This window comes from Ambystoma mexicanum, chromosome 1q, assembly GCF_040938575.1.
Source record: "Ambystoma mexicanum isolate Mex_15411 chromosome 1q, UKY_AmexF1_1, whole genome shotgun sequence".
Classification (NCBI taxonomy): Eukaryota; Metazoa; Chordata; class Amphibia; order Caudata; family Ambystomatidae; genus Ambystoma; species Ambystoma mexicanum.
The window spans coordinates 1,164,364,440-1,164,508,618 of record NC_090922.1 but is presented as its reverse complement, the minus strand read 5'-3'; positions in this window follow the sequence as shown (position 1 = coordinate 1,164,508,618).

The window sequence follows — 144,179 nt, the reverse complement described above, 5'->3', positions numbered from 1 at the left end:
CACTGCAAGGGATCTTAGGTAAGAGGGTAGTAGGAAAGGGCAATAAGTAGGGCTGCAGAAAAAAGTTCACATTAGAGATGCCAAAGGTTGTTGGTGAGGCGAATGAGACTGTGGATGAAGAAATGACTGAAGACAATAGAAGAAGGGGACAAAGGAGCCAAGCAAATGAAGAAAACCAAGACAAATGTGGAAGACTTGCAAAGGGAGACAAAAGGTGACAAGAGGGTGAGCTGAGGAAAGGGTCCACAACAATGGGAATGCAAAGAGAAAAATTAGGAATGGATGTAAGACAAACAGGTGGAACATTCCAGGTTCCAAACTTAACAAGAGTAAAGGCAGACAACGAGATTGGGAGATCATACTGAAAAATGCAAGGAGGAGGCAGACATACATGGTCAGAGAAGAGAAAGAAAACAAAACCACAGTCAAAGGCAAGAAGAGAAACAATGAGGTGGCTGGAAGAAAGTACAGAGACACGGGCTTAGGAGAAGATGGGAGAAAGAGGCAACTGAGGAAGAAGTGTGAAAAATCAAATGGGGGTTGGAAAAAGTGAGGAGAAGAGAGAGAACCTTACTGAAAACAAGGGGGGTGAGTTTGGGGAAGGGCTAGCAGGAATGCTGTGGTGCTAGTAGTAAAGAATGAAGAGAAGATCAAGGAAGGTATATTAATAGGAACAGAGTGACTAAAAACAAGGGGAGAACATTCCAGACAGAACAGGGACTGGACTGGAAAATAAATTGGGGTCACACACAGGGGGGCTGGAGACATAGGTAGAAAGAGAGAAGGGAAATACCTCAGTTTGAAAAAGAGAATAGTAGGAAAAAAGGAAAACCGGTGACGGAAACAACATATAGTTCTATTAGACAGATACTTCTACTAAACTAACACCCAGAGAGGAGAAAAGAAGGATACTATTACCAGAGGACAATCTCCAAAAGGGCAATAGGTAGAACAAGTGAGAGGTGTGAAGGCATCATGAAGCAAGACACAGACAACAGATTCACAATTCAAAATCAATTACTCTATTAACTTAAATGTCAGGTTGTAAAAAGGCCTAACTTGCCTTATGCTAAGGCGCGATTTCCCTACCTAAATGAAACTAAGGAAAATCTGAGTTCAATTAAAGAATCTCTCTGTGTCAAAAACCTTTTCCCTGCTCTCAGAACTAATCTATACAATGTGTATGGATGTCAGCAACCAAAAGAAACTGTTTATAATGTAAAGTTCTGAGCCTCTTCCAGCTCCCAAAAACAAATAAAAGTTCAGGATAATACAGTTTTAAACAATACTCAGGGTTCCCTTCCCCTAGTTCCAAGTAACATAGTTCCAAACACAAAAGAAACTTGAGCGTCCGTCTTCAAGTCAGTAAATGTTCTAAGCCTACGGGTTCCCTTCCCCAAGACTTGGTTTCAGTATCACCAAAAAATATCCTTTGTCTTTTTAGGGTTCTTTAACAAACTAGCACCCGCTTTTGCATGTACACATCTTGACTGTGTTGGATTAAACCTCATGGTTCCAGTTAATTCGACTTTCAATATATATTTCTGCTGTATGTAGTTTTCACACAATTTGGTATTCAATATGCCTCTTTTTCGTTCAATATTAAAGTTCCATTTACTTTAGAATTCAGCATACAATGGTTGTAAATGTTTCATTCACTTTAGAATTCAGCATACAGTCATTTTACTTGAGTTTACTTTCGTTCAATTTACAATGCAATATGTAACAGTTCTGCTTATTTGTAAAGTTTTCATTCTGTTCGGTATTCAATAAACATGGATTGCACTCATAATTCACTTTCAATTCAACCCGTTGTTTAATGTTCCTTTAGTTTGCTTTAAATGGAATTCCCATCTCTGAGACTTTCAAAAATGTGTTTCTTTAAACACGCCACCACTCTGATACAAAATATTCTTCTAAAATGAGAAAGTTCAAACACTCGCAAACAGTGTTGCTCAATTGTTAGAAACTCACTGGTCGCATTCTGTCATCAACTGTGGTCCCAGATGAACCTCTACCTTCTTCCCCAAGTACGAGCCAGAGAAAGGCAACCTCAGACCAGAAATTGAGACAAAAAGTGAGACAGGATATAGCACAGCCAGGCACTCAGCAGCTAGAATAAAACAGGGGGTTAGTTATACAGAGGGCTAACTATAAAACCATGTATTCCCCACTCCCCTATACATAACATACCTGGTTCAGGAACAGTCAAGCCTTGACAAAATGATCCTGCTAGATGTCATCAGAAATCCAGATGAGGCAGGACTAACCTGAACGGCATGAGGGTGAAAGTTAAGAAGGTAACAATGTTCAATGTATAGGTCTCACCAAAATTCCAGGAAAAAGAAGTTTCACAAGGTCCTAACTCCCAAAGTACCAAATCCAAGGGAAATCCAGAAGAGTTTCAAAGCCAAAATCCAGGTTCACAATCCAGGTTATACAAAAGCCAGTAAATATCCAGTTCACCGAATCCAGCAGGGAAAAAAAACAGAAGAAAGGAAGTCCTGGAGCACAGCTTTAATTAGAGCAGGAATAACCTCCTGCTAAACCACGAGACACATCATGTGACATGGCCTTGCCATTTGTCTGCTTGGTTTTGTGGCTTTGTTGCTGCACACATTTCCCTGCGTCCCTGAGGTGCCATGGAAACTTCCAGCATCGCCATCACAGAGGACCGGTGAAATAAGAGTATGGACGTGGTCAGCGCAAGCACCCCAGCAGCCTAGAAGAGGACCACCGCGATTGGTGCACAGTGGTTGAGTGCATGACAGGGCAACTCCCTAATGCCCGTGGTCATGCTAGGGGTGTTCAGGATGGGTGCGATGGAACTGAGCCACCAACTGGGGTCATGGAAATTACAAACGGGTTCACAGGTCCTCTCCTCAGGAACGTAGCCCTTCCAGTTGACCACATTTTGCAAACAACCCCTGGAAAGACGAGAATCAAGGATGGTATTGACTTCAAACTCATCAGCACAACCCAAGTCAAGAGGAGGGGTGGCTGGGAAAAGCGAGTGGAGGCAGGACAAGTCATAAGGAGAGAAACATGAAAAAACGGGTGGATACACCAATAGATCGGCAATGCGAGATGGCAGGAAACCGGAATGGTGATTTTTGAGATCTTGTAGGGACCACCAAATGAGGAAGTAGCTTCTGGCAGCTGGGTCTACGAAGATAATGTGTGGTTAGCAGCCAGACCTTATTTCCTGGTACATATACCGGTGTAGGGCAGCAATGATGGTTCGCCGTACGGGCACATGGACAACTGAGCATTCTGTTGGTGTGAGTGGATCCATTCATGAATAGACTTAAGATTTCTGTAGCAGTCATTGACAGCAGGGATGAAAGTTGCAGGGGCCTCAAGTAGGGGTAAAGTATGTGGATGTTGACCATAAGGGGAAAAAAAGGAGAAGCACCTGTGGCACAATGAGGGGCATGGTTATATTCAAATTCTGCTGTACATAAGTACTTGAACCATGTGTCTTAGTGTTTTAGACACAGACAGCAAAGGTAATGTTCAAGAGTCTGGTGGAGCCAGTCTGTCTGACTGTCAGTTTCTGGGTGATAGGCAGAGCAGATTCAGGCATCGATACCAAGGAGGGAAGTGAGAGCAGTCCAGAAATGTGACGTGAATTACGCCCCGCAGTCAGAAACAATAAGAGATGATAAGCAAAATAAACAAAACACGTTACGAAAAAATAGAACTGCTAGGACAGGAGCAGTGGGGGTACCCTTACAGGGATTAAAACTAGACATTTTGTGAAAAATCAACAATCACCCAAACGGTATCATGATTCTATGTCAAGACTGGAGGCTCACATTATGCTACTCTTTCTTTATTCATTTCATATAGAAAGAGCTCAGAAGCAAAGTTTTGATGCACCCAATACTAATGATATAATTGTCACGCTCACCTGATTCCCACGGAGGCGCAGGTCAGGCTTCGAGTGATGATGCTTCTTCAATGGTGAAGCGCAGGACTCTGATGATGGACAGGAAGGGCCCCTCTACTCTGGCTTTTCTGGCTCGCAGGAATATTCCCCTGTGCATGAAAAGGGAGTATTACCTACTGACGGAATAATGCTCATGCCTCCCACTCCCTTCCAACCCTCCACGATTCCCTTCCACGATTCCCCGTGAAGTCTCACCTTAGGGTCTGGAAGGATGAGTTCTCCATCCTGCTTCTGATGCAGGGGCGCGTTGAAACCCAGTTACTTCACTGGATTGAGGTTTGATGGGAGCTCAAAATAAGCTTGACTATTCAGGTGAGGCGCTGTAAGAGTTCTGTTGCAAGTTCAAAAGTTCAAGCTTAATAATAATGTTCATTGTCTTATTGCAGCAAGCGCTAATGCTTATGTCTTTTTCCCCTTAGGGGCCGGGGTTCGGAATGCCGGAGATATGGCGCCGACCCGAAGTGTAAGTTCTGGATGAGCGTTCAGGTAATGTCTTTGCATTCGCTCATTCAATGTCTTTGTCTTTTTTCCCCATAGTGGCCGGGGTCCGGAATGCCAGGAAGCGGCAGGACCCGAAATGAAATGGGAATGACCCAACAGGTAAGTCTTAGAAGGAAACTGAGCTTTTCCTATTTCCCTTCCTTCTCTCACCTTGTTTTCTTGTCTTTTCTCTCTAGGCTCTGGGAAGTGGGTGCGGATCCGGATGATCGCTGCTGAAGATGGAGGCGCCCAGGAAAGGTGAGTGAAATGCAGCGCTGCAGCGATCGAAGCGAAATGCTTTTAAAATGATGTCTTCCCTTTCAGGATCGTCGGTGTGATGTCTCCGTGATGCAGTTTTAGCAGGTAAGGTCTTCTTTCTCACCAATTCTCTCTTATCTCCCTTTGCAGGCGACCCAGGATGCTGACAGGCGTGGCTGATCTGTTCTCTGAGCTGAGAAGTCCAGATGCAGGAGCTGACACGGTAAGCGTCCAGCTGCGAGGAGCAGAACAACGCGAAGCATGAGTTGCTGATCGGGCGTGGTTTAAATAGCTTTGGAAGAAGTTCCAGGCATGTATCCTTCCACCGATCAGGTATGTATCCTTCCCCGACCACACCCAGGTGGAAAGTAGTCCCACAGGTAAAGTAGTTCCATTCAGGCCTCAAGAGGGCCTGGATGTAGCAGCATGGTCTGCATCAGGTAAGTGCACATTAAAACACGTGAACACATGTCTAGCTTTGTGAGCCTGGCGCATAAGGCGCCAGGACTGTGTCCAAAGGGCCCCAGCTTGGGCCCGCTGGCACTTCCTTGGGGGGAATGATGCCTGCCTCTGGGGTTGCTGGGTCGGATCTGGCTCCTTGGAGGTAGGCATCATGACAATAATTTATACATAACCAGGGTGCAGGAAAAAACATAAAAACATTCATGAAACAACGTTAAATCTGAAGGAAATAAGATAACTTCCTGTCCATATTAAACAGTCACTGTAAACAGTGAACTCCATTTCCCAGAGGGCTTAGCCCAAGTTCATGCCAGGTCACAGAACATGTGACGCCAGTCATCCAATAACAGTAGTCAAACCCTTCCAAATAGGGACCAATAGTGCATCACTCCTCTTTCTTTGCTGCTCACAGCAAGAGATAAGTACATTTCATTCTATGCTATCTTGTTTACTTAATATTGATTCTGTCATTTATATTATTTAGTTTCTATGCTATCTTGTTTACTTAATATTGATTCTACTGTCATTTATGTTATTCAGTGCTACCTCGCACTCATTTGCAAACTTGCATTTATGACACTAGCTTTGTTCCTTACTGTTTACATTGAGGCACACCGCTCGCGTAGCCCGCGTTCATTTGCATTATCATTTTGGTCACTCTCCAACGCCAGCTGCTCCTTACTGGTGTCGGAGAAAGTGAAGTTATACCGCAGCTTCGCTTCCGTGACCAGCTGTATCAGCTGTTTTTCTTAGCTTTTCCATTTGCTCAGAACGATCGCGTGCGCCTCCCAGTTCTCTCCGCAACGTTCCGTGAAGCTTTGGAGGCCACGCAGCATGTATTACTTTAGCCGTGGTGGAGCCTGAGGCCACAAGGAGGAGCCTTTGCCTCTTCTTGGTGCTTTTCTCTACTCTGGCGCTCGCGCTATGTGTTTCTGTTTCATTTCAACGGATTTTACGAGCGCCGGAGTGAGCATTCTACAGCCTATTTAGTCTACTTTTGTCATATATCTTAAAAACAAACAAAAAGAAGGAAGGAATTATCTTTTAAAACTCTCCGTGGGTTAGAGAGAAGGTAGTCTGATTACCCACTATATAAACAAAAAAAAAGGTGTGTACTAAGAGACTTTTATCTATTATCATGGCAGCTAAATACTCCCCTCAGAATGGTCAGAGGATGAGGAGGAAGCATATGAAATCGATGAGGTGGCTATGGCAGACAGTTTTAAGATGGGGTTGGGATCCTCTGTGAAAACCACCATAAAAAAGCTGTCGGTGAAATGCTTCTGCCCATTCAACACCGTCTGGACAGTATGGAGGAACACTTGAATGCATAGCCTCCATTGGGGAGAAAAAGAACCCAAAAAAGGAAACACCTATCTGAAGGGGGATGTACTCCTGTTCGTAAGAGTAAGGACTCTTTAACTCCCCTGAGCCAGCCAGAACAAGCCACATCTGCCATTTCAGATGCCTTCTCCAGGCTTAAGAAAGCCTTTCTGATTAGGAAGGAGAACCCTTCAGATAACAGACCCTCGCACACCGAGGAAGACAATGCGGGTGGCAGACCCTCGAGCCCGGAGGAAGACCAGCAGGCTACAGATGACGACTATGATCAAGGGGGACACCAGAATGACGACCAGACCCCCATATCCTCAGAGGAGGATGAACGAACCGTAGGGTAGAGACCAGAACAGGCAGGGGTGTATAGAGACAGACAAAATGGCTTTGTTGTAAAAAATACAGGTAAATTCAGATAAAGTCAAAAGAAGAAAGATGACTATTCATGCATTTCATGGAAGCCAAGTCTTGAATGTTGTGATGGTCTGTATACATGGCCAATGGCCATTTAGCACCTAACGGGTGAAGTCTCCAAGCCGAAAGGCATCTTTAATCGCAAGGAGTTCTTTCTCTGTAACCATGTAATGCATTTCAGCAACAGAGAACTTCCTAGAATGCAATGCAACTGGATGTAGTAAACCAGTGGTAGAACAGACTTGAGACAAGATAGCCCCCAGGGCAAAAGCGGATGCGTCAGCTTCTATCACAAACGGAGAGTCTGAGTCAGGATTTTGCAAGACATGGGCTGTGGTAAAAGCGTTTTTTAAAATATCGAATGCATCCTGTTGGATAGATGTCCAATGAAAAGGAACTGCAGGACTTCCAAGTTTGGTCAAAGGAGCAGCAATGGTAGAGAATCCCTGAATAAAGTGACCATAAAGGTTAGCGAACCAAGACAGGTCTGCAAGGCCTTGACTGATGTTGGTACTGGCCAGTCAACTATGGTTTTCACCTTGGATGTATTCATAGAACGACCATCTCCGGTTAAAGACAGTCTCCTGGACATGAAAAACGCACTTCTCTGCGTTGGCGAAAAGTGCGTTCTGACATAGTCGAAGTAGTCGAAGTAGTACTTCAGACACATGGGTTACATGAGATACATGACAGCATAAGAATGGAGTTCTTGAAAGATGTTGTTCATGAAGTGCTGAAACAGTGTGGGCACATTGCATAGAGCGAAGGGCATGACGGTGTATTCAAACAGGCCAAAGCGTGTGCAGAAAGCCATTTTCCACTCATCACCCTTTCGGATATGGATCAGGCGCATGCTCCACTAAAGTCCAGCATTGTAAATATATCAGCTCAATGGAGCTGATCGAATAGGACCGAGGGATAGGCTACCTGTTTTTGATTGTGATTTGATTAATCCACCTGTAATCTGCACAAGGTCAGAAGTTACTTTCCTTTGAGGGAACGAAGAATATAGGACTTGCAGTGGGGGACTGGGATGGTCTGATATGCCCATTGCGCAAGGCCAAGTCAATGTAATCTTTCAATGCTTTGTCTTCTGTTGGGGTTAATGAATAAATACAACCACAAGGAATTTTGGCACCTAAACAAGAGTGATGGGGCAATGGTATGAACGATGAAGTGGTAAAGCCTGGCATTGTTGTCAAAGACATCCAAGAAGGAAGTGTTTTCCTTCGGTACACTTGAGGTTATGCTACCAAGTAGGTATCCAACTCTAACCAAGGCTTGACAAGGGAATTAGGATGCAGTGGTAATGGTCTGACAGTGTTCATGGCAATAGGTAGAATGAAAGACTAAGGTGCTGTGCACCCAATCAATGCCAGGATTATGCTTTTTCAGCCAGAGAATCCCTAAGATCATGCCAAATTGGGGTGAGATCGAATATACTTAGTTCAGAGTGTTTCTCTTGTATGAGAAGAAGCAAAGGCAGGGTCTGTTGCCGAATCGGACCGCAGACAAGATTAATAACGTCAACTGCTTGTACAGTTTCAGGTGTTACTTTATCTTGCAGTGGCAATTTTAGGGAAGCAGCCAGAGAGATGTCTACTTAGTTAGCTGTGGCACCCGAGTTGTCCTGGAACGGTGAGACAGGCCTCAATGATCATGTGAGCGGTTGGACTGGAAACAGGCGTGTCGAGGGGTATAGTGTACTCTTGGCCCATCTGAAACCCTTAATTTAAGGATGGGCCTTCCGAAAAAACAATGTAAGTTTTGGTCTTTTAGGACATTCCTTAACAAAATATCCAGCTTGACTACAATAGAAGCAGGCATTAGACACACGCCAATGTTCTCTTTCGACAGGTGTCAAAGGACCTCAAACACTGCCGATCTGCATGGGTTCCGCAGCCTTTTCTACAGAATTTGAGGGTCATGGGGAGTGACCGGGTGTAAAACTGGGTGTTTTAAACAGCTTGACTTTGTGTTCTGCTCTTCTTGCATCTACTTAATTTGATTTGATTTTGATTTGTAAGGTGCCGCAGCCCACAGGCATCAGGGTGCCGAGAACCCATAAGAATGGGAAAAGCCAGCAGCGAGTAGGCTTAGAGCAACACCTGGGCTACTTAAAAAGAATAGTCTTTAGCCTCTTCCTAAATCTCAAGAGGTCTCTCTCGGAACTTAGCTCCTTAGGAAACTGATTCCACAGAGTGGTGGCACAGACAGTAAATGATCTGCCCGTGTCACAAGTTATTTTACTTATTGGGACAAATATGTGCACTGACTCACTTGCTCTAGTGGATCTAAGGTGATGCTGAATTGTAACGCAATCTCTCAAATACTTGGGGGCCTTGCCGTACATGTCTTTAAAACGGACTTGTGCTTCCACTGGAAGCCAGTGCAGACTCTCCCTATGTAAATTGATGGGCTGATGTCTAGGAATCCCCTTGACTATGCACACTGTGTAATTTTGGAGAACTTGGAGACGCCTCATGCAGTTTTTACTATCTCCAATCATCAGAACATTACAATAATCGATCCTCAGCATGATTGATGCATGCATGAGGGTCTTGCAATTAGCCTCTGTTACATAAGGTTTCACTCTCTTAAGTAACCTGAGAAGATATTGTGCTATATTACAAACACTGGTCAATATGCAGATTAGAGTTCAAAGAGGAGTCCAAAATGACACCCAATGTTTTGACTCGATCTACCGTTTTGATAGTATGTTTATCAATAGCGAAGCTCTCATACTCGCCATCCAATTTAGAACTGACCTGGGGGGATCCAAAGAGCATGAGCCCCATTTTAGTAGAGTTCAAGCTCATCCCATTTTTGGCCATCCATTATTGGATTTGCCGAGTAAACTTTATTTATGTGTTCCACATCCTCTGTATACGTGCCGCTCAACTCAAAGACAAGCTGGGTGTCATCCGTATAATTTGTAAAATGCATACCAGCCTGTCTAAGAGTTCACAAAGGGAGCAGCAAAAGATATTAAATAAAGAGGGGGATAAACACGCACCCTGTGGGACTCGCGAATTTACAGCGATTTGCCAATTTCTCCACGTGTAAAAATCTGCTGCTGCTTGCCTTCCGTTGCAAAAATTCGTTTGCAACCTGACAACCATTATATGAGATTTACGGCCAGACATGAAAGACTTTAACCAGGTCATACCCTGAATAGAATAGGAGCCCTCTTGGGCCAAACCAGCCAAAAGTTTCCCATGGTCGACAAGGTTGAAGGCTGCTGGTAAGTCCAACAACATCAGCAGCCCCGCCTTGCCCCTGTCCATAATCTGAAGCATTTCATTCTTCATATTCAAAAGTGCACTCTCGGTACCATAGCCGGTACTAAACGCAGATTGATTTCAGCGCAAATTTCCCGGACAATTCCAGATATTCTTGTAGCTGGAAGGTAGCCACCTTATCCAATAGTTTTTTAAAAAAACAGTGCTTTAGAAATGGGTCTTAAAGTAGCCGGCACATTCTGGTTGAGGCCTGGCTTTTTTAGTGTTGTAGGCACACAGGATTCCCTAAAGCTAGCGTTAATCAGGCGAACTAAGAAAGGTAGAAATAGCTATTTATTGTTTAAAATAATCTTAGAAGGGAGGAGTTCACCTTCACATGTTGACGGTTTCATATTTTCCATAATACGTAAGAGCACTTCCTCTGATGTGCCTCTGAAGGAGAAAGTTGAAGGCATATTTTTAGCCGACTCTACGCCAGGATCCTGTTTCTGTGTAGAGGATATATTGCCTAAATTGATAGAGATTTGCGATAAAGCGATGATATTTTCAAAGCAAAGGCTTTCTGTATAGCCTGAGTGATCTTTCTGTTGAGACATAACCATAGGTTTCTCCAGCTCTCTAAGAGTCTGGAAGAGTTTGCTCATATTGTTTTTATCTTGGGCAAATACATCCCTTTAGCTAGAACAATCTCCTTTTTATAAAACTTCTCCAGAGATTTCCATTTATCCCTGTCCCCTCTGATTGATCTTTCAACCAAGCTCTTTCTGCCCTTCTCTTTTCTCTTTTTCAATCCAACAATGCAGGAGTGTACCATTTCTGGTTATTACACTTCTCCCTGACTGATTTTAATGTAACTGGCGCAACTCGGTTAAGGAGTGTGGTAAAATGGTTATCAAATTCTGATACCAAGTGATCAGTATGGTGCGTGTGGGCCATGAGAGTATTGAGACATAGCTTTAAATCTGATTGTTGTATTTCTTCAAAATTACGGCAAGAGACCTGATGATAAGGATTATTTTTCTTGGTTTTAGAAAACGGTATACGGAAGACAAAGGAAACAGAAAAGTGGTCCGACCAGACACACGGCTGGGAATCCACTAGCCCTAAAGGGACGTTTTTACTGGCCACCCAGGCCAGCACGTTCCCTTGTCTGTGCGTGGGGTTGCTCCCATTCCCCACAGTAAACTGATTAAGTGTAAATAACTGGGTCAAGAGGATTCCCAAACCATCTGTTGAAATCCCCTGATATAATTGTAGAAGTATTGGGTTTATGAGTAGATGCCACAATATCTGCTAGGTCATCATAAAAGGTGTCTATCTCTTGAGGTGGCCTATATAGCACAATTATGTGTAACAAGTTATTGGGAGTGGGAGTAATCTTAATAGATACAATCTCACAACCCCTGCAAGCAACAGGGGTCTGGAATAACTTAAGATGAGTGCAATAATCGCTAATAATCGCTACAACTCCCCCTCTACCCTCCTCTCCATTATGTGAGAAAAATGTACATCCAGGAGGGACAGTTAGATCAATGTTTGGGCCACTTAACTCTAACAACTAGGTCTCAGTGATGGCCATGACATTGATAGCTTGGTTCACTATATATGATGATATGATGTGGCATTTATAATGTGCCTATACACAAGTGGTTCAAGGAGCGACGAGGCAAGGGAGGGGAACAAAGGGAGGACGGACAACGATCCTACTAGACCAGGTGTCATTCAGATCGCGCAAGTGCGTGGGAAGGGGGCAGGGAAAGTGCAGTACATGGCAAGATAACAATAAGTAAGTAGCTGCCGGCAAGTGCATGGGTAAGTGCAGACATCCGGTGTCAAGGCTGGGAGGGGGGCTGTTGGGATACAGAGACAGTCCCCAAGTGCGGGGGTTGCCATGTGGGCAGTGCAGGTGTGAAATGCCGGCGGGGGAGGACCTGGTCCTGAGATCAGAGGGTGTCCAGGTAGCCAGTGCAGTTTCCAGTTACACTAGGAGGTCAGCAGAGGAGGAGAGGAGAAAAAGCAGAAGCAAAGAGAAAGGTTTTGAGGAGCTTCCGGAACGGATATGGTTCTCCTCAACTTTAAGGGAGGCAGGGAGGCTGTTCCAGAGGGAGGCACCAGCAGAGGAAAGAGATCTACCACCAACTCGTTGCTTGAAGAAGCGACTGACCCTGAGGGGGTTGGAGGCAGATGAGCAAAGAGCTCGAGAAGGGAGATATTTAGTAAGAGAGAGTTGAAGGTATTGAGGCCCCAGGCCCCAGAAGGCCCTGTAGATGATGCAGAGGGTTTTGAACTTAATCCTCACAGCCACTCGGAGCCAGTGCAGAGATTTCAGTCCTGGAGAGAAACGATCCCTGGGCTTGAGGACAAGGACAAGTCTTGCAGTCCTGTTCTGGATAAGTTGCAGTGGTCGGAGAGTAGAAGCAGGCAGATTTAGAAAGAGGCTGTTGCAATCGTCCACCCTAGAGAGAACCAGAGCTCTGGAGAGAGTTAGCTTCTGGGGGAAGGAGAGGAAAGGACGAATAGCTCTAAGGAGGTGCAGCTGGTAGTGTGACTTCTTAGAGACGTCAGAGATGTGAGGAGAGAAGGAGAGTGTGGAGTCGAAGTTGACCCCAAGGTTCTTAGCCTTGAAGGTGGGAGCAGGAAGAGGGCCAAGAGAGGCCGGCCAGAGAGCAGCAGGGAAGGAGGGGGTGGGTGTGCCAATGAGGATAATCTCAGTCTTACTGGCATTAAGGCAGAGGTCATTGGCAGCACACCACTCCTGGATAGCATACAGTCAGAGATGAGAGAGGGAGAGGAGGAGGCCGAGGGTAGCCTGAAAATGAGCTGGGTGTCATCCGCATAGCACTGAAAGTTGGGACAGAGAGCGACGATGAGGTAGGCGAGGAGTGCCATGTATTGGCTGAACAGCCAGGGAGAGAGGTTAGGCCCCTGGGGAACACCACAGGTAGAGAAAAAGATAGCAGAGAGGAAGGACCCAAGTTGGACCTGGGAGGGTCGGTCAGAGAGGAAAGAAGTCAGCCAAGCCAGAGCCTGACCAGTGATACCCAGGTTATCACGGAGACGGTTGAGCAGGATGCATGGTTGACAGTGTCAAAGGCAGAAGAGAGATCAAGCATAGTCTCTTACATCTAGGCAGTGCTTATCAAGAAATCTGATATTTCAGTGTCTCAAAATCCGAGCCACAAGTGATAGTTTGCCCAGAACAATCATTTGTCCCATTCCTAGAAAGTCCTATGTTGGTGCACCCCCCAGGTAAGGCCATATTAACCTAAGTTATGGTCAGCACACCAAGTGTGCAACACCTACCTCTCTGTTCATGTCTCCAATGATAAGAAGTCAACAGAAAGGTGCCGGCGCATCAGCACGGACTCGCCTGCCTGAACGTAGATATAAAAGGAAATGGACTACAACCCCATTGGGAGTTGTAGTACACAAACAGAGAAAGTGCTGAAACAGGGAGCGATCCCAAGAGCAGCAACCGGGAGGAAATATGTTGCCTTGAATCAGCATTAAAAATGTAAAGTGCATTGTGCTAATAAATTGAAGCAACAGTAATTTCAAATCTAGGCAATTTTGTGCAGTTAATACACACAATGGTAAAGTAAGAATTCTATGACAGCAACTTCTAGGTGGGGCTACAATTTGAAAAGGTGTGGATATGTGGTGTGCTTAGAACAAAGGTGTGGGAGGGTGGAATATGTGAGTAATACAACTCATCTCAATTGAAGGAGCAAGATGTTACGCATCTGGCCTCCCTTCCACCTCCCTTACACAAACTGGCACTAACCAGCCCGTCAGCGTCAGGCGCATTCGCGCCTGCGTTGCATATGTATGCTCCAGGAAGTCTGGGAATTGTAGTTCCCAGGACTTCCACCATGCGTGCAGAATGCTTTTAATCACATGGCAACAGTTCAGTAAAATAAATTAGACACACAAGGCACAGTTAAATAATGAACAATAAAATCAGATGCTGAAACAAGATATAAGATTAAAATAACATACTGAATGTAAAAGCTACAACTAGTTGTACAAGCACTTATTAAGTGCCCAGACTCCAATGAATCCCACTTTCACATGGAAAGGAGTAAAAACTAAGTGGAGCAGCTACTTGGATGGTCAAATCAACAAGCCCCGTTTACTGAGTAGGCAAAGAGTAGACTACAGCTAGGTCATCTTTCATGGTATCACTAAGAACTCTGTAGAAAACAACAGATTGTGTATTCTCAAGCGAAGAAGTCTCTGCAGCTAATTGATTGAAAAGAGTGACATAATCCAAGAGTCCAGTCTTTCCTTGTGTTAACTCAAGAGTTCTTGGTCTCGTGTCGGAGTCTGGAAATGAGTGTCGAAGACTTAAGTCATTTCTGCTATTAAGTGGTTGAAATCATACAGAACGGGACTATTGCCTTCCAATAAGGTATTCACTGTTGTGGCTGCAATCCCACTCAGATGTGACAACGTGAAGGCAGCCTTAGTAGCAGAATCAGGAAAGGCCTATGGCCTGCACACGAATTGTAACTTGCACTGGTTAATAAATGTGTCGAATTTACATGGCTCTCTGGTAAAACACTCTGAAGGAGCCAAAGGGAAAGGAGTAGGTACATAAACCGAAGCCTAAGGGATTGGCACTGGAGCAACCACGGAGTTTGGGGGTGTTCCGTTCCCAAATTCATTTTCTGGAGGTAATGGGTGCCGGCCACTCTGAATTGGATATAACCGTTGATGTAATACCATATTGGCAGCAGTCATGTCTGACCTAAGTGCAGTAATTACCTGAATCAAAGCTGCTACCGGGTCCTAAGCGGTAATGGATAAATACGGCTTCTCAGTCTGTCGTGAACTGACGTCTCAGATGCACTTATATCATCTTAAGTTCCAGCCAGAGAAAGCCGAAGAGAATCTCTGGCCAGAAATTGAGACAAAAGGTGAGACAGGATACAGTGGGGTTAGTTATACAGTGGGCTAGCTATAGAATGATGTAAAGTCCCCCCATAAATAACATACCTGGTCCGGGAATAGTTGAGCCTTGATGAAATGACCCTGCTAGATGTCGTCAGCAATCCAGATGAGGCAGGCCTAACCCGAACGGCACAAGGAGAATGTAACAATGTCCAAGGTATAGGTCTCACCAAAGTTCCAGGAAAAATTTGTTACACAAGGTCTAATGTCCAACGTACCAAATCCAGAGGAAATCCGCAAGAGTTCCAAAGCCAAAAGTCCAGGTTTACAATCCAAGTAATGCAAAAAAGTCAGTAAATATCCAGTTCACCAAATCCAGCAGGAAAAAACAGCAGCAATCCAGGGAAACGCCAAAGCCAAAAGTTCCCAAAAAAATTGGAAAAGACAAGGGGACACCTGCAACAGAGCTGCGAAGCAAGGCAATCCTGGAGCACAGCATTTAAGTAGAGCAGGAATAACTTCCTGCTAAATCACGAGACACATAACGTGACATGGCATTGCCAGGTGACTGCTTCGTTTTGTGTTGTTGCTGTACGTGTTGCCCTGCATCCCTGAGGTGCCATGGAAACCTCCATCAGCACCATCGTGGAGGACCGGCGAAAGAAAAAGAGATTGGCTGCGGTCAGTGCGGGACTACTGTCGGCCTAGAGGAGGCCCAGCACGATCTGCGACAATGGGTGAGTGCATGACACGTTCACAGCTTGCCAGAAGCACGAGTCACCCAGCCTTCTGTTTTTCACATCAGGGGTCCACCTCCTGTCCCTCAGGCACTCCTGTAGCAACCTCCTAACATAGGGGAACAAGCACCTCGAACATAGATCTGCAGCCCCTTGGCAGGCTGCTGGTGTGAATGTTCAATTAGTCCTGCCTGACCACAATCAAAGGGACATGCCTGACCTTCACAGCTCTCAGCAGGCATCTTCCTTGTCCCAGTACCAGAGTGGTAAAAGAATGTAGTCTTCATTGCTCATAGCTGCCCCTTCTTCGTCCCAGTACTGTCATGGGTAAATGTGGGGAAACAAGGGGAGCTGACTTATAATACCCTATAAAGGTCGGGGAAGTGTTGGGTTGGTCGTCAATAGGGAATCCCTACTCCCAGTCCCCAGGACCCTCCACCCAGGTGATCCTTCCTTTCTTCTCCGCCCCCAGGGTCGAGATCCATGAACAATGACCTTTCCCTGTCCACCTTTGCAGAGGATCGAATAGGTTTAGTTGTGAGAATTACCCTCAGGTTTCTCCCAGAGGACAAAAATGACAGAAAGGGGACAGTGAGATGAGTCCTGAAGGTGACGCTGGCAGAAAGGCAGGAGAGGGAAAAGTGTTCCTCAAGCGTGTTAAAGAGGGCCAACAGGGGTGGAAGATGTAAAAGAAAATCCAGAGAAGGTGAAAGATAATAGAGAATGGCTGGCCACAAAATCTTTGGGAAAAGGAAACTGAAAACGGGATGAATTGGAAAGAAAATTGGAGAGACGGGAACCCATCCCTTGGAAGAGGACCAGCTTGGGAAATTGAAGTCAGGGAACAGATACCCTGAGAAGAACACCCGTTGCATGAAAACACAACTCTAGATGGAAGGCAATGTCAGTGGAAAAACGTAGTTAGCCAGTCCTCAGAAGTATTGGTGTCCAGATGCCTGAACAGAAGATGTACACTAGAGGTGCTTAGAGCTAATGTCATAAAGCATCAGGCCGGGCTAGTAAGCAGTATATTTTGGCACAGCAAGGTGTGTAAGCATGTAAAGTGTCGCAACAGAAAGGGCTGGAACCCAAGGACCTTCTTGAACCTAGTCAAACATTTATGGATTCATGGAGCATCTTAAAGACTATGGGCCTCATTACGAGTGTGCCGGTCTGGAAATAAGGGTGCTGGTAGCAACATACCTGCACCCTTTCCGGACCTGCAGGCTACAACTGTGCCTGCCAGTGCCATTGCATGCAGCAGGTCTGACCTGCCGAGCGCAAGGGCCCCGGTAGGCACAGTTGTCACGCAAGCACCGGCACCGTTACTGGTGCTTCTGAGTCCCCATTCCCCTGGAGTCCTATTGGACTCCAGGGGAATGGGGACTAACATTTTCCGCTGCCTGATATCCCGGCCCACTGGGACTTGTAATGTCACAGTGGCACCGGGATATCAGGCACCAGAAATGGTGTTACAGTCCGGCGATAACCCGCCGGTTGCACTGGCCGGTTATCGCCAGAACTGTAATGACGCTCTATGGCTGAAATGCAAAACAGTTCAGGGGGACACCCAGATAGAAAAGTAGGAATGTGAAAAACCCAAGACTTAGAGACAGAAATGGATAAATGGAATGTAAAAAACAACTAGTCGAGGGCCTGAAGATTGTCCTAAGTGTTGTCAATCTTAGACTATTTAACACTTGTGACGCTGAAAATAATAGCACAGTAATGCCATCTCAGTGGCTGTACAAAGTGATTGTCAAAAGAGGCTATTAGAGACAATACCCATTCCACAAATCCAGAGAACAACCAGGATCACAAGGAGAAGCCACAGGGACATTGGGCCACATTACGACCCTGGTGGACAGCCATGCCTGTAATGCAGGCACGGCTGCCGCCGGAGTCGTTTTTATTCCAGCACCCTGGAGTGGGCAATTACCGGGGTATTACAACCCTGGCGGACCCAGTAATTGCCCATTCCAGGGCATTGGAAAAAATTCTTCCCCATTCCCATTTGAGCCCTATAGGGCATGCTGTGCTTGCAGGTGCCGCTCTGCCCACCAGGTCCGACCTGACGGGCAGAAAGGCACCCGCGAGTACAACTCATAGTTTGCCAGTCCGGGAACTATGGTACCGGCAAGCTTACTGGGACAGTAGTTCTCGGTTCGGCAAACTTGCAATGAGGCCCATTGTCAGACAACTGCATGGCATGCATAGACTGGGGAGGTGGATAAGACAGGTAGACTCCAATGTGAAATAAGCACTGCTTGGCTTGCAGGTGAGTGCAGACAAGGTATGCCAGGCTGTAGTGAGTGTAGCAGATGCAGTGGGAAGATATGGAGACAGGAAAACAACTGGTGCAGTTAGGCATGGGAAACACTGTATTGCATGCACATACAATAAGTCACTGTTGAGATTGGCTGCTTCCACTTCAATAATCAGCAGAAACGCAGTCAACCTACAAGTTGACTTGATTTGTACAGGTGAAGTAATTGGCCATGGTCTGGTGCAGGTGGCAACAGCACTTGGCCAATTAACAGCTTCTCATGGTTGAATGTGGGGTGGATAACAATGATAGCGACACCTCCAGTCAGACGAGTACAACCCCTTAGGCAAAGGCAATAAAATAGGGAGGCGCTCGCAAAGCATGACCAGTAAGGTTGTTGGCCAAAGTGTTTTTGGCAAACCCCATGAAATAAAGTAGTTCATTTTTGGCACAGTCAGTTGTATTTACAGACTCAAGTGGACCGCAGATGATTTGCCCAAGGTCCATTTGACCCAATTTAGGGAGTTTTTATTTACTGCAAATATACTTTGGGGGTGGGTTTGGGTTAATAAATAATATAGGGGTGTTTGGGGGGAGGTTGTGGGGGATCTCCCCCTGCATATATGTGCGGTCAAAACGAACCAAAAAATTAAAAGGTGGACATTCATCAATGAATGCAGGCCCTGTTAGACTAATTACCTTTGATCTTGCTGCCAAGTCAACAGAATGCATATGTTATTTTTTTCACATTTTGCAACATTTTCTGCTTGACATGACGACCATAATCGGTGCCATTAAGTAGCCGTTAACAGGATATTCCTGTGTGGTGATATTGTGCAACAGGGTTTATGGTATTATGATTCTGCCGGACATTACCAGTATATATAGCAATGTCCCTTCACTCTTGCGATGACATTGGAAACAGGCTTGATATTTCTAAACAACTGCTTCTCTAAACAGCATGTCTTATGATGTGCTGTGCTGTGGCTGCAGTATTTGGCAATTTAAGGGTTGCAGGTACAGAGTAAGGATTGAATAACGTGTGGCATATGCAATACCATATGCTCATATGCAAAAAGAGTTGTGGACTAGATAGGTGTGTGTGTGTTTTTTTATTATAGTGTGATAGAGTAATGGTGGTAAAACAGAGCTCATGCTAGTTGGATCTAGTCAGTGCTTGTCTAGAGAAGACTCCAGGTACTGCAGACAGTGTTATTAAAATAAGTCCCTGGGTGAAAATGCTTGGTGTTATTTAAGACGCTAACATCAACATGAAAAAGCACATTACACATATTAAATCGTCTTTGGTCTATACTACCAAGCTTATTAGACAGATTAGGCCTGATCTATCAGATGCCAATGTTGCTACGCACGCTACTGCACTCGTGAATTCAAGAATTGATTACTGCAACAGCCTTCTTTCTGGCTCCTCCAAAAACAATGTGAAGGTGCTAGAGGTTGCCCAAAATGGCCCAACTAGAGGTCTGTGGAGTTGCGAGAGAGCACCATGTCGCTCAAGCTCGCTGTACCCTGGGTTGGCTCCCGGTCAAACATTGCATTTCCTATGAATTACTATCTTTGTCCTATGAATGTCTGACTAATCAGTCTCCTGTATCTGACTAGGAGAATTCAGAAGGGTCCAGCAATTCGATCAATTCGATCTAATGGCCTTAAAAACCTATTTCAGCCTCGATTTAAGCTACAGAATTTCGGGGGAACCAGTTTTTGCAAGTCTGCCACTTTTCTCTGGAACTCCAGGGACCCGCTAGCAGACCAAGATGCTAACAAAGGGCCCGTTGTTAGCATCCTCCCCATTCCAATTGAGCTCTATGGGGGCTCAAATGGGAATGGGGATGTACCGGGTCCGGGTCCTGCGAAAGGGAATTACCGGACCCTCCAAGGTCAGAATTGCCTGGTAAGTCCCCTTTTGTGGGACCTGGACCTGAGTTTGGAGGTGGTCAATGCCGCCAAAATCGGCATGGCCACCTCCAAACTCGTAATGCGGCCCATAGTTTATACGTTCGCTGGTGGTATTGCACTTTTGTTCTGAACACAACGATTTCATACTTTGGGTGCAGATTCATTGTCATTCTCACATAATTTGACCGTGTACATTTTGAATGGCATTTAATACTATATGGTGGAATTATGTTATGTTTCTTTTCTTCCAGGTGTAGGTTTCTAAACAATGTGTAAGATCATATTTTACTACACGTTGAGCACCCATCCATATCCCATAATGCTTTCCTTACCCTCAAAGGGTGCCTTATATGCCAATCTCTGGCCATATTCACATCCATAAGAGTACTTTCACGAGGCAGCACCCAGTTTGAAAGAATCTGAGTATCCCCTTGAATTCTTAGGATAATCCCCTATTTTCATGTAAGGTATTACATTTAGCCATTTAATCCTAAATACAAATGATGTGCGACCCAATTCAAATCGTATAACCACCATAGGGGTGGAATTTGGAAGAACTAAGACATTCATCCAAATTAGACCCTCAATACAATCCCAGAGACAGGAGGAATTCAGCACCATAAATCAAGGCTGGTGACACCTTCAATTAATGGCTGGCAGAATTGTAAAATGTCAATATTTGCGATCAAGCCTTATCATTTGAGCTGAGAAAACCATTGCTTTTTGTTGCAAAATTTTTGTATAATTTAGTCAGGTTTGGTTTACTGTAAACGCAAAACCCAATTCCTTGAAAATGTTTGCCAAAACGAACTCCTTTCGTAAGTGAAAGTCAAATGTTTTCTGGCCATAGTTATCTTGAGGATTTGTTTTTTTAGTAAAAAGATTGCTTCTACCGCAATAATCCTCAAGTATGTTGATGGTTCTTTGAAGGCATATAGGAGTTTTGTCAAGGATTATGAGGTCATCTGTGTATGCAAAAAAACAATGTGTTGAAATAGAACCAATTTTAGGTGGCAATGAGTTACTCCTAGCCAGAAAAGAATTGAGGTCAGATATAAACAGCTTCAATAATACAGGTGCCAACACACATCAAATGTGAGTATTACTATGGTTGTTGTCCATAATTTCTCCAATCGTATCGTAAGAGAGGAATAGGAGTGCAACTGTATTAAAATATCTTACAACGAATTGGCCATGCTCCAAGATTTGAGTTTCCCCCAAGGTTTTGCTCTATTAACTTTGTCAAAGGCACTTGACAGATCTACAAAAGCCATATACAAAAGCGTAGGCTTCTTCAAAGCTTGTTGTATCAGTCGAGTTAGAAGTAAACCATTAAGCCCTGTCTCCACCCTTTTTCTAAACTCTGATTTATGGATATCCAAATAATTGCTATTAGTAGCCCACACAAGGATATGTTCAACTAAAATAAATGAAAACATTTTACAGTTGACATCTGCTTATTGGCAAGGTCAATGCACTCCCCTTTTTTGAAATATAGGGACCACAAAGGCCTGCCATGAAGTCAGGGTCTTCTTCCATGTAATGATAAGGGTAAAAATCAAGAAAAGGATGTTGATCCAAAGTACCAGATTATTACATTAGGTAGGACGCCTGGATCAGCGGCACAATAATTTCTTCACTAAAATATCCTCCACAGTAAAAGACAATTTTCATTCACTATCAAGTAACCTCTGAGATTCACAACAAGAAACTTCCATTTTTGAGGCATACAAATGAGAAAAGTAGACCACCCACATAGATCCAGGAATTGGATTGAGCTGCAGGACCTGTTTGGTCATGGGTGAACAGTTCACTAGGTTCCAGAAGGAATGGGTCTGGTTCTTAGCCAGGATAAAAAAGTGTATGTTTGCTTTCCCTCTGAATCATGGACAATTTGTGCGCCCTTTGGCAATTCCTGTAATTCTATTTAATTTGTGTTACCCATCGAGCATAGTCAACATTCGTCATATTTTATTCCTTTTTACTTACATTTTTTTTTTACTAGTCTGAATGAATGAAAATCAAAAGTTCATGGAACTTAGTGTTCAAAACCAATTTCAATATTTATTAGTATATAATGTATCCTTTTCTTTTTCTCAATCTTCTTTTATTTTATTTCATTTCTTTTTCTCATACACATACCCTTGCTGATAGTTGAATTATTTTGAGAATTATTCAGCATTACAATTATATATTCTTGAAAACAGAACAAACAGGGGTTCAATACTAATCGTCCTACAACACATCTACTTAAACATTATAGACAATGCATTCCTCATCTGTGTCCCAGGTGTTTGTGTGTCTTCTAAACACCTAAGTGCTTCTATACAAAAAAAATCCACTGTGCAGCCATTCTATAAAACAGGGTCTACATCTCAGAAAGTAAGTTACATTTCTCCTATGATAGAACAAGGCTAGTTGGGGAGACCCCCCTGTACTAGCCTGAAGTTTCGGCAGGGTAGCAAGTCACCCACCCACTTCAGGACCTCATATTGTTAACACCTGACAGTGAAAGCATAAATATAAATGGTGTATGAGCACCTCCTTTTCCATTTATAATTACTATATACATTACTTATATCAAGTTCCAAACTGCATTTCCTTATAGGCCCAATTGGCTATTTGTCTTGCATACTGCTTGGCATTTCCTTGTTTCCCCTTGTTCCCCCGGGGATACTCTGTGTGTCCTCGTTGGTCAGGTATTCCAATTTCCTTGGCAGAACATTGTACAGAAAGCCAGAAAAAACATAGTCATATTGCTTACAATTAAATTATATTGCTGCAAGTCTAAGTGTATCGATGTATTCTGAGGTTGAAAGTTAAAACATACGTGCTAATCCCATGCTGTTGATGTATATCTGCGCCTGTAGCCACATCTTGAAATATCCTATTTCCTCCAAATTGCTTCTTTTGGTATGTAAGGTATATGAAAAGATATGTTTGTTTAGCGTGTATATTCCCAGGTGTTTATCTATGGCTTCCATTCACCCACTGAATGATGTTCCACATGGAGTCACACCCATTGTGAGATGGATGATCTTACATTTGAAAAACTTGTAATTTGGTTTAGTACTTGAGGTCCATTGACATTTCTACTCTTGCTCCTTTTTGGGATAGGGGTCGTTTTACAGCCATGTCCACAGTCGGTCATGAAAAACCCATTTTGTTCAAACCCCCCAAAGCAATATTGCACAATTGCGCATGTTAAAACCCACAAGTTTCCTACTTGTTGTCTCTCAAATTTTGGGTCGTGTGGCCTAGACCCAAACTGGCATTTAGTTCCATTTGCCTCTTTTCAATAAGTTCCCAGTTGGTGTATCTAGGATTCAGGTACATTTTAAAAATAAGCAAAGTGTTCAACCAATCCAATTCATCACTGTATTATGCCATTAGAATTAACCCATGAATGTCATTATTTATAGCTTCTGAATGGTAAGAATGCCTATTGCAAATGGCTATCAGCATTCCACCATAGGACATCTAATGAACTTTTCTTCCTTCTGAAAATAGGTGGTGCAGCCATCTATAAAACAACGTTCACTAAGCTAGAGTTATTGCAGCATGATAATGTGAAACTCCTCCGGATTAAAAGATAAGTATCTATTCTCTGAAGGTGTGAGAAACCCCAAGTATTCCAAGCACCAACTTTCAATTCATTATTATTAAAAACTAAACACTGATTTGGATAAATGCTTTCACTTCCAATTAGTGCACTAGGTAGCCAAAACCAATCCTCCGTCAATATGTGCTTATTAGCCAAAGTTGTAGTTAAATGTTTAGAGTACCTATCAGAAGCCCCTCCATTTTGATCTGAAACCAATGTGCTGTTTCTTTCGGGGACATTGTCCCCTCGTTCGAGCCTAGGATTTGCATTGGCTGTTTCTTGTAAGTTTGAGTGTAAAAAGAGCTCATAACCCATTTTCAGAAAGACCTTTAATTCCCTCCAAATCATATCGTACACCTGTTTCGATTTTAGAAATAGCAATACTGAATCTCCTCTTATTAGCCTGGTGAAAATACACAAAGTCAATATAGCCAGTGTTGATAGTACACAAGCATGGGTTGGTATATAACAAACTCAAAATATTGCCTATATTAAGAATTATCAGGTGATCGATTTTTAAATTTGAATTGATTCAAAACCAGCATTTAGGGGAAAATATGAGGATCTCAAATGTTCATGGCAGACTATTTTCGTAGACTGTTTATCAGTTATGAGGGTTGAGTAGATCTTACTGGCATTGTGCATATTGTCTTAGCTGAGGAATCGAGATCTATGTCCTCCATTACATTTTATTAAGTACATATGAATGGTAATATACAGGGGTTGGGTCATCTCCTCACCAATGGAAATTATTAATGTTATTAGAGTCTGAAGGATAGACAGACATGTTCATAAAATCAACCGTGAGGGGGTTCAATTCCTCAGCACAATTTACCATTGAAACACCTCTGTCCATCTATTTGGAAGTCTAGAAAGGCACAATTTTACCCTGTGGGGTTTTGGAAGATTGAATTTCCTCTATATTCACTTTTACCGCTCTACTTCTTGTTATTTCTTGTAGAGGATTTGTCACTAGACGTAGGATTAGCATCAGCATTCTCGTTAGTTGACGCCACAGGAAAAGGGACCACACAGCCCCGTTCTGTAAGGAACGCCTTACTCAGTATTCTTAGAAATGTCCTTCACCGATGACTGTTATTTATAGACTTACATTTTACATTCTATTGATTTTTCTACCACTTTCTTTACATTTTTATTACCTGATGGTACTGTTACCTCATCAATTTGCAACTTTAAATCAGCAGCAGAGTCCACTATAGAATGTTGATAAAGCAGGGAACCCTTCCATTACTGAAGAGTTCGTGAAATATGATTGCCAACTCAATGAAAACCAAGACCAGGATCTTTCATTTTCATTTTAGGCTCTCATTGCAGGATATATCACCAATAGAAGAAAGTCAATAGTTAATATCCTTCAATGACTCTTTTTGTGATTTGATATCGTCCTTGACATTATCAGAGATTCCAACCAGGGAGACAGAAGACAGAATTAAGGGCTATTACAGACCCTGCACTCAATGTAGAGGTGAAAGTGAGGAATGGCGCAACTGTGCCAATGAAATTGGCCCTGGAGCCCCTAAGGCCAAACGAAAATCATTAGACATAGTAAGAAAGGACGGATTTTGAATTTTGTCATCCTTTGCAACTACAGAGCTACCAAATTCATCACATCCGTCATGTCACCATTAGCATAATGGGCCTCTGAATTAGAACTGACATGATTCTTGGATTCAATAGTGCAAAAGGGAGACGGTGTAGCCGTTAGAGAATTGTCCAAATCCCAGTACTAAATCACGCTGGATTTATACCCACTGGATGCATACCCACTGAGTGAGACCCAGACAGACGCTGAACTAAGGAGCCCTCAATTGTTTGGACATTTATTTTTTTATTTGAAATAACACTTGTAAAAGGTACTTACTGCACTGCACCACAACGCCCACAGACTGTCAAAGGCTGCCCTTTGCAGTGCCCTTGACGCAGACCAGCCTTCTTCAAGGGTTCCTCCTCATCCTCCCACTGCTGGTACCATGGCTGGCAACAGAATAGAAAGAAGTTCTCACGTCAGCTAGGACACAGCACAATATAGTGCAGAAAGAGAAGCACAAAAAAGCAATTTGGTCCTCACAGTGGGTCAGAGTTCTGCCAACTTGCTGCCAAAGACTACACTTAGCAGTTGTTTGTATGTGTGTAGCAGCCAACAATCTCCAAGTTCTCTTCATGGAAGTCGCCCATGGATGATACTGTGTCTAAAGCTGAAGGAATCGCGTGAGGGAATGGCTAACAGCACTCTGTATCAAGTACTAGCAAGCAATAATTCCAGAATCAGGTCATAAATGATCTGTTAACTCACCTGTATCCTCCATACACTTCCTCTTCATGCTTCTCAAATGTGTTAGTCTTTTCCAGTGTTTGCTCCTTTTTATATTTTTCCTATGTCTGTTCTGAGGGTGTTTTGGAAGTCCTTATATACTTTGCACCTGATTACCGCAAGGTGTGAGGAGGTGGTAACGTTTGCATGTTGTTTCCTGTTTTTGTGGGTTATCGCAAGGACAAGTATTTTGGAGAATAATGTATGTGATCCCTTATTTGCGTATCACTAATTGTTCACTATTACTTCCTCACTATTTTGCAGAATGGTGCAAAGTTTGTGAAAATTACATTCATTTGCTTTCCTACATTGCGAATTTTGTGTCAAACATGAAATCCACTTTGCACCCAATTGTGCATTTGCAGACACTTCTTACATCTGGCCCACATTCATTGTGTGGGTTTGGGAACACTGTGAAGTCCTAAAGCTCACTTCTAGAGAGAGGCCACTGTATTTTCGAATGTGTCCTCCCTGGTTAAACTTAACTTGCTTCTTAATAAATCCTCATCATGAACCCAAATCCTGTATGTGTTTCTTATTTTATTGTTTTAAAACGTACACAATTAAAACATGACAACATCCAAGTACTGGTATAGTTCTTAGTTCATAATGGCAATTACATATTGCTTATCTGTTCATGTTTTGGCCATATTGTCTCTTTTCATTTTAAAATCATTGAGCCTCATTACGAGTCCGGCAGTAGATGTGCCGGTAAAACCTTCAGGCTGCCGCCGGACTTGTGGGGAATTACCCGTGCCGGACATGCTGGAATTACCGGGGTCATTACAGCCCCGGTGGTATGGTAATTCCGGCGCCGGCATTCCGTTACTCCCCATTCCCATGGAGTCCTACATGGGAATAGGGGCTGCAGAAACACTGGCACCATGCAGTAATGGTTCCGGTGTTTCCGCGTCCGTCTGCGGCCAGTGGCGTTATGCCGGCCAGGTAGACATACCGGGTGTAACACCACAGGCCACAGAACTCGTAGTCAGCCTGTCCAGAAAATGGTGGCAGTACATTTTTACCGGCACTGATAAATCCGAACCGGCTAACATGTATTGAGGCCCAATGTCTTTGACTTTTTCAATCATGCATAAACTTGTCATTTCGTAAGCTTGTGTCTCAAGAGATTCAAAACTACATTTATTGGGTGTTGTTACCTCTATCCCAGATGCACCATGTAAGTTATTTAGCCAGTAGTTCCTTCATTGCTCTATTTCTTTGAATTTGATGCAAATGCTGCCTAATGGTCTTTGGGCCGAGGATCAAGTACTATCAGTTCACTGCACAGATCATCCTGTTTGCTACACTGTGTGAGATCTCTACCAATCCTGCCCATTTCGAGCATTATCACTCATCCAATTACAGGTAATTTTTGAACTTCTTAGGTATTGCTGGCATGCACCCCAGTACACATTTGAATGGATCATTTGGGATCTACACCTCTGTTACGTCATGTTTTTTATTTACTACTTCCTCCCAATAACACTATTTTGGACATGTCTATCCTGAATGGACAAAGTCGGCTAGATCCATTTTGCATCTGGGATTGAAGTGCTTGACTTTTACATATGTATGATGCAAAGATTTAAAAGGAATGAACTTGTCTGCTATTAGAGCAGGTCAAACAAAGAAGTATATTACAAAATATACAAATTCATTTGGGAGGCAGATACATGCCTCTATGAGGACAACATGTGCCTTTTAGAAAAGCCGTAAAAGTTACCTCTACAGTGTGTATAATTAGTCTAGAGATAGGGCAAGTCCTCTCTGCACTATCCCCTCACCCTAGATAAGTGGAGCAACCAGCGCAAACTAGGGATAACCCACAAGGGCTTAGTTCACAGTGATTGAAGGGCAAGGAAGACTAGGGCTACATTTAGAGCAAATGTAAAACTTATTAGTAATTGAACCTGAGACTTTATTGTGTGAAAATTTGACTGGGGAAGTCTCGAGGTATGAGACCCTGAACAGTCCAAGTTGTGTGTTGTGTTTTAGTACTATATTGTCCACATATTTTGCTAAAGGTTTCAATAAGCTTTCAGTGACTGCTATCATCAGTCGTCTAGGAAGTTTAAATTTTTGGTAATGCATAAAAACAGCAATTCATGGATGTTTTTGGGTTAGGTATTGTTGAGTTTTTGGTGTTATCCATCAATTTTCTACTGCCTGTTCTAAAGTCACTTTAATTCATTCTTGGATCATGCATGTAGGGTCATGGTCCACTTTCATTAATGTATATGTGCCACTAAGCTGAAAAAGGATTTAATCCAAATAATCTTGGGTATTCAAAATGACAAAGGCTCCTCCCTTGTCTGTGGGTTAAATACAAATATCTTTATTGTTTCTTACATTGAAAAGTAATATTTGTTCACTTTTAGTTAAATTGTCTCTAATGTTATGAATTTGTTTCCTGAAACAGGTCTCTTACTCTAATGACTCACACATTTAGATCATTATTTATGCATACCACCATTGAAGAAGCAGTCAAGCCTCTAAGTCATGTCTATATATGTGTTCTTAATGATCTTGTGTTGCTGATTACATTCGTAAATAAATGTCAGAGAGCACTGACTGCTATTTGTAATCTGTTAATGGACTTTGAGATCAAATGTGGTTTCCGGTTAATAGCCACTGTTAGTTTTATTGGCCTCATAATCACTCTTTCTATTGCCACATGTTGTGTGTAGTAGGCTCTGCTATACTATAAGATAATAAGACTTATCTGGGCTATGCAATATTATTTATTTATTAATTAGGCGCTGATAGCCCACAGGCATCGGGCGCCATAACAAACACAGAAGTACAACCATCAAGAAAACAGGACACAAGGGCAATTAGATTAGGCTGGAAGAATGCATTTGAACAGATGAGTTTTCATTTGCTGAATGTAGCAAGGACAGCTTCAGACCGCAGGGCAATAGGAATTGAGTTCCAAAAAGTCACTGCCTTAACAGGGAAAGATCTTCCCTGTCCATTCGCATGTTTATACTTCGGGCAAATAATCTGCCTTTTGTTAGAGGAGTGAAGGGTTCTAGTAGGACAGTACTGTGGAATACAGGTATTCAAGTAGGTGGGGGCCTAACCAAAATAGCATTTGTGCACCAAGGTTCCCGTCTTGAACAGAATGTTCTCCTTCATGTGGAGCCAGTGAAGATTCTGACAGTGTTTAGAGATATGGGTACGCCTGGAAACATTTGTAACAATTCATACTAAGCTTTTTTCCATAATTTGGCATTTTTTGATACTGGCGCTAGACAAACCAATCAGCAGGGCATTACAATAGTCGAGCCGAGCAATGATGGTAGCTCGAGCTGTGGTGGCACTATTCTCTTTAGAGATGTAAGGGCAAACATTTCTCAGGAGATGAAGATGGTAATTACAACAGAGTGACATAGGCCTCAGAGTTCAAGCTGGCCTCCAACTGGACGCACAGAGTCTTTACCTTGGTTCTAACAGGAATGATGTTATCACAGATTGAAAACACTTAAAGGACAGACTTAACTTTGTTCGGGCCTGTCCAGAGCCAAAGATAAGAATCTCAGTGTTGTTGCCGTTCAAAAATAGCTAGTTGGACGACATCCAGAGCAAATATTAACAAAGAAAGTGTTGTCAATTAAATGATCCCACGAAGACTCGAAAGTGAGCTGGGTGTCATCAGCGTAGTTAATAGAAAACACACCTAAGACATCCAAAAGAGAACACAATGACCTTATGTAAAGATTGAACAACATGGGGGAGAGGCTGGCCACCTGGGGAACACCACACCACATAGGGATTGATGGAGAAGCACAGGTTCCCACTGGATTTTATATTCACGTCCGGATAAGAAGGAGTGGACCCAACCAATCACCCCATCTGAAAATAAACCCAGATGACTTAGATAGTGCAGGAGGCATTGGTGGTCCACCAAGTCGAACGTGACAGATAAGTCCAAAAAAGACCAATAGACCTACTTTACCGCTTTCCATCGAACCCAACATATATGACTACAGATCTAGCAAGGCTGCCTCAGTACTATACCGAGATTGAACGCCTAATTGTCTATCATGTAGAATGTTCTGTTTTTCCACAAATGCATGAAACTGCACACAGGCCAGTTTTTTCAAGGATCTTAAGGAGAAACTGGCAGTTTGCCAGGGCCCCGAGGATCTAAGTCAGGTTTTTGTAACAGAAGTGTAAACACCACAGATTTAAGTGACCTAGGGATCATGCCATCTATAAAGGAGGCATTGACAAATCTGGGCAGGAAAGGGGCAAAAAGATCTCTATGTTCTAGAATCAGCTTCCGAGGAGGATATTTTCAGAACATGAAGTAGGGTGCATAGAGGGCAGTAGTTTCTCCGTATCTGTAATAGTTATGGTGGTGAAATCGAAAGAAACAGGGCTCTCTCCAGCATGTTCCATGCCATTTTTCTCTCTTGGGGCGCTGCTATCAGGCAAGGACTCCTATCCTCAAAGGCTAGTTGAACAGCAGTAGCGTCCTGGAGTGTCGGCACAAACAATGTTAGAAGGGCTTTAGGCTTCTCAGAATCTCAAAGGGTTTTCTAGGACAGTTGAAGGCCTGGTTAATTTCAAGGTTATAGTACTGCCTTTTCAATGGAACAGTTTTATTTTTATAGGTTCTGTCTAGTTCCTTCCATGTTGCTTTATTTCCTTTGGTTGGATGTTTTAACCACTGGAGTTCCAATTTACGTTTCTCTTTTTTCATGGTTGTAAGTTAATGGTATTGGATATGGAGGAGACTAGTTGTTCAACAGAGTCCCCACTGTTAGTTTCATTCATAAACGTTAAGCATGCAGAGAGGCCCTGAGCCTTAAATCTATTGAAATTACAGTTCATGTCTTTAGGGGGATTAGGGAGTTTGGTTACAGCCTCAGGCAGGTGAAAATCAAAGCTCACAAAATGATGGTCTGACCAAATACAGTTGCAATAATGGGGGGTGAAATATTTTTGGTAATACATGATCCTTGTATGTAGTGGGGTTAATATTATTAGCATGGATATTCAGGTTGTTTAGAGTTCTTTCCAGCCCTATAGCTGTTTTGTCAATTTCTTCCCCTTTCCAATAGTTGAAATCCCCTAAAAGCACAAAAGCTCAATTTGGGCTCTGTAAGGGGCCCAATATCTGGGAGATCTCCTCAATGAAGAAGTCCTGCAACGCTGGAGGCGGGCGGTAGAGGTGAATAAAATTCACGCAAATGCTTTGGTGGGGGATCATTTTACATGAAGGATTTTGCAGACCTGAGCAGAGATGGGAGAGGCAAAGAGGGCTATTTCAGATTTTGCTATAATTGTCACTTCTCCTCAATAGCTTATTTCTCTGTTTTTGCAGAATATAGAGTAGCCAGAAGGAACATCCAAATTAATAGCTGGTCCATCGGCGTCTCGAATCCAGGTTTCGGTTAGAAATAAAATATTCAGTTGGCTGTCCTGGATCAGATCATGTATATCCTGTGCATGACTAATTAGGGATCTGGTGTTCAGCAAGGCCGCTTTAAATGTAGTCCCATTACACCCTGTGATAGCTGGAATATAATGTTGCGCATTTGCTTGTGGTAAAATCATAGGGTCCTCATTACAAGTAGCACCAGAGTCTTGCTCGGAGTCTATGATGCTGCATTCCTTCTGACTAAATTGGATAGTTTGACACTGACCTAATGGGGCCGACTCCCAGGCGTAGTCTGATGGCAGGACAACTGAGACATTATTGATATCTAAGGGGGAGGTGGAGCCCTCATTTGACTCCTTAGTCGGAAGGGAAGCCAACCTAAGTTTGGGGCTAGTACAAGACGCAGGCTTACGGTAGTTCGTCTCATCAAATTTGGAATACTTAAGCGTATTAATTAGCGCTAGGCGTTTTGAGCACCGGAGAGCAAGAGAGAGGGATTCCTTGGCCAGAAAACCCATAGTTTGCAGTCACAATAGAGTCTGTAGAAATACATTTCTAAGTCTGGGTCTCTCAGACCTCCCTTGCCTAATGGTGGAGTTAAAACTCCAAAATATTCTTGGAGCATTAGCAGCCCAAATGAGTCATGGCACAGCCAACCTATATATACTATTGCACTTTCGATAAAATGATAATTTTTCTTAGGAATATCCTCTCTATCATTGACATTGGTAATCTTAGCCAGCTATTTATTTTGATTTCAATCTCTTCTATACTGCCAGGTACTTCCTTTCATTTAATGTTACTTCCTTTGATATTCTTATTCCCAAATATCATATGTATATGCTTCTGAGAGACTATTGACCTCCCATCGTTCAGGGGCCCCAAATGTTCTCTAGTCCCAGAACAAGTCTACTCTCACAATCGGTTATGTGCACTCCACTTGTTGGTGGCAGACTAACATGTGTAATACTAATGGGGTAGAACATGGGATTCCCCCGTGGTGGCTGTGCATACCACAAACCACTGTTTAAAATCCTGTCTGGGGCACACAGCGCAATGCTGTTTTCTGGGTGACTGAATGGGACACAGATGTTGGTCATGACTTTTACCTGCTTTGGAAGAGAGTTGCCGGGCTAAGACCAAATCTGGTTCAATACCTGAATGATGTCTTAATTCCTTGATATATTCTTTATCTGAGTGAAAGCCCAGTAAGTTCACCTAGACATGTTTAATGTGGTGAAATCCTTGTGATTGGGTGCCTGCCAAGGTTTTTAACAGATGCAACCCTGTTATTGAGAAATCTTATTTCAAAAGAATCCCATATAAACTGATCTGATCCCATACCTTGTTGAACAATGAAAGCTGAACCATAGAAGATTCCTAAAAGGAGAGATGCTAAGTTTAATCATGTGGAATATATGCCTGATTCCAAATCTTCCAAGATTCCATTTTGTGGCAAGGCTTTGTCAGTGTGTGAGTGTGCAGTGTCTTCATCCCGGCAGTTACAGACAAGTTGCAAGCACAACAGAACCTTTGCCCCGAGGTGCTTCAGTGTGATCTTGCAATATCCAGACAATCAACAATGTCTGAGACATTGCCAAGCATCTTGTGGCTAACGCCCAAGACTATCCGTGCCCTGTAGAGTGCAGTTTGTACTTCTTAAGATTTTCCTGTGGCTGTATTGACTGGAAACTGAAGATATTGTAAACTGATGCCTCAGTCACAGGAATGGAAGCAAATACTTCAAGGGCTTTGTAGTGAAACTCTGTTACTGCAGCATAGCATTGGGCGGATTTTGGAGAATCGGGTTACTTGCTGAAGCGTAGCAGCCGGAATTGTCAGAACGTTGCTGTTAACTATGGACTGAATTGAAAGGTGCAGATTGAAACAGAAGGGTACATTTGTTACTGCAGGGTCCGTCTGAATAGCCAACATGTCAAATTGCACAAAGGTCTGCCATTACATTTGCACTTTCTTGGATCATGCGGTCCTCACATCAAGAGGACCCTGACCACATGATCTTGTTTTGAAGAATTATGGAAGTACTGCAAAGAATTATTCATACAAAAGTATCACAAGAGGATACAGGGGCTTTACATTACCACAACATCTACCTCTAACTTTTAGTTAGTTGTGTTAGAAAGACATCATCTTTTCACCTACAGTCTGTGCCTGTGACTATGGTTTTCTTTGGAGTTCACAGAAACCTGTATTTGCGGTTAACAATTCTTTCTCAGTACTTGCCTGATACAATGCACTCTTTTCAAAGAACTTGCAACTTAAGATACAAATTATTTTGTTCAAGCTATCTGTTATCATTTGTTATTCAAGGTTTTGCTATTCTTTTTCGTGTTGATGCCCATAACCTTGTAAGAGTTGTGTAATGGCTGCTCGACCACAGCTATCATGGTTGAGAAGAGGATGCTTGAGGGAGAGTAAAGCTTGCATAGCTCTGTGATGGACCAAACTGGCATATGAATACAGACCCTGATGACATTTGTTCCAACAACAGTTACATTTTTTTTTATGGTTTCCAAGAGTTCATTTATCAGGCAGAATTTGCAACAATTAGGTTTAAGGATTTTACTTAAAATGCCAAGGTGTGTGCCATTTCATTTTAATTATGGTGAATTATACCATTTTTATAAGATATTTTTTATTATACAAGGTGGTAAGCAAGATATGTGGACTAAAACACCCACTGAAGTTGTTGGTTAAAAAATAGATCACCATTAATCAACATTTTTCTGCGCTTCTTCAGTCAAACTCTTCTTCTCTTAAGTAAGCTAAGGATAGTCACTTCCAGACACAGTCCTATGTTAACTCCCCTAAACTTTTTTCTATTCTTAATACAATTCTTCTTCTGATCTTTCTACTATTTCTATACTCACTTCTGATGACTTTGCTAAGTTCTTTTTGTCTAAAACTGAAATTATTCGACTTTTGTTAAATCACAACACCCCTTCTGTCTATGCAACAAAAGATCTGGTCATTCTTAGTTCTCCTTCTTACAATTTCTCTGCTGCCTTATTTGTTTGTATTGTTAGAGGGTTTGCTTTACTGTCAACTTACTTCTTATCTTATTAGGCACCATTTTCTCCTTCCTCATCAATTTAGCTTTTGTCAAGCTTCTTAACAGTAACTGCACTTCTTTCCACTTCAAATTCAATGCCTCATGCTTGACATCTTATACTCTTTTGTATATTGGTTTCGCTTGATCTTTTTGTGTTGTTTGATACATTCGATCACCCAACTTTGCAATCCATTCTTTCGTCTATGTGTCTCTTGCGCACTGTTGTTCAATGGTTTTCTTCTTATCTTTCTAACCTGTCTTCTACTGTTTCCTGGAAGGGCAGGAACTCTCGTTCTTCTCTTCTTTCTTACAGTGTTCCTTAGGGCTCAGTCTTAGGCCCAGTTTATGTACACTTAATACATCATCTTTGGCTTCTTTAATTTTACAACAAATGACTAAGAGAGACCAACGGAGTTATTTATAGATGTCTGTTCCAAACTCCTTTCAAAGCCTTGTAGACAATACTAGACAAAAAAGGAACAAACCGTCTCTCTCTTCTTCTTATTCTTCAAACTCTACCCCTGTTCCCACTCTCGGTCCGTGGACCAAATAAGGACAGAGTATAAGGTTTTAGGAAACAAATGTAACACAATACAATTTTATTAAAGAAAAAACACAATACGTAGTAATCTTAATAATCAACACGTCTAAAAAAGATGTAAAACATAGTGCACTATTGTTAAAAAAATACACAAAATCACAGTGTAAGTTCTAGATCAGTTTAAATTAAAAAACTGAAAAAAACTTACACAAACCTGCCTAGGTGTCACCTAAACACCCAAAACAAAGCTCCTGCCTATACAAATCTAAACAGTGCAACACATAAAAAATGTAACCCTGGTGTATAGTAACGCTTTTGGTGGGTAGCACCTTCAAACAACCCCTGTTTTTAGTTTATTGAAGGTATGTTATTAATCACCTATCTGTTAATTGTCTGCCCCTTACAACTGCTACTGGGGTGACTGTAACCACTGAATTGGTTGATGTACAGCACCTTACAATTTAAGGTGCTCATATGCCCGACATGTTTCATTCAAAAACATTTGGAACAAATTACTTGAACTTCATCAGGGGATCCAAAACAAAATCCACTATACACAAATTCCAAGACATGTAGTATGAACTGTCTGAGAGGGTGAGGTATGTCTCCACGTTAGGGTGCTTCCAAGTGACTGAAGGCTTTTAATAAAAGACAACCTGCAATATCAGTTTTGCCAATGCAAATACTGCTAGGTTATGGTGAAGAGGGGAACGTCTCCACTGTGAACGTTAGTACACATTCCTCGGTGGAAGGAGAGTGTCGAAGCAGTTTACTCGACTGCTATGTCTTGTCTTTGTTTTAACCTTGACTCGTGATGAAAATATTTCAAAGTTGATCCCTCCAATTCACATATACCACGGCTCTGAACCGGATGTTAACAGATCGCCAGTGTTATGAGTTCTCGCTCGCGTCCGTCTGTCCGCACAATTCCCTCTGTGTTTAATTTTACACAACAGTTTACAGATTTATCTCTATGTGGTGACGTACAGATTTTGCTTACTTTTCCTAATTGTAATTATTCTATCCACCAGCATCGTTCTTTCACTCTCTCTGCTGTCAAATCCTGGATGTCTTCTCGCTTTTTCTGTCTTAATCCTCCGAAAACTGAAATTTATTATTTCCTGCTTCTCGCTTTATTTCTTTTCCTCTCCAGGTTCCTACTTCTCTGCATGCAGACACGTAATCTCGTTTTTTTCTTTGATTCATCCTATTTAATTCTGGCTCAAATTGATGGTGTATTTAAATCTTGCCACTTTCACCTTTTCAATATTATGAAAATCTGTAATTTGCTTGCCTTTCTAATTAACCTCTCTATCCTCTACATTTGATTTTAAATTCTGTGGTAAGGATTCTTTTTTACTTACCTTTTTCTTCTAATGTTACTACTTATTTGGCTCACCTTCATCATTGGCTGCCGCTTAAACAGCGTTTTGAGTATCAGGTTCTTTGTCTAGATTTGAAAAGTATTCCCGCCATTTGACAATGACTGGCGAAGATTCTCTTTGTGAAGAGTTATATACACCCAGCTCCATAAGAATGTAAACATGCTGTTGTGTCAGCAATGTGTCCGGGGCAGTCCAGCTGTATATTGTGACTGGATTTCTTATTCAAGAAGTGAATTGCATAATATATATATATATATATATATATATTTTTTTTTTTTTTGTACACATTAAACACACTGGTGGTATCCACTATACCATATTTTCATAACTATTTATTTGCTTTTTCATAACTATTTAATGGTTAGAGCGAATTAAAATAACTTTCATAACGCTAACATTGATATTAATACCGGATTTCAAATTTAATAAGGGCTGACATAAGATATTCTTACATTTTAAGAACTAAATAAGAAGCTTCATGTACTTTTGGGCTTCTGCAACGTGTTGATGATGACTGAACCGTGAATGTGCTAAGCTACAAACAAGAACGTGCTTTGATTTAAAATGCTGTTCTTAAGAATATATGTTTTGCTCACTCATCCTGATACAAATGCCAAAGGAGACGGTAACTACATTCTCATCTTCTGCTGGTGCTGTGCCAGCCGTGCATTATTTATAGATGACAAGATAGCAGCACAGGATCTGAAGTGTAAAAGTTTTAAAGCAGTTGTGCCAGTGTCGAAAAATGTATCCTTCACTGGAGAGAAAGGTCATAGGAATTACTTTTTTCCTGATTGCCAAAGTTATCGCAAAGAAAATGGCTACGGAAAAAAGTTGCTAATATATGTTCATATGCAGTGAAACCAGTACACGTTTGGATTTAAAGGACTTCTATATAATCTCCTAAAGTATGCACTTATGTGACAACGAGCTGGCTCAGAAGCACGCGTTATATATAGGAGGGAAGTCCTTTTCTTGGAGTTAAAGCAGCCCAAAATAATATGTACTATTTCGCACAAGATTTTGGCTGGTGTTAACGCTTCATTTTGAAACATTTCTCCCATGGAAAAAAAAACTTGTCGGGCGTATAAAGGACACCGTCACATTGTGCATTAAAACTGCATGTCATTGCTTCAATGCGTCACTTCTACTTCCGGGCATGCACAGTGAGTAAAGAAAAACTAGGGCGGCAGGCACCCTTTGACTAATCCAGTGAGTGGAATCCACCATGTTCTGTGCTGTCCAGAACCAAACAGCCCGCAGTACAGTATAACGTTTTTATTTTTATCAGTACCCACTAGCACCAGCCCTCATTGACAGCTCTGCCTCATTTCTGACTTCCCTGCTCCTACTCTGACTGCTCTGCTTCCTCCCTTACTGCTTTGTGGCCAGCTCTGACTACTGTGTCCCCTTTGTGGCTGGTCTGCTCCCTTCCCATCACTCTTTCTAACCCTCATTCCAGTACCACCTCGTCACTACTGGCAGCAACATCTGTGCCCCCAAACTGCCTGTCGTGATTCTGTGGTAACTCCGATACATCCTCATCCGCCACTCCTGAAACACCACTATGTTAGCCAATTCCCTGCTCCTGCAGTCAGATCCTGGCCTGGGCCCTCTCCCCGACTGATCAAATTACTTTCTTCTTTGCCTCACAGCAACGGGAACTCACTAGGACAATGTGAAAAGGTAGATACTCAAAGTTCTGTAAAGAAAAGCTGAAGATCCAGTGGATAGAATTGTGAAGGAGGCGCAGCCGAGAGGTTTGTAGAACCAGAAAACACCATTTGGCCAGAACAGCAAACCATGGCAGGTCATCCGGGCCAATGTCAATGGCATGAGCCAACCGCATATGGGGCGAGTCAGATCCAGCAGTGCTGTCAATATTGAAACAGACTTGGACAGACGCTTGTTTCCAAGTACAAGAGGGAAAGCTTAGACACAGGATGTGACTCACCACCGCCATTCCCTAACCTGCACATGTTGTAGGACCATACATTGATCATCATCAACATCCGCAGTCTAGAGAGAACTGTAAGAGTGTACTATGGTGTGAAAGGTGAGTTCACCGAAAGCATGAATAACACAAATCAATGATATGAATGTCCATGTATATCAGTGGGCAGGATCATTTGTCAGTGTGACAAAGGCGTACCTGTACTGAAGTCACCACTGTCTGGAAGTCCTCTGCCTTTGTCTAGGTGTAATGGAAGTGGTGAATGTTTCTGCCTGCTCTGTGACGCTGTGCCCAGAGGAGTTACATGTGGATCCCCTGGACCTCCCCACTTTAGCCCAGGGCTACGTCAGAGGAATGTTAAAAGTATCAGAACTTTACTGCAGATGGTCCTTTAAGCAGGCATTAGGAGTTTAAGATACGGCAATAAGCAACTGGCCCTTTGTCTTGGGATTCCCCACTTGGTCGTGTTGGGATGCAGGTACAGCAACCATACAGAGGCAAGGCGTTCAGACTGGGCAAACTCTGAGCACAGAGGTTTTCTTATGTAGTGTCTGTATTTTCATTGTTTGCCTTGGTAGTTTTTCACGCAACACACGTGTCATTTTATGGTTAGCATTAGCACAATCTAGAGAGCATTATGGGATTAAAGGAGGAGCAGCAACAATGCTGAAATGAAGTGGCTGAAGCGAAGTCGTGTTGAGAGCATCCATCCAGTGGCATCGAGTTATGCTGCATTCTATTAGTATGAGAAAGAACAAAGAACATATTGTATCATTTTGCATTTAGGGAACTCCTAGTAGTATATGAATGAGAGGCCAAAGTACCTGTTACAACACACATATAAAGTACAGGGAAGCTGCCTTTCAGTGTTGGGGCCGTATGCCAGGGTAGCAAGAGTTTTGTCGTTTTTGTATTTGGTCTGTTAGGAATACATTCTGCTGGAAAGGTTTGTGCAAGAGAGAGTATTAGATCAAGTTTTTAGAAGCCTGCAGTTTGGTCAGCTAATTGGAAGTTATTTCCCTTCCTCTGCAAGTGTTTGGATAGTCAAGGCTGAGAATAATAGAGCGATGCACCGTGTAAGATAAGTGGCTGATTTAAGGAGGTCGGTATTAGGAGTGCACAACACTCAATAATATCAAAATGATAACAGTGCACAGCATGAATATAATGTAAATAATGTTTCTATACCCACACCATCACATGGTACTGTAATAAAGATGCAAGTCCAACGCGGTATAAAGGAACACAATTATTGAATGCAATGTATGCTTTTCTATAAGGTTCTAAAGTGCAAGAACTAATCCGCTTTGTGTGGGGAGATTTTCTCATGTTGCACGATCACAAATGCTATTTACTTGCATTGTATTCAAGTTCTCAATGTAGGGCGTTTCTTTGACAGCTACTTTTCATGCAGTTCTGTTCCGCACTTATCTCCTGCGAGAGTAGCACTGTAAAAGGGGAGGGGGCTCTTTCTTATATTTGTGAAATAATATGCTTAATAAGACTAATTCATAAATGCACGGGAACAGGTAAGTATAATCAAACGTAGTGGTAGAACGTAGTGCAGTAAATAGGCTTTAAAAGGTTGCTTTTGCATAAAACTTGTACTAGCATTTTGTGTGCGGCAAAGACTGATGGGGCTGGTGATTTAGGGCAGAGTCTGCGATTCCAAGTTATCGCTGAGAGAAGGACAATGTGATTGTTATTTTTTGAGGTCACAGATCAGAGCTCACAGGTTCCACCAACAAATTATGAATACATGACCATTTTTTAATTCAAAATCATTTCTGAAATACGATTTTCTAAATTAGCCGAGAAGAACCACAGCGGTTTCAAATTTCCCGGTAGAACATTTTCCCTTGGAAAGGGTTAGAGTATCCCCGATATGCAACGTTTGTGTTGCAGTATGTCCGTGGTTCAAGGCCCTGGCGGTGACATGGTGGTAAACACTTCTCATGTGAATGGAGATGAGGCGACCAGGGAAGATGATTAAAGTTCTGCTGGTCATCTCAAATGCTTCAATGAAATAACCCTGTGCTATGGGAATTGGGGGTGGATTGTGATGACATAGGGTGTAATCGAGCGCGGTGTGGGAAGGTTTGTGGACCCATTTATTGAACGCAATGTATGCTTTTCTATAGTGGTGGATGAGGATGTACCGCGATCTGTTTGAATTTGCTGTCCCAGCTGTGCCTGGGGCCCTGAATAAAACCTCTTTACTTCTTGCACTAGCGTACACTCCTTTTTGACTACTTAAGTAATTTTTTGGTGAGTTTTTTGAGACGACCTGCTACACAGTACAATGCGTAAGACACTACCACACTGAGACCCCTCGCATGGAACCTGGAACCTCTGGGTGGTCTGGAATGAGAGACAGGGTCTGTGTTCCACAAGTGGTCAGTTGGCTGCTGGGAGAGTTGGGAGGTCGCTGCTGAGAACCCTTCTTCCTCTTAATGAATAAAGCAGAGAATAGCTACAGTGTTTCCAGAGTCTTTATTTGAACCAGATAACAGAGGATGGGGGAGTCCATTGAAGAATTTGTAACAGTGCTACAGGGTTCAGCAGTCAAGTGTCAGTTGACCCACTGCCAGGAAGAACACATCAGGGATCAACTAATGATTAAGTGTACCAGTGACAAAATATGAGAAGAAAGGAGCGTAATCCTGCCCTAGCACGAGCCATTGAAATTGCGAAATCCATAGAGTATACTGAACTTTGCATCAAGGCACTCCATTCAGAGATAAATAGTGAAAATCACAAAATGGCACTGGAGGAGGGGTCAGTGAACAAAGCCTCGAAAGTGTCTCAGAAACAATGGTCAGCACCTGGAAAGAAATGTGACAAGAAAGGAAGGGAAACCCAGTGTGCAACAACAAAAATCCAGCACGTGCATGGGGTCCGCCTAAAGAATCTAGATTCACGCAACAGGAGATTTTACAGATGTGGTAATGGCTCCCATCTGGCTAATGATAAAGAATGCATAGCAATCCACATAATGTGCCAAGAGTCTGCATGTAATGGACATCTGGCTCGGTGCTCCATTTTGTCAAGTGAGAGAGGTTTATGATGACGATGAAGGAGACGAATACGAGAACATGGGAAAAGAAGTGATCAATTCTATGCAGGCGGTTTCAGGAAAAAGTGAAAAGAAACAAACCCTATGCCATGGTCACTATAAATGGAGAAAAAATATCCATGTTTTTTTGGTGTCCGCAGCACAATTATGGAACGACCTCTCATTGACCTTAAAAAACCTGTCTAATCATTTAGCATTTAGAAAGGCTCTAAAGACTTATTTGTTTAAGATATCTGAGTTAGCTGTTCTTATTCTTCCGATCTCCTTCTCTAGCGCAATGATACTCTCAGGTGACTGCGCGCTTTACAAGTTTCAATAACATAACATAAAATAACATGTTGACAGACAGTGGGGCAGACTAAACCCTGATGAGTACATTTGATTGCTGTACACTACAAGAACCAGAGACAAAGCGAATGTGTATGCTGATATTCCCATTGACATTGTGGGTCAGTTCAGTGCAGAATTGAACTTTAAAGGGAGGAGAGCTTTGAGCATAGTGTATGGGGCAAGAAGAGGAGAATTATTGTCATGGGATGATCCGGTAGAATTGGCCATCCGATTAGATGCACGCCATCCTGAACAATAACTTTCAGTCCAAGGAACTGAAGGGTGCAACAAAGTGATGGAGGTTAAATAATGGTACCTAGAGGTGTTTGAAAAAAGGCTACGATGTCTCAAGGGCTTTGTGCATTGCATTAGGCGCAAACAAGGGGCTGTTTGAATATCGTCCAAGTTGCGGATGCTACCTTTAGCCTTACATAGGGAAGTTCAAGAAGAGATTACAAGGATGGAAAGCAAGCAATGGAATTGTGGAGAAAGTCAAAACTTCTAAGTAAAGAAATCCAATGGGTCAGTGAGACAGTGTATTGACTTAAGAAATCTAAACAGCAATGTGGTGGCAGAAAGGTTTCCATTTCCAAGGATCGATGACCATCTGGCAGGTATTGCTGGCGCTCAAGTATTTTCAATTCTGGATCTGAGAGCCGCATACCACCAGGTCGAACTTCTTGAGGACTCAATGGACCTAATGGTCTTTATAACCCCCATTGGATTGTTTAGATGCCGTAGAATGCCATTTGGATTAGTCTCGGTGGCGAGTGTGTTCGAGAATGTAATGCAGAGATTGTTAGGAATTGAGAAAGGGGTATTGTTCTATCAGGACGGTGTGTTGGTCTGTGGTGGGAATTTGGAAGAGCATGATGAGCATTTGCGAAGAGTGCTAGAGATTCTGAAAGAGGAAGGCTTAACAATTGCCAGAGAGAAGTGTACATTCAGGGTGAACAAATTGACCTATTTGGGTCATGAAACATCAGGGCAGGTGGTAAGACCCAAGCATGATACGGTAGAGGCGATCAGAAGAATGGCACGTCCAAAGAATAAGAACTCTGTCAGACTTCCTGTCCCAATCTTGACTGGCACAGAGGCAGCACAAACATCTACCTCCCTGTTAGGTCTTGTCACCTGGGAGTACTATAACCACAGGCCACCGCAACCCGCCGGGGAAAGAGGGTTGGGGTCCATTGGTTGGATAGGTAGAGGGATTCAGGAAAACCAGTAAGAGGGTTAGGGAGTGGTAATGCATGGGAAGGGGGATTTAGGGTAACATGCTCCTCGACTACTATTTCGGTTCCAGCTTGAGTTTACTCTGCCCTTGCTCTCATGTGCATCACGTTCATACCATGTGCCAGAAGAGTGTGGAGCCTTTCTACTGGAGCTCCTAAACCAGAACACGGTGGACCATAGGCCCGTTGATGCGTTACTGCCTGTATCTACCAGCAGCTTCAGAATACTGTAGTCGCCGTACCTTTATACTATAGCAATGCCCAACTGAGCTACAGCACTCTCTGCATTTACTCATGCAGAATCCTCTCCCCACATCAACCCCGAAGCAGAATTGACCTCCCCTGCATTTACATCATGCAAGGGTTACACAAGACTTCTCAACAAGAAGAACAAATAAAGCAAAACACTTAACTTCAGTGTCTTTCTTGTGTCCCACGTTCTCCTGGCCTGTTTGTGTTGCTTGGCCAATGCTGCTGTGGCAACGCTTTAATTTACTGCTGAAAGATACCAAAGCAAATATAAGTATGTGTGGTTGTTGCGTTCAGCTTCTCTCAATGCACCTAGTTCACCTGATCACACGAGTCAGTGCAGTAATCGTTCCTCATGGTTACTGTCACCTCGTGCATAAGCAAAAGCACCTAAAGTTACATATGAGGGCTAATTAAACATGCAAGTCATGCGGGGATCATGCATAGCGTTTTTGTGCAATCTGCCCCCAGTTCGGAAGTCTCTGCTTCGCCGGCGGACCCAGCCACGTGTTCAGCTGGTGGAGGACCTTACGTTTCCCAAGTGCGCTCCCTTGCAGGTATATTAACTATGACCTATCTCAGTGATGTACGCAGGGCCTGGGGTGTTCAGGCAGGAGCTTGTGCCCCGCGTAAGCGTGCCTGCCAGAGCTCCGTGGAACACGTCCTCTCCCTCCAGTGTCTGGATTTGCGAGCGCTGTCCCCAGGGTGCGGCTTGCACATGCGCGGTGGTGCAGGCGTGGCATTCTCTCTACCGGCATGCCCGTGTACAACACGGACTGCTAGGTAGTGTAGTCTTTGGGCTGTTCTCCATCCCTGAGCCTTCTTCCTGCAAAAGGGATGGAGAACACACCCAGAGTACCAAGTAGGATGCCCCAAGACTGCTTTAACCCCTCCTGCAGCTCCCATAATGGCAGCTACCTGCCCAACTGCCCTGGGAACAGGCCCAGATCTGACAAACGATGTGGCATAATTCTTGAGTATAGCAGAGTTTTATAGCAAGTTTATAAAGGCAGATAATCTGGCAGATAAAACAGATAACATGAGGAGACTTATGAAAAAAGTGGTGGCATTATGCTGGGATGAGGAGTGTTCCAAAGAATTTGAGAGTCAAACAGTGTATAACTAATGCCCATGTGTTATCTGGTTACGTAGAGGATCCGAAAACGGTGATTTATGAAGATGCAAGTGATATTGGCTTAGGGGCCATATTGATGCAAGAGAGTGGAGAGGAATTGTTGACCATAGCATTCACCTCATGGACACTGAAGGAGGCAAAAGTTAGGTATTCAGTGGTGGAGAGAGAGAGAGCCCGGCATGCATGTGGGCGGTCAACAAGTTCAAGATGTATGTGTGGGGCCGTGAGCTCATAATAAAAACAGATCACAAACCCCTCATTATCATCTTCAATAAAGGTGTCCTGGAAGGGGTGTCCAGAAGGATAATGAAATGGGTCAGCAGTTTACAAGGTTTACAATATCGATTGGAGCATGTTCAAGGGAAGAATAATGTCATGGAAGCACTCTCCAGGCCTGTGCTAGGTCCATAATCAGCAGATGAATGTGCTGACAATGGCGACGATGAGGTAGCCGAGATATTTCAGGTACAGGAGTGTATTAAACAAAAGGATAGGAATGCAGCATGCATCAACAATGACGATTACCGGTTGGTTTTAGACTTGGTACGGAAGAACTCCCTTAACAGTGGTAATGGGAAAATAAAAAAAATACAGGAGGGTGAGAGACAAACTATGTGTGATAAATGCATACTTTTGTTAGGGGGCACACATTAGTGGTTCCTGTAAACATGCGGAAGGCAGTAATGGAGTTGGGCCATAGAGGCCATTTAGGTTTGGCAAGAAACAAGGCTCTGATAAGAGCAGATTTTTGGTGATCGGGTGTGGATAAAGAGGTGGAGGAAATGGTTAAGGATTGTTTCCAATTGTGTGGATGGTGACAAAGGTCTCAGGTTATACAAACCGCCCATGAAGGTGAGAGATAGTCCCAAAGTATGATGGGAGGAGATTTCCTTAGATGTACTAGGTCCATTCAATATTAAGGGGTCCAAGGACACATACTTACTGGTTGTTATGGATTTACTATTAACATGGCAAGAAGTCTGTGTATTAAATGAGGTTACATCCAGCAGTATTCAGATTCCTAGAACCACTGTCTTGGCGGCAGGGTTTTCCCTGCCAATGTTTGTCAGACAACGGAACTCAGTTGGTATAAAAAAATGTAGGTTGCTTTTGGAGGAGAATGGCATTGAACAGGTGATGACAACTCTGTACCACCCCCAGGGCAATGGTTGTGTGCAGAGAGGTAATCAAACTTTGATGGACATCATTAGGATTGCTGTTGCCATGGGTGGGGACTGGATGAGAGCTGTCATGGAGAGAATGTTTCAATACAGGTTGGCCCCACATGCAGTGACGGGAGTTGCACCTTTTGAATTATTGCAGGGTAGAAAACCCAAAACCCATTTGTGCACAGGTTGGATGAGCAGGTCAAGGTGTGGGGAGGTGGATGTAAAGAGTGTAAGGGAGATAATGGTGGTAAGCGGGTATAGAGCAAAGAAAAGATTTGATGACAAGAACTGTTGGTATAAGGCTACCGGTCAAGGTGAGAAAGAGTAATTCTAGATTCTCAGAACGCATGGAAGTGGTCAAAGATTTAGGAGTGTAAGTTCTCATCAAAGGTGGAGGAGTTTGGAATAAGTAGAGAGTGGCTGCCACGCAAAAAAGGACTGTTGATGTTGGTTAATGGAAGGAAGGGAGGTGTTAGGAGTGCACAACACTCAATAATACTACAATGGGAGCTCTGCACAGCATGTATATAATGTAAATAATGTTTTTGTTCCCACACAAGCACATGGTACATTGGGTAAGACACTACTACACTGAGACCCCTCACATGGAACCTGGAACCTCTGGGTGGTATGTAATGAGAGACAGGTTACGTGGTCCACGATTGGTCATTTGGCTGCTGGGAGAGCTGGGAGGTTGCTGCTGATAATCCTACTTCCTCTTAATGAAAAAATCAGGAAATAGCTATAGTGTTTACAGGCCCAGCTGCAGGATATGCAAAAGGGATGTGGAGTAAGTCTATATTGCAACCAGAAAGACAAATCTTGTGGGAACAAAGCATGCATGTCAGACATGGCACCAGTTAAAAGAGGCACATAAACACAAGAGTGGTTATGGTTGTATTTTTGTAAGCACATCTGCGTTCCCAGAGTGATAAGGAGGAAACATGTATTAGGCAGGGGGTGTCTTTCAAGATGTGAGTAGTAAGATGCAAGCCAAGTGCATAAATTGCAGGGTTGACCGAGCTATCTGGGATTGCCAAGGTGATTGATCATATGACAAGACCGTTGTATCTTAGAAGGGGTGTTCCAGTGGTATACACATCTCAAGTTGATCAAAGTTCTCAACTTACAAAGACGATCCATCAGTGTAACAGAATATCTGATTAGTAGCAATCAATTATGTTGTACCTTTCTATGAGGACTGTACAATTAGATCATATTTGGGGGGGGTTTAGATGATGTGTATCCAATGGGGGTAGAAACATATATGTGAATGCTTAGGGTTGTATAGGGTTTTGTCCAATGGGGAACGTGGGAATGTTTTTATCTGACATGTTAATTCTATGGGGTTACTGCTATAAAAACTTGTACAATGTATATACAAGTAGAGCCAGTGATAGTTTTCAGTTCCAAGGAGCTGACTACTGTGAGGGGTCAGAACTTTGAGGCTGACAACTTTGTGAAGGATTTTCAAAATATTCCATTTTATTATATCAAAAGGTTGGATATCCACCTCATTATACCTACCCTGATGATGAGGATTTCCCTGCCTATCAAAATACACTAAAGGAACCACTCTAAGAAACGATTTCTGTCCCTCACACTTGTACATACAACAACTTAACAAGGTATGTGACAGTTCAAATATAACAGAAATAACAGTTTTGTTAAAAACCTGTTAACTGTTTCTCCTTATAACCTGGGTGAGTTCCACTTCACCAGATTCAAACAGGATCTCAATCAACAGTTCCAAAAGGATAAGGAAATCCTGTCTTGCCACACAGTTCCAATAACATTCTTTTTGTTCCAACTTGAACTCAACCAACAGTTCAAAATGTTCAACAAGTTTTCACCTTTCCACTTGTGATAAAGAGTTCAAAGCAACTTCTTCTCATAAACCCAGAATACTTCCATAGATCCTTAGGATCAACAAAAATGTCTTTGCCACAATGATTCTACAACAGTTCCCAAAATACTTTCAGAAATATCAATTTTTCAGGATGATTCTGCAACAGTTCCCAAAATACATTAGTGGTTCTGCCACTTTTTCTTTAATACTTTAAACCACACTACTGTACTTCCATGATTTCCACTTGGTCCACTCACCTGCCAGGTCTACTCCTACAAGGTCTCTTTTCCTGGTGTACTCTCCTGCCAGGACGAATGAAACTACTAACTGCTACAAGTATGTTTGTGGTAAAGGTTGGCTTCCCACAAATTAGCAAAGTCTTTTGCTTTTCCACAACATCAAGTTTAACTACTTCTTTTGTGAAGACAAGAAACACATTAGTGCTGTTTGTTTCACACTTGTGATTGCCACACGCAATGCAGGTTATGCTCCTCTCCCCTGAATATCCTGTCAGAGGGGCAGCTCTTCTGCCACTCTTGTTTCCCCACTCCTGTCTTATCCAAATGCTGATAATGGTTTCCTCTCACTCTTTGGCAATGTGGGTTTAGGCCAGTTCCTCTTTTTGCTTCATTTACACTCTGGCAATAGAATTTACAAAAATCAATGGGGGTGCTGAGAGTCCCTCTGCCGGACATTAGTCCCAGGTTATGAGAGCCTTACCCAGATTCATTAGCTCACTATCTTTCACAGAGGATAAATATGCAAAATACATCAGTCTTTTCTCTGCCCTGGGGCAATCCAGCACCGAAATGCTAGGCAATTCTCCTCTGAGCAAGGGTACCAACAACAACCCCAGACAAGTGTTTCGATCTGGTTAGACCTATTCAGTTGGGTTGAGCTATGCCTATCTAAGAATAGTGAGAAACGGGTCCACGTCTGGATTCCCCTAGTAACTTAGGGTGAGACCTAAAGTTACTTAAATTATGCAAAAAACAAAGGGGGTCCTGGGAATCCCTCTGCCGGACATTAGTCCCGGGTTACGAGAGCCTTTCCCAGATTCTTTAGCTCACTATCTTTCGCAGAGGATAAATATTCAAAACACATAATAATAATTTTGCAGTTATATAGCGCTACGAACCTTCAGGTATCTGAGCACTGCTTATTATTATTATGTACGGGGTGTGGTGTTCATTTATTGACCTTGGAGGGATGAAAGGCTGAGTTTGGCCATGCCGGGATGCGAACCTGCGTCCGCAGGCTCTGCACAGATGTCAAAGTGAGCGCTCTACTCGCTGTGCCACTTGATCCCAGCCCTGGGGCAGTCCAGCACTGAAATGCTAGGCAATTCTCATCTGAACAAGAGTACCAACAGAAAACCCAAACACATGTTTCGGAATGGTTGTACCTCATCAGTAGGGTGGAGCTGTGCCTCTCTAAGAATATTGAGCAAGGGGTCCACATAGAATATACAAACGCCTTGATTCCTAAGGAGAGAGAGAGAGATAAAATATTTTTTCGTAAATGTAAATTCCCATCAAAGAACACACTTGGCGATACAGTACAGCAATAACAATCATTAAAATACAGTATAAATACAGTATAAATCCTGCAATCCACAAAAGTAAAATGTGAAATAGAGGCATTAACCAGAACATAAAAACTGTTTACGCAGGATAAGAGCCTGTTAAATGGTTAAATATATAAATATACATTATTAGCTGTCAGTGGGACAGAACTGTCAGTAAAAACCTTAATGCTGGTTGGGTGTATCAAATGCAGCAAAACATTCCTATCACTTTCACAACAAGGGCAGCTCCTCTTCTCAGTACAATTTACTAATGAAGAAAATGCCATTCCCCAAGCAAACAGAAGATTTGCTCTAAAAAAAAAAAATAATAACTGCACTTTTCCTTGGGGTGACAAACCATTGGACATAACCTGGCCTGTTGGTTTTGGGAGCAAGGTTACAATGGTAGAATTGCACACTTTGCTTCTGCAATTCACTCTCACTCCAGATTCTTGGTCTGTGAGAAGAAAAGACATCTATTAACTCCCCCCTGACGTCGTTACCTGCCAAAGCTCACCACTGAACAAATGCCCGAAGCCAAACCCGTGAAGAGATAATTTGATATATTTTAACCAAGGGGAAGCAGCACACAATGTCAAGGTCATTAGGTCCTTCACCAAGGCCCTAGTTACTGACAATTGGGGCCTCTCCCATAGGCGTAAACAATAAATTAAAGGTTGCATGGCTATGAGATCCTCCACAAAAGTCAATTTTAGTTCTCTATGTAACAAATACCCTGGGAAGGCCTGCAGCAAAGCCATCATTATTTTCAGAAACTCATTTTTGTCTATTTGTTTTTTTTGTTTGACAAAGACCTTAGGCAGCCGCGCCATAACTCAGCAAAAGTACTGATTTTGACACATAAATTCAAAGGGTATGATCTTTGAGCAAACCACCCAATTTGACCCCTAATCTCAAGATTGAGTCGTTTATTTCAGATACCTTCACAACTTGCTGCTTTACATGGGAAGACCAGCCCAGACCAGATCACTAGAAAGTCTCACCCCAATGTAACAAAATGATTTAACCCATTCAAGATTTTTCTCCACTACTGATATGGCATTCCCTCTCGGTTTGCTATTACCAAGACAAATTACCTTTGATTTTCCCGGAATTAATTGCCAGGCTTATCTCTTTCATATACACCTAGGGGGAGAAGAGAAAATGAAACACACTAAGCCACCACAGCTGCATCAAGTGCTCAAGGTGGGGCTACTCAATACTCGTTCTATGAGTAAACATGCGACAAATATAAATGAGCTGATCAGGGAGAAACAAGTAGATATATTATGTGTTACTGAAACCTGGCTGAAAGACCCTATTGGACCCACATGTGATTTAGCGGGCCCTGAGGGTTACGCAGTATATAACATGAATAGAGAAAGTGGGCGGGGGTCAGGGGGAGTAGCCATTATATTATTATAGCTAGAGATTCCATGAAATTGTTCAAAGTCAATTTCAGCTGTAGTGGATGTGAATCCTTACAGCTGAAACTTGTATTTACCCCAAACAACTGCCTAAATATTGTAGTGATTTACAGACCGCCATCATTGGCATAGGATTTCGCAAACGTGTTGTGTTCCCAATTAATAAATCTGAAATCACCAAACGCATTTACATTAGTAGTTGGTGATTTCAACTATTGGAGAGGGAATGGGAAGGATAAAGGAGCCATAGCATTGGAAAATATATTAAAAACCTTAGATTTCTGTGTAATCAACAACGAGCCCACAACACCTGAAGGAAACCAACTGGAATGGGTTCTAACACAAAACCTTCAAACTCAATTGATTTCCACAGAACCTTGTATCTGGAGCGACCATTTCTTAGTTTCTTTTGAATTAACGTTGGAAACTCCGAAAACAATAACATAATCCTCACATTAAAGTAGTGAGTAGAAATGTCAAATATCTGAATGCTGAACAATTTCAACCCTGCTTAGATAAAATTCTACGGCCATTGCAGGATCATAATAGCTGTGAAACAATGCTAAGTAAATATTTAACACAAATCCAAGATTTGGTGGAACAAGTAGCAACTCTGAAAACTAAAATAGCCTGGAATGATAGTAAGCACCAAAAATGGTTCAGCACAGAGCTGGACAAACTTAAAATGGAAAAAAGAGCACTTGAAAGAAAGTGGCATCACTACCAATCTAAGGAAAACAAAGATAACTGGAAGCTAGAAAATAAAAAGTATAGAGACAACATAAGAATAGCTAAAGCTAATTTTTACAACAAGGAAATTGAAGCAGCATCTAATACTACAAGCAAGATATTTGAAATTTTAAAAAGTGTTGAGAAGCCCAACTCTTACACTGCAATTTTTACCGACCAAAGAAGACTGTGATATAGTGCAGAATGCCTTTGCAGCCAAAATATTGAAAGCTTGACAAAATATAATTAATGCCAGAGAACTTTCAGGTAAAGCAATACCGAGGAAGGACAGTGATAAACAGGGTGGGATAGACACTTTTAATTTCACTTCTATCTCTGAAGCAGAAATGCTTGATGTTTTAAATCACATGAAACCCACGTGTTGCCATCTAAAATCATACTGCAAAATAAAGAATTGTTTGCCCCAGTTTTGGTGAAAATAGTCAATGCTTCTTTTAAAGAGGGATTAGTGCCGAAATAAATAAAAAAGGTAACTATCACGCCCCTGGTTAAAATGGCAGGTTTGGATCCGAAGGATCCTGGCAATCTTCGCCCAATTACGAACTCTAATTTTATCCTCAAAATATTAGATACAATCGCAACCATCCAACTACAGAAACACATAGAAAAACAGACATCTCTACACCAGCAACAATCAGGTTTCAGAGCTGTTCATAGCACAGAAACAGCTATGTTAGACCTTCAAAGTCATACGTTGGAATTAGTTGATAAAGGGAAAGCAGGGATGCTAATATTACTGGATCTCAGAGCAGCTTTTGACCTGGTAGATCACCAACTACTTGTAAATGCGCTGACATGCACAGTGGGATGTTCCAGGCCAGCGTTGGATTGGCTAGTATCATTTCTGACCGAGCACCACGCCAGAGTACACTGGGGGGATACATTCACGGAGGCTATCTCAATAATAGTCGGAGTCCCTCAGGGAGCCAGTCTCTCAACAATGCTATTTAATATGTATATGAGGAGCTTGTGTGATGTATTAGACGAAGTTGCCATGTTTTTTACTAATTACGCCAACGATACGCAGTTTATCATTGAAATAGAGGGAAAGTATACTAAGGATAGTGATAAGATAGCAAATGTGCACAGTAAAATTGAAGCATGGATGCAGCAAAATTGGATGTGTCTTAATGACACGAAAATAGAGCTCATGATATTTGGATCTAGTTGGACAATAGCCAAGCTAGGAGAAGAGTATGAGACGTTCTCTATAAATAAAGCGAAAATTCAAGTTTCGAATCAGGTTAATACGCTGGGGATGATGGTTAATGCCTCAGTCAATAGTGCAGGTGAACTATTTGCACAAAAATACAGCATATTACCTGCACCTTATGAGGGCTATTAGACCTTACTTAAATGAAGCGAACACAGCAACAATTGCAAGGGCAATTGTACTGTCCAGATTAGATTATGGTAATCCACTTTTAATAGGAGCAACAAAAAAAGACTTGTAGAGATGCCAAGTCATAGAGAATGATGCAGTGAGGATTGTGAAGAAATTAAAGAGCAGAGGCCACATAACAATGGCAATAAGATCTCTGCATTGGCTTAGAGGGGAGGAGAGGGTGAACTTGACTATAAGTGTCATAAAGCTATGACACTTATTCATAAGTGCCTGTTTGGAGATGCTCCCCTATATCTCAAGAATCAATTTGTGGCTCACATCCCACAGAGACAGCCACGCTCCGCAGGAAAAGTGTTGGCTGCGCAGCAGTGGAATAACCTCCCGCTTGAGCTGAGATTGGGAGACAATCATCTTCTTTTTAGGAAGAGTCTGAAGACACACCTCTTTAGGTGAATGGTGTAATGTCTTCTAGCCGTAATATTCGGGACAACAAACGTGTCCGCACTCTTTTGGCATAGTATGCGTTGTCTGCCATAAGCGCCCTGATGCCCGTGGGCTGCTGGCGCTATACAAGCTGACATACATACATACTTATGCAAACCATTTACCAATCTTGGGAGGGCATGTTTTGTCCTAGCCATCAAGACGGCATCATCCGCATACAAAAATGCATGTGCCTTTTGGTTAACTATCCTCGGGGCATCACTCACCAAATCAGCTAAGACGTTTGGCAAGAAATGTATATGGAGTTTAAAGAGCAGTGGGGCCAAAACACATGCCTCTTCTCACTTTCCCCCAGAGGCTCACTGTCTCCGGAGCCCTGGTTCTCTCAAGACTGAATTAATGCAACAGCCTCTTCCTCAACCTCCCTTCTTCTGTCCTACACAATCGGCAAATCATCCAGAACATAACCGCAAGACTTATCCTTGGCCTCAAGCCCAGGGACCTTATCTCTCTGGCGCTGAAATCCCTTCACTGGCTTCCTGTGGATGCAAGGATCAAATTCAAGTCTCTTTGCATTGTTCACAAGGCTTTTGGGGCCTGGGACCTCCCTACCTGCAACGCTGCCTACCCAAATAATGTCTCTCTTGAGCCCTCCGCTCATCTACCTCCAACTTCATGTGAGTGAGCCTGTTCTTCAAGAAGAGATTTGGAGGAAGATCCTTATACTCAGCAGCTGCCTCCCTCTGAAATAGCCTCCCTGCCACCCTCTGTCTTGAGTCAGATCTCCTTAAATTCTGGAAACTCCTCAAGTCCTTCCTCTTCTCCTCTTCCTTCTCTCTCTCTGTACCCTGATAGTTCTCTGTTCTTCCCTCTCTCCCTCCTCTTCCCTACAGCATACTGACTGGCCGCCTGGTGTACCTCAGAGTCTCACTGGTCCCCGGCACCCCCACCAGTCCTCTTTCGCACTTGCCTCAGGGCCCTACACCCCACACACATTGCACTTGAGAAATTAACTCAAGAGAGTGGCTCTCTCTGCACTTAACCCAGTCTCAACCGACTGGGTGCACATGGTCCTCCCCCTACCTGTGACCCTCTGTGCACCCGCTCGATCCATACGCACTGCTCCTAAAATCATCTGGTCTGTGCTCCCTTGTCTTTTCCCCTTAATTGCACTGTTGAAACTGCAGAATCGCTGTCAGGCCTATTTGCTGTATCACCAACTATTAAATGTATTTCGTACGCACTTTCCCTGCCTGTGCACACTATTATCGTCTCAGAAATTCAAGGGCTCTGAGCGACTCTTGTTTTTTCCCCATGTTCCCACCCCCTTGAGCGCTTTGAAACACTTGCCTGTGCATAGGCGCTATATAAATAAACAATACCATACCATACAGTACAATAAAATACAATACCATAACATAACATGCCATGCCATGCTTTGTGTAGTCATTGGCACCCCTCCCACCATATGTCCAGGTGCTTTGTTGCAAATGCGTGCAGGGAATTATACTCGCCCACTATCCACGTCTGTTGTCCTCTGTGCCTCTCCATGTATCCGGACAGTGTGCTGTTCCGTAGGACCATGGAATCGTGAATGGAACCAGGGTAGTGGGCACAGCAGTGGGTGATGTACAGGTTGGGGTTGCAGGTCACCTGCACATTCATGGAGTGGTAGTGCTTTCCGTTATGGTACACTGCTTTGTGGAGGCCACCAACGCAACATGGATACAGTCCAGGGATATCACATTTGGCATTTGGGCAACGGCAGACCTGGGCTGGGGTGGTAGGCAGTGAGATGTGGTGCTTTACTTGCCACAGGAGGACTTGATTCACCTGGGCCAACACTGCACAGAATGTGGGCTGTGCCATGCTGTGCATCATGGCCATGGAGTGCTGGTAGGCGCTAGTTCCAAGGAATTGTAGGACAGACATGAGCTTCAGCAGTTTATTGATCCTGCACCCTATGTCATCCTGTATTGTGGTGACCAGCTCGGTTATGTTGAGGTGGTACAGGGTAACCATCTGGCTGTCAGTGAGGCACCAGGGTGAGGGCCTGAACCTGGGGATCTTGCCCCCTCGTCCCCCTCCTGTCGTCCTTGTGCCCTGACCCGGTTGTCCTGGCTCTTTACTTCCGGGGTAGCGTGGCAGCTGTCTGTCCCAGCTCACAGTGGCTAGTGGCAGAATGGTGGTGGAAACAGTGTTTGGGGTAGGTGTGTGCCTTATGTAGCCCTCTGGAGTGGATTGGGATCACCTGTGGCTTCATTTCTGAAACCTTGCGCCATGTTTCTGGTGGTATTTGCACTGGTTTTCAGCGCTAATAACACCGTACTTGTGATCTGGCTGTATTGCGCTTTGTGTTGCCGGCGCAAATACCACCGGTTGTAATAGCCCCGGCTGTAATAGCGCTGGCTGATTTTACAGTTGGTGGTATTTGCACCAGTTTGTGAGCAGTATTGGCGGTTCTAATTCCGTTACTGCCACTTTTAGGGCTTACCGTCCAATTTGTGATGGGGCCCAATGTCCTTTTCCACCCCTAAATGTGCACATTTACTTCCATATCTCATCCCCCTTACAACTCCACAGCCTCAAATGTTGTATCTCCACTGTCACCACCTGGATGGCCACCCACCTCCTCAAACTCAACCCCTCTGAAACAGAAAATCTTCTCATCTGCCTCCTAAGTACACATTTGAACTCACACCTGATATCCCTATCCAAACCTTTCAAATCCCTAGGCTTTACCACCGACCCCACTTAACCTTCGCACACCGCCTAGCTGCCATCAACAAAACATGCAGCCTTCAACTGCACCTCTTATGCAAGATTAAACACTTTGTTCTCCCTCACAACTTCATCACTGCAGTCCAAGCACTGGTTCTAGCCAAGCAGTACTATGGGGATGCTCTCCTCACTGGACCAGCCAACAGCACCCTCTGCCCCCTGCAAGCCCTACAGAATTGACGGGACTAATCCTGCACCTAACCAAACAATCACACATGCCACAGCTCTTTCCCAACTCCCCATACCCTAGAAAATATCCTTCAGAGTATTGTGCATTGTGTATGTATAGAAAGCCATCCACCTCAAAACCCCATCTTACCTCTCCATCATACTGATACCCTTCACCGGCACAAACACCAGACAAGGTAAATAGCATCACCTACTCATTACGCTCTACAAACCAACATGCACACAATAGCAAGCTTTACAACAGTGAGCACCAAGACCCTGGAGCACCCTACCACTCCACATCTGCACCACACCCACCATCACCACTTTCTGAAAAAGCCTCAAAACATACCTCGCTTCTGCAACCTAATCCAACCCACCCCCTGCTATCGCCTGTCTAGCCTTTCTTCCTCTCCTATCTTGCTAAATGTTGTAACATCTGTCCCAGCTTCTGAACATTTGAACCTTGTAAGGCGATCTGAGACCCTCTGGGTAGAGCCAGCACAGGAAAGACATTTAAAATAATGCATACAAATAAAAACTTTCAACTTTGTGATAAGAGCTCTTTCACACTGAAATGCTGTCCCATCTTAAACTTTCCATTCATATTAATTATACCTGATAAGTATTTTGAAGGGCTGCAGCAGGAAACGGTTAATATGTTACTACAATGTATGCTAACATAAGAATTATGGCCACCAGATGGGGGCTACTTACAAACTAGGCAAATTGGCTTTTAGAAATGCAAAATCTAAATATAATTTAAGAATGAAATAATTAGAGCATGAACTTGAATCAGCAGAGAAGGATGAAATACATAAGCTATATATCATAATAATGATGTTTTAAATACTATTTTAAAATAATTTTATGTTTGGCCAATGAGTATTTTTGTGTAACAGCCATTAACGTAAACTACGCGCTTTCAAAACATCATTACCATAACATTTTCATGCTTCAGGTCTTTCTATTAAAACCTGCTGCAAGGTTAATGTTCAAACCCCAATTCCTTTTTCGCCAACTATAATCCACGCTTCCTCTATGGATCATTTTGCACTCAAACCTGTTCATCATGACAAAGAAACTAATTGCTTCTAGACAGGTGTTCTTTTTATATGGTGCAATTAAGTCAATGTCCTATCAGTGTTGCCTCACTATAAAATAGCGCTGTCCTGTTGTAAAAGGTGGCCAAATGCCAGCCTTAATAATACTGATTGCAGTAAAAACATAATCTCACTTATAAATCCACATATGTGAAAAGTGTCAAAAATATAATGTATGTGGTGTGTAAATATACAGATGCAACATGTTCATGCTTATTTTATCTTCTGATTGACCTTTTTTGGATTTTGCACATCTAATGGTATTTTAGTGCCACCTCATGATGGCCTAAACAATGAAAGAAACAGGAACGTGAGGCAAAGGGTATTGAGCAGCTGATTGTGTGGTTGGCATGTCAACTGGCATTGCTATTGGCATGATTTCACTGCTGAGAGGATTCCTTTTTTGTGGCCTCCCGCTAACCATTTTTTCTTTTGTCAGTATGTATAAACCAAGGCACGCGCCAAAAAAGAAAAATGGAAGCTAGTTTCAACCTTCAAGTCCCCCTTCCTCATCCTAGTCCATCTTCCACTATCTTGTCTCTGACTCTCTCCTTCGTGCCTCTTTCTCATCCTAGTCCCTCCTCCCCTTACTCACCCCAGTCCCTCTGGCACATCATTGTCCCTTTTTCTCCACTTCCTTGTCCTAGTATCTCTTCTACTTTGTAGTCCCTCTTCCACATCCCTGTCCTATTTTCTCATCATAGTCTTTGTTACTCTTCCTGATCCCTCTTCTTTATCCTAGTCCCACTTCTCTTATCTTGTCCAACTCTATCTCCTTCTAGGGAAGCTAGCTCAGCTGCAACGTGATCACCTTGGAAGCAAGACGATGCGGAGCAACACAGGTTTGATCACGGGTCCGAAACCTCTGGGTATTAAGCGCGCTATAAATAACCTAACATGTCATATCATATCAATCTAGTTGTAATCCCTCTTCGTCCTCCTAGGCCCTCTTCCTAGCCCTTGTTCGTCAGTCTAGTCCATTGTCTAATCCATATTTCATCTCCCTTTTCCTCACCCATCTCCCTCATACCTCTCCCTCATCCTCATTCTAGTCCTTGTCACTATTCCTACTTTCCTATTTCCTCATTTCTCCTCTGTCTATACCTTGCCCTAATCACTCTTCCCTCATCCTCATCCTAGTCCCTCTTCATCATTCTGGACATGCTGCTTTTATTTATTTGGGATTGGAATGGCGACAATTGGAGACACTGCCATTTGTTGACCTGTTTGGTTGCCACTGTGCCTTATCATAGTTCCTAATCCTAGTCCTCTCTTGTCCGAGCATCGGGGGTCATTAGAACTCCGGCGGTAGCCGTGCCGGTAGAAACGGCAGGCTGCTGCCAGAGTTATGCTTCTTTTCCGTAACTCATAGGACTCAATGGAAATGGGGAGGACGGATGCACTGGCACTGAGTGCAACAGTGCCGGTGCATCTGTCAAAGTCTGGGAGCGGGTGCCTTTCCGCCCACCAAGTCAGAACTGGCGGGCTGAAAGTCACCTGCATACAGAACTCCGAGTGTGCCGGTCCGGTAACAACGGTGCCGGTAGCTTACCGGCAACGTTGTTACTGGACCGGCATACTCATAATGAGGTCCATAGTCTCTTGCCCAAGCCCTAACCTCACAGTCCCAGTTTCTGTCTTAGTCAGAGTCTGTGCCTCAGTCTTGTCTTCATTTTCCCTTGCATATGCCCATATGTCGCTCTCTGTTTCTCTTTCTCTCTCTCTCTCTCTCTCTATCTCTCTCTCTCTCTCTCTCTCGCTCTCTCTCACTTGTTACACTTTCCCTCCTTCTCACTGGGGAGCCTGGTGCTGGTCAGGATTGACATGTATGTGTGCTATCTATACATCGTGAGCTGAGAAGCAATAATGCACTATACATAAAAGAAGCAGATAGGGGGTTACAGGTAGAGTACAGGTTTAGAGGACAAAGTTGGAACTGAGTAGGGTAATTGGGAAATGGAGGAGGGCTGGCGGATGTCACAGGCAACATGAGTGACTGCCTCAATGTTCTAGGTTCGTGGTCTTTGGGGCATTCCCCTTCAGATTGTCCCTACCATAAACTCCTTGACCCTTAGTGAGATTGCACCTCCCCATACTGGCCATGATGTCTGTCCTTGATTGAGCTGGTGCATGGAGCCTCCTTGTTCTTGAAGGATGTTTGGGCCCCCTGTCCTCCTCCCACCTCCTTAGGTTCAGTTGGGTTATATCCCCCTCTAGCCTCCTTCACAATATGTGGCACTTCTCAAACCTCCTCAATATCTCCTTCCAACCTCTAACTCTCTTTTCCAGATGCTGTTACCTCCTTCCCTCTTCTCAGTTCTCATCCCCAATTCTCCACTGCAGACATGATCACTTCCACCTTCAATTCTCTCCCTCTAACCTCCAACTCTCTTTTCTAATTCTTCTACCATAAGAACTGTCACTCACATCTTCCTCCCTACACCATCCTCCTTCTCCTTCTCAAATACCACATGCCACTTGGGTGTGTTGACTGGCTTTTAAAGTCTAAATGCCACTCCTCTGGGGTGGTGCTTAGAGGCATGGATAGCACCCGTGCTGTGTGGGTAGCGAGGTTCCAAATGATTAGATACATATACAGTTGTTTGACATTGCCAGATGAACTCTTGTTAACACGATATTGTTGCTTCTTCAACTTAGAGGGTTATAGATGGAGTGATGGGACTGAACATAGATATTGGTAAGGCTTTTTCTCAGCAATAAATGCGCTCAAATTCAATTCCACACCCGGACACATATAAATACACAGTGATTACTTTACAGATAGACCTGATACCTGGATCTACTCCTCCTTGTAGTAGAATTTATGCCCTCACCGAGCCTGAGAACCTTCACCTTCGACAATACCTGGATCAATACCTGGCAAATGGGTTTATTCGTCCTTCCAGGTCCCCTACTTCTTCAGCTTTGTTCTTCGTTCCAAAAAAGGAAGGAGACCTTAGAACTTGTATAGATTATCGCTCCCTGAACCAGATCACCGTTAAGAATAGATATCCGTTACCTTTGATCCCTGAACTCCTGGACCAAGTCAGAAAAGCATGCATATATACAAAGCTGGATCTTAGAGGAGCTTACCACTTGGTACGAGTAAAAGAGGGCGATGAATGGAAGACGGCCTTCCGCACCAAGTATGGGCTATTTGAATATCAGGTCATGCCCTTCGGACTTTGCAATGCCCCGGCCGCCTTTCAATATTTTATGAACGATGTCCTCAGAGAGCTCATAGATGTGTGTGTTGTTGTTTACATTGACGACATCCTCGTTTATTCTTCATCGGAATCTGAACATCGGAAACACGTGAAAATGGTCCTCGAAAGATTGCGTCAACACAAACTTTTCGCTAAATTGGAAAAATGTGTTTTCAACGTGACTGAAGTTGAATTCTTGGGATTCATATTATCACCTGGCGGAGTGCGTATGGATTCAAAGAAGGTCGATGCAGTTCTCAAATGGCCATCACCATCCTCCGTAAAACGTGTGCAAAGCATGTTAGGCTTCGCTAACTTTTACCGCAGGTTTATCCCCGAATTATCTCGAATAGTCCAGCCCATCACTGCCTTGTTAAAGAAAAACAAACGTTTTGAATGGTCTGCCGAGGCGGAACAAGCTTTCCAGGATTTGAAGACTAAATTTATCTCTGCACCAATCTTAAAACACCCTCGCCCCGAACTCCCCTACATCGTGGAAACTGATGCTTCAAGCCTTGCCATGGGGGCAGTTCTATCACAAAAGGACCCGGTAACCAATCAGTTGCACCCCGTGGCATTTTGGTCCCGCAAATTCTCGCCTCCTGAAATCAATTACACGATTACTGACAAGGAACTTCTGGCTATCAAGTCTGCCTTTAAGGCTTGGCGGCATTATCTGCTGGGGGCCCGACACACCGTTACTGTGATTATGATCACCGAAACCTGCAATATATGAAAACCGCAAAAGCCCAATCCTCTAGACAACTCAGTTGGGCATTATTCTTTGCCGAGTTTGACTTCATAATTACCTATCGACCTGGTACAAAAAACGGTAAAGCTGATGCCCTTTCTCGGATGGGAGTGGAAGAACACTTGATCAACCCTAAACCTGTACCAATCATTCCCGAACAAAGAATTCTGGGTGTAATCACCACAGAATCCATAGAGGAAGTTAAGGATAAAGCCAGGCAACTTGTAACTCCAGCAGACATACAGAATTGGCATCTGCAGGGAAAGGACTTTGCAGTAAAGGACAACTTATTGTATTTCCAAGAACGATTATACCTACCCAGCACAGATTTACAGAAAAAAGTAATCTCTTGTTATCACGATTCTTTAATGGAAGGACATCCCGGTATGGCCAAGACCTCAGAAAAGATCAAGCACTACTTCTGGTGGCCGTCTTGGAAAAAAGATATCAGAGACTTTATAATGTCCTGTGGAGTATGCGCCCAAAACAAGAGTCAAAAGGAAAGACCAGCAGGCCCCTTACGCCCTATTGACATCCCACCTCGCCCTTGGCATACGCTTTCTATGGACTTCATCACCGATCTACCTCCATGCTCCGGATACAATACGATTCTAGTAATCGTGGACTTATTCTCCAAGATGGCGCATTTCATTCCGCTCAAAGGCTTGCCAACAGCAGCAACTCTGGCCCGAGAATTTCTCGAAAATATCGTCCGACTGCACGGTTTTCCTTCGGTTCTAATTTCGGATCGAGGTAGTCAATTTATTTCTCGTTTTTGGCGAAGTTGCTGTCGGTCGGCTCAAATTGATGTGAGACTATCGACCAGTCACCACCCTCAGACCGACGGACAAACCGAGAGGACCAATCAAACTCTGGAACAGTATTTACGCTGCATGCTGCAACAAACTGAAAAAACTTGGAAAGACATCCTTTGGATAGCCGAATATGCCTACAATAACTCTGTCCATTCGGGAACTGGGAAAACCCCGTTTTTTCTTTTGTACGGCAGTCACCCTCGAACCTCGGAGTTGGATCCCCTCCAAGATCTTGAAACACCAGCAGTAGACTACCTGCATTCTACAATCACCCAAGCCTTTAAGGAAGCTGTTTCTCACCTTCAAAGGGCTAAAGAACAATACAAGAAAGGAGCAGATCAACATCGGAAGGAAGCCCCTCAATATCAAGTAGGGGATCAAGTCTGGTTATCCACCAAATATCTACCTCTAAAAGGGCCACGCACATTCAACCCAAGATACCTTGGTCCCTATTCCATCACTACCATAGTAAACCCAGTAGCGGTCAAGTTGGACTTGCCCCCGCACATGAAGATACATCCGGTCTTCCACGTCTCTCTATTAAAACCCATGCAACCTCAAACCCGACTAACCAAATCTCCAAAACCTATCCTAGTTGATGGAGAAATCGAGTTTGAAGTCAAAAGCATTCTGGACTCCAAGATCTCCAAATCTAAACTATTTTACCTAATTGACTGGAAAGGCTACAGCCCCCAAGAGAGATCCTGGGAACCTGCTGAATATGTCCACGCTCCTCGCCTAATCAAAAGATTTCACCGAACATTTCCTGACAAGCCAAAACCCCCGGAGAAGCCCGGTTTGGGAGGGGCCTTGAGGGGGGGTACTGTCATGATCTCTGCTTCCAAAAGGTCAGGGTTTTCCCAACTCCCTTGGAAGCAGATCCATAACCCAGGTTCCGAGTGCCAACCAGTCCCAATTGGGACCTTTTGGACCCAGTCATGGCGCCAGTGGCACCAGGCTCATAAATATGCCCAGTCCCAGCGCTGGAAGCGCCGGGCTCACAATGCTTGGGTGGACTTACCTGCAGCAGACCATGCTGCTTACTTGCCTGCCAGTTGAGCCTCTGATCTTCTTCTGTTTGGAACTACTTTTCCTGTTGGGTGGGGCAGGAGCCACTCCCTAGATTCAGAACACTGGAACTCTTCTGGAAAGCAGGAACTCTTTTCTTACCTAGGCGTGGCCGTGGAAGGAGACACCTAAGCACTACAGGAGGCTATTTAAACCACACCCGATGGATGAATCTTGCTTTGCGTTATTCTGCATCCTCAGCAGCAGAACGCTCATCATGTCTTCTGCATCTGATCCTGGGCCTAAGGAAAAAGGCTTACCATCCTGAATCCAGTCTTCAGCAACACCTATAAAGACAAGAAAGAACAGGTTAGCATTACGGTCTTCAGTGACAGCTCTTCACTTACCTGGTCCATCGGCTGTCACCAACGCCTCGCGCTGCATTCCGGCATCTGAAAGACAAAGGCTTACCTACTCTTCGTGCGCTCCGGAGGTCTTCACACTGCATTCCGGCATCTGAAAGACAAAAGCTTACCAACTCTTTGCACGCTCCGGAGGCCTTTGGCGCTGCATCCCGCATCTGAAAGACAAAACAAGGTGCGTTTAAAGACATTGGGGAACTTTAATACTCACGTGCCATTACTCCTTTCCACTCTAACCCAGTGGGTATTCCGGCACCCTGCAGCCGCTCCGAACTTGTACCTGCAAAATAAAAAGACAGTTAGAGCGCATCGTGAAGCAGGCAACAAGCGCTTACTTACGTGCTTCCAGGCACTTCTATTCATCACACGGGCTCCATTTTTATTTTTTTATTTTTGATTTAGCTGAAATCAATCAACTTTTCAAAAAAAGAAAACACAGAAGTTCATAATGGTGATAAAACATTGAAAATTAAAATGATACATTGAAATTTGTAATAAACTTTGTCAGCATAACATGACGTGAGGCAACATAAGGGTAATAACAAAACAGAATGATAAAAAGACGCAAAAGCCTCAGACTGGTGAACATACTATTTCAGATGGTAACATTTTTTCTAAATATTGTACTACAGCTTTTATGACGGCAAATCTGGGACTATTTATTAGAATACTCCAGATTTCCATTTCATTTTTTTCTGTGTACAAATTTAGTAGATTTGAAAAAAAGATATGTCTAGCATCTTTCAAGTTAGGACATGTTACTACTACATGCTGCAAAGTTTCTCTACTCATAAAATTTTCACAATAACGACATTTATATGTTTTACAAAAGGGATTTTTTCGCCTATGTAGTTGGTCTCTAGAGGGCCATAGGTTTAATCTTATACGTAAAAATTGTTGCCTAATTCTTGGTGATGGACATTTTACTAGATAATTTGCAACTTGACCCAATTTCTTAAAACAGTGAATTCTAGTATCAAAGTCATTATATTTTGTACATACTTCATAATTCTGAATCCAGGCCCATTGATAAAATTTCCTTTTAGCGCTCATTGGAGTATCCAATAACATCTGTAGAGGAATACTAGCCTCTGCAAGAAGTGTGTAAACAAAACTGCGCCAAGAATTCGGGAAAGTCTGCTCAGCCATGATCAAATAATGGGCTACTGTGTTCAAAATATTATTATTTGTAAGGCCTAAGAGACATTTACGGAAAAAGGCACACATTTTCCACTTCACTCTGCTTGCCAGAGAATTAAAACCCAGCTCATAGCGTAGAATTGGCATTGGTACACAGTTTGGTAAGTGTAAAACTCCTTTCCAGAAAACAGCTTCTAACTTGTCCCATGCTAGATCATTCGAATAGAGCTTTGACTCAATACCATATAACAGACTCGGAATCACTTTCTGTTCATAGAACATAAAGATGTGTTTCAAGGTGAATTTACCATATCTATAGACTAGAATTTTTGCTTGCGACAAAAGAGACATTAATTTAGTCTGTAGTATTATCATATATTTGGGATCTCTAATGGTGTTCTGAATGAACACACCCAAATATTTGTACTCCGAAACTATATACAGCGATTCGTGATACAGTTTCCAGGCAAAATTTCGACCCGAGGCTTTTCCCTTCGGAGTGCATATCATGACTTGTGATTTTTCTAGATTTATCGCTAAGATGTTTTTTGCGGCATAATGTGCAAGGGCTGATAACATGTTTTGAAGGCCTATCGGAGATTGTGATATTAGAACTAGGTCATCGGCGTATAGCAACCATGGTACACGCTGATGGCTTAATTCCGGGGCATCAGATAATGTTTGAAGAAACACGCTACCCAGGTCAAAAATAAACAGATTGAACAAGAAGGAGGCCAAAATGCAGCCCTGTTTCAAACCCAAGGTTGTAGCAAAAGATGCAGACAAAGCACCTTCAATCGAAAGTCTGACTCGCATGGTGGTTCTGGAATGTAAAAGAATGATTAAAGACAATAAAGTTGAGGGACAACCAAGTGCATATAACTTGTTAAATAATAAATTACGATTAATTGAATCAAAAGCATGACGAAAATCAATAAAAGCAAAATATAAACATTGGTTACGAGCTGCATATTGTGCTTTCAACATATTCAGCGAGATCATGTTTGGCAAGGTGCCCAGACCTGGAACAAAGCCTGATTGAAAGGGGTCCATTTTAGCGCAGGTTGAAGACCAAATTTTCAGGTCTCGCAATATTAAACGTGAGAAAATTTTTCCTGGAACATCCAAAAGTGAAATGGGCCGATAGCTAGAGGGATTTGCTCGACTTCCCTTTTTGTGAATAGGAATGATGATTGCTTGCTTCCAAGAAGAGGGAATAGTCTGGGAGACATTGATATGCTCAAACAAGAGAAAAAGAATGTCTGTCCAGATTTCCGGATACTGTTTAAGATGCATGTTTGCAAGGCCATCAGGGCCAGGGGCTCTGGAATTACTTGCTTGTTTGATATAATATGATATATCCTCTCTGTCAAAGACTAGATGAAATTTCGGCAAAAATTTTAAATGATTTGATCTTGAGACAGAAGAGGTATCAGTAAATAGCGTTGAGAAATGATTGATCCAGATGGTTTCTGTTACATCATTTGCTTGCACAGCCACCTGTTGCCCCGCTGTCACATGATTAATGATGTTCCAGGATTGAGCTACATTTTTACCAGCTAGAGCTTTTAACATTGAGTAGCCATCAAATTGATATAGTTTCGCCTTTGCACCCCTAATCCAATTTCTATACCTAGTTCTAATTTGTTTGAGGATAGTGGTGCATACAACCAATGGTAGTTTGTTGGCCGCTTTCTTTTCTGCCCGCATGGAGGCCTTTTTGGCTCTGATTTCAAGATTTGGCAAATGGAGATGGGGTTTTTGTTTCTGAGTATGAGAAACTGAGTTGTGTTGAAACACTTGCATTAAGTCATGGTAAGCTAGGTCATCCAGCATGGGTCTCCCTTTTTGTTTTTCCAAATTTGCCTGCAGATGATCTTTAAAGGCTGAGAGGGATTTTTGTGACCATATCATTCTGTTTCTGGCTGAATTTACATTTAAAACACCTATAGGGTTTGCAGATTGTGGGTATTTCCTAAGGGTATATAAAATCCAAAACATACTTAAAATATTATGATCGCTGGCTTTAGTGTCAATTACTTCAAAAGCTGTTATCTTAGTTAGAAAGCATGCATTTACATAAATGAAGTCAATTATACCATTGCTTTGACCACGATGCCAAGTTGTTTGAGGAGGTATATCTTGTGAGAAAGAACCATTTAACATAAACAAATTACGAGATTGAGTCAAACTCTTCCATTTTTGTAAGCGACAGCTTTCAGAGTTACGTTGAGGTCCCAAGCAATGCAAGTTTAAGTCACCAGCCAATAGAACATAATTGGTCATACCTTCAAGCAAAACTATATCTAAAGCCTTAGTAACAGAGCAGAGAAAATCATTTTCGGAGATTCCTAAAGGATTCCAATATACATTAATCAAGGCACAGGAAAATTTAGAAGTTGAAATTTTTGACATTTGTAAAAATATGTTTGGTGTAAACCATGGTTCAAGTTCCAGCATTGACGATTGCTTTACTGCAGTGAGGAGTCCAGATGTGGGGCGCCCAGTACAGCTCTTTTTTGCCGGATTTAATAGGACATCATAATTATTCCAGGAGGGGATTTTTGTAAGCCACGTTTCTTGGAGCATTATGACATCACGACCCAATAATTGAGCATTATTATTATTTAACAGATGTACATGACCTCTTGTATTCCAGCTAATAAGAGATAGTGAAGTTACATGTGCATTTTTGAGAAATAGCAGACTGGGTTTTGTTTGCTATTTGCAGACCAGTAGAAACCTCAGTCATATTCGATGACTCAACCATGGAGTGCAGTACAAAACCCAAGTCTGATAATTGTTGTTTAACAGCCATTATTAAGTTCATCACAATACGTGAGTTTATCCACAGATTTACAGATGAAACATTTTTCTGATCGGTAAACTCAACAAGCTCAATATCTATGGAGCCAATGTCATCTAATTCAGGAATTTCGCTAAAAATAGCCAAGATAGATGCTCGATTTAAAATATACTGTTTGGCTGGAGAAGGCTTGCAGGTGAGCATTAGAGCATGTAACGCCGGACGTTTGACTCGGTTTTGTACTGTCTTGAGTTTGTCTTTGTGAACATGCAAACCAAGTTTAGCGGTTTGCACTGTGGCACTAACAGAGTTATGTCTTGCAAAATCATCATTTTGATACATCTTATTCAAGGAGCTGTGAACTATTTCTTCAATATGCTTAGTAAGTTCGCGCTTGCTCTCATCAGTATTTACTACAAACTGAGCAGATGATGAAGAGCTGCTTTGAGTTGTTGGAGCAAGGTTGTCTCTTTGGCAAGCCTCTTGTTGAGAGTGTATTGGGCCTATCTGAGGTATGATCTGCGGGACAGAGGACTTTTCAGTTGTTTGTGAGGCTAACTGGGGATACTGTAACAAAGCAATGGAAGATTCTGGAGGAGACAAAGGCTGCAAAGGAGGAAAAACTAGTTTTTTCGAAGACGACTTTGCTGACATATAGTCATCAATAGCCTGTCTTAAATCCTTTAAGCGCATGTCTTTCTCATATTGATGTTGTGAACTGTCTATTTGAATAAGAGAGGCATCTGCCGTTTGAGATGTAGTGGGATTTTTAGATATACTAGTTGCCATATTAATTAGATTGTTTAAAGGACTGTGTTCTATCGGCTCAGGCCGAGGCTTTTCTTTGCGGTTTAAAGACTGCATAGAATATTTTTTTGCAACTTGTTTCGCAGCTGCAATCGTGGTGGCAGCAGGAATAGATAGTCTTTTCACAAAAGCTTTAGCTTGATTGTCATGTTTGGTGACAGTTTTGATGTTTTTAGATTTTTTTGTCGTTGGAGCTTTTTTCGAGGCTTTTTTACCTATGTCGCTGAGATGTGATTTAGCATCAAATAAAGGATAGGTTGGTATTAATGTCTGTTTTGGTTGATCTATGAACGACACCTGTGCACCATTCATAGAATCTGTGATTGGATTTAAGAAACATGGAAGCTGCTGAAATTCTTTTGTGTTAGTGGACACCAAGGTAAGAGTCTGCGAACCAGTCGTTTTCTTATTGCTGACTGGATGACACAAAGAATTAAGCTTTTTTAAGCTGGTTGTGAAAATGAGATGTTCTGCCAAAACTTTATTTAGTTGAGTAGAATGTAAGTCCGCTTTTTTACTTAGGACTTCAAACAATTTGGCTTGGGCCAGAATGGCTGTATTCATGGATGTAAGAGTTATTCCTATTTGAGCTTCTTGAGATGCTCTTTGACCAAAATCACCCGTGCCAAGGGCCTTTATTTTTCGCGGAGTTGGAGCACTAAAGGATGGATTTGCTACAGAATCAGCAAAGCTATTGTTGGTAAATAAAATAGGGGATTTAGACAAGTTATCAGATAAAGTATGCGAAGAAAAGGCTGTATCATTTGGATCCAAATCTATTATCGGCATGTCACCAGGGCCAGCAATGTTTAATTGTAAAAGGCTACTTGAAGTTGTATATTTGACTATAGGTACTGAATCAGAAATGGCAACACCAGTTAAGACATTGTTCAACAAAATGCTATCAGTTAGTGAGACCTGTTCCTCAGCAAAGGAAATAACATCTGGATCCACTGATTTTGATTTTGGTAAGATGTTGCTTTTTCCATCCAACACAATGCTTCTATCAGATCGTCTGTTTTGTATTACTTTACGTGAAGTGTCAACACTTGTGTTAGGATGACTTGTTTGATGAGTTATATTTCCTGGCTCATTCCCCATCATTTGAGGCACGCTTTGATTTTTGCAGAAAGAGCGAATGTCCATTCCCAAAGGCAAATTAAACTTTTTCTTATTGTCCAAGTGTATACTTGCGCCGCTTGCTCGAGGTGTCGAGCTCCGCCGAAGTTTTCCCTTTACGGGGGCTTTTTCATCATTATCATAGACACCTAGAGCAGTTTCGGGCATTCCTGCTCTCAGGGTTGAGAAACCACGTTTCATTTTCTGAGGCCTACGTTCAATCACTATTAATAAAACTCAACTGTGACTAGGTGACCAATAGACAATGAATAATAAAATAAAACAAATAAGGAACAAAACCGCCGCTTGCCGCGACAAAAGCGGCGAAGCGGCAAAGCGGGACTTCTACGGGGCTTTCACGGGTGCGCGCGCGCGGTGCGCGCGCGTGCCTGTTTATATAGCCCGCCTCCAAAAAGAAGTGAAGTCTAAATTAATAAAAACAAAAAATAATGAATATACGAGGTATATATAAAATGTAACAAATGTCTTAAGATCGTCTTGTGTCTGCTTCAAAATGGTTCTTCACCTGCTGGTTAATGCAGTCCACAGCCACAAATCTGGAAATCCAAAGTAGCGAAAAGCGTCTCCCGGCAAAGCAAAGCGGGACTTCTACGGGGCTTTCACGGGTGCGCGACATCTTCAACTCACTTCAGCCCGTCATCCGCCATCGCCGGAACCCTGCAAAACAAGAGACATCATTACTAAAGACTTTAAAGACATTAGAATTACTCGAAACTTACCGTTTGTGCAGTAAACGACGGACAGCAGTCCTCTGAAGTCAAGAGGCCTGCTCCCCTTATCCAGTGAAGAAACTGGTTACAGCACCCTGCCTCGAGGCAGATGGAGAGCACGGCGTTCACTTACCTAAGGTGAGAGCGTTAACCTTTGGGGTTCTACAGGAGAAGAGAAAGGGAAGAAGAGAGAGACATTCAATAACCCAGTTCATTAATCCCATATTTTCTATCTGCAGACATCTTACCCTTCGAGTCAGACATACAGTGCACAGAGGTCCAGCCCAAAGAGCCAGCCGTGTGTTACACATCACCTTTGAAGATACGGTATACGCCCAGTCAAGACCGGCGCCTCTACGGGAATCAGGTGAGCGTTACAGTGGGGGATGCAGTGTGGGTGCATGTTTGTAGTGCGGCCATGGAGTGTATAGTGTATGTTTCCTGGGGTACTGATGTTTACCGGTTTCGGTGATATGGGCATGCCACACGAGCTGTGTGACATGTTGAGTTTGATTGTGAAACAAATGTGTTTCACTTGTGGCTGTTGCTGCGTTGATGGTGGCACCTCATTCAGATAAAGGGATGGGACACTCAATTTCATAGGGCAGAGGAGTAATCCACACTACATCTTTGCCATACCAGGTTCTCATCTCATCAACATTCCTGTGCAGATGCCCCTGGATGGGGTCAGCATCATTCTTAAATTGAAATTATGGTGCTGCCTTAACACCAGGTTTGTGGTAATTTGTGTTTGGCCTGTGGCCGTGCATGCTGTGGAAGATAGGTTTGAGGCCTTTGGGAGTTACTCAGATAGACATCTGAGACCTGCACACAGAACTCAAGACACATCTGTCCCAACACAGCTATGCTCACTACACTGAGGGAACCTACCCCCCATCCCTTTACACACCACCAGAGCACCTGGAGATCATTCAAAGTGCAATAGTGTGCAGTATAACAGATTCCGGGAATCGACTATGTGGAAATTGAGGAGTATGCTGAAAACCACCACCAGAAGAAAGCTGATGATTGAAATAGAAATAATGTCACGTACTCACCTGAAAGCTTAGATAATATGTCTTAACCTAACAGACCCATATCAGAGCCCCAATAAAAACCATATCAAGATGAGTTAACTAAAGAATTGTATGCTCCACATTAATTTTATGCACTACAGTATCAATCTGTCCCTCCCGAAGGTGAAACACAAGAAAGGTCCTCGAGGATGCAGAAGTCACAAAAAATGAAATCACCCATAGCATTCCTGAAAAGGAAGCATGTACTCTGCTGCCTGATAAAATAAATGAAGACAGAGTAGGCCCGAGACAATTACTTTTCCTCCACAGATGACCGCATAGAGAGGTGAAAGCAGAGAAAATGCATAGTCATAGAGCCCAGTGTACACTCTGAGGTACCCATACCCTACCTATAAAAGCACACCAGGGGACCAAGTCACATCATGAAGGGAAGAATCAGAGTTAAATTTGGGAGGAATTAGCTTTGGCACACTGTCAACACAGTGTGCCAAAACAGAAGCTGGTTTACATATAAACACCTACTCAAAATCATAAGTTATCCTGCAGGTTTAGGGTGTTACGTGTTGTGACTTGGAATTGCCTTCCCTCTTTTTGCTATGTACTTTAGAATATTATGGTTGCCAGAATGTTGAATGCTGTGTGCAGAGTGTTCCTAGTGTGGCAGTTGAAGAAGGCCTGACTGAAAGAGAGGGTGACGGTGGATGTCTCCCTTGTAACTTACCTGTAATTCCTATAAGTACCTGTAATTAGCTACTCCGGACTTGGAACTAAGTAAAATAATTATTCACTTACCTGAGACTCCAGTGTCAATTGTACCAGGAGGACGAGCTTGTTGAAGAACCTGAGAGTGGCTGTTCAGGCGGGTCAGTTGGAACGATGGGACAAAATGACATATAAGAGGAGGCATCCACCTGCACCCTGCACCAAAGGAGTAGAAGACCCTCTCTCCAATGAAGTGGAAGGCTGGGCAAAGGGCCAGTGAGGGACTATTGGGCCAGGGAGTGCCTGCTGATGTTTGCAAAGGGCCGCCTGAGGTACCACACTTGTCCACCCAAGCAAGACAAGTGACTGCCGCAAGAGGCGGTGAACGTACATATAATCCCCCAAAAACGCAAATTTCAGCCGTATGAAAATTACACACGGCTGAAAATTTCGTCCAAGTCTGCCATTCCTTTGCATTACAGTGAACAAGGACAGCGGGGCTGTGGCGTTGTCTCCCATAACCCTGGTTCACTGTAATGTGAGCAAGGGTTGCGGAGGTGTCCCCTGCTCCCATCTCAATGAAGTTTCACAAAAAAAGAAAAGTGGTCCCTGTGGCACCAGATTCCATACACACAAGTGAAGGGAACCAGCGTCACAGAGGGATTCTTGAGACGGCAGCACACAAGGAGGCGTGCCACCCACCGGTAAGTAAGGGGGTGGAGGGAAAGATGATAGTCCGAAATGTTTGGGGGAGAGAAAACCAAAAGTTATTTGTGAAAATAACGTTTGGCTTTTTCTCCTTCGAAAATATCGGATTCGTTTATATCTCAGTAATCCATGATGAACAGGCTCTGCGAGGGGCAGCCAAGTCATTTCTGCAAGGGGCAGGCGGAGTCATTCCTGCAAGGGGCAGGCTGGCGGTGGCTGTGAGGTGCAGTCAGAACGGAAAGCGTGTCAGTGACTGCATGAGGCAGCCGTTGGAGTTGTCGAAGCGCAGTGCTGTAGGTGAGGTTTCCAATTGTGGCCCTGCTGCCAAAGAGGTACTGTGTTGAGAATAAAGTCTGTGGAGACTGTGGGGAGTATTGCAATGTGACCGGTACTGTCACAGACCCTCCCGGCGAGTCTGGGACAATGGGGTTCTGCAATAGTTGTGGGGTCATGTTAAATAATCCTTGCAATAGCTATCTGTTGTTGTTACAGGAACTGGACACAGACCTGTTTGCATTTTTAAGGAGATATCTATTAGGTCCAGAGAAGCATAGTGCATGTATATGTGATGTGAGGCCTGTTCTGTATTACCTTGGAACTGCTCTTATGTCACTTGGTTGATTATTGTGGACTGAGTGCAGATTCTGTACCAGTGGTGCTTTGTGAATAACGTGGCCTCTGTAGTAGGAGAAGGGATTTGAGAATGTTATATTTTATGTTTTTGTTTAACTTTTACCACCACAGAAACAAATAGCATTATGCCAACTTTAAGCTTGGTCACAGACTTATCAAGGACTGGGATTTCTTAATTTACTGTGTTTCTGTGTTGCTCATTTACTGTGTGCCGTGTTCTTGTGGATGCAGGTTGTTCTGTCTTGTTTTGTAAACTGAGCATGTGGACTAGCAAACCATGAATTAAATTAAGGAGGCCAGTGTTGAAGTGTGTTCTGTTGTGGTGTAGTGCCAGCTATTTTGAGCTATGGCCTAATTACATGCTGCCTCAAAGTGTTGGACAGCAGTGCCATTCGAGTATTGGGAGTATAGGCCGTTCCCTCCAGAGGTAGGTGGAGTGTTGGACACCTAGGAGTTGTGATTAGGAGTGTTGGACAACCATTTGGTTGTTGGGGTGTTTGACACCATGCATTTTGGGCCAGCGAGGTGTTTTGCCATGGTGGTTTTGTGGTGGTTTTTGGGCCAGTGGGGTGTTTTACCTTGGTGGTTTTGTGCCACTGTGTGGCTAGGTTGTGGACAGGTAATCTGGTTTAGGGTGTGTTCTCTTGTCCCCTTTGGAGAAGCACCAAGTTCTTGTTTGAGCTTATTATGCCTGAGTTCTAGTCGTGAGTTTGATTGTGAAATGTTCTGGGGGCTTGGAGCCTGCAGAGACAGGGAAACAATTGGTATCCTTTTTTCAGATGTTTGGTGCATCTCCTCTCCTGAGCAGTACAGGGAAGGGGCATTCTGTTTTGGCCGTGGCCACTGTACATCTTGCACCAACCGGTTTCTTAATGGAGCCCACTAGCAAAGGCCTTCGGATTTGGAAGTAAGCCTGAATTCCCTTAGAAAGAGGCCCACAAACATGTACAAACCAACAACAATGGTTATAGGGGGTTACTATTTGAAACAAGGACTGTGAGAAGACAATACAAGTGCTGTACGTATGCATGTTGTAAGTAAAATAAGTGTATGTGTATGCATGCTTGATACAGTGTAATTCAAGCAATTTTTGTATATGTGATTGAATCTCTGTGTGTGCGACTGACTGTATGTTCAGATATGTGTATGTATGGGGATGTGTAGGTGTGAGTGACATCTGTATGTGAGTCTGACTGGTTGTTAAGGCAGCATCATCTTATAAAGTAAAATAAAAGCATGTATGTATCGGTATGCATGCTAGAATGTATTTCAATCTGTGTGTGTATGCGTGAGTGAGTCTCTGTGTGAGGCTCTGTGTGTTTGTATATGTGTGTAGGTGTGAGTGAGTCTGAGCTTATGGGCCTTTGGAACGTACATTTGGTAATGGATGGGATTGCACCAGAATAATTCAGAGTCCAAATAACCAGACAAACTCAAGAATATGGCAAGTTCTGTTTTATTAACAAGTATCTTAAACAGGGAGGTTACAATGAACATCAACGGATGTACGCTCAGTCTCTGAATGATCTCCACACAAAATATGGTGCTTATACTAAATAATATGTCAGAGTGAAATCATAGTACGTGGCAATAGTGAAAAACCTATCATTTCTATAAGAGCTAGGATTGTTATTGGCTTCCCGTTATCAGATGGACAATTTATGCCTACCTCTAAAAGCATGTCATTTCAGAAACATTAGATACACAGTTTCTCATTCCTCTTCAAGCTAAAAGGTCCTACGTTATATGGACTAATACAATTGGTTGGCATGCTTGTGCCATGTCTGGAACATTCAGTTCATTTAGGAGCACTTAAGCCCAGACCCAGGTGCAGGCTGGAAATGAAGCTACCTCACCATCCAATTAGCCCATCATCTCTCATCACCCATGCTTTCTGCCATGAAATTGTGTTTGTACTTGGCCTTGCAGAGTATCCTTGTCTTTCAGAATGCACCGGAGTGGGGGCACTCACTATTGTGTCTGGAACTCCAAGTTCAAACTCTATATCCATTCTTGGCTCACATGACAGGGGACCACGTTCTGGTCCATTTTGCTGCTTTTAAATGCTCTAAATGAATTAAAAATTGGCATCCTTTGTGTTCTTTCTTACACCTTAACGTGAGAAGGTTCATCCTATGCACACTTGTTCTTCTTCAAAGTAGATAACTGAACTTGATTTCTAGAATCTTGACTTTAGGCCAGGCAGCCTCGCCACGCAGCCCCATGAGCCTGCTATTCTGCTGCAACACAACTTTTCCATTCCTGCTTCATGGTTTCTGGCTTTGTTAATTCATGAAACTAATGTCCAGTTTCTGTACAATGGCAGCTTCACCTGCATTCTATGCACTACACATAACTAGCTCCTATGATGATTTAATCTATCTTGCATTTCAGCATCTGTACATTTATTGAAAGTTTGTTTTCTGCAGTACTATGTGCATGTGTAATCTTCTTTTACACTTGAGAGTTCACTCGATCCTTACTTCGTCATTGGTGTTTAGGATCTAAACAGCATCTTCAGCTAGTATCTCAAGATGTCATGCACACTTTCATATGATGTCACTAACTCCTTTTCTTTGCTATTTCTCATATTCCTTCAAGGAGTTCCACCTGTAAGTTATCATTACTTCGGGGGTACATTTGATAAGGTGCCCTTAACGGGTATCTTCTTCTAAACACTTGCTGCGGTATCAGCACAACGTCAAGGTCCCATTCTCACCGTTGTGAGAAAGTATGAATGTGCAACATAAGCCTTTATTGATTTTGATGAGAAATAATTCTCGCTTTTCATCCATCGGAGTTCAAGCAATCTTCTTTTTCTCAAATGGTCATCCACCTTTGGGAATTCATCAATGTTTAGATCGCTCTGAGGAATCACCAATGCTGGAACATGGAAGACAACCAAGGACCACACTCCACCCCACCCCAATTCCTGGGCAATTTCATATATGCTCTAGATGCACAGCCCAATATCAATCCATTAGGACAGCTGTCCATTTTCTCATTCCTGGAACATCAGTTAATGGTTTTGAACGCTTTATTGTGTTCAACGTGATTCTTTCCATGACTCTGGAAACACATTGTTGCATTAACTAATGGCACTATGTCCAGTGGGCCTGATTCATCTTCTACCCATGTCAGTAGTTTGGAGTACTTGTCCCAAGACTTCAGACACTCATCATTCACTTTCTGTATTCCTTGTATTGCTTCCTTCCTCAGCAGATGGGCTGCACAGGACATCATTCCATCTTCCAATCCTTTACTTGTGATAACTCGTCCATAAATAAGCAGCTGTGATTGTTCCCAGCATCCAGGCATCCAAGCTTTTTCCATTATATCAGAACAGTTCATCCTTGTCATTTCTTCAATGATCGCCTTATCCTGTCCTGCAGCAGGATACACAAGCATCTTGTCTGTCCATCCAGGCTCCTTCTCCATCTGAGTAGTCTGACATATAGTCATCCTGGTATGGGAACAACTGTCCTGTTCTCCATCGCAAGGTTGCCCAACTCCCTTGGAATAGTCCCCGAGTAGTACATGCTGCAAGATGACTGAGGCATTTCACATTGGATGCTGATAACGCCTTTGAAATGAAATCTTTACTGTATTCATGGCATAGGGGATGAGACATAGCAATTCTCATCAGATGCCCCCCCCCACCTTTTTCATGTGTTGATATCACATATTTTTCCCTAGATGAGCTGAATATCAAGATAGGTATTTATCCCCTGGTTTTCTTCCTCTGCATCCTGTAGGAGGTTTTGTCTTTGGGCTATTACCTAACTTGGCAGTATTTCAGTATCGTGTTATATTGTCAGTAAATTGGAACTATCTTATCATGGTGGTAAATTAGTGGTGATCATATTCATAACACTGCCCTATATGATAAGACAAACCTTCCCCTTTTTATAACTATGCCCTGTTCTAGAGTTGACTGTAGGCATACACCCAGGCTTACCATATTTAGAAGGAACCAAGTATTGCTGTAAATGGTGCATAAATTGTGCTAATGACTTATCCACGACATTAGCTTATGCCCTTGAAGGGCCACATTCTGCCTCAGCATGCATGGCTGAACACACCCACACAACACATCAGCTTTCTAGCTTGCCTATATTTTTTCCCCTTTTGTTGTTTACTTTACCACCGTGGTGCAAGCACTAAAGTGCCTCCTAATTACCTTCCCCAGCTAAAGGATGATCATCAGACACATGAAGAGGAAACAAAATGGTGACACCTACTTTGCTTTTGTTACTGCAATTATTATTTGTGACCCAGCCACTTATAAAAAGGAAACACAAACATTACATTTCATGATAATACAGTTGTGGGCTCTTACCAAAGCATCTACCCTGCCGCGGTTATCTAAAAGGCAAAATATAAACATGTATTGCAGAATATTTTCTTTTTGTTAGTTCACAGTGTGCGAAATAAAACAACAATGACTCAGTTGAAAGTAATGACCTATTCTTGTATAAACAGTCACAAAGACTATTTACCCATCTCAACACAATCTTGATTTGTATCATTTCCACTTCTCTTTGAATGATCATCGCCATCATTTGACGGATGATCTCAGATGATGCAAAGTACAATGGTATGTGCCCCTATATTAATTGTGAAATTGCATTTTGAACCTCTCCCATATACTTTTCCATTAACCTTTCAACATGATGGACTATATTCATGATATCACTAAGCATCCGGTCATGTTTAAGCACAACATTTGAGCTGTGTTGCATTATTTCAGCTTGCTCATTCAATATGATAGCAGTCTCATTCACAAACTTCACCTGTTCATTCAGTCTGCCTCTAATTTCATCTAAAGTTCTTTGAATTATATCTAAATCATAAGTCACAGTGTGCGAAATAAAACAACAATGACTCAGTTGAAAGTAATGACCTATTCTTGTATAAACAGTCACAGAGACTATTTACCCATCTCAACACAATCTTGATTTGTATCATTTCCACTTCTCTTTGCATGATCATCGCCATCATTTGACGGATGATCTCAGATGATGCAAAGTACAATGGTATGTGCCCCTGTATTAATTGTGAAATTGCATTTTGAACCTCTCCCATATACTTTTCCATTAACCTTTCAACATGATGGACTATATTCATGATATCACTAAGCATCCGGTCATGTTTAAGCACAACATTTGAGCTGTGTTGCATTATTTCAGCTTGCTCATTCAATATGATAGCAGTCTCATTCACAAACTTCACCTGTTCATTCAGTCTGCCTCTAATTTCATCTAAAGTTCTTTGAATTATATCTAAATCATAAGTCATTTGTTGTGCTTGTCACTTAATGTCCCCACTGAAATTGTGCTGGGCGTAGGCATTGTTGTGCCTACTACAGCCCCAATAATAGTCATAACCACAGAGGCCACAAGCAATACTGCCACCCGCTTCCCCCTCCTTTTTTTACATCTGATGAATTCAAAAAAGTTTTTTCAAACTGCATGGCAATATCTCTGACCGATTGCTGGGAATCCTCTTTTCGCAGCTCCAACCATTCTCTTATCTGGTCGGATGCAATCACAGATTTATTCATAAATCTTTCAACCATATTATCAGGGTTTATATTTATATACATGTTCTGGTATACACGCCTTCTGTTTTCCAGGATATATCCAGGTGCTTCTTACACTGCAATTCCAGATGCTGGTCTGGGTTCAATGACGACTTGTGCTCCTGCAAATCTAATTCCAGATACACCCACTATGAGTACCATGTCAAGTATCCAGTTCTCAGGTCTGATCATCATTGCCTTCTTTTCTGTAGACTTTGTCTTCACCCCCATTCTTTGGATCTCGTGGCTTTCCCGGGGCCTCCTTCCATGGCCTCCGATCCCGTGGCCTCCAATGGTCCATCGTCTCAAGGCACTGGCCTTGCCGAGGCAATAGATTAATAGTATCTGAAGTGAATAGAAAAGAAACAGGGTAAGTACATAGCATAAAACAATTTTCTATCCCTTTTTTTTACTACAAAGCCCAGAAAAAGATTCTGGATTCTCAAAACACCATGGTTCCCTGGATTTGCCACTTTGGATACCTGCAATTAAACGCATGTCATAGAAAAAACAAAACAACATCTTACATCAAGCATCACAATAATTCCCAACCAAATACACGCCCCTCTATAACATGTACGCCCCCCTATAACATGTTACATCTCCATTTTCCTTTTTCATACCTCTTTGCTTCTTTGAGACCCATGCAGAAAAATCTTACTACACAACATTATGATAGCTCAGTCTGATTCAGCGCCTCTTCATGAAAATAATGCACCAGTTTTAAAGGTTACATGTGGCGCTTCTGTTTGCTTCTGCTTGCTCATCAGACCATATTTTTGAATACTCATGGAGTGAAGTGAATACTACCTCACACATGCTTTCATGTTATCAGGTTACATGCATTATGAATCACTCTCTGTTCAATGTATCTGTCAATAGACAAACTTACTGAGCTTTTATGATTCTTACCTTAATTGCACTGCTAGCTTGATTTTCAATGCATTCAATATATTCAATTAGGCTCAACTCGCTCAAGCCTTCTCACCTCATGCTTTGGGTGGCAGGACTTAATTTGGTTGACGTGAACAAATTGCTCTGTCACCATCCCACCCTCCGTCCTGATTATTTTATATACAACAGGGGATATTTTATCTACCATCTCAAACGGCCGTTGCCACACCGCGAGAAATTTAGAATTTGTGTGCCTGTTCTTCCCAAAGTGGTATTTGTACACCTGATCACCTATTTTGTATTCCTTTACACATTTCTTTTTATCATAATAGGTCTTTGCACTTTCAGCAGATCTCTCCAGATTCCTCTGTACAAATGCAAATGCATGTTGCAAGTGCTTCCTCAATTCCTCCACATATTCGTGAACTATGGAGGCACTCACAAGTGTTTGCTCGTGTGTCCTGTGCAATAAATGTTGGGCAGTAGCATTTTTCTTCCTGTCAATATTTCATGAGGGTTGATGCCTGTTGCTTTAGCAGGAGTCGACCTAATGGCCATTAATACTAAAGGTAACCGTCGATCCCAACTGGAACCTGCGTCAGCTACACACTTCTTTAGTATCTCTACTATAGATCTATCGCTTCTCTCAACATTCCCTGAGGAAGACGGCCTATAGGATATGTGCAATCTCCTCTTTACCCCGAATATCTGCCACACCTTGCTCATCAAGTCACTAGTGAGATGACTTCCTCTGTCTGATTCTATCCTTTGGGGTAACCCGAACCTTGAAAATATGTGATTTACCAATAATGTGGCTGCTGTTTGCACATTACAGTCAGGTGCATGAATGCACTCTACCCACTTTGACATTAGATATACCACTGTTACCAAATACTTATTTCCTCTGGCTGATCTTTTTACAGACCCAACATAGTAGATTTGGAAATCTGACCATGTAAGGAGCTCTATGCATTGGTGAAGCAGGTTTAAATTGTGCACATAGCAGATACCCCCTAGTGTACAGTTGCACCTCTTGGGACATATGCGGCCAGTAAGCAAAGTCCTTCAATATTTCTAAAGCTTTTTGTGAACCCCTGTGCCCTGCAGTTATTGTGTCATGCACGTGGTGTAACATATCAGCCCTCTGAATGAAAGTGACACCACCCACTGTATCTGACCTGTTACAGATTCCCTAATCATCAAACCATCCTGTAGCTTAATTCTCTTTGTGTTCTTTTACAACACTCTCAGCTCTTCCTTTCATTTGCAATCATTTTCAGATAGAGGATTTTGTTCTGGATCTACCAAATGATTGTAAAATATACCTAACACTAGATCTTCTTTTTGTGCTTCAATCAGGTCCAGATCTGGCGTATCATAGCTCCATTGTTCCACAGGCTGTTCAACCTCTTTTGGAGATTTTGAGCGTGTAACTGCATCCACCCGTATTTCAACAATTAGGTGTTCAATTGGAAATAATTCTCTCATCACAGCCCCAATCTTGGCAAATTGATCTGCTTTGTCATTTCCCTCCTTAGCCTCTCCTGGTGTCTTTAAATGTCCACAAATATTCCTCCAGTGTATTATTAAACCGTTCTCTGACACTAATTTACCTATAGCTTGGATCATTTTCCCATGTTTGAGGGGCTTTTTTTTATATGTGAGCATACCCTTCGCCTTCCAGCCAGGTAAATGCTCCATGAAACTATTTTATGCATAATCAGAATCAGTTAATATGATCATTTCTTTGAATTTATTTTCAAATGTGGTAACAATCGCCTTATAAATGGCAGCTAACTCTGTTATTTGCCTACACCTGGCTCCAGTTCTCATCCCTATACTAGGAATGTCTTCACAGCTTATCCAGATATTTCCTATACCTGCCACCAGTTGCTTTTCAGTATCATTTTCTACATGATGCGCACATCCATCTACATACACTTTTGGCAAATCCTTGCACACATTTTCATTAAAATCTTTGTGTAGTGATTGTTCGAATTCATTCAGACCGGGCTCCATTTCTATTTCATCAGAGGTACATTCAGCTGCATCCTCATCATATTTGCAGAAACATACCATATGGAGAATTACTAAGGATTAAACGTAACTGCACAAAAACTCAAGATTTCGAAAAACATGCAATGGAAAGTATCAGCAAATTTCAAAAGAGAGGCTACAACCGCAAACTTTTACAAAAAAGCTATCTTAAAACAAACCAAAGAACAAGAACAGATCTTCTTATGAACAAAACCAATAGACCATCAACAGAGGATAAAACACAATTCATCACAACATATAACAGCAACAATAAAATATTTACCAATATTCTCAAAAAGAATTGGAACATACTCAAAACAGATAGTGACTTGGAGTAACTATAAGATCCAAATCCAAATTTAACATTCCAGAGAGCCAAATATTTCAAAAACATACTGAGCCCATCTCACTTTGTTTGTGAGAAAAAAAACAATATTGCATCGCAAACGATGTGGCTCAAATCACCGACAATATTAAACTACAAATATGGATCCTGCAGCCAATGTAAATTTCAGATAATGCAAGAACCATTATCACACTGCCCAACGGACGCATCAAAAAATCCAACACTTCATCAATTGCAATAGCAAACATGTAGTTTACGCAATACAATGCATCTGCTTAAAATTGTACATTGGGAGTACCATACGCAATCTGAAAACAAGAATTGGTGAACATATCAGATCCATTCAAAATCAAGTACCACAAAAACCACTGGCTTATCACTATCAGACCAACCATCTACAAAAATATATTGGTAAATTAAGATTTTTTGGAATTGACAAAACCAAACCCCCACCAAGAGGAGGTAACATAGAGAACATTTTGAGAAAAAAAGAAGCATTTTGGATTTGTCATTTGGACACTTGCTATACTGGACTTAACAAGGATCAGGAGATGCACCATTTCCTGTAAAAAGAAACTTTCTAAACACCATCATTGAGCAGTTTTACTAATTAGACAAGGTGCTGAGCTCGTAAATACAAACAAGCAATTCGGTCTGGTTCTAGAATGATGATTTGTAATCTAAATCTTCAGGAAAAGAAATATACATGTTACGCATCAACACGTTCTATCATTAAGAAATCGGTCATTCAAACATCAATGCAAAAAGTAACATCTTTCAATTCAATGGCAACACGATATAACAATCATAAATAATAAATCAATGTACAAAAAAACAATCGTCATTAGAAATTGCTGTCACGTACAAAATTCATTTAACATGAATCGTGCCAATGTGTACGCTAATTTATCACCATAACAAGGGTTTCCAACACAAACTATAGCAACACTTAAAATGTGCAATAAACAATAAAAAAATATACGAATATAAAGTTATGCTTATTTACAAACAACAATGCTCCCAAACCAAAATGACGCTATGAAACCCAGTACCTCGCAACACGTCATCGCATGTACGATAATATTATCATGTGACCGGAGCTTGAAATCATGAAGGAAACAACGACACAGACCGGCGAACAGTGTGAAACAAAGTGACCCTGGAGAAAAGAAGACTATGAGGTAAATTTAGCAAATAAATAGATGCAACTTTGCAAAGGCGACTCAAAAAGATATGATAAACACATTTACTAAGATTTAAAAGCAAAAAAATAACTCCATAAAAACCGAAGGCATTTGTAACAAACGATTGCAAGAATTTGATTATGAGGCCAAACAAGTTTCAGTTTACACATACTTTCGCTAAAGCGAGTTGCACGACACACGTTTCTTTCCAACACCTCAATGTAAACCGGCGATCTTGTTTAAACCAAAAACATTGGTAACAAACATTCGCCTTTCTCATGCAGGCAACCTGAATACTACCTGGGAAAGATGGGGTTCTCCCGAATGAACATTCGAAAACCAGGAACAAAAGGTATTTTCAACTAAATAAGAAAGGTTTGAAACAGTAATGTCCCCATAAAGGGATGCTTAACTTGTTGAAATACCAATCCATTTACTTATTTCACATTGAGTTTCCCATTTAAAAAAAATGAACTTTTGTGATATTTGTTCACTATGGACCACTACATTATCAACTGAAAAGTTAGAATATATTGGAATTAGCAACCATTACAAATATACATGTGGGTTTCTTTTCCAGAAATTTTCTACAATCCAAGATACAAAGGAAACAAACTATTTTTTTTTTTTTATTTACTTGTGTATAATCATAAGAGACAATGATTTTTACAAGGATGATCAGAATCCGGGCTAGCCGCGTGTGCTTCTGCCCTCGTATGAGTACACCAGCTCACACATTCCGTTGCAAGAAGTTAGGGTCCTTTGCGAGTTGACCGGGCTGGTCAGGCCCAGAAGGTCTGAGTGTGACTGTGGGTCTGAAGGCCAGACCTTGCTACACCAGAGGTGGTGCTGTCTGTCTCAGTGAGAGGCCATGTTTTCGCCTGCCTAGTGAGAAGATTCTATGGCCTTTATTTTTGTGAAGGCGACTTCCAGTAGTTTGCATGCCGCTACAGCCCAGCGTGTTTTTTCACCCGAGATGAGGCGGCACCACCACGTGTCTTCCTCCATCAACACTGAATTGACCCATAAGGGTTCCAATAGGCTACACGTTCTGCGTTGAGAGTGTGGCAGTTTAGCAGAAGATGGCGAATTGTCTCGATTGCGTCGTCGGATTGACATAATCTGCATGTGGTTGCCGCGGCCAAGCTTCTTATCGCCATGATTTCTCTGGTATGGAGCAAGTTAAGCCTTGCTCTTAGGAAGTATGCTCGAAGATTTCTGTTTGGAAATTTTACACAGTAGGCCAGTGGGCAGTTGAGCCGGTTGAATGTCGGTGGAAGATGCTTTAAGAATTTGATCGCTCTGGTTTGGTCGGCTTTGGTGATCCAATCTTGATTTTTCAAGTTTTGAGAGACTCTTTGTGGGTTGGTTTTCAGGTCCTCTGTAGAACATGCCACTTGTTCCAGATTGTTTGCTTGGCAGGCGATCCACTTCTTGATCTCCGAGCATTTAGTTGATTCCAGCTCTTTGTTGATAATGTTGATAATGTTAAAGATTGGAAGACCATCTTGAATAAGGGTCTTTCTGAAGATAGCCATGGAGGCAAGGCTGACCGTTGCACCCAACGAGAGTAGGCCCAGGTCTCTTCTGATGGCTGCGATCGGGAAGGAGTTCGGAAGACCCAAAGTTGTCTTCCAGATGTAGCCTTCCAGCTTAGGCCATATTGAACTAGGTATGTTAATGGTGGCGCCCATGCCATAGGATAGTGCAGGGACTACTTTAACTTTAACTATTTAAACAGAATCGAAATTAAAATTAACCTTTGAAAATGCCAAGAAAAGGACTTTTGTGATTTCTAACAGAATCCAACAAAGGAAAAAAGGAACAATATAAATTCTGTGACATATAACAGAATCGAATGCCAAAAAAGGATTTTTGTGACCTCTAATAGAATCAAAAAAAGAGAAAAAGAAATACAAAAAGGTGAATACTATATAGGAACCTCCTGAGGAACCGTCAAATACTAAGACGGAGAAACACGTGTCGAGGAACCTAAAAAGCTAAATGCAAAACTGAGGAATCTTTATAAACAACATTTGGTACGTGAACGCAGGACATTCAAGTGAAAGACCAACACAAAACAACAAGAAAAATCATTACACAAACCAACTATACAAAATATTTCACAGTGACTGAATTTGTGAATGACAAATAAAAGGCGCCAATTCAAATAATACAGAATGTTTTTTTTATTGTCATATTATTTCTAACCTGAGTTTGGGCTGATTCAAGTGGCATTTTTACAGATCTTATCTCCATTACCGTTAGTGAGGAGTCTTTAGATTTTGATTTTGTCTCTTTAACCCTATCTCCCTCTCCACTCTGACAGTATATGAATTCATATAGTTTAGTGCCTGTTCTACAATCCATTCCAGTGACTTCTCACGATCAAACTCGCAAATTAACTGTTATATAATGTCTTTTTGTAAGCCATAAAAGTAGGCATTCTTAAAATCAGTCGAATTACGACTAAAAGATATATCAAAGCAAGAGAATGCTCTTTTTAATTCTTGGAGAAACTGGTGAGGTGACACAATTGGCTTCGCTGTCATGGTGTATGTTGCCTTTTTCACATTCCTGCAATTACTGATATGTTGAAAAATTATGTCTAACCTCTTTTTCAAATTCTGCCCATGACATACTTTCTTGTTCATTCAAACCCCTGATAATGCTCGCAGTAGCAGCAACAAGAGTTAAATGAAAGTACTGCCTATATTGTTCTGTGGATATTTTTTGTAGGGCTTTAAATATATCATGCACTGTTTCCAAGTGGTCCTCTATGACACTCACCTCCCTTTTTGAATGGCTTAATCAAGGCCTTGATTTTTTTCATTATTCTGATAGGGCTACTTGGTGCCATATTTGGAGTTAAATTGTTCTGTTGTTCACTCCTTTTCTCAGGTGTATGGGACTGGTGGCAACCACCAGTGGGTGAGTCAACCCTCCCAAAACGTGTTACAACCAGGTCCAGCCACCGGTGTAGCCACAGGGACATTATTCACTCATGTAAAAATGGGGCTAACCTCAAACCCATTGAATGTGGTGCCTTGTTGCTTTTCCTGAGATTTAAAATTACATATTTGCTGTTCCAAATCTTTGCACTTTTTATGGAGCCCGTCTGCCTCCTGACAGAGGTAAGTATTTTCATTGCCCAGTTTATTAATAACATCCTGCATTTCACTTATTTTCATTTGCATTGATTAAATTCTCTGTCCTTTCGGTCCTTTTCTTGGAACATTTTAGCCATCTCTTGTTCAATAGGCTGGAATTCACTTTGCTTCTCCATGTTGTCACTTTAGAGAATCTGCACCTCTAAGATAGCATCCTCTTTGTCTTGCCTGAAGTCGCTTACCACCGCCTTCAGATGTTTTAGCTCTTGTTCGCTATCTTCAAATTGTTTCTTTTTCTGAGACAGTTGTTTTTCTAATTCCTTGCATTTAGATTGCATTTCTTTCTGACATAAATCTAATTCCTATTTTAGATTGTTCTCCTGCTCATCAGCTTCATCTAATTTTATTTGTAGTCTGCTAAATATCTCAGCATCATTTTCCTGCATTCGTAATGATCGATTTAAAATGAACCAGGTTTTGGCACAGAGCCTTATTAAGCAGTCTTTTTCAGCATTTTTGTCTGTAGCTCTAAACAATCTCAAATGACATAGCTGAATTACACTGCCCTCCTCACAAATGTTATTCAATCAATTTTTTTCCGCACTTCTCCACAAATGCGGTCACACCACAGTGTGGCATTGTCTGATGAGCACACCCCATGTGCATATAACTTTGCCTTTAGGTATTTCACCAGTTCAGGAACTGTGGCTTCAATTTGAGACATAACGATACAGTGTGCAGCAGTACACTAATCTCACAGAATGATTTCCCTTTAAATGCACGTATGGCCATGAAGAACACAACTGCCACCTCCATTTCCTGCTTTACAGTCTGTTCCCACAGGGCCAACGCACCAAAATATGTGAGAGGTTTTGTCTTTAGGCTATTACCTAACTTGATGGTATTTCAGTATCGTGGTATATTGGCAGTAAATTGGCACTATCTTGTCATGGTGGTAAATTAGTGGTGAGCATATTCATAAAACTGCCCTATATGATAAGACAAACCTTGCCCTTATTATAACTATGCCCTATTCTAGAGTTGGCTGTAGGCATACACCCAGCCTTTGCACATTTAGAAGGAACCAAGTATTGCTATAAATGGTGTATAGATTGTGCATAAACTGTGCTAATGACTTATCTACAACATTAGCTTATGCCCTTGAAGGGCCCCATTCAGCCCCAGCATGCATGGCTGAACACACTCACACAACACACCAGCTTTCTAGCTTGCCTATATTTTTTCCCTTTTTGTTTCTTACGTTAGCAGCGTGCCTCCTAATTACCTTACCCAGCTAAAGAATGATCATGAGACACATGAAGAGGAAAATAAATGGTGACACCAACTTTGCTTTTGCTGCTGCAATTATTATTTGTGACCCAGCCACTTATAAAAAGGAAACACAAACATTACATTTCATGATTTGTGGGCTCTTACCAAAGCATCTACCCTGCCGCGGTTATCTAAAAGGCAAAATATAAACATGCATTGCAGAATATTTTCTTTTTGTTAGTTCACAGTGTGCAAAATAAAACAACAATGACAGTTGAAAGTAATAACCTATTCTTGTCTAAACAGTCAGAGAGATGATTTACTTTCATTCAACGCTCTCCTCAATTTCACAGTCACTTACATGAGAGTTTGACGTGTCTGTGTCTTATCAGTTAATCTGAGTCCTTTTCACCAATGCAAGCTTACACAGATGGAAATTCCCATAACTTTATATGTGCACCATGCACTTTGAATCTGCTATTTTTTGCAACCATTCTATTTGCCATTGAAGGCCTAGTTCACTGTTATAATGACTCAATTTGGCATTCTACCTGCTTTACATAATTTACTGTCTCTTTTCTGCATTTACACTAACCCCACTGAAAGTGCTGTCCTGCACCCATTTAACTGGCTGCTTTTATTGAAATCACTGTCAACTGCACTCATTTTGCTGGCTGCTTTTAAAATTACTGCCATAGATTCTTACAATCCCTCCTATGTTGTCTGGCATGCCCATAGAGATCAAAGAAATTGTCATAATTTGTACTCATAATAGGAAAAATCATAGGAGCTCTTTCTTCAATGGCACCATTCGGATAGAAGAGACCTCAAAATGTAAGATATAAAAAGATAAAGAGAATACACATGCATATGTATTTCAAGCATAAGAGTCTGGAAAAACGTTTGGTGTGCCATCCAAACACTTGTTCATCTTGTGCTCTCTCTATTATCACATTATCCTCCTCATGAATCACGTTTTAATACAAATATTCAATTCTTTTACATTTGCAACTGCACAATCTGCTCAATTATAGTGATTAGGAGTCTTCTTATCACTGGACCATTTTTGGGATCCTGTAAAACGGTATTAATATTGACGTCTCTTCCGACAAGAGCAGGGTAAGACTGAAGTATACACACAAAGACAGCAACTACAAGCCGATGTGTTTGACTGTCGACAGGTATCATGTATTTATCATTAAAACAGATATTCTCCATGAAATGAATATGGGCATTGATCTCTCTTCCAATTTCTAATCAGGAACTGACGTTTAGGCATGATACTGATGCAATATTCATTCCTTCAAAGAATTTCTAAAAGTTTGTTTCAGCCTCTCGAATTTCTCTGCAAGTCTATGCACTTCCTGATAAAATGTCTGCAGAGGCACAGGCAGAAATTCTTCTTGTCTTGTTTCTTGTCAGCAACCGCTGGAGGGAGGGTCTTGTCTTCGTAGATTTTTACATCGCCTAAGTGCAGCCAAGCTTGTCGTCCCGATGCCTTAACTTCAGAAGGGGAGAATTTCTCCACACTAAAGGGGCCATTAAATCGAGGTTTGTGCCATTTTTTAGTACAATTTTAATAAGAATTATATCACCAACATGTAACTTTGGCAGAGTCAATAGTTCACTTGAATTTGTCACAGAACTGTTCTCTTCTGTGTTCCTTGACCCCTCCCTCCGATGCTGTACTTGATCTGAAATGAAAGAAACACTGGTGGTCATACATGTCAAATAATCATGCATTTCATAACCTAGAGCCTTCGCTAGACTCTGGGCACCCCTCCTGAATCTAGATGGAGGTGCAAGAGGTGTTCTCATGCGAGGCCCTGTCACTAATTCGTGAAGGGGTGGTCAGAACCTGGCTGATTCTGAAGGGCATGTAAGGCTAAGGGTAGGCAATGTAGCCATCCCTTCTTCAAAGTCAATTTGATCTTGGCAATCCTCTCTTTGAGGAGGCCATTGAGCCTCTCACATATCCCATTTGCCTATGGGTGATAAGCAGAAAGAAACATATGCTTTATGTTCAATAGAAGCCCTATTTGCTCAAATAGCTCATTAACAAAATGTGGCCTATAATCGGATCTTAGTACTTCGCACACACCCCATCTTGGGAAATACTTCACGCGCTAGCAATTTTGCATCGCAAGTGGCATCAGGGTGTGTATAAGAACCGGCTACAATCCACCTAGAAAAGGGACACACCACCACTAATAGATATCTGTATCCATTACATGTTTGCAGCATATCAATGTAGATGATAGGTAAATGTTGAAATGGCCCATTCGGTCGAAGAATTACTCATCTGATTGTTTCTCAGTGTATGCCCAGCAGTAAACTTTAGACACACTATGCAATTCCCCATTAACTGTGCAACGTGTTCCAGTAAATTGGGGACAAACCAGTCTTCTACAATTGTGGTGGCAAGACTTTCTCTGGTTATATGTGCGGGATTATGCACTTGCTCAAGTACGAATTTCAATAATGCTGCTGGCATTACTAACTTTCCAGTGCTTTCCTGTCGCCATAATGTTTCTGTGGGGGAAAGAGGAACACCCCCTACGTTTCCATATTTCTTGTTCCTCTTGCTTGCGTAATTGACAGCATATTAAACCCTTTGTGCATGCTTCTAATTAATACTTCTTTAGTATCTTCAGTGTCAAAACTCTAAATGCCTGGAGACTATGCAACCCTTTTAGCTTCTACATCTGCAGTTTCGTTTCTGCAAGAAATAAAGGACTTGATTGACAAAACGTTTTTCTATGGGATTGCGCCATTATAAAACGCTTCTGTGAATCAGGAACAGAGTTTGTTAGTTTAGTATTTGCTGTGCATTTTAGGACCACTATGGCCACTGGGAGTTGTAGTACCTTAATGAGCCTGTCCAATAAGGACGCATGTTGCACTGGATAGCTGTCTATGCAGAGATAGCCCCTCCTTTTTCAACGTGACAGTCCTGCATGTACGGTTGACATCACATAGGCGGAGTCACTGTACACCGTCACTTCCGGCCCTTCATGTTTCTCGAGTGCGACAATAAGCAATACTTATTATGCTGCATGCACTGGAAATGGTATCTTGCCCTTGCCACTACTTCAGATTCACCATTTAATCTGTGTCTTACAACTGCAGAGTCTGAATGCCTCTCCCCACTAGTCTAGTCAATTTTTGAAGCACCATCAATAAAGAGAATTTCCCCTCCCGCCAAAGCATTTTCTTTCACACAGGGTATATCATCATAAAATTCAACATAGTTTGCACAGTAATGCACATGATCACCTTCTTCTACAGGTGTAGCTACAACCATAGTTGGGTTCACTATTTTGTACCTCATTATTTTAATCAGTGGATTAGAAATCATTACTTAATAAACTGAACCTCTTTGTGACGCCAATGAACCCTTGGGTTTCTCTAAAATGGCAATTAAGGCATGCTCCACGTAAAGATACATGGAACAGCCCATGACAATACTTGTGGACTTCGCAATTGCAAATATGGCAGCTGCCAAAGATTGCTCGCATTGAAAATGTCCTCTCATAACAGGGTCTAAAATCCCACTGTATTATGCCAAAGATTTATAACCCAATGTTGTTCTTTGTGTGAGCACTGCTGTCATTACTGACCCATTTGTGTGTGAAAACAAATGAAATGCCTGGCTATAGTTGGAAATCCCTAAAACTAGAACTGTACAAATTGCTCTTCCCACTCAAATCCTTCATCCATTTCTTCAGTCTATTCTATTTTTTCTTTACCAACCTGAGCTTTCTTTAGTGCTTGCAAAAGTGGTTTAGAATACGTGCTGTAATTGAACACCCAGGCCATGCAATAATTGCATTAGCCCAAAAACCGCTGCATTTGTCGCTGTGTTTGGCTTTGGTATTTTCATGAAAGCCTCAGCTCTTTGAGGTGTCACCTTCCTTTCTTCATGTGAAATTAACTGACCTATGTACAATACTTCTTCCTGACAATATTGTAATTTCTCCTTGTCTACCTTGTATCCTTTGTCTGCCAATATAGTAATTGACTGAATAGAGTCTTGTCTACACTCATGCTCTGTTTCACTACAGACTGGTATGCCCTCTTTGTATTGAATAACCATGCTCTTCAGTTCAATGTTACCGAGAGCCATCTTTAGGACCCTGTTAAAGATCGATTGGGACTCACAATACCCTTGAGGTAAACAAATATGTTTTAGTCTCTTTTGTCTAAACGTAAAGGAAGTCGGGTCTTGTGGGTCCTTATGCAATGGGATCAAGAAAAATGCATTTTTCAAATCGATCAATGTGAAATACTTAGCTTCAACTGGGATACTACACAGTATTGTCGCAGGATTAGGAACTAATGGAAACTCTGCTTCTACAATCTGATCAAGAGGATGCAAGTCCTAGATAAATCTCCACAACCCCCCTTTAGATGTTTTCATCAGATACACAGCAGTATTGCACAGGGATTCCGATGGTACTAGAATTCCCTGGTTCATCAGTGTTGAAATAGTCTGGAATATGCCTTCATCAGCTTCTGGGACATAGGGTACTGTTTCGCTCGGGGTAAAATTTCTCCTGGATTGGGTTTTATTTTAACCTCTCCTAATCCCTTCAATAGGCCTACATTAAAAGGGCCCATATTACAAAGGACACCTGGCACTTTTTCTAGGTCTTCCTGAAATAATGCAGGTTGTTGCTGTAATATTCATTCATTGTGGGATTTCTCTTTTATCAATCTTTATCCAGTATGCAATGCTCATAAAAAAACTCAGTCAACATGTATCCCTCTTTAAGAGCTATCACCAGCCTCCATGATCTACCTTCATCATCCACTGCTTCAAGCATTGCTATTTCTCATTGTACTATAGCTGCTTCCAATTCTATAGGAATAGTCTGTCCACTTTCCCCATCCATAGGGATTTGTGGTCTAAATAAGAACTCATCAGGTATCCTCTCACTCTTCCCTACTAGCTCAGATAGCCATGTCAATAAAATGCTCACCCCATACAGGAAGACTTCTGGATCTACCGGGACTCCTAGTAGAGCCACTTGCCCAGTGAATGCCAGTATGAATTCTCCTACGTTTAAATAGTATATTTCTGGAGTGCAGCACACTATTCCCTGATCAGTAAATGAAATTGTCATGTTGAGTTGTGTCATTAAATCTCTTCCTAAGATATCAACTGGCATCTGTCATGAATATAACAAGGGCACCGACATGTTACATTCCCCTATAGAAACAGGCAATTTATCAGTAAAAGGAAGTACATGTGTAGCTCCTTAGAACCCTTGAGCATTCATGGCAATACCTGACATTGGATTTTTTCCCTCCCATATACAAGAGCGAGTTGTCCCAGTGTCTACAAGAAAAGAAAAGGATGTGTCTCCTATCGTCACATTGACCCTTGGTTCTTCTTGAGGTCTGGTGTCACAGATAGTATTGAACACATCAAGTCACCCTTTGAGCAGTCCTACTGAGAGTATAAACTCATCCCCATCCCTGTCAAAGGATTCCCTCCTACCACAGTGACACCCCCTATCCTAGGTATCAGTATGTGCCCTGTATCCACATTTTGTTTTGTTTGCATAGGTGCTTGTTGTGACTGCGTTTGTGGTGGGTGCATTTGCACCGGTCCCTGCTTTTGTGCTTGCTGTACTTGCAGTGCCTGTGCCTGATAGGGTGTGTGATCCTAGGCAAGCCCCCCTCATGTCTGTGTGCTGTATGGTGATGGGTAAGCTATCCCCACTCTTGAAGGTTGTCCGTTTTGTTGTGTGTTCGCTCAGCTCCTACATACGCACGCAATATGCCCTGTCATTCCACTTCATTAGTGCTGTAGGCGGAGGACGGGGACCGGAGACCAGAGCAGGAAAGCTGCAGCTGAATCTCGGTAAGTGCTATTTATAAGCACTATCTGCGTTTTTTTTTCTAAGTTTTCCGAGCTGGAGGAGCCCGGAAAACTTAGAAATAAAACCGCAGCTTTAAAAACGTTGTATTTATGTGTGCGGTCGCTTTTGAAGCGCCCGCAAACATAAATACAACGTTGTGTTGGAAAACGCTGCAGTTTTTCTTTCCAAGTTTCTCAGGCTCCTCCGGCTCGGAGGAGCCTGAGAAACTTGGAAAGAAAACCGGAGCGTTTTCCAACACAACCGTGTGTGTTTCTGCCTGCTGTGGCTATCACTTTGGGTCTCCGGTGCTCCCATGGGAGCACCGGAGACCCAAAGTGATAGCCACAGCAGGCAAAAACACACGCGGTTATGTTTACATGCCGCGTAGTGTTTCTACCTGCAGCTGATTTCCCATTTGGGGCTCTCGGGCTCCCCGTGAGAGAGGCTCAACCACAGCTAGTGCTTATTTTTAAATCAATAGCACTTACTGAGATTCAGCTGCAGCTTTCCTGCTCTGGTCTCCGGTCCCCGTCCTCTGCCTACAGCACTAATGAAGGGAAAGCCACCCACCGGTAGCCTTTGTTTACTACAGCTGGCTGGCTTTTCCTTCATTAGTGCCGCAAAAGCAAAAGCCAACACAGGAGGGGCTCCATTTCACAAAATGGATGCGCCCATGTGCTTGCTTTTGCGAATTTTGAGCTTGAATAGCTCAAAATTTTACATAGGAAGTTTCAAAACGGAGAATGCTAGTATTTTTTTTTTATGTTGCCATCTATTTTTTAAATAAAAATGTTTACTAGACCATCCCTTTAAGGATGACCCATCTACCGACTGCACCCCTTCCACCAACTTTTCTCCCTCAATGGTAAACACAACCTTTTGGCTAAACTAATATCAATGAAAATTCCTGTGTCCCCTGAGTCTACCATAGCTGACACTGGGCCTCATCATGAGTTGGGCGGTAACGCTGGCGCTATTAGTGCCGGCGCTAATAGCCCTACCGCCAAACCCCCCCGGCGCTTTTAGCGCCGGATCACGGGTTTGGCGGAAGGGTTATTGCCCATTCCCCATTGGGCCCATTCAGAAATTCCTCATTCCCCATTGGGCCCAATGGGGAAAATTTGCGCTATTACCGCCGGCGGATTTCCCGCCGGTGGTAATCACGCCAAAAAACAGCAAATCCGCCAAAGCCATGATCTGGCAGACCCTTAAATGCGGCGGTGATAGCGCTACCGCCGCATTTAAGGGTTACCACCAGACTTGTGATGAGGCCCACTATCTGTTTGGTACAAGCAAATAATAATATCACCAAAATGTACAAATGGGAATTTCCCTTTCCTGCTGTATTTGCTACCCAACTGGGGAACCTACCTTCAGCTGGGCCTGACTTCCCCCTAAGGCCGGCCCAGCCCTTTTCCCACCTCCCCCTTGCTTCTATTCACACATGCTCCCTTCTACGGAGTGTTTGGGCATGTCTGAATATAATGTCCTGGTTTCCATCAATACAAAAACAGGTTATTAGCTTTATTTTGCTCCTTCTCCATTGCGGGTAAAGGACCGCTCACACCCCCAATCTGCATAGGCACTTCTTCTCCACTCCTGCCTTCTTACCCCTATCCAATCATGCAAAAGGCACTACCTCGGGTCTCTTCTTATCTCCCTTGCGTTCATTCATGCGATGGTCCAATCTCAAGGCTAAATCAATCATGGCCGTACAAGTACTAGGTTGCAGTTCTACTTGAGCCATAGCATCCTTTAACTCCTCTCTTAACCCTTGATAGAACAAAACAGCCTGTTTATTTTCTAGCCAATCTGTTTCAATGACCAGTCTATTTAACTGGGTCACATATGAAACCACATCGCATGTACCTTGCCTTAATGCCAGTAATTCTTTATCCTGGGCTACCAAGACTTCTCTGCGATCAAAAAATCTTCAAAATTCCACCAGGAAACCATACCAATTGTATAATAACGGATGATCCTTCTGCACCAAAGGCATCGCCCAAGCTGCAGCATCCCCAATTAATTATGAAATTACAAATGCGGTCATGGCCTGTGTAGTCTCAAAAGCATTGGGTTTGCACAAAAAAAACAATCTACACCATGTCAAAAACATCATATATTTCTTAGGATCCCCCAAAAATCACTCCGGTGCCACCAATGGTACACTACTCGGGGGTTGCACAATCACTGTGGAAGGCCTACCTGCCGGGATCCCTGTAGATGACCGAGCCCCCTCCAAAGGGGTACGTTGTGCTATCAAACCCTGCACCTGAGCCTTAAGAGTACCCGATTCCTGTCTGGCATGTGCTAATTCAATTTGAATCTCCTGCAAAGCATTTAGCACATAGCTAAAGACAAAGGATTTGCTTCCATTCGACCTGGGTGGTTCAATTACCCCAAAATCGGGGGCGGATAATTCTGTCAACATTCTTAAAGGGATGAAAGGGTATCGAACCCCTCTCCTGAACCACAGAAGCCAAATAGATCGACCCTCCCACGGTGGTTAGCACGGGCACCTGGATACTACTAACACAGGTAACCATGTGGCAGCCAATCCGGGAAGACAGAGTTAGGGAAAGGGTGTGGACTGATAAAGGAAAGATGGGGAAGAGAAAACAACCAAATATATACCTATCTAACAATACAGCTCTAAAGACAACTTGTACTCTTAAACCTGTAATCCTAACATGACCTCCTAAACCCTGTATAATCCTACTGCAACCTATTCCTGACACCAAGCATATTCCTTGTATCTTAACATTTCACTTGTGCAGCATAAAGCCTAGACATGAATGCACATAAAATAAGTGAGTTAGATGCCACAAACATAACTGAAAAAGCATAACACCACAAACTTAGGGTGTTAATATACAGGACCTGGTTTTAGCGCAAGCAGTATGGCATAAACAAAATGGAATTACCCTCCTATGAAAAAACAAAGACACATGGCCCACTGGGCAAGCATAAGCAACACACAAATATTGTAAAACATTACATTTAGCTGTGCTCTACTTCGTAGGTCAGGAGAAATCACCCCTATATATATAACTTGTAATGTTCCAATGTAACGTATTTCAGGCTCTTAAAACCCCAAAGGCATATGCACTGTTAAGAAGAGAAGCATGGCTTTAACCCTTCCCCCTTTGTCTCCCTATGGAATATCAAAAAGTGTACGCTCGGCACGAGCATATTTCTCCCCTTAAGTAAGAGGGAGCGAACACACTTTTCCCAAAGGAATAAGACCAAGACACTTAACTGGACCCTACAAGGACACCCGGACCCGGAAGAATGACGCGGGATACCGTTGGGTCCGCTTTTGTTCACCGCCGCAGCCCGGGCTCCATGATACTTAAATCACCTCAGGTGCTCGTACACAGAATGCCAGCCTGATTTCCTACAGTGTTCCTCCGGCATGCCATTAGCCTCCAGATCCCCTCACCAATACGAAAGACTGCCGCCGCCCGTGCTGTTCATCATCAATTATCAACACCAGAGCATGGACGGTTGATGGTTATGAAGCCACCTGATTGCAATCAGCTGGTCTGCCGTGCGAAGACTCTGAACTACCCAATGTCCCACAGCCTGCTGGGAATTATAGTTCAGAGCAGTATTTTACAAGTTCACGTGCCTCCTTTTGCCCAAACCCCTACTTCTGACACCTTGCGCCCCCTTCTCTAGCAGAGGGAACTGTGCGAACCCCATCCCGTAGTTAGATCCCGCTATTCATTTACCTAATGCAGGGGTGATCGTACATATCTGTCTTCACGCTGGTAATGACCGTAACCTACTCACATAAGGTGGAGATTCTCCTCTCTCTCGACACGATCGTCTTCGGGGAAGCTCAAGATATGGTACAGGATCTGGTGTTTTCTCCTTAGGGTTTTCCAAATCTGATCATGCTACCTCTTTATCCATCTGTTGAATTCCTAGAGTGACACACGCACCCTCTCCCACATCTTCACGACCTGACTCTCTTTCCTCATCTGACATTGCTAGACCCCAACTAGTGTGACGATCATCTTCCTCTTCCCTATCTAAATTTAATCTGCTCAAAGACAGTGCTCGGCACTCATCACTAAACATATTTTACGCCTCATCTCGTGGTTTAGGTACCGGGGATCGGTTACCACTCCTCTCAGTCCCTTACTTGCAATTCTGCCTTAATTGCTGATAGAACTTCATCGATCCTTTCTCCAATATTTTCTGCATCATATCTTTCTTCTTCTAGTGCTAGGTGTTTCTTTGGTCCTTCACCCTTTGTAATTCTTCTTCAGCTCTCTTTCTTTCTCTCCTATCTCTTTCTTCTATTTCTCTTTGTCTATTGTCGTACTTCCTTTATTCCTCTGTCTGCTTTTTTCATCCTTTTCTTGTTCTTCTCTGTATATATGTTCCTGTCTGTCAGGCCTAAAGACCTGGTTGCCGGCATTGCATCTGCGCCATTGCCGATTCCATCCATGGCAAGGTAAATGTTTTCAGGTCCCATCCCCATAGCCACACCTTATAAATAGCATTTTGTGCTTTAAAAAGCACTTGGAGCGCGGTATGTGCCTGCGTCCCCCTCTGCCCTTCCCGCTTCCTGGTAATGATTATCCCGTCACCCTGCCATGCCACCCGACCTGATTGGTCCGCTACACCATCAGCAAAGACAGCCTAGGGCAGCCCTCTGCATGGCAGCCCCTGCGGCTAAGGGCCTCAAGGCAAAGGGCGGCTCCTACATTGGCTCCAGAAAGTGTCTGCAGGTGTCAGCAGGGGAAGCCAGGGCCAGCCGTCAACCAGCAGCAACGACCAAAGTAAGTGTGCCATGGGTAGGGAGTAGAGCAATAAGTGTACTCCAGAAAGCCCTGGCACTCTACATTTCCTTACCTAATACCCTAGCTCACCAGGCGAATACCACTTGCATATGTCTCTTACCGAACACCCAACACTAGCAATCACCCATTATAAATTTACTCTCAAGTATAGATATATAAAACCATCTGTGTCTGTTATAAACTAAACCGACTGTATCATATTCTGAAACCTGCTACATCATGAGACTAAAGCCTTTCTTCCACTATACAGGACTCTCAAATCTTTGCATAGCCTCCATCTTTATATATGGTTAATATACCATTAACCATTAGCCTGGCCTGCTTCACATCCAGAGAGAATTGTGTCAGGTGCCACACTTGGATAGAATTGTGAGTGTTGGCAAGTGCCACACTTGGATAGAGTTGTGAATGTTGACAGGTGCCACACTTGGATAGAGTTGTGAATGTTGGCAAGTGCTGCACTTGGATGGAGTTGTGAATGTTGGCGGGTGCCGCACTTGGATGGAATTGTGAATGCTGGCAAATGCCACACTTGGATAGAATTGTGATTGTTAGCAAGTGCCACACTTGGATAGAATTGTGAATGTTGGCAAGTGCCACACTTAAGCCCTCATTACAACACCGGCGCTAAATCATGGCGCTATTAGCACCATGGTTGGTGCCGGTGCTGTAACGGGTCCGCCATGGTGCAATGGGGAATTACCACCCTATTCCAAGGTTGGTGGGGGGGTAATTCCCCATTAAACCATGGCCCTTCCCTCATTCCCATTTTCGCCCCATAGGGCTCCATGGGAATGGGGAAGGCACTACGTATGGTACTGCAAATTGCGGTACCGTACTTGGCACCAAGGTCCCTTTGCGGGTCCCTACTTTAAGGCTGGTCTAGACCAGCCGTTCAGGTCGGGTCCCGCAAAGGGACCTCGTAGTAAGGCGCTAATGGGTTAATGGCGCCGCAGCCTTTTACGGCGCCGTTAACCCATTAGCGCCAGAGTCGTAATGAGGCCCTTAGAGTTGTAAATGTTGGCAAGTGCTGCACTTGGATTGAGTTGTGAATGTTGGCGGGTGCCACACTTGGATGGAGTTGTGAATGTTGGCAAGTGCCACACTTAGATAGAGTTGTGAATGTTGGCAAGTGCCACACTTGGAATTGTGAATTTTGGCAAGTGCCACACTGGATGGAGTTCTGAATGTTGGCAAGTGCCACACTTAGATAGAATTGCAAATCTTATCAAGTGCCACACTTAGAATTGTGAATGTTAGCAGGTGCCACACTTAGAATTGTGAATGTTAGCAAGTGCCACACTTGGATAGAATTGTGAATGTTGGCAAGTGCCACACTTGGATAGAATTGTGAACATTGGCCTGTGTTGCATCCAGACAGAAGTGTGAATGTTAGCAAGTGCCACACTTAGACAGAATTGTGAATGTTAGCAAGTGCCACACTTAGATAGAATTCTGAACATTAGCCTGTGTTGCATCCAGACAGAACTGTGAATGTTAGCAAGTGCCACACTTAGATAGAATGGTGAACGTTAGCCTGCTTTGCACCAACTCCACAGGACTCTCAAAGCTAGGTGTAGCCTCCATATTTGTCTATTATGTGTTGAAACCCACTTACAGTGGAACATAGGCCTTCCTGCCCCTACACAGGACTCTCACATCTAAATATAGCCTCCATCCTTGTCTACTATGTGGTGAAACATAATATATTATGAAACCTAGGCCTCTCCACCACTTTGCAGGACACTCAATCTAAGTGTGGCCTACATCCTTGTCTATTGTATGGTGAAACGTAGTGTACTGTGAGACTTGGGCCTCTGCCCCACCATACATGATTCTCAAATCTAGGCATTTAGCCATATTGTGAAGGTTAGCAGCGAGTCATATAACCCACTAACCGAAAAGCTCAACATTTCAGCATACTTAACTCACACAAAAACTCACACAACCACCTCTCGCACAGCAAGCCGCACGCACTTCACCACACTGCAACATAAAACAAACAACACATAAGCCGCACCAACAGCACACAAGGACTGACATCGATCCAAAACTCGCAGGACACTACTTCTCTCACTATCCTATTCCCTCTTCACCTACTAACCCACCCGCTTTCTTGTCTGCAGATCCGCCTGAGCGCCTGGGGATCAACTCTGTTGGAGATGGTGCGTGGTACAAATACCTTTAACATTAATATTTAACATTAACATTAACTAATCACCCACCACTTTTAATCTTAAAAACAACAAATATGAGCAAGCACCATCAATCGACAAACAATCCTCTTTTGTTTCACCAACCTATCTGTCTTTTGATTGGCGCCAACTACACTTTACTTCAAACAATGTCACTTCTGACTTTTACAGCTTCACACAACAAATAATACTCAAAACAGTAACACGATACACATTAATAACCCCCGTGATCACCCTCCCTTGTTTATGATCATTTATAATAAGTGCTATACTTCTCACGCTACGGCTTATTTTACACTATACAGAGTTTAAGACATAACCTTTCATAATCCTGACTATGTGTATTTCCTTTCTTAATACTCCAGTTGGAGTTTGAGATGTCTTCTTCTATCTCCCTTGAAATAGGATTACTTAGGCGTTCCTTTATCTACACAAAATTTCCGTTACTCAATATATCACAATCCCACCCCCTTATATTACCATTTCCCTTAGTCTACTTACATCCATTAATCAACTCGAAACCTTTGGTATTAACTCCTCCTCCAATCTGGCCACTTCGCCTTCCATCCACAGAGCGCCCGTGGAAACCGAGCAGGGATTTCTTCAAAGTGTATTTTTATCACCTGCTCTCCACAGGAAGCTCCACAATCTTCCAGCTAATGGCAGAGGATACCCGATCGTCCAAATACACTTGAACTTGTTTGGACCTGAAACCATCCGCACTGTTACCACGTGAGCTTATGGCCTTTTGGAATGTGCATATTGCAACAGATGGGATTACACCAGAATAATTCAGTCCAAATTACCGGACAAACTCAAGAATATGGCATGTTCTGATTTATTAACAAGTATCTAAAACAGGGAGGTTACAACAGACGTCTCTAAAAGATCGCCACACAAATTACAGTCCTTATACTAAATAATGCATCAGAGTGGCATTATACTATGTGGCAATAGTGAACAACCTATCAAGACTCAGGATTGGTTAAGGGGAAACATCTAAGTATACATTTCTATAGGAGCTAGGATTGTTACTGGCTGCCCGTTATCAGGTGGACAACTTATGCCTACCTCTAAAAACATATCATTTCAGAAATATTAGGTACACAGTTTCTCATTGGTCTTCAAGATATAAGGTCATTTGTTATATGGACTAATACAATTAGTCGGCATGCGTGTGCCATGTCTGGAACATTCGTTTCATTTAGCAGCACGCAAGCCCAGACTCAGATGCAGGGAGATAGGACCTGAAGCTACCTCACCACCCAAATAGCCCAGAATCTTTCATCACCCATGCCGTCTGCCATGAAATTGACTTTATACTTGGCCTTGCAGAGTATCCTTGTCTTTGAGAATGTATGGCAGTGAGGGCACTCGCTATCGGATCTGGAACTCCAAGTTCAAACTCCATTTCCATCCTTGGCTCACATGACAAGAGACTACAATCTGGTCCATTTTGCAGATTTTAAATGCTCTAAATTAATTAAAACTTGGCATGTTTTGTGTTTTTTCTTGCTCCTTAACATGAGAAGGTTCATCCTCCGCACACTCATTCTTCTTCAGTAGTAGTAGCTGACCTCGATTTCTAGAATGTTGACTTTAGGCCAGGCAGCTCCATGACCCTGCTATTCTGTTGCGACACAACTTTTCCATTCCTGCTTCATGGTTTCTTGCTTACTTAATTCAAGATACAAATGTCCAGTTACTGTACAATGGCAGCTTCGCCTGCATTCTATTCACTATTCATAGCTAGCCTCTATGATGACTTACTCTACCTTACATTTCAGCGTCTTTACATTTATTGAACCTTTGTTTTCTGCAGTACTTTATGCACGTGTAACGTTCTTCTTTTACGCTTGAGAGTTCATTCGAACCTTACTTCATCATTGGTGTTCAGGATCTATATAGCATCTTCAGCTAGTATCTCAAGTGTCATGCATACTTTCATATGACGTCACTAGCTCCTCTTTTGCTCTTTCTCATATTCCTTTAGGGAATTCCTCCTCCCTTCCATTCGATAAGGTTCTCTTAATCTCCTGGTGCCTGTACAGCCCCTCGACACCAAGTGGCCGTGTCCTAGCCCTTTTCCCTTGCCCCTCCCGCTTCCGTGATTGTGTGTGCATTGCCTCCCTTTCTTTGACCGTGTTTTGCTCTCCCTCCAATCCCCACTTTGTTTACACCCTTTCACCAGCCTTGCATCCCGACCAGCTCCTTCCCATTGGCCCGTGCGCCCAGATATCCCATCTGCAAGGGCCTGTGACCCTGATTGCTGCTGCTCCCTTCCCCGGCGTGGTCCCTTTATTGCTGATAAGTGTGGTGCCTTGCTTTGATTTCCTGGTGCCTGCAAAGCCCCTCGCAACCAGTGGCCGTGTCCTAGCCCTTTTCCCTCCCCCTTCCCGCTTCCGTGATTATGTGCTCATTGCCTCCCCTTCTGTGACTGTGTTTTGCTTTCCCTCCAATCCCTGCTTTGTTTTCACACTTCTACCCGCCTCCCATCCCACCCAGCTCCTTCCCATTGGCCCGTGGGTCCTCTTAACGAGCCCCCTGGTCAGCCTCCTGCCCGGCAGCCCCGTTGGCTAAGAGCCCCTAGGCCAAGGGTGGCTCCTTACAGAAGTGGCTCCACCCAGTGTCTGTAGGTGTCAGCAGGGGAAGCCAGTTGACAGCCGTCAACCAGGCTCAGACCCTACGCTACCCTGCATACCCCTGTCCACATAGCTGACTTTCTAATATAGGAGTTTGTTTCTCCTGTTTATTAAACTTGCATTGTAGAAGTATTTAAAAATTGCATTGTAAACCTAGGCCTTTTCCCCTCCTTGCAGGGCTCCCAGACTTGGGTGTGTTTTTCTAGGTGTGTTCAAACTAAATAATTGCATTGTGGAAGTATTTTAAAAAAATTGCATTGTAAACCTAGGCCTTTACCCTCCTTACAGGACTCTCAGACTAGGGTGCGCTTCTCCAGTATCTATATATCACTGTGATAGGATTGCCATTCTTGGTCAACTTCTTAGCTAAGCATTCACCTAGCAACTGTCCAACATTGTCTGAGTGCCTGTCGTATTGTCCAAACTTGTCTTTTCTCTCTCTGTCTCGTCTGCTTGCACACCGCCCTACGTTCCTTCCCTAGTTTCCTCCCCTGCCCCTCCCTTCCTCTTCTCTCCTCACCTACTCTATGGTTCTCTCCCATCTTTTCTAACTGCTTTTCTATTGACTATCCTGCTCTCCTCACTAAATCTGGTAGGAAGAAGTTTAAAAAGGATATCCTCGTCTCCAACCCAGGCCTCCCTATCTCTGACACCTATACCAGCGCTGCCTCAAGGCAAACCTGTACCGACATCCTCTTTACCGTTCCCTCACCGGACCTATGGACCCTTCATATGGTCAATGTGCTTTCTCTTTTCTCTTCTTCTCCCATCAATGGCGGCACACCGTGGGAGGCCCTCTTGGCCTCCTTCGACTCCTCTAAGATCATCATTAATGTTTAATTGAATGGTACCATCTTGGTCCAAGACCCTTAGTCCAATCTTCTCCTCTTTGATAGACGCTTCCTGCGCCTCATCAATTTCCATCCCTCTCCTGCTGTCCCCTCTCTTCCCTCCACAGCTTCCTCGCCTTCCCCGGCTGTCTCCTCCTTGGCTACCTTACCCTCTCCTCCCTCCTCTTCTACACCTCCGCATGGCATGCCTCTAATTTGTAACCCTCCCCGGAAGTCTTTCAAGGATGGCAACCTTCTCCATATTGCCACTCTCAACTCTCGCTCAGCTGTCAAACACTCCTCTGACATCATCCGCCTCCTGGAGGAACTTTACCTCAATGTCCTCGGTCTCACTGAGACTTAGTTCACGGCCGCTCCGTCACAAGCTTTGACACTCTCCTCCCTGACGGATCCTCTCCGTACCCAGGTCCAACCGCTCTGGAGGGGGTGTAGCCCTAATCTTCCCTAAGTGGATTCCTGCCTCTGTAATTCCCACGCAGGCCTACTCCTCTTTTGAATGCCTCGTCTGCGGGCTCACTCTCTCTCCTACCCATTCCCTTACTGTGGGTACTATCTATTGGCAACCTGGTCAGATCTCCTCCTTCCTCTCTGAATGGACGGACCTCTCATCTTCCCTCCTAGTCTCGACCACTGAACTCCTCCTTCGTGGGGACTTTAACATCCACCTGGATGCTCCCTGTCCATCCTCTGGACAATTCCACGACCTCTGCGACTCTCTCTCACTCTCTACTCTCTCTTTTGGCTCGACTCACTCTGCAGGGCACACTCTGGATGTTCTGATCTCCTCAGACCTTCCCCTTTCTATCCCTCTCACCACTCCTCTCTCCTGGAGTGATCACTTTCTCCTTTCTTCCCATCTCACCCTCCCTTCCCCCAGGTTAAGCCAGCTCCAGCACTGCCACCTACCTTCTCGGTTATCCGACCCATGATGCGTGTGTCAGTTGAGGCTTTCGCTGCCACTTTGTCAACCCTGCCTACCCCTCTGGCTGACTCACACCCTGACGCTGCCCTTTCCATGCTACACTCTGCTCTATCAGATACCCTCGATGTTCTTGCCCTTGTCATGAGGATCCGCTTGAAGCCCAAAGCCAAGTGTAATTCCTGGCATGGCTCAGACCTTGTCACCCTCAAATGCAAGTGCAGGGTTGCTGAGCAGAAATGGCATGCTTCCGGTACATCCTCTGACAAACTAAAGGCAATAACCGGCTCTATGTACACACCAAGGAGAGAGTTCACATCCAAGCCCGCATCTCTGCGGCATCTAACAACTCGGCCGAACACTTTAAAATGTGCAAGGAACTGGCCAATACTGCTGCAGTCTCTACCTCTCCTGTCCCCTCCCAGGGCCTCTGCACAGCTCTGGCCTAAAATGCAGGACATCCTGTCCTCTCTCTCTTCCTCTCCCCCACTCCCATCTACCCCCTGCTCTTCCTCTGACCCCTCTTCAGCCACCTCCCCTCCCTCCTTCTATGCCTTTCCCCTGTTCTCCCCAGACGAGGTGTCTAGACAAGTCCGATCGATGAAAGACTCATCAAAACTGGTTCATTCCTGTTCCTCCAAAACCATCAAGGACCACATTGATTCCCTGGCTCCTGCTCTGGCCGACTTCTGCAACCGCTCCATCGCCACTGGAGTCTTCCCATCCCCTCTGAAGCACTCCCTTATGCACCCTCTTCTTAAGAAACCCTCTGCTGACCCGACCTGTCCGGCTAACTATCACCCAATCTCCATCACTCCCTTCTTGGGCAAACTCTTGGAAAAGCTGGCCATCTCCCAGCTTAATCTTCACACTGAGGGCCTGATCACGACTTAGCCCTACCGCCGAACTCCTCAGCGCTAATAGCGTCGGATCACGAGTTCGGCTGTAAAGTAATTCCCCATTGAGCCCATTCGGTAATGCCCCATTCCCCATTGGGCTCAATGGGGAATTTTCGCGCTCTTACCTCCGGCGGATTTCCCGCCGGCGGTAATAGCCCGAATTTTCGGCGCATTTCCCCCCAGTTCAGAGCTGGGGCGAAATCCGCCGAAGCCCTGATTCGGCAGACCCTTAAATCCGGCGGTATTAGCGCTACCGCCGGATTTAAGGGTACCGCCGAAGTCATGATCAGGCCCTGAGTCTGTTGGTTGTCTTCATGACCATCAGTCTGGCTTCAGAGCTGTCAGAATTACGGAAACTGCACTCCTGAACATCCGTGAAGACCTGCTCACAAACCTTGATTCCAACACCCCCTGTGTCCTCATCCTGCTTGATCTCTCTTCTGCCTTTGACATGTTCAACCATGCCATCCTGCTCAACCGTCTGCATGATAACTTGGGTATCACTGGTCAGGCCCTGGCGTGGGTGACTTCTTTCCTCTCCGATCGACCCTCTCAGGTCCAACTTGGGTCCTTGCTCTCCTCTATCTTTATCTCTACCTGTGGTGTCCCTCAGTGGTCTAACCTCTGTCCCTGGCTGTTCAACCAATACCTGGCACTTCTTGCCCACCGCATTGCTGCTCTCTGCCCCAACTTCCAGTGCTATGAGGATGACACGCAGCTCATTTTCAGGCTACCTTCGTCCACCTCTTCTTTGACTCTCATCTCAGACTGTCTGTGTGCTATCCAGGAGTGGTGTGACACCAATGATCTCTGCCTTAATGCCAGTAGACTGAGATTCTCCTCATCAGCACACCTGCTCCCTCCTTTCCTGTCCCTCTCTGGCCGACCTCTCTTGGTCCTCCTCCTGCTCCCACTTGTGAGGCAAAAAACCTTGGGGTCACTCTCCTTCTCTCCTCATATCGCTGATGTCTCTATGAAGTCTCAATACCAGCTGCACCTCCTTAGAGTTATTCTTCCTTTCCTCTCCTTCCCCAGAAGCTCACTGTCTCCAGAGCCCTGGCTCTCTCTGGGCTGGACTACTGCAACAGCCTCCTTCTAAATCTGCCTGCTTCTACTCTCCGCCCTCTGCAACTCATCCAGAACAGGACTGCAAGACTTGTCCTTCGCCTCAAGCCCAGGGATTGTATCTCTCCAGGACTGAAATCTCTGCACTGGCTCCCAGTGGCTGCGAGGATTAAGTTCAAAACCCTATGCATTGTCCACAAGGCCTTCTGGGGCCTGGGGCCTCAATACCTTCAACTCTCTCTTCCTAAATATCTTGTTCTTCGCTCAACCACCTCCAACTCCCTCAGGGTCAGTTGCTTCTTCAAGCAACAATTTGGTGGTAGATCTCTTTCCTCAGCTGGCGCCTCCCTCTGGAACAGCCTCCCTGTCTCCCTGAAACTTGAGGAGAACCATCTCCGGTTTCGGAAGCACCTCAAAACCTTCCTCTTTGCTTCTGCTTTCTCTCCTCCTCTCCCTTGCTGAATTTCTGGCTGAAACTGTACTGGTTACTGGGCCACCCTCTGATCTCGGGCCCAGGTCCCCTCCCCTGCCGGTTACACACTTGCACTGCCTCCCTGGCAACCCCTTCCCTTGGGGACTGTTTTCTGTATTCCTACAGTCCCCCGCCAGTACTTGACACCTCCAGATGTCTGCACTTACCCTTGCACTTTCCACAAGCTGGCCCTACTTCTCTTGCTATTTATTCTACTAACCCTTGTACTGCACTGTCCCCTTCCCAACTACCACTGTGCACTTTTCCTCTACCCCTTCCCCTGCACTAGCGCAATCTGAATGACACTCGGCATAGTAGGTTCGCTGTCTCTGTCTTCCCTCTGTTCCCCCTCCCTTGCCGCGTTGCGCCTTGAAACACTTATGTATAGGTGTGTCATGAATGCCATATCATATCAGATCATATCATATCAATGGATACCTTCTTCCAAACACTCGCTGCGGTATGACGGCTGGTATCAAACAAGGCACGGCGTCATGTCTCCAATCCAGGGGATTTTCAGGACGGGATCTCCTGCAGATATATACAGCTGCTCCTCTACAAGTCTCTCTCTCTCTTCCTTTTTCTCTCTATTTCTCTCTTATTGCCCTGTCATGCTCTGCCACACTCTCTCCATGTACTGACACACACTCCCACACTCTTTCCTTGTGCTGTCACACTCTCCCTTGCCCTGCACTCACATGCTCACTGCACTGTTGCACTCTGTCAAAAACCCTTTTTGCACTAACACACTCTCCCACTCCCTCGCCTTTCACTGTCCCTCCATCTCTCTGTCCTTGCACTTCATTACCATCTCACTCTCAATGTACTCTCACTCTCTGCTTGCACTTTCCCTCTCTCCTCCCACTCTCTCTCACTCTGAACTGAACTGAATCTGAACTGCCCATCACTCTCTCCTTGCACTGTTACACAGTCTCCTTGCCTTGTTACACTCTCCCACATTCTCTCCTTGCTCTGTTACACTCTCCCACACTCGCTCCTTGCACTGTCACACTCTCTACTTGCAAAGCCACACTTTCCCACAACCTCTGCTTGCACTGTCACTCTCTTCCTTTCCCAGCAGTTACATGCTCCCTGGACTGTGACACTCTGCACACTCTCTCCTTGCACTGTCACACACTTCTTCTCTCCTTCAGTGCAGTATCATACTCTCCCACTCTCTCTCTTGTACTGTTTCTCTCTCTCCTTGTACTGTTTCACACTCTCTCACTGTGTACTGTCACTCTCTTTCTTAGTGTACCATCACACTCTCTTTGCACTGTCACTCTCGCATCCTCTCTCTTTGCACTGGTACTCTCTCTCCTTGTACTCTCTGTGCACACTTACTCTCGCTCCTTGTATCCTGAATCTTTCACTTCTTGCACTGCCTGATTGTTTCTCTGATTCAGCTTTATAGCTCGCTACCTGTACTCTATCCCTACCTGTCTCTCCTTGTACTGTCTCTGTCTTCGCACTGTCTCTCTCATTCCTTACACAATCTCACCTTGCACTGGCTCTCACTCTCTCCTTGCGCTGTCACACTCTACCACACTCTCTCCTCACACTGTCAAATTTTCCCACACTTTCTTCTTTGGCTGTCAAACTCTCCCACACTCTCTCTGTGCTGTCACACTTTTCCACACTCTCTACATGCACTCTCACACTCTCTCTGTGCGCTGTCAGACTCTCTCTCTGTGCACTGTCATACTCTCTGCCTCTCTCTCTGCACTGTCACACTCTGCACTTTCACACACTTTACGCACTGTCAGACAATCGCTCTCTGCACTGCCACAAACTCTCTCGCTCGCTGTGAGCTGCCACTCTCTCTCCATCTCTGTGCTACCCCACTCTCTGTCGCAGTTTGCCACAACTCTCTCTCTGTGCTGCAACACTCTCTCTCTGTGCACTGTCACACTCTCTCTGTTCTGTAAGTCTCTCTCATTCAGTGCACCGACACTTTCTCTCTCCTCTCTCTGTGCTCTGCGACTCTCTCGCCTTACTCTGTCACGCTCTCGCTGTGAACTGTCTCCCTCTCTGTCGCCATGTACTTTCACTCTTTTTTTCTTGCGCTTTCACTCTCTTTTTCTCCTGGCACTTTTACTTTCTTTCTCCTTGTAATTTCACTCCCTCTCCGTGCACTGTTTCTCTCACCTTATCTGGCATGCCTTTTTGTGAGCTCGTAAATCTCTGCTTCCCGTGTGTGCCTCTCTCCCCTCCCCAGGGCGTTGAACCCGCCGTCGCCTCTCCCATTCAGTGAAAGCAACGCTTTGATGATTTCGTTCAAACTCACGAATATTTGCCCTTTTTGATTCAGTCATCGAATATGTCAGTGTGCTGCACTGTTTCATTATCCTCACAGTAAAGGTTTCATTTTCTGTTTGCCAAAGGCACACGTTGCTAAAAGCAATCAAAGAACCGAATCAATCGCCCCTGTGTTTCCATAAAGCATTCACCGTGTGTAACAATTTAAATGTTTTTCCACATGAACCCACAGTATTTGCATCAGTCCGTTTGTTTGGCTATAGAAACATACACACTTAAGAATTCGTTTTTAGTTTGTACATTACAATACACATAAACACATAATAGAGATTATAAACTTAATGAAAATATCCCGACAGTAATCCGTACTCCGTACAAGTCTGATGACCTTTGCAATGTTACATAAACATCAGGCTCAACGAGATTGGATTTCCAGCCATTATATTTGGCAAACAATGCAGTCATGCTCTGAAAGGCAGAAATGTAACAGGTGTTTTACCAAGTCGTGTTTATGTGGAGGGATGTACTCTGCGGACCTCTGCTGCTATTTCGGGGACATGAAGTACAACAATGGCTTTTGCTATTAAGATAACGGCCCGGCCTGGCGTTAGACGTGCTGATAGTGAGGCATGCAGCTGTGACTCATAGATTTAGCCACAGTGGGGCCTTGAGAGGAGCAGCTCTGCTCCTCCTGGAAAAAACAACCATTCTTAAAGCTTTGCTGGCCAATGGAGTATTGCAACGTCCTCTTTCTAAATCTGCCTGCTTCTACTCTCCGCCCTCTGCAACTCATCCAGAACAGGACTGCGAAAATTGTCCTTGGCCTCAAGCCCAGGGATCATATCTCTCCAGGACTGAAATCTCTGCACAGGCTCCCAGGGGCTGCGAGGGTTAAATTCAAAACCCTCTGCATCATCCACAAGGCCTTCTGCGTTCTGGGGCCTCAATACCTTCAACTCTCTCTTCCTAAATATCTTCCTTCTCGAGGTCTTCGCTCATCCGCCTCCAACTCCCTCAGGGTCAGTCGCTTCTCCAAGCAATGAGTTGGTTGTGGATCTCTTTCCTAGCTGGTACCTCCTTCTGGAACAGCCTCCTTGCTTCCCGTAAACTTGAGGAGAACCATCTGTGGTTCCGAAAGCACCTCAAAACTTTTCTCTTTTCTTCTGCTTTCTCTCCTCCTCTCCTCTGCTGACTTCCTGGCTGTAACCATTACTGCACTGGCTACCTGGCCACCCTTTGATCCCGGGCCCATGTCCCTGCCCCGCCAGCACCACACACCTGCACTGCCAACTGGCAACCTCCACACTTGGGGACTGTTCTGCATCTCTACAGTCCCCCTACCAGCCCTTGATAGCTGTGATCCGCACTTACCCATGCACTTGCCACATGCTGGCCGTTATTTTACTTATTGTTATTATCTATTCCCATGTACTGCACTTTCCCTTCCCCCTTCCCATGCACTTGCGCAATCTGAATGACACCTGGCTTAGTAGGATTGTTGTCCGTCCTCCTTTTGTTCCCCTCCCTTGCCTTGTTGTGCCTTGAAACACTTGTGTATAGGCGCGTTATAAATGCCATATCATATTGTATCATATCATGGGTGACAACGATGTGTCGTGGAGCACAACAGTTTACTGTGCAGCTATTTAAAAGCCAATCTTGTGAAGGTGGAAAAACAGAAGATTGTTGGCTGAAACATTTTGAATCATTCATTTATTATAGCCTTATAGACCTTTGGAGGGGGTCATTATTGCGGGTTAATGACAGGAAACTAATTCATGGCCGAGGCGAAGTCTATGACCATAAGTTGGAGAAGGGTCATTATCCCAAGCAGAAATGATCCCTTCTGATCTCTATAAGGCTGTTAGCATATAATGGTAGAAGCAATACTGAAAGCATTTTCCCATGTTTTAGCTTTTTCAGGTGCAAGATAGGATGGTGCAGTGAAAACAACTGTTTTCTTAGAGAGGAAGTGTCTTGTTGAAAGACATCTTGCTTGGAAATTGCATTATTATTTCCCCGTCTTCATTTGAAGTCAACATATTGAAAATGCAGTCCAGACCAGTAGAAATTCACTACACTCTGAACATTCTGATTGGCTGAGGAGGTCATTAATGATTTCCATGTGCTAATTTGCTCTATTACGTCAAATGTTAAAAGCAGCTGAAGCTACACCAATTAGATATAATTCATTCATAAGTTAAAATCTAAAAAGTTCCAACATATGTAAAAAACCATATATCATATAAAAATGAGCCTAGACTTGATTTAAATTCTGAGTATGTGACTTAGCATAAGCGATTGTTCATAACCATGGGCATTTCTGGGCAAGGCACTAGACCATTGTTTTTCAGCCCTCCACACATTACAGAAGGGGAAAGACCACATGAAAATCATGATTGGTACTAGCCCACATTGGACAGTCCAGTCCAAACTGCTAGTCACATCCCTTCAGCACAAGATCACAAGCAACCAGAGACATATTTAGGCTTCAGGGAGGAAAAGCCTGGACGTGGATTGCTTGCCCACTGTGCCCTAAGGAACAAAGCTGATGATGAGGACAAGGCCAACACATGCCGTGGTTGCTTGTGTTCCCGTGCATGGGGGAAATGGCCCAGCCATTCGGGGTGGACTGCTCTCATTGGTGGCAGTACCAGACCGATCTGATGCTCATATGGCTGGTCTGCTACTGCAACACTGCAGGTGGGCTAAAAAACAGTGTTGTGGAAAGTTGCTCAGAGCACTGCCAGTGCTTAGAATTAATCGAATACCTTCCACTCATCACAATTGTTGGCTAATTTGATTATGGAGGGCACATTTTGATCACTGTGTTTGAAATACAGTAAATACAGATCACCCGTGATTTAATTCTAATTATTTTGTATTGTGATAGGTCACACCGGAGCAGAAAAGACTACATCCAGGCACAGATGTAAAACAGGTCAGGTAAAGTACTGTCAACCATAATGAAATGGTCCCATGTTTGCAAAACGTTGAGTTTATAGAGCTTTGCAAAAAAGTGGCAGTGAGGTGATATTTCTGCGGTTGGAGAGAATTTGAAAGGCAGGGTCCGAACACTGAAAGCCACCTATCATCTTTACATTCATAACAAGAACTGGGAATATGCAACAAACATTGGTTTTGGAAAAAGACAATGGGGAGCAAGGCCATGCAGGCATTTAAAAATTAGGCTGATCTACTGGAAATTAATTCTCTGCCTGACCGGAACTCAACGTAATCGAGGAAAGGGAGACACAATGGGCTAACTGGAAAATAAGACAGACAGCTGTTTTCTGAACCAGCAGTAATGGGACAAGTTGACCTTCTGGAATCCCTGCCAGAGGAGCATTGCCACAGTCCAAATTAGAGTACACAAGGACACCCAGGCTGCGATGTGGACGCACTTGCATCCACATCGCAGCCTGGGTGGAGCTGGAGCTCCCGAACACTGCAGGAGCAGTGCCACCATGCCCTGCAATTGTGCTCTACATTTTAGAGGTACAGTGTCTGCCTCTGATTATACTGCAGCTGCGTGCGACATTACGCGCACATCAAGAGCTGCCTGCCTACATGTGAAAGGCATTTCACCGGCAGCCCCAGCCTGCACACGCCTGTGGCAGTCTGTGCCCAGTGCCCCTGCCGCCATTGCCCCACACGAGGAGCCCCCTCATCCTGCAATGGCCGCCCCGTATCTTGCTCATAACCGATGCCTGTTTGCAGCCTGACTTCCTGCTTTCCCCCGGAAACCTGCATCTGATTGGGCAGCAGAGCTCATTTCTGCTCCAATCCTCAGCCGGCAGGCGAAGCCGGCCCACTACCAGGAAGGCCCACGTAAGAAGGCTTGCTTCCTGTCTCTAGCCTGTCCATGCATGCCCAGCCTTCAGCCAGGAACCCTGCTCATTTGCCGTGGCTACCCTAACCAGTTAAGGTACTTTTATCTACAGTCCTACGTATACCCCACTTGGAGCGGGTGCATGATCACGCATAGCGACACGGCACCGACCTAATCGCGCCTCTGCTACTGCGTGCCAGCTCTTGTTGTTGACCAATGGATATCATCATGTATTAACAGTATTGCTGTCTTGCTGTCAGTGTTTCACAATAGTCACTATAGTCACTATAATCTGCTGTTACTATTTTATGTATGTTTACCTGATATATACGCAACTCATGTTTGAGGCCTGAGTCCTTTAATTTGAACTACTTATTTGACTTGGAAGATCCATAGTTTGCATCAATGTACTCCTTATCCCCGTCTGCCTAACGACCGAATGTTGCTCTCTTGTTACGGCGCTTGCCTCTCCTGCTAGTCACGGCCAGGACATGTGTGTGTACCGATCAGCACCTGGATGTCCTCGACGCAACCACTTGCTATTTTAAAACTATATACTGCATTGAAAGCATAACCTGTAACACGTGCCCCTGGCCTCACTGTAACAAGTCGAATGAATATCCCTGTGTGGAAATATGCACCAAGTCAGTCTTTTACTAGAGCAACTCTTGTCTAGACTGAAAATGCATTGTACTCTAGCCATATGTCCAAGCTTTGCCCATGCCACACTTAAGCTACCACACTCACCTACACTCCAATATCTAACGTACCTCACGCTTACCCTGGGAGTCATAACCTTGACTCAGCACACCTCACATACCTTGAACTTTACCACCTCTCCTGTCCACCACTCAAACCACCCATTCCACACTCAACATATCTGCATCACGCAATGACACCGGCCCACATGACACTGCCCAATCCTTACTTGAACGTTCCAGTCCTCTGGATAAAACATTTTGCAACTAAACCCACCCCTAATCAACCCTGCCGTACTTATAGGAGGAATGTTAGGCTAGGCTCACGCCTTTCCCTGGTTCACCTCAACCTGCCCTAATGGCATCACAGCACATCACCACTATCCTGCAGCTACGCCATGTTAGCCACTAACTCTGTTAAATCTGACACCAGGCCCGACCACACACACCTACGGTATCTTATACTTAACACCCCTCCCTTGCCGCATATCACATATCAACCATCATTAAATATATAGTGCACCTGCTTACACTAGCACCATGCAGCATCCTAGCCAGAAACTTAAGATTCGCTACCAGATGCCTCTATTGGTCCTACCACCAGAGCCTCACCTATAACCATAAACTACCTAAGCCCCATACTGTGACAGACACGGTACAACTTCCTAACAAAAATGACCTAGGGCCCAGGATGCATAGTGATCCCACAAACTTCAAGCTCAAGGGTGCGCTCATCAATGCTCGCTCCCTCCCTGCTCATGCTCTCGACATTGCTGACTTCATCACAACTGAAAATCTCGACTTCTTGGCCGTTACCGAAACTTGGCTGCATGCAGCCGCTGGCCCGGCCTTGACACTAGCCATCCCTAAAAACTATTCTATCATTAGATGTGATAGAAACTCCATTCACTCTATGGGTGGAGGATTAGCATTCATATTCAAGAGCTCACTTGAACCCAGATCTATCCCCAATTTACAAATCCCGTCTGCTGAATTGCTGTCCATCAAATTAACGATCTCACCTAACCACACTGCCACAGTGCATCTTATCTATAGGCCCCCTGGGCCTATTGCATCGTTCGCAGATGACATTTCTTCCATCCTTGCCACCAGTACCAAACCTAACTCTCAAATTCTAATGCTCAGAGATTTCAATCTAGGATACCAGGATGAGAATGACACCAAAGCCTTGGACCTCGCAACCATACTAACTGACTTTGGTCTTACCCAGCACATTACAGTACCTACCCACATCAAGGGTCGCACCCTTGACTGGGTATCTGACCAGAACTGCTTGCTCAATTTGAAATCGGTTACCCCTTGTTTTTGGTCTGATCACCATAAAATTATCTTTACCATCAATTCCAACCCACAAATAGCCAAACAGAACCTTGCCCCACCTGCATTTACGTGCAACAAGAAAGACATCACGGTTGAGAAACTTCTCCCGCATATACTCCCACTGCTTAACAGGGCTTCAACCACATGCTCGGACCCAACAGTCCTAGTGGAAATGTATAATTAAGCTATGTCAAAAGCCATTAATATCATGGCTCCACATAAGATGCGCAAACAGAAGCCTCGACTACACCTTAATACGTGGTTTACTCCCCACCTCCGTAACTTGCGTAAGGAGAAAAGAAAAGCGGAGGCGCAGTGGAAAAGCTCACCCTCACTCGCCAATAAAAATGACCTAACCTCTGCATCCTCTACCTACAAACATGCTATACTTGAAGCCAAAAAAGATGTGTACAACAAGCAAATATTGTTTGCTCAATCCAACACTAAGGTACTCTTTAAAATTCTGCTCCTCCTTGATCTTTCTGCTGCATTTGACTTGGTTGACCACCATATCCTCTGTCACCACCTCAAATTAGCGGGCCACTTTTCTGACTCAGCCACTTCCTGGATCAGATCCTTTCTCGCCAACAGAACCATGAGGGTCTTCTCCCCCATTGCATCAGCTGAACCTGCACATGTACCGTGTGGAGTCCAACAAGGCTCTTGTGTCTCTCCCATGCTGTACAATGTGTTTACCAAACCTCTCTTCGATATATTTGACTATCTGGGTGTCTCCTACACTAACTATGCTGACGACACCCAGGTACTCATCCCTATCACGGGTGACTATGGCACTGATGCCAAAGCACTCAACACAGTCTACTCAATCTTCCAGGCATGGATGGCTCATCATGGACTTTGTCTCAGTGATGAGAAAACAGAGTTACTAATCTTAGGCTCCCCATCCAAACTAACCAAACTTGACCAGGATTACAAATCCTTTATGATTGATGGCAACAATATTAATGTATCCAAAGTCACAAAAACACTTGGCATCTACCTAGACTCTACACTGTCCCTTAACAGACAAACCAATGCAGTTGTATCGGCATCAGTTTACACCTGCAAACTTATCACAGCCTGCAGACCATTCCTAACAACAGACAACTGTATCATTCTCGCAAGAACTCTCGTCATGTCGAAAATCGACTACTGCAATGCCCTATACCTAGGAACGAGCAATAGAAATATTGACAAGCTACAGGTCTCCCAGAATAATGCCATCAGGGCCGCCCTTAACGTCCCTAGATCACACATTTTGGACATGAGATGTAATCTACACTGGCTCCCAGTCTCACAGCAAATATCTCTGAAAACCCTATCCCTTACACACATGGCCCTACATAACCTGGCTCCTGACTACCTTTCTAACCGCTTCATGGTCCACACCGCATCCAGACCCTTGAGATCAGCCCAAGTACACACAGTTAGCATCCCTCGCTTTAAGCTACAGACAGCGGGGAATTCGAGCTTCCCAGTCCTTGCAGCCAATCTATGGAACACACTTCCCAACTCCCTTAGAACAGAACCATCTGCCCAGACCTTCAAAAACAAAATCAAACTATGGCTCCATAAACTTAATGTTGCATCAGCCTAATGTAAGGGGGACTAACCTCAGGAAGTAGTCTGTGTGCTACCTCTTCATGCATATCCTTCTCGTTTTATGCAGGCAGTTTGCCTACTATGTACCCTTTCCTGTGGAAAGCAACTCTATGTAAATTGTTTAATTCTTGTAACCTCGTGTTTCTATCCTAATCTGTAACCTGCATCCATTGTAACCATTTGCTTGAAACATATGCGCCCAGCTGCCCCAGGGCAAGGTGCGCAATATAACTAACCAAATACAAATACAAAATGATGATCATCTTTCGGAATGAAGGGGTTGGCTTAACGAAGTACCTGAAGTCTGAAAAATGAAGAATTAACAATTGCATCTGCCTTCTGATCATAACTCAAATCAAATAGTCAAATAGGGCCTACAATGTGTATGTTACTGAATAATTAATATTTTAATCAATATGTCAATTTCTGGGTTGTTCATTAGGTGGACTCCTGGATTTCAAACCCCCTCTTGTTGGTTTGCTCAAAATTCAAATGAATTTAAAGAAAGAAATCAGAAGTGAATTCATAGCAAAGGTGGTTTCCAGCTTTATGTAGAGGAAGTCAGAATAATTTTACACAATCACAGACAGCTAGTCTACAAAACTACAAAAACAAAAATGAGCTACCTGTATTTATCTCAATATTTCAAACATACAATCACTCATTTCTATAATCAATTCTATACAAATATTAAGTTCTAAATAACACTAAACATTCTAATTATAATTATACATCTTGTTGGCCAGTATATCAAAATCCTTGATTTCAAATTAAAACATTCCCATTATACATACATTATACATTTGCAAATGAATCAAAAATGTTGCTTTCCACAATGACACCAATACATTCTTGAACCAAAGAACTGTTTGAAGTGTCCTACTTCTCACATACATCTGGTGCTATAGGCTTCTAACATGTCTATGCAATGTATACTATATTTGCAATCACTTAGATCTGCTTCAATTTAGAATGCACAAATTATTTTGACCTATCCAACCTGAGAGAATGGTTTTCCGATTGCATTGAACAAATATAAATACCCCTATAAATACCCCTACCTTTCATATCACATAAGAATCTCACTGTGTACTTTCAGAATAAGGGGTAGTATGGGAGCTACATTCACACTAATCTTTTGGAAATATAAATGACTCCTTCAAATCTTCTCTATTATCAAACTGATCCTGGTATGGATCATATCACAGCCATATGTAACTATTTCTGTGAAAACACTTTGGATAAAATGTAATGAGATTATGGGCCTCATTACGACTATGGCGGTAGTCGTGCCGGTAGTTACCGGCACAGCTGCAGCCAGAGTCATTATTTTACCGGCACCCGACAATGGGCTAATACCGGGGCATTCCCGCCCCGCTGGACCCGGTTATTGCTCATTGCCGGGTGTCGGTATGTATTACTCCCCATTCCCATTTGAGCCCAATAGGGCTAATGGGAACGGTGCCAGTGCTGCCGAATAGGTACGGACCTGGTGGCCGTAATGGCACCCGCGAGCAGAACTCATAGTTTGCTGGTCCGGGACCGGCAACCTTATAATGAGGCCCAATGATTTTAAAAAGCGGTCTGCCGGATTGCACTGATGTGCTATCGAAACCATTATGCACACAACTCATGAAGGTATTTTAAGTTGGATTGAATGAACATGGCACTTAATTTTCCTCCTACTCACTTTTGGTTAGTGTTGAATCGAGGAGAAATGGTCATGTATTCCCAGAGAATTCTCATTCATAAGCATGTTCCCTTCTACAGGTCTCTCAATGGACAGGAGTCATCCCCTGAAACAGAGACCTTCCCTTCTGCATCCCTTAAACTGGGCTCTATCTTTAATCAATCCAAAAGGAACAGGTGGTGTTCTTTCCTGAAGCTGCTCCCAGTGCCCGAATCCAAGGTTTGTTCTCTAAAACTCACTTGGGTTCATGTTCCAAGGTCTTGTCATTCAAAAGTAATTAGTAATATTCGCTTTCTGCATACAAAGTCAATGATATGCATGTGCTGCTTTAAAATAAAGATGAATATACATGCCTAAACTTGCCATGTAATTCCCCTTGGAGCTCAGTACATGAGACAAGCTCTTTGTGAGGCCTTGTTTAATTATTAATGTGAGTCAATTGATGGGGTTCTTTTGTTCTCATTGCATTAGTCCAATGCACACATTGGGGGTCATTATGAGTCCAGCGGTAGCCGTGCTGGTAAAAACAGGCATGGTCATTTCTTTCCGGTGCCCGGCAATCGGGACTTACCGGGGCATTACGGCCCTGGCAGTCCTGGTAATTGCCCATTGCTGGGTGCCAAAAAATATTACTCCTCATTCCCATTCGAGTCCCATTTGACAAAATGGGAATGAGGAGGACAGATGCACCGGCACCATTCATGAATGGTGCTGGTGCAACCATCAAGGTCTGCGAGTTGGAGCCGTTCAGCCCACCAGGTCAGACCTGGCGGGTAGAAAGGCGACCGCTCACAGACCTGGTGCTTATAATGGCAACTAATGCACTATTTTGCCATGGATCCTTTTTTGGTGCTTTGTGTCTTACATACAGTGCTAGGATATCTGTTTTACTCTCACCTCCAGAAAAGTCTCTCATATCATACCACCTAACATACTTTGATGCTTAGACCCATATTTACTCCCCAGTCCAAGAAAATAATATAAATACTTAGTATAGTGTAGCAACTATCTAGCCCTGTTTTTGGTCTGCTTTTGAAGGATAACCACCTTTAAACATTATCCTGGTTTATAGTGATAGCATTGAATGTAAAAGCATTGAATGCAAAAGCATTGAAAAAAATGCATCTAGGAAAATGCATTTTTTTTCTTTTTTTTAAAGGGTTGTTCCCCCTTCAACCTCTGTTTTTTTACCCCTTAAAAACCATTATAATAAAAATAAAACCTTAAGCTTTAAAAAAAAATGCATTTTTTGATGCGTTCGCATTCAATGCTGTTACATTCGATGCTTTGTATTCGATAGAATCACTGGATACCCATTATTCTACATAATGATCTCTGCACTAGTCACTCACTCAACTGTATGATCTATTACACTATATAAAGTTTATCTCTTGGCGAGGTCCAGCTGAAAAACTAAGGATATCCATAGTATTTGAAATGGATGGTAGTTCTTGGAAGGCCAGTCTCATGAGTACAAGAAACCATAAATGATTTCCTGAATTTCAGACATTCAGCTAAAATCAGGAGAAGTATCTCTCGCCCTTCACCCTCATTCAATGCTGGTGTTTAATGCTGTGTACCTTAGTTTACATTGCATCTATCTTTTGCACTCTCGGTGCAATGGGGATTGTTCTATCTGGTAAAATACTGCCCCCACTACTTTCTAGCATATTTTTTATTTCAGGTTCTCAATCAGGGAATACTGGTTATTGGTCAGCCTTATTCAGTTATTGTGGTATGAGAGAAAGAAAGTTATAGTGCACATGCTGTGGACATGCCTTAAATAAGAACATAAGTACTTAGGCTGGTTAATACTAGTATTCCAATGCTTCCAGAATGTTGTTCAGTGATTACCTCAGCTATAGATTTTCTAGAATAATCCAGGAAGCTGGCTTCCCATAATGCATCCTGTCATGTTCTTTATTAAACACCCATGTATATGTGCAAGTGTGTGTGAAGCAAGTCCTGCGAACAGTACATTATGTTAGGAAAGCAATTCTTCCGTAGGCTAGTACTATTAACCGGCAAGCACAAACACCTGTGCCACCTATCATTGGCCGAAGAGAAAAAAAGATCCTGACACCCCCCACTCAAGGCCCACACAAAAAAGGACCTTGAAAATGGATCTGCTAGTAAAATAGACACTGTCGGTAACTAATCAGGTGAAATTACTCACTGGATAATTGAAGAGAGGAGAAAAAGAACATGCGTTGAAAGTATGATTTTTTGATTAGCTATAAGGGAATAGTTTGCCATCAGAATTGATCTTCCCTTCCAGTTCGTTTTTTTTCTTGTTTTTTCTCCTTCTCTCCCCACAATTGAATTCTGTAACAAATGTATTTTACTTGTTATCCTCTTTATGTGTTGTATGTACAGTTGTGTATCAATTTAAAGTAATTTCTCTTGAGTTTAGATGCATACTCAGGAGTTATTTCTTCACATCTATGTTTCTATGTACTGTGTATATTGCTGTGCATGAACTTTAAGCAATTCTCTTAAATTTAGATACATAGTTAATAGTAATTTCTTCAAATCCATGTATGTTAGGTTATTATGTGTTGCGTTAACACTATTGTTTTATGTCATTGTCACCATTTGATGTTTGTTAGGACACTCCCTTAACAGAAAATCATTATTAAAATTGGTACAAGACTGCTCTAATTTGAGTTCTTGGACAAAATAACACACGTCATTTCATTGACTTATACACTTCGGCAACATTGCTTGTATATGGTTGCGTATTTGCTCATAGCATTTTGCCCCATTCAATATATCTAACAAATTTAGAATGTTATGAACCGCACAGAACCTCTTATTACAACAAATCTTCTGTGATGACCGGGATATGTGGAGTGTACACAAGCATCCCCACCCAGGATCTAATACTGATATGACCCAGGGTAGTGAAAAGAAAAGTCCAACTTTGAAAGGCTTGTTTTTCAAATAAATATTCCAAAGAAGTATTTGCAGAGGTATACCCCTTGCTGATGTTCATATAGCAGCCCAAATACCTCTGGCAATTCGGGCCAATCTCCCCATTTTTGATAATACCTATCATTAATATACATGTAAATGTATGTTGGGGAGGAGGGATAGCTCAGGGGCAAAGCGTTTGTCTTGTTTGGGTATTGCCAGGTTCGAATCCCTATTCTGTGCTTAGAAACAAATCTCTGGTATTAAGCGCATTATAAAAGAACAATTATAATTATAAAAATTGCGTATTAGAACTATCACCATCTCTTCACGCTATATTGTGATGTCTTTCTCGCACTTCATTCTACTACTGACTGAAGTGGCCTTTTTTCGTATATGGAGTCATGTGTTAACCTCATGCAAAGTGCCCAGTGCTACATTGACATATGGTGCCCTCTGACCTCTTGTCTCTTGCAAAGTGTGGATTTGCATATTTTAAATGGCCATTTCTGTGTGCCTGGCAATGAAACAATAATTATTAAGATGTCAATCTGAAAGCGGTATTTGACTGCAAACTATATAGGAAAAAATGTGCATAATAGCAACTGGATTCAGTAAAACCTCCTATCACAGCGTTCACCAAGTGTGTAACACACAACAAGACTTGGTACTTGTGAAGTAATGTGTTTAGTACGTTGTGTACAGGTAATAATGGTAAGTGTATGGGATAACTCAAAAGTGAAATGAGCAGCAATAAGGAAAATCAAATTTCGCTTGCTTCATTGTGAACTCTCTGAGCCCTTCTGGCAATGCATGGCAGACTCTCAGGGAAAGTCATAATATAATACAAAGTTTCACAGAAAGTTGCTCATGGTCTAGTCCTGTTTGAAGCTTCAATATACAACCCTGAACATCGTCTCGGATTGTGGGATTTTTAGGGATCCTGAACCCTGCTTGATTGAGTACAGTATTTAGGTCCTCTGTGGCCAATACATCCCGGGATTGTGAATAAATTCCTCCAGAAAGTATAGGCGATGGTTGGATCCCTTTGTATCAGGTTTCATTGTTGCCAGTCTCAGAATTGACTTCAGAATGTTCCGTATCTGCTCGCCAGTAGATTGTTACGGGGTCTTGATCCCGAGTTACTGTATCTGCGCCCCCCTCCTACAAGACACTCCCTGACCACCATATTGTACTTCCTCCTACTAGTTATAGATTCTGCCATGCACTGACCTGGTCTGCCAGAACCTACTTTTGTTTTTTCTCTAAAAGAGGTACCTGATCTCCTCGCACCGCCTCATGTATAGTGATTGTGTCTCCACCTTTAGTTCACCTAAAAGCCTTTACCTCTTTCTTCGTTCTAATCGGTTGTGCCTCCAGTGGTTCTTTTCCTTCAGCCATCCCACAGACTCTCTTCCTAGATGATACCTATCCACCTCCAGCCTCTCCACTGCACTTTCCCACTTGATAAAAAAGGCCTTCCTTCTTGATGCAATCCTCTCCATCCAACCTCCTTGATGTACTTCCTCCAACCTCCTCCCAATTTTCTCTCTTTCTTTTATGGTTTGCATCCTCTATTCCGCAACAAGTCTTCACCTCTTGATGGTAACTTTCCCCTGATGCAAGCTCTTCCCAAAACTCTCTGTCTCTCTGATGATCTTCCTCTTCCATTCCCCATCAATTCTCCTGCTTCTGATAGTAACTATTTCGTTCTACAGCCTCCTTCAAATTCTCCCTACAGCCTTCAGCGCTCGCCTCCTTTTCTTCTCTTGGTACTTGAACTCGTCCCACTCTTAGCCAAACTACTTCCTCCAGCTCTTACTTGAAACTCGCACATTTCCAGACTGATCTGGCGGTACTTAGTTACATGGTCTATTCCCCCCCACCCCAGGGTGGTACTAAATGCTATTCGGAGCACTGTATGTTAGGGGTTTGGGCCATGGACTGGGGGTCATGTGACTTGGAAGGGGCTTGGCCTTAGGTTACATGATTGTCTGCCACCATCTTGGATTTAAAAAGGACCGTGAGCAGGTATGTAGTCTCCATCTTACCTGATGGGAGCCCGGTTGTCACTGCCTGCATGAGTCGGAGTCCCTCTCTTCTCCTCGAAAATGTAACCATGGGAAGCTTTCTGTTATGTTTATACTTCTTTCGTCACAAGAACATTGCAAGATTGTATACCATATGATGCTGGGAGAACAGGATTGTTGTGTTTCCTTGCTTGCACATTCCATGTGAGTCACCACCTTTTTCAGCAGAACATTGTACAGGATGGCCTTCTTGGGCTGCATATGTGTGAGTCATCATGTGCAAATGGTTGTCTGACATCAGTGCTGGAGTAGAACATGTATTTCCCCCCTTGTCACGGGTTTTGAAATGTTTCAGTATTGTTCCCTTAAAGGTAAAGGCTTTTTTCTATGCTAGATGTTTGGGTATTGCCAGGGTACTGCCATGGCTCTCTCAATGTGCTTACTTTATGGGAAGGAGTCTTCTAATGGTGCACACACCTGCACTGCCAACTGGCAACCTCCACACTTGGGGACTGTTCTGCATCTCTACAGTCCCCCTACCAGCCCTTGATAGCTGTGATCCGCACTTACCCATGCACTTGCCACATGCTGGCCGTTATTTTACTTATTGTTATTATCTATTCCCATGTACTGCACTTTCCCTTCCCCCTTCCCATGCACTTGCGCAATCTGAATGACACCTGGCCTAGTAGGATTGTTGTCCGTCCTCCTTTTGTTCCCCTCCCTTGCCTTGTTGTGCCTTGAAACACTTGTCTATAGGCGCGTTATAAATGCCATATCATATCGTATCATATAATGGGTGATAACGATGTGTCGTGGAGCAGAACAGTTTACTGTGCAGCTATTTAAAAGCCAATCTTGTGAAGGTGGAAAAATAGAAGATTGTTGGCTGAAACATATTGAATCATTCATTTATTATAGCCTTATAGACCTTTGGAGGGGGTCATTATTGCGGGTTAATGACAGGAAACTAATTCATGGCCGAGGCGAAGTCTATGACTATAAGTTGGAGAAGGGTCATTATCCCAAGCAGAAATGATCCCTTCTGATCTCTATAAGGCTGTTAGCATATAATGGTAGAAGCAATACTGAAAGCATTTTCCCATGTTTTTGCTTTCTCAGATAGGATGGTGCAGTGAAAACAACTGTTTTCTTAGAGAGGAAGTGTCTTGTTGAAAGACATCTTGCTTGGAAATTGCATTATTATTTCCCCGTCTTCATTTGAAGTCAACATATTGAGAATGCAGTCCAGACCAGTAGAAATTCACTACACTCTGAACATTCTGATTGGCTGAGGAGGTCATTAATGATTTCCATGTGCTAATTTGCTCTATTACGTAAAATGTTAAAAGCAGCTGAAGCTACACCAATTAGATATAATTCATTCATAAGTTAAAATCTAAAAAGTTCCAACATATGTAAAAAACCATATATCATATAAAAATGAGCCTAGACTTGATTTAAATTCTGAGTATGTGACTTAGCATAAGCGATTGTTCATAACCATGGGCATTTCTGGGCAAGGCACTAGACCATTGTTTTTCAGCCCTCCACACATTACAGAAGGGGAAAGATCACATGAAAATCATGATTGGTACTAGCCCACATTGGACAGTCCAGTCCAAACTGCTAGTCACATCCCTTCTGCACAAGATCACAAGCAACCAGAGACATATTTAGGCTTCAGGGAGGAAAAGCCTGGACGTGGATTGCTTGCCCACTGTGCCCTAAGGAACAAAGCTGATGATGAGGACAAGGCCAACACATGCCGTGGTTGCTTGTGTTCCCGTGCATGGGGGAAATGGCCCAGCCATTCGGGGTGGACTGCTCTCATTGGTGGCAGTACCAGACCGATCTGATGCTCATATGGCTGGTCTGCTACTGCAACACTGTAGGTGGGCTAAAAAACAGTGTTGTGGAAAGTTGCTCAGAGCACTGCCAGTGCTTAGAATTAATCGAATACCTTCCACTCATCACAATTGTTGGCTAATTTGATGATGGAGGGCACATTTTGATCACTGTGTTTGAAATACAGTAAATACAGATCACCCGTGATTTAATTCTAATTATTTTGTATTGTGATAGGTCACACCGGAGCAGAAAAGACTACATCCAGGCACAGATGTAAAACAGGTCAGGTAAAGTACTGTCAACTATAATGAAATGGTCCCATGTTTGCAAAACGTTGAGTTTATAGAGCTTTGCAAAAAAGTGACAGTGAGGTGATATTTCTGCGGTTGGAGAGAATTTGAAAGGCAGGGTCCGAACAGTGAAAGCCATCTATCATCTTTACATTCATAAAAAGAACTGGGAATATGCAACAAACATTGGTTTTGGAAAAAGACAATGGGGAGCAAGGCCATGCAGGCATTTAAAAATTAGGCCGATCTACTGGAAATTAATTCTCTGCCTGACCGGAACTCAACGTAATCGAGGAAAGGGAGACACAATGGGCTAACTGGAAAATAAGACAGACAGCTGTTTTCTGAACCAGCAGTAATGGGACAAGTTGACCTTCTGGAATCCCTGCCAGAGGAGCATTGCCACAGTCCAAATTAGAGTACACAAGGACACCCAGGCTGCGATGTGGACGCACTTGCATCCACATCGCAGCCTGGGTGGAGCTGGAGCTCCCGAACACTGCAGGAGCAGTGCCACCATGCCCTGCAATTGCGCTCTACATATTAGAGGTACAGTGTCTGCCTCTGATTATACTGCAGCTGCGTGCGACATTACGCGCACATCAAGAGCTGCCTGCCTACATGTGAAAGGCATTTCACCGGCAGCCCCAGCCTGCACATGCCTGTGGCAGTCTGTGCCCAGTGCCCCTGCCGCCATTGCCCCACACGAGGAGCCCCCTCATCCTGCAATGGCCGCCCCGTATCTTGCTCATAACCGATGCCTGTTTGCAGCCTGACTTCCTGCTTTCCCCCGGAAACCTGCATCTGATTGGGCAGCAGAGCTCATTTCTGCTCCAATCCTCAGCCGGCAGGCGAAGCCGGCCCACTACCAGGAAGGCCCACGTAAGAAGGCTTGCTTCCTGTCTCTAGCCTGTCCATGCATGCCCAGCCTTCAGCCAGGAACCCTGCTCATTTGCCGTGGCTACCCTAACGAGTTAAGGTACTTTTATCTACAGTCCTACGTATACCCCACTTGGAGCGGGTGCATGATCACGCATAGCGACACGGCACCAACCTAATCGCGCCTCTGCTACTGCGTGCCAGCTCTTGTTGTTGACCAATGGATATCATCATGTATTAACAGTATTGCTGTCTTGCTGTCAGTGTGTCACAATAGTCACTATAGTCATTATAATCTGCTGTTACTATTTTATGTATGTTTACCTGATATATACACAACTCATGTTTGAGGCCTGAGTCCTTTAATTTGAACTACTTATTTGACTTGGAAGATCCACAGTCTGCTCCAATGCACTCCTTGCCCCCGTCTGCCTAACGACCGAATGTTGCTCTCTTGTTACGGCCCTTGCCTCTCCTGCTAGTCACGGCCAGGACATGTGTGTGTACCGATCAGCACCTGGATGTCCTTGACGCAACCGCTTGCTATTTTAAAACTGTATATACTGCATTGAAAGCATAACCTGTAACACGTGCCCCTGGCCTCACTGTAACAATTCAAATGAATATCCCTGTGTGGAAATATGCACCAAGTCAGTCTTTTACTAGAGCAACTCTTGTCTAGACTGAAAATGCATTGTACTCTAGCCATATGTCCAAGCTTTGCCCATGCCACACTTAAGCTACCACACTCACCTACACTCCAATATCTAACGTACCTCACGCTTACCCTGGGAGTCATAACCTTGACTCAGCACACCTCACATACCTTGAACCTTACCACCTCTCCTGTCCACCACTCAAACCACCCATTCCACACTCAACATATCTGCATCACGCAATGACACCGGCCCACATGACACTGCCCAATCCTTACTTGAACGTTCCAGTCCTCTGGATAAAACATTTTGCAACTAAACCCACCCCTAATCAACCCTGCCGTACTTATAGGAGGAATGTTAGGCTAGGCTCACGCCTTTCCCTGGTTCACCTCAACCTGCCCTAATGGCATCACAGGACATCACCACTATCCTGCAGCTACGCCATGTTAGCCACTAACTCTGTTAAATCTGACACCAGGCCCGACCACACACACCTATGGTATCTTATACTTAACACCCCTCCCTTGCCGCATATACATAGTGCACCTGCTTACACTAGCACCATGCAGCATCCTAGCCAGAAACTTAAGATTCGCTACCAGATGCCTCTATTGGTCCTACCACCAGAGCCTCACCTATAACCATAAACTACCTAAGCCCCATACTGTGACAGACACGGTACAACTTCCTAACAAAAATGACCTAGGGCCCAGGATGCATAGTGATCCCACAAACTTCAAGCTCAAGGGTGCGCTCATCAATGCTCGCTCCCTCCCTGCTCATGCTCTCGACATTGCTGACTTCATCACAACTGAAAATCTCGACTTCTTGGCCGTCACCGAAACTTGGCTGCATGCAGCCGCTGGCCCGTCCTTGACACTAGCCATCCCTGAAAACTATTCTATCATTAGATGTGATAGAAACTCCAATCACTCTAAGGGTGGAGGATTGGCATTCATATTCAAGAGCTCACTTGAACCCAGATCTATCCCAAATTTACAAATCCCGTCTGCTGAATTGCTGTCCATCAAATTAACGATCTCACCTAACCACACTGCCACAGTGCAACTTATCTATAGGCCCCCTGGGCCTATTGCATCGTTCGCAGATGACATTTCTTCCATCCTTGCCACCAGTACCAAACCTAACTCTCAAATTCTAATGCTCAGAGATTTCAATCCAGGATACCAGGATGAGAATGACACCAAAGCCTTGGACCTCGCAACCATACTAACTGACTTTGGTCTTACCCAGCACATTACAGTACCTACCCACATCAAGGGTCGCACCCTTGACTGGGTATCTGACCAGAACTGCTTGCTCAATTTGAAATCGGTTACCCCTTGTTTTTGGTCTGATCACCATAAAATTATCTTTACCATCAATTCCAACCCACAAATAGCCAAACAGAACCTTGCCCCACCTGCATTTACGTGCAACAAGAAAGACATCACAGTTGAGAAACTTCTCCCGCATATACTCCCACTGCTTAACAGGGCTTCAACCACATGCTCGGACCCAACAGTCCTAGTGGAAAAGTATAATTAAGCTATGTCAAAAGCCATTAATATCATGGCTCCACATAAGATGCGCAAACAGAAGCCTCGACTACACCTTAATACGTGGTTTACTCCCCACCTCCGTAACTTGCGTAAGGAGAAAAGAAAAGCGGAGGCGCAGTGGAAAAGCTCACCCTCACTCGCCAATAAAAATGACCTAACCTCTGCATCCTCTACCTACAAACATGCTATACTTGAAGCCAAAAAAGATGTGTACAACAAGCGAATATTGCTTGCTCAATCCAACACTAAGGAACTCTTTAAAATTCTGAAGGAACTAGAGGCTCCCATAGCACCATTAGACACTTGCATTCATGGCACTGTCTGGTGTGCCAAAATCCAAAAGGCACTCCTAGACAAAATTGCTAAGCTCCAAGCTAAAATTAATGCTAAAAGAAACCTCCTCTCAGAGTCAGCAGGCAACATCCCCTCTCACAACACTCCCACACCCAAATTCTCCTGCAAACCTTTCAGCTTCACAGCTCTTTCCACTGAGGAGGTTGAAAAGATCATCAAGAGACTTAAGCCTTCTAACTGCCAAGGGGACGCATGACCCGCCACAATTATCAAGGAAGCTGCCTCTGACCTAGCACTTTTTATTACTACTTTCATAAATGCCTCGTTTCAATCAGGTATGGTCCCAGACAACCTTAAGGACGCTTGGGTCATACCCTTAATTAAAAAACCCACACTTGACCCGAACAACCATGGAAACTACAGGCCCATTACCATGGTGCCTTATTTACTTAAAATTTTGGACAAGGCGGCCTACCTACAAATCCAGGACTACCTTGAAACTAACAATCTATTAGGCCTCAGACAATCAGGTTTCTGCCCAAGACACGGGACGGAGATAGCACTGATTGACCTGAAAACACAAATCGAGGATTTGAAAGACAAGGGTAAGCAAGCTCTCATGCTCCTCCTTGATCTTTCTGCTGCATTTGACTTGGTTGACCACCATATCCTCTGTCACCACCTCAAATTAGCGGGCCACTTTTCTGACTCAGCCACTTCCTGGATCAGATCCTTTCTCGCCAACAGAACCATGAGGGTCTTCTCCCCCATTGCATCAGCTGAACCTGCACATGTACCGTGTGGAGTCCCACAAGGCTCTTGTGTCTCTCCCATGCTGTACAATGTGTTTACCAAACCTCTCTTCGATATACTTGACATCTGGGTGTCTCCTACACTAACTATGCTGACGACACCCAGGTACTCATCCCTATCACGGGTGACTATGGCACTGATGCCAAAGCAATCAACACAGTCTACTCAATCTTCCAGGCATGGATGGCTCATCATGGACTTTGTCTCAGTGATGAGAAAACAGAGTTACTAATCTTAGGCTCCCCATCCAAACTAACCAAACTTGACCAGGATTACAAATCCTTTATGATTGATGGCAACAATATTAATGTATCCAAAGTCACAAAAACACTTGGCATCTACCTAGACTCTACACTGTCCCTTAACAGACAAACCAATGCAGTTGTATCGGCATCAGTTTACACCTGAAAACTTATCACAGCCTGCAGACCATTCCTAACAACAGACAACTGTATCATTCTCGCAAGAACTCTCGTCATGTCGAAAATCGACTACTGCAATGCCCTATACCTAGGAACGAGCAATAGAAATCTTGACAAGCTAAAGGTCTCCCAGAATAATGCCATCAGGGCCGCCCTTAACGTCCCTAGATCACACATTTCGGACATGAGATGTAATCTACACTGGCTCCCAGTCTCACAGCAAATATCTCTGAAAACCCTATCCCTTACACACATGGCCCTACATAACCTGGCTCCTGACTACCTTTCTAACCGCTTCATGGTCCACACCGCATCCAGACACTTGAGATCAGCCCAAGTACACACAGTTAGCATCCCTCGCTTTAAGCTACAGACAGCGGGGAATTCGAGCTTCCCAGTCCTTGCAGCCAATCTATGGAACACACTTCCCAACTCCCTTAGAACAGAACCATCTGCCCAGACCTTCAAAAACAAAATCAAACTATGGCTCCATAAACTTAATGTTGCATCAGTCTAATGTAAGGGGGACTAACCTCAGGAAGTAGTCTGTGTGCTACCTCTTCATGCATATCCTTCTCGTTTTATGCAGGCAGTTTGCCTACTATGTACCCTTTCCTGTGGAAAGCAACTCTATGCAAATTGTTTAACTCTTGTAACCTCGTGTTTCTATCCTAATCTGTAACCTGCATCCATTGTAACCATTTGCTTGAAACATATGCGCCCAGCTGCCCCAGGGCAAGGTGCGCAATATAACTAACCAAATACAAATACAAAATGATGATCATCTTTCGGAATGAAGGGGTTGGCTTAACGAAGTACCTGAAGTCTGAAAAATGAAGAATTAACAATTGCATCTGCCTTCTGATCATAACTCAAATCAAATAGTCAAATAGAGCCTACAATGTGTATGTTACTGAATAATTAATATTTTAATCAATATGTCAATTTCTGGGTTGTTCATTAGGTGGACTCCTGGATTTCAAACCCCCTCTTGTTGGTTTGCTCAAAATTCAAATGAATTTAAAGAAAGACATCACAAGTGAATTCATAGCAAAGGTGGCTTCCAGCTTTATGTAGAGGAAGTCAGAATAATTTTACACAATCACAGACAGCTAGTCTACAAAACTACAAAAACAAAAATGAGCTTCCTGTATTTATCTCACTATTTCAAACATACAATCACTCATTTCTACAATCAATTCTATACAAATATTAAGTTCTAAATAACACTAAACATTCTAATTATAATTATACATCTTGTTGGCCAGTATATCAAAATCCTTGATTTCAAATTAAAACATTCCCATTATACATACATTATACATTTGCAAATGAATCAAAAATGTTGCTTTCCACAATGACACCAATACATTCTTGAACCAAAGAACTGTTTGAAGTGTCCTACTTCTCACATACATCTGGTGCTATAGGCTTCTAACATGTCTATGCAATGTATACTATATTTGCAATCACTTAGATCTGCTTCAATTTAGAATGCACAAATTATTTTGACCTATCCAACCTGAGAGAATGGTTTTCCGATTGCATTGAACAAATATAAATACCCCTATAAATACCCCTACCTTTCATATCACATAAGAATCTCACTGTGTACTTTCAGAATAAGGGGTAGTATGGGAGCTACATTCACACTAATCTTTTGGAAATATAAATGACTCCTTCAAATCTGCTCTATTATCAAACTGATCCTGGTATGGATCATATCACAGCCATATGTAACTATTTCTGTGAAAACACTTTGGATAAAATGTAATGAGATTATGGGCCTCATTACGACTATGGCGGTAGTCGTGCCGGTAATTACCGGCACAGCTGCAGCCAGAGTCATTATTTTACCGGCACCCGACAATGGGCTAATACCGGGGCATTCCCGCCCCGCTGGACCCGGTTATTGCTCATTGCCGGGTGTCGGTATGTATTACTCCCCATTCCCATTTGAGCCCAATAGGGCTAATGGGAACGGTGCCAGTGCTGCCGAATAGTTTGCTGGTCCGGGACCGGCAACCTTATAATGAGGCCCAATGATTTTAAAAAGCGGTCTGCCGGATTGCACTGATGTGCTATCGAAACCATTATGCACACAACTCATGAAGGTATTTTAAGTTGGATTGAATGAACATGGCACTTAATTTTCCTCCTACTCACTTTTGGTTAGTGTTGAATCGAGGAGAAATGCTCATGTATTCCCAGAGAATTCTCATTCATAAGCATGTTCCCTTCTACAGGTCTCTCAATGGACAGGAGTCATCCCCTGAAACAGAGACCTTCCCTTCTGCATCCCTTAAACTGGGCTCTATCTTTAATCAATCCAAAAGGAACAGGTGGTGTTCTTTCCTGAAGCTGCTCCCAGTGCCCGAATCCAAGGTTTGTTCTCTAAAACTCACTTGGGTTCATGTTCCAAGGTCTTGTCATTCAAAAGTAATTAGTAATATTCACTTTCTGCATACAAAGTCAATGATATGTATGTGCTGCTTTAAAATAAAGATGAATATACATGCCTAAACTTGCCATGTAATTCCCCTTGGAGCTCAGTACATGAGACAAGCTCTTTGTGAGGCCTTGTTTAATTATTAATGTGAGTCAATTGATGGGGTTCTTTTGTTCTCATTGCATTAGTCCAATGCACACATTGGGGGTCATTATGAGTCCAGCGGTAGCCGTGCTGGTAAAAACAGGCATGGTCATTTCTTTCCGGTGCCCGGCAATCGGGACTTACCGGGGCATTACGGCCCTGGCAGTCCTGGTAATTGCCCATTGCTGGGTGCCAAAAAATATTACTCCTCATTCCCATTCGAGTCCCATTTGACAAAATGGGAATGAGGAGGACAGATGCACCGGCACCATTCATGAATGGTGCTGGTGCAACCATCAAGGTCTGCGAGTTGGAGCCGTTCAGCCCACCAGGTCAGACCTGGCGGGTAGAAAGGCGACCGCTCACAGACCTGGTGCTTATAATGGCAACTAATGCACTATTTTGCCATGGATCCTTTTTTGGTGCTTTGTGTCTTACATACAGCGCTAGGATATCTGTTTTACTCTCACCTCCAGAAAAGTCTCTCATATCATACCACCTAACATACTTTGATGCTTAGACCCATATTTACTCCCCAGTCCAAGAAAATAATATAAATACTTAGTATAGTGTAGCAACTATCTAGCCCTGTTTGTGGTCTGCTTTTGAAGGATAACCACCTTTAAACATTATCCTGGTTTATAGTGATAGCATTGAATGTAAAAGCATTGAATGCAAAAGCATTGAAAAAAATGCATCTAGGAAAATGCATTATTTTTTCTTTTTTTTAAAGGGTTGTTCCCCCTTCAACCTCTGTTTTTTTACCCCTTAAAAACCATTATAATAAAAATAAAACCTTAAGCTTTAAAAAAAAATGCATTTTTTGATGCGTTCGCATTCAATGCTGTTACATTCGATGCTTTGTATTCGATGGAATCACTGGATACCCATTATTCTACCTAATGATCTCTGCACTAGTCACTCACTCATCTGTATGATCTATTACACTATATAAAGTTTATCTCTTGGCGAGGTCCAGCTGAAAAACTAAGGATATCCATAGTATTTGAAATGGATGGTAGTTCTTGGAAGGCCAGTCTCATGAGTACAAGAAACCATAAATGATTTCCTGAATTTCAGACATTCAGCTAAAATCAGGAGAAGTATCTCTCGCCCTTCACCCTCATTCAATGCTGGTGTTTAATGCTGTGTACCTTAGTTTACATTGCATCTATCTTTTGCACTCTCGGTGCAATGGGGATTGTTCTATCTGGTAAAATACTGCCCCCACTACTTTCTAGCATATTTTTTATTTCAGGTTCGCAATCAGGGAATACTGGTTATTGGTCAGCCTTATTCAGTTATTGTGGTATGAGAGAAAGAAAGTTAGAGTGCACATGCTGTGGACATACCTTAAATAAGAACATAAGTACTTAGGCTGGTTAATACTAGTATTCCAATGCTTCCAGAATGTTGTTCAGTGATTACCTCAACTATAGATTTTCTAGAATAATCCAGGAAGCTGGCTTCCCATAATGAATCCTGTCATGTTCTTTATTAAACACCCATGTATATGTGCAAGTGTGTGTGAAGCAAGTCCTGCGAACAGTACATTATGTTAGGAAAGCAATTCTTCCGTAGGCTAGTACTATTAACCGGCAAGCACAAACACCTGTGCCACCTATCATTGGCCGAAGAGAAAAAAAGATCCTGACACCCCCCACTCAAGGCCCACACAAAAAAGGACCTTGAAAATGTATCTGCTAGTAAAATAGACACTGTCGGTAACTAATCAGGTGAAATTACTCACTGGATAATTGAAGAGAGGAGAAAAAGAACATGCGTTGAAAGTATGATTTTTTGATTAGCTATAAGGGAATAGTTTGCCATCAGAATTGATCTTCCCTTCCAGTTCGTTCTTTTTCTTGTTTTTTCTCCTTCTCTCCCCACAATTGAATTCTGTAACAAATGTATTTTACTTGTTATCCTCTTTATGTGTTGTATGTACAGTTGTGTATCAATTTAAAGTAATTTCTCTTGAGTTTAGATGCATACTCAGGAGTTATTTCTTCACATCTATGTTTCTATGTACTGTGTATATTGCTGTGCATGAACTTTAAGCAATTCTCTTAAGTTTAGATACAGAGTTAATAGTAATTTCTTCAAATCCATGTATGTTAGGTTATTATGTGTTGCGTTAACACTATTGTTTTATGTCAGTGTCACCATTTGATGTTTGTTAGGACACTCCCTTAACAGAAAATCATTATTAAAATTGGTACAAGACTGCTCTAATTTGAGTTCTTGGACAAAATAACACACGTCATCTCATTGACTTATACACTTCGGCAACATTGCTTGTATATGGTTGCGTATTTGCTCATAGCATTTTGCCCCATTCAATATATCTAACAAATTTAGAATGTTATGAACCGCACAGAACCTCTTATTACAACAAATCTTCTGTGATGACAGGGATATGTGGAGTGTACACAAGCATCCCCACCCAGGATCTAATACTGATATGACCCAGGGTAGTGAAAAGAAAAGTCCAACTTTGAAAGGCTTGTTTTTCAAATAAATATTCCAAAGAAGTATTTGCAGAGGTATACTCCTTGTTGATGTTCATATAGCAGCCCAAATACCTCTGGCAATTCGGGCCAATCTGCCCATTTTTGATAATACCTATCATTAATATACATGTAAATGTATGTTGGGGAGGGGGGATAGCTCAGGGGCAAAGCGTTTGTCTTGTTTGGGTATTGCCAGGTTCGAATCCCTATTCTGTGCTTAGAAACAAATCTCTGGTATTAAGCGCATTATAAAAGAACAATTATAATTATAAAAATTGCGTATTAGAACTATCAACATCTCTTCACGCTATATTGTGATGTCTTTCTCGCACTTCATTCTAATACTGACTGAAGTGGCCTTTTTTCGTATATGGAGTCATGTGTTAACCTCATGCAAAGTGCCCAGTGCTACATTGACATATGGTGCCCTCTGACCTCTTGTCTCTTGCAAAGTGTGGATTTGCATATTTTAAATGGCCATTTCTGTGTGCCTGGCAATGAAACAATAATTATTAAGATGTCAATCTGAAAGCGGTATTTGACTAGAAACTATATAGGAAAAAATGTGCATAATAGCAACTGGATTCAGTAAAACCTCCTATCACAGCGTTCACCAAGTGTGTAACACACAACAAGACTTGGTACTTGTGAAGTAATGTGTTTAGTACGTTGTGTACAGGTAATAATGGTAAGTGTATGGGATAACTCAAAAGTGAAATGAGCAGCAATAAGGAAAATCAAATTTCGCTTGCTTCATTGTGAACTCTCTGAGCCCTTCTGGCAATGCATGGCAGACTCTCAGGGAAAGTCATAATATAATACAAAGTTTCACAGAAAGTTGCTCATGGTCTAGTCCTGTTTGAAGCTTCAATATACAACCCTGAACATCGTCTCGGATTGTGGGATTTTTAGGGATCCTGAACCCTGCTTGATTGAGTACAGTATTTAGGTCCTCTGTGGCCAATACATCCCGGGATTGTGAATAAATTCCTCCAGAAAGTATAGGCGATGGTTGGATCCCTTTGTATCAGGTTTCATTGTTGCCAGTCTCAGAATTGACTTCAGAATGTTCCGTATCTGCTCGCCAGTAGATTGTTACGGGGTCTTGATCCCGAGTTACTGTATCTGCGCCCCCCTCCTACAAGACACTCCCTGACCACCATATTGTACTTCCTCCTAATAGTTATAGATTCTGCCATGCACTGACCTGGTCTGCCAGAACCTACTTTTGTTTTTTCTCTAAAAGAGGTACCTGATCTCCTCGCACCGCCTCATGTATAGTGGTTGTGTCTCCACCTTTAGTTCACCTAAAAGCCTTTACCTTTTTCTTCGTTCTAATCGGTTGTGCCTCCAGTGGTTCTTTTCCTTCAGCCATCCCACAGACTCTCTTCCTAGATGATACCTATCCACCTCCAGCCTCTCCACTGCACTTTCCCACTTGATAAAAAAGTCCTTCCTTCTTGATGCAATCCTCTCCATCCAACCTCCTTGATGTACTTCCTCCAACCTCCTCCCAATTTTCTCTCTTTCTTTTATGGTTTGCATCCTCTATTCCGCAACAACTCTTCACCTCTTGATGGTAACTTTCCCCTGATGCAAGCTCTTCCCAAAACTCTCTGTCTCTCTGATGATCTTCCTCTTCCATTCCCCATCAATTCTCCTGCTTCTGATAGTAACTATTTCGTTCTACAGCCTCCTTCAAATTCTCCCTACAGCCTTCAGCGCTCGCCTCCTTTTCTTCTCTTGGTACTTGAACTCGTCCCACTCTTAGCCAAACTACTTCCTCCAGCTCTTACTTGAAACTCGCACATTTCCAGACTGATCTGGCGGTACTTAGTTACATGGTCTATTCCCCCCACCCCAGGGTGGTACTAAATGCTATTCGGAGCACTGTATGGTAGGGGTTTGGGCCATGGACTGGGGGTCATGTGACTTGGAAGGGGCCTGGCTTTAGGTTACATGATTGTCTGCCACCATCTTGGATTTAAAAAGGACCGTGAGCAGGTATGTAGTCTCCATCTTACCTGATGGGAGCCCGGTTGTCACTGCCTGCATGAGTCGGAGTCCCTCTCTTCTCCTCGAATATGTAACCATGGGAAGCTTTCTGTTATGTTTATACTTCTTTCGTCACAAGAACATTGCAAGATTGTATACCATATGGTGCTGGGAGAACAGGATTGTTGTGTTTCCTTGCTTGCACATTCCATGTGAGTCACCACCTTTTTCAGCAGAACATTGTACAGGATGGCCTTCTTGGGCTGCATATGTGTGAGTCATCATGTGCAAATGGTTGTCTGACATCAGTGCTGGAGTAGAACATGTATTTCCCCCCTTGTCAGGGGTTTTGAAATGTTTCAGTATTGTTCCCTTAAAGGTAAAGGCTTTTTTCTATGCTAGATGTTTGGGTATTGCCAGGGTACTGCCATGGCTCTCTCAATGTGCTTACTTTATGGGAAGGAGTCTTCTAATGGTTAGGTTTGGTAGGTGGTCATGTAATTTGGAAGGGGGCTTGCCTGATTAGATGAAGTTCAGATGTCATCCTTGTGCATCCCTGTGTTGCTGCCTATGAGTAGAGCAGTGGGGGAATGAAGGCCCCTGTGTGTACCCCCTTGGTAGTTCTGCATCTAAGCATGTGAGGTAGAGGCATGCATGCCCATGTGATGTTCCCATTGCGGTCTCTATATATAAATAGTAGAGTGAAGGTGTGAAAGCTCTTGGTTCTTTCTCGCAGACGACCCTGGGCATCCGTAGGATTAGGATGGATGCATGTGTCTCTGTGACTGCTCCCTCCCATAGTGCAGGGTATAGTATTCAGAAACTGAGGGAGGTCTCTGCGCTTTTGATCACCCCACTGTCAGTTCCCAAAGTTAGGTGAAGGACCTAAACACACCTTATAATGTGCAGTACTGTAAAATAGTGCCTGCATTGGTACAGCTATGGTGGGATTGCATGGGCAGTGCGAGGGATGGTGGGAGAGCATGTGGGCAAGTGGTTACTCCATTTAATGCATTCATTCTGTGAGGCAGCTCTGCATATTCTGGACAATAACCACATTATTGATGTGGTCCTCTAAAACCAAGGCCACTTTACAGTGATGTTATTGAGCTAAGTGGCCAGGTATAAACATAAAAACAAACCAAGTTGGCCTTGTTGTTTACAGAATTTCACAATGTTGTGTTATTCCGACTCACATCACTCGAATATGGAAAATGATGACCACGGTTTAGGGGCCAGGTACATGCTGGGATGAAAATCAATATTGGCAACATGAAAAGTGAAATCATTTATGGAAATCTATGATACATAAGGAAGATTACAGTGAAATGATAAGGAAAAACATCTGTCAATAAATATGCACAAGGAAGATTGATTGAGGACAAAATAATTAAGGATAAAACATTTGTCAACAAACATGCACAAGGAAGATTGGTTGAATGATGTACTGTCTGAATCCACATGAGAATACAAATAAATAAACAGCAATATGCTACAGTAATTGGTGCATAGTGGTTTTTCCAACTAGCAATTCTGATGATTGTCAAGCATTATAGAACTATGTGTGTGTAGTTGCAACAATCATACTTAAATTTATAAGGGAAGCACACTGTGAGTAATAATATGGTTGCAGGAGCAGTGCCTACATTTTAAATTATTAAGTGCCAGTGTTAAAAAATCTTCAGGTCAATTAATCTGACCCGGCCACAAATGGCACTGCACTGGCCATTGCTGGCTCCAGTGTGACCATGTTTGTAAAACTCACTGGGCATGTTTTAGTTTCACATTACTTCGCATTTGTTTATTTGTAGTATGCCATCAATATGGAGTATATAAAGGTACAATAAAGCTATTTTTGCTTAACATATTTCTATAAGGATGTATGTATTTGTCAGGTTGGCTTATTATGTGATTTTTGTACTTTTTAATATAACATCCCAAGATCCCCTTATGTACTAAAGACTCCTTTTACACTCTCCGACATCATTTTGGTGAATAAGAAAATGAAGCAGCCCTGTAGGTCTTTTGCCTTAAATCGCCTCACAATTCCTCGAAATTGCCATATGCCAATTGGTGCTACTATAAAATGTATTACCTGAAGTTATGGCCTGCATTTAGAGCACACATTCCTTTGCTGCAGGCCAGTGAATAAGTCTTAATATTATGCTTACTGTGACTTTTAGAGGTATTTAATGAGACTGTAGTTTTCTACAGTGGAACTTCATTGTGGGCACTACCTGCCCTTTATTCAAAAACAATGATGGGTTGTATTCAACCTTTCCAATTGGAGGAATATCAGGAAGGAAACAAGAATGATGCCAGAAAGTAAAGGCAGCACAAAAATAGAAAATACAAAGACCAATCAATGGTAGCTGAAAATGTTAAAACTTGAGAAAGGATTGTGGATCTTTAAATACCTGGGCCAGAAATTAATTGGTGCCCTAGAATAGAAGGCTCTGTAATAGCGATGGTTACAGCACTGCCACCAACAAGTGTCAGTGCTCAATGTCTAAAGCTCACAATGAGGCTCTTTGAGGGAAGAAGGCAATGGCCTTTTTATCCCCACTGCTCACCAGCCAAAGAAGCAAATTTCCGTTCAAATGGCACTTGAACAGGTTTGCGTTTGCAAGAGGCTTTCCCAAAAAAAACGAGTCTGCTCCTACATCTGTCAACTGGTTTGCAGTTTACGAAACAGGTCTCATTTGTAATCAATCAATTATTGTTTACTCTACTGTATAAAATAACAAGCACCAAACATCCGGAAATGTGCCATTAATCGAAAAAAACAGACACTATACCTACAATTAAAACCGATGAAAATTCCTAAAAATATGAATATTATTTCATGTGTACAAGCAATTTAAAAAACATAAAAACCTAATTACCGTAGTCATAATATTGACAAGGACATCACAGTGGCAATCCCTATGACGTCAAAAGACCCAGCAACACACGTTGCTCCATCTTACACATGAGCAGAAACAACATATAAGATAAATGAACAATATAAGTTGTTTTTATTAAGGACTTTTTAATTTTAAGGGCGATGCACAAGTAGGATAATGAGGCCCATCCAAAACCTAGAGTTTCCACCATTAGCACAAATCATAATGCAGGTTGACATTTAAGGAGACCAGATTCCCCTACAATTATTTTTCAAGTCTTCCTCTAGACAAAGGCAGGGTGGACTGGCCTATAGGGAACTGTGAAGATTTCCCAGTAGGCCTCTGCTCCCTGGGCCTCTTTTGTTTGGTGACTTATTATATTTCCAAATTTGCTCACAGGAAAATGGTTGAGCTTGCTGAAAAAGGTTAATACGGGGCAACTATGACAATTATTTCCGGGGCCTCTTTTGGTTCCCAGTCCAACCTTGGACACAGGCATAAACTGCACAGAACAATAGGAAGTGCAGTAGATCTTCCCTGGTGCCTGACAAATGAGGAACCTGGTCTGATCATCCTAAAGGGTGACCGGCCCCTGCTATAATCACTCCAGGCTAAATAGCAAACATGTATTCTTTTATAGAGCCCACACTGTGCTCTAGCCAATGGGAGATGCCCCAGAGCAGTAGCTGCTGTCCCCTGAGTAGATATTAGTTACCCGAGTTGTACAATTGTTTAGTTGAATTCAATAAACCTTGGCCACAGAGGGTTTTCCCACCATGGTTATACAGGTTTAAGAGCTTCAAAAAGCATCACTTGCAGTCTATTCTGGCGAAATGACACATGCAGCGATATTCTGGGTCTCTACAGTGTAAAAGGATGCATGCCTACATTTCATTTACATTTTACATGAACTTGATTACTAACAATAACTGTAATCTGTCGTGAACAGGCAGACCAGTCATAGACGGATTCAATCATACAAATTCCCTGCATACAGGCGTCTGCTTCCTACTCTCATTTTGCAGCCGTCCTGAGGTGTAGGAGGGCCACAAAATGGAGATAGAATCTCTGCTGTGCTTTCCACTTCTATCGCAGGAGTGAGCTTCATTTGATGCCTACATGAGCTTTTGATGCAGGCATAAAGTGTATGGATTTCAATGGAAAGTGTCTCACATTAGCGCCTTCTCATGAGCAGGGATATTACATTGGAATATGTTCAAAACGCTGCCCTATCTCTCAAAACAAAGAGTAAAACTGAAGAGTAAAGGCAAGTTTGCCTTGCTTTGTTCTTAACTTTTTCCACTCTACTTTGAGAGTGACGAGAAAAGCATTGGCCGCAGCAACACTTAAGAGTAAGCATGGCTGGTCCCCTGCATGCAATAACCATATATTACAAAAATTACCCCCCCTGCCTAGAAGAGGTGGGAAATCCAACGAGGCTTGGGCCTGGCTCAAGCCATATGTCTGGCTCTGGCTCAGCTCCAGGCTATCTGATAGAAAATCCCTCTATCATTGTGTCTTTCCCAATGGATGTACTTTTAGTCCCTCCCACGACCACAGGGTGATTGTGCAGTCTGTTGCTTAGTACTTCTTTACAGCTGTATTGAATACAGACCTAGCTTTGAGAAGCAACACTGCTTTACAGAGGTATACACCAGTACAGATGCATAACGGAGCACTTTACGGAGGTGTAAACATTACAGATGCATAACGGAGCACTTGTCAGTGGTGTTAGGGAGAATTCTCTGTTTAGGCTGAATTTCCTCACCTAGTGAGTCCCCAGCAGCTTTGCTGGATTTCTGGAGTTTGTTTTTTTTCCATCCTGCCAAGAGTGAGACTCTTTGTCTCCCACTCTTGGACATGTATGTGTGTAATTCCTTTGAATGCCAATGTGTTCTATGGGCTATGGGGTCTTTTACTCCATAGGGTCTCATATGTTTTTCTATGTGTGTTACACCGCACCCTGCGTGCCGTAACACTGGGGCGTCCTAGCGGACCTCCACCATAGACTCCATACCCGGGGACTGACTACTGTCTCCCCGGGCATGTAAAGTCACCATTGGCTTTAATAGACCTAAATTTACTAACAGAACTAGTACAAACCATCTCTTTGTGGACGTACTAGTAGGGGTAATTCGATTACTCCTGGATCTGTTACTCGAGGGGGCACTGTCCCGACCCCCTCGTCGAGTTTTGGCTGGTAGCAGTGGAAACTACTTGTTATGTCCGACCCCGAACATAACCCTATGGGATTCGTCCCATTGTTGGAGATTATTACTTTTTCTCGTTAATCTCTAACGTGCCACCGGTCTACTTATCTTAAATAAGTTTATCGGATGGTATTTTCTGCCAGAACTCGGTTTTTAAAATGGCGTCTGTGTTCGTCTCTGTGACTCCTAAACCAAAGGTTGAGCCCTTTGTTCCACTTTTGGCGGGCCTCTGTACAGAGACCCTCCAAAGTGGTGCCATTCTGTCTGGGTTACCACAGGGGTGTGGGCGGGGGTTTAGGCACCCTGGACCGAGTTGCCTTGCCAACTCCGGTCGCACTCTGGAGTGATTGGCCCAAGTGGTGAGCCTTCCCGCTCACCACTTAGCTTGTGTTGATTGACAGCTTGGCTGAATGAATGGGGGTTTTCTGCATAAAAGCAGGGCTTTTGAGACTGGATCTTCAGAAGTCGCCACAGGACCTAAGAATCCGACGAGGGTACCGCTGAGCCGACCTGCACGACGACACCTCCGGTGGAGCCCTGCAGAACCGACTCACTACTTCCCGACGACAGAGGAGATCTCCCAGCCGGAGAGTCTCTTCCCCTGACTGGTGGGAACAACCAGTCCCCTTTGCTTTTTATTCACCTCAGGATGCAGTGGTAGAATTGCCCGTGCAGAGCACCTCGGCGACCGCATAGCCACTACCCCTGTACCGCGACCAAAATGTGGTGCCTTGTGACGGAGCACTCCGCGGCTGGTCTCTTCCCTGGTGGTGCACCGGACTTCACTTTTCTTCGACGACGAGATCATCTCTACTCTTGGCAAAGACCCGACGTGCATCCACCACCAGGAACAACTGCCCCCGCCGGAGCTGCCCTCCACAACACGGTACCGTGTCCGCCTGGCTTCCCTTTCGACCGGTTCGAGTGAGGTGTCTTAATCCTCTCCTTTCCGTTGGGTCGCCTCCAAGCTTTTCTCATTTATCATTCTGAACTGGTTCAATCTGCCGATAACAATTTGCTACAAAGACTTGAAGCCCTCTCCACTAGAGACTTAGACATGGATAAGCTTCATATTGTCAGTGGGGCTGAGGGGATTACATTGGAAACATTGCATCATAATAGGTGACATCCCTAGGAGCACACCCCTCCATTAGGTGCTGAAATTGACAGAGACCCTAGATTCCCCCAACACCCCGGTCAAGTGCCTTGTTAAATACCCTGGCCTACCGGGGGCTGGTATCCTGGTCTACTATGACCCTAAGGAAGTGGACCCAGAAACATTGAACCTTGCCATCCATGGTTTAGACCCAACAGTGTCCTATCCTCTTTGGGTATTAGAAACCTGGACACCATCTATTCCTAGCCCAATCCCTGCTTTTCCCAGTGATGAGCCTAGTCATCCTGCAGGGCAAACTGTAGGTGCCATCAGGGCTGCATCCACAAGTACCCATAGTTCATCAGGGCCTATAGGGCACTCAGGTCCTACACCAGAGGATAGAGGCGCCAGACTGACCACTTCCTCCATGGTTGAACCTTTCAAGGAGGTGATGCATGAGGCCATTGTGACACCATTAGAACATGGGCCCAATGTCTGTCTGAGAACCTACTCAATGGAGAAACCAGCACCAAGAGGTGAAGAGGAATATCAGATTTGGGTGGACCCGACAAACCAAATGATCCACGACTGGAGAGCCCCTTACAGGAAGAAAAGGCATCATGTCATTGAGTGCCTGTGAGGTCCTGCGGTGCAAGTCATCCAGGCGTTCTGTGCTATGCATCCTGTCAGGTGTATTGACCCACGTTTGAGTCATTAAGCTGCAACATTTGGTGCTGTGGGCTTAGAAAATCCAAGATGGCCAAAAAGCCCACATGTGCGCCAGAATCCAGGAGAACCGTGCAGTTTGTGTGCACACAAAAATGGTCGCCTAACCTTCCACCCACCAGTGC